This window comes from Nilaparvata lugens, chromosome 1 (genome assembly GCF_014356525.2).
Source record: "Nilaparvata lugens isolate BPH chromosome 1, ASM1435652v1, whole genome shotgun sequence".
Lineage (NCBI taxonomy): Eukaryota > Metazoa > Arthropoda > Insecta > Hemiptera > Delphacidae > Nilaparvata > Nilaparvata lugens.
The window spans coordinates 21229092-21373270 of NC_052504.1; the positions used below are offsets into that span (position 1 = coordinate 21229092).

At 34.1% G+C, this 144179-nt stretch overlaps 5 protein-coding genes across 8 annotated transcripts; 4 read left to right on the forward strand and 1 right to left on the reverse strand.

The window, feature by feature from the left end:
• Nucleotides 1-23910: 23910 nt before the first annotated feature.
• LOC120350001 lies at nucleotides 23911-28890 on the forward strand. 2 transcript variants are annotated; one of them, XR_005570570.1, is made up of 3 exons: nucleotides 23911-24054; nucleotides 27613-27767; nucleotides 28440-28890. XR_005570570.1 is itself a non-coding variant. In XM_039421889.1 (2 exons), exons 1-2 carry the CDS (start codon nucleotides 24042-24044, stop codon nucleotides 28778-28780), a joined length of 354 nt encoding a protein of 117 aa, XP_039277823.1. In that variant the 5' UTR covers nucleotides 23911-24041; the 3' UTR covers nucleotides 28781-28890. The 2 variants fall into 2 exon arrangements, 1 of the variants encoding a protein (XP_039277823.1); XM_039421889.1 differs by lacking the exon at nucleotides 27613-27767.
• A 10469-nt stretch (nucleotides 28891-39359) lies between these two features.
• On the forward strand, nucleotides 39360-49770 carry LOC120350004 (mediator of RNA polymerase II transcription subunit 14-like). Of its 3 annotated transcripts, none has more exons than XM_039421925.1 (9): nucleotides 39360-39601; nucleotides 42249-42434; nucleotides 43586-43718; nucleotides 44467-44640; nucleotides 45451-45576; nucleotides 46092-46224; nucleotides 47166-47302; nucleotides 48008-48111; nucleotides 49543-49770. In XM_039421925.1, the coding sequence occupies exons 2-9, from the start codon at nucleotides 42286-42288 to the stop codon at nucleotides 49670-49672; spliced, it is 1086 nt and encodes a 361-aa protein (XP_039277859.1). In that variant the 5' UTR covers nucleotides 39360-39601; nucleotides 42249-42285; the 3' UTR covers nucleotides 49673-49770. The 3 variants fall into 3 exon arrangements, with proteins under 3 accessions (XP_039277859.1, XP_039277852.1, XP_039277869.1); XM_039421918.1 differs by having other exon boundaries at nucleotides 39360-39522; XM_039421935.1 differs by having other exon boundaries at nucleotides 39403-39423.
• A 3049-nt stretch (nucleotides 49771-52819) lies between these two features.
• Nucleotides 52820-96107, forward strand: LOC111043578 (mediator of RNA polymerase II transcription subunit 14). The gene is made up of 19 exons (XM_039421904.1): nucleotides 52820-53024; nucleotides 54029-54188; nucleotides 55346-55550; nucleotides 59652-59803; nucleotides 62959-63202; nucleotides 65015-65158; nucleotides 65399-65536; nucleotides 67063-67232; nucleotides 68822-69016; nucleotides 70172-70432; nucleotides 72654-72894; nucleotides 74793-74951; nucleotides 75326-75534; nucleotides 76381-76539; nucleotides 77169-77303; nucleotides 77950-78084; nucleotides 79417-79674; nucleotides 86019-86225; nucleotides 95104-96107. The coding sequence occupies exons 1-18, from the start codon at nucleotides 52918-52920 to the stop codon at nucleotides 86181-86183; spliced, it is 3237 nt and encodes a 1078-aa protein (XP_039277838.1). The 5' UTR covers nucleotides 52820-52917; the 3' UTR covers nucleotides 86184-86225; nucleotides 95104-96107.
• A 3040-nt stretch (nucleotides 96108-99147) lies between these two features.
• On the forward strand, nucleotides 99148-116297 carry LOC120350010. The gene is made up of 8 exons (XM_039421943.1): nucleotides 99148-100693; nucleotides 102825-103169; nucleotides 104995-105153; nucleotides 105696-105833; nucleotides 107395-107529; nucleotides 112845-113087; nucleotides 115233-115368; nucleotides 116209-116297. The coding sequence occupies exons 1-8, from the start codon at nucleotides 99541-99543 to the stop codon at nucleotides 116267-116269; spliced, it is 2370 nt and encodes a 789-aa protein (XP_039277877.1). The 5' UTR covers nucleotides 99148-99540; the 3' UTR covers nucleotides 116270-116297.
• Nucleotides 116298-126127: 9830 nt separating this feature from the next.
• On the reverse strand, nucleotides 126128-136713 carry LOC111043594. The gene is made up of 2 exons (XM_039421950.1): nucleotides 136119-136713; nucleotides 126128-127558 (listed from the first exon to the last, which is right to left on the reverse strand). Exons 1-2 carry the CDS (start codon nucleotides 136696-136698, stop codon nucleotides 127236-127238), a joined length of 903 nt encoding a protein of 300 aa, XP_039277884.1. The 5' UTR covers nucleotides 136699-136713; the 3' UTR covers nucleotides 126128-127235.
• Nucleotides 136714-144179: the final 7466 nt, after the last annotated feature.

Below are 144179 nucleotides of genomic sequence, written 5' to 3' on the forward strand. Positions count from 1 at the left end.
GTAGATCACACCACCATAACCTAAAGTCGATGCATCACAGAAACCAATGACAGTAATTTTCGAATCATTCATCACTCCTAAATGACGTGGTATGAAGAGATTGGACAATAAAGGGAACTCCCTCTGACATGTCTCCCATTGAAGCGCAATAGAGGGAGGTACTGAATCGTCCCAATCAAGACCAGCATTCCATAATTGTTTAATTAAACATTTAAGAAACAAAGTTAGGGGTGACAAGAGTCCCAAAGGATCGAAAATGTGTGCTACTACCGATAAAATGTGACGTTTGGTAGTAACAGACTGATTAGGATTCACTGAAAAACAAAACGAATCACTACCAGGTTGCCATTTCAAACCTAGGACAGCCAACAAATTTCCCATCTCGAAATCTTTAGACAAGGCCGATTTTTCATCTTCCAAGAAATCATTCATCAATTCAGGTGAATTGGAACTCCATTTAGTAAGTTCGAATCCGCCTCTCTCGAACAATTCTTTAGCCTGACTACAAAGACGATTTGCTTCACCTAAAGAAGACACACTTGTCACCAAATCATCCATAAACATGTCACTCGGAATACGAGCTTTAGCATCAGGGAAATTTTCACCTTCTTCTTGAACAAGTTGATGGACAGTTCTGAGAGCTAGAAACGGTGACTCACTCAGACCAAATACGACAGTTTTTAATTCAAAAATTTGTATGGGATCATTGGACGAAAATCTCCATAACAAACACTGAAATTTGCGACACGATTCATCGACAAGAATCTGTCTATACATCTGCTTTATATCAGCAGTTACAGCGATAGAAAATAACCGAAAATTGACTAACAGAACGAAAATATCCGTTTGCAACTTGAGGCCGATATGAAGTATATCATTCAATGATACTCCAGTAGAAGTTTTCGCGTGAAATATAAGCCGCTTCTCCAGATAGTTTGGACACCAGATATTGGACCTTTTGTTGATTTGGAATCGATTTGTTGTCATGAATCATGCATTTAAACATTTCGTAGAATACCGCCCATTTTGATTGATCTCTGTCGAACACAGGAATTTCAATTTTCGGTAAAATATTAGACAAATCCTTATTGGAAGATACAGGTTGAGCCGGGGTAGAAACACTATAGGTACAACCTTTTTTTTTTTTTTTTTTTTTTTTTTTTTTTTAATCACATTACTATTGCTATCTAGTCTTGAGACTAATGAGCAAATTTTATCAAACCTAATTTACTAATTGAAGACCATAAGTAAAAACTGGGCTAAGTACCAATTACTAACTTTCGAGTAAATCAAGAAAAACTGTTTAAAATTCATCTCACTCAATATTTTGGAATTTCAAAATATTATATTGATACAGACCACTCTCTCCAATAAATCTATCACAATAACATCATCAAATATTAATAATTGGATGAAGAGGAAAGAAAAGAAATTTGAAATTCAAGAGCGGGGTAAGTCCAGACTAAATTTTGTTATATAGCGAGCTAAGTGCCAACTCTTGTTATGTTATATAGCGAGCTAAGTCCCAACTCTCATTTTTGTTGAAAGTTGATTATTTTCTGCAGAATGAGCAAACACTTGGCTTGAAAAATCTTGTTAACAAATGAAATAAATTCAAGTCAATATTCACAAGTAGAAAATCACAATATTACAAATACACAATAATAAAAATTATAAATCATAGAAATGTAATCATGGTGGATACTCGATCATTTTGTATTCTCTAAGCTAACAATTCGTTGTGAAATTCTGCACTTTCTACTTTTAGATAAGGGATCATTTTTTTCAAATCTTCTTTTTTTTCTTGTTTGATCCGGTTCACAGTTTCAAGTTTCGGCAGGTCTTTTTGAATAACGTGTTCTTTTTTAACACCTTTCTTAAACACATTGACAGCAAGCCAGGGTTCGAATTCATTCAATTTATTTTTTACTTCAATGACACCAGGATCAGCTCCCAATACTCTGATCCATTGGAGCTGAGAAATTTTTATTTTTTTGGTGTCAAGAAAATTTTTGGAAGCTCTTTTGAAATCAATAAAATCTTCATTGTTCATTAAAGTTGTCAGAAAAGGTCTTTTATTGGAGGCAGTCACAAGCAGTCGTACTATATCCAGTGGAACCTCACATAAAATTTCCATCACCCTTTTTACGTCTTTTATCAACATTCTCCATTGAGGAAAGAAAAAATTGATAGAATCGGAATAATGAAAAGAAATTATGGATGGCTGAAATTGTGATTAATTATTATTAGCTTAGTAGCTTGAAGCACTTAAACTTGACACACGTGGTCTGAATGAACATAACCACAAATTCGACAACTTGGCCGTGTGGCAAACTGCTGTGGAACATAGCCCGGTTTTTACTGAAACCAATGTGTGAGATAGCTCACACGCATTCTTGTGGCAGCTTTTTGAACTAATAAACTATTTTCTCTGGCATAGCCCAGTTTACACCATATTGGGAATGGCACATAGCACACTTTTTGATGTCAAACTCGATTTAGCAAATTTTGGCACTTAGCCCGGTTTTTATTTATGGTCTTCAATTGTATATAATATGGACTACAGTGAAACTCTCTTTAGAATTTCTTACTGCTACCTACTAATAATTATTATGTACATCTATTAACTGTACTACTTAAGCTAGATTTCACTCAATCACTGCTCTGCTTTTTCACTAGACACCACTTTCACTGCACACCAATTCAAATGGTTTCCTTCTTTTCAGTCTCCGCACCAACCCTCCGTTGTCTAGCAGCTGGATTGCTTCGACGTTCGTGTGTTGGTGGAGCCGTTCTTCATGACTTTCTGCATACCTTTGAATCTCACAGGATACCATGTTGACTCCCAGGTCCCTATGGATGTCGCTGTTCCGCACATACCAGGGAGCATCAACGATGTTTCGGAGCACCTTGTTCTGGAATCTTTGTATGATGGTGACGTTGCTCTGTTTGGTGCAGCCCCATAGTTGTATTCCATAGGTCCAAACAGGTTTGAAGATCTGCTTGTAGAGGAGCAATTTGTTTGGTATTGAAAGTGATGAGTTTCTTCCAATAAGCCAGTAGAATTTCTTGTATTTTATGTTCAGTTCTTCTTTTTTCTTTTTGACATGCTCTTTCCAGCGAAGCTTAGCATCAAGAGTCATACCTAGGTATTTAGCTTGATTTTCATGTGGTATATTAATTCCATTGATGTTGATTGGAAGGTACACAGCTCTCTTGTTGGTGAAGTTAACATGAATCGACTTTTCCTCATTGAGCTTCATTCTCCACTTTTTGGTCCAGTCTTGTATCTTGTTGACAGATCTCTGAAGCTTCGCTGTTGCAATACCAACATCACTGTCTACTGCTAGTAGGGCGGTGTCATCTGCGAACGTGGCTGTGGTATTCTCCTCCAAATTAGGGATATCACTAGTGAAGAGAAGATAAAGGACTGGTCCTAAAACACTTCCTTGCGGAACTCCTGCTTTTATCTCTCTTAGATCAGAATATGAATCTTCATATTTGACTCTAAAGTACCTTCCTGTCAAATATGATTGCAATATTTCTGTAAATTGCTTAGGAAGCATTTTCTTCAGTTTATAAAGAAGTCCCTCATGCCATACTTTGTCAAAAGCTTGCCCTATGTCGAGAAAAACTGCTGAACAAACCTTTTTTTCTTCCAAGCTCTTCTCTATTATATTAACTATCCTATGTACTTGATCAATTGTGGAGTGTTTTTTTCTGAAACCAAATTGATGATTAGGAATTAATTTCTTTCTCTCAATTATTGGCTTGAGTCTACTCAATAATATCCTCTCAAACAACTTTGATAACACAGGTAACAATGAAATTGGTCTGTATGAAGCTACTTCATGTGGTTCTTTTCCTGGCTTGAGTAACATTATAACTTCAGCTACTTTCCAGACTCCTGGTACAAATCTGAGTCTGAATGAAGCATTCAGGATGTTTGTTAGCTTGATGAGTGCTTTCCTTGGTAGATGCTTCAGGACTAAGCCAGTTATCAGGTCAAATCCTGGAGTTTTCTTAGCATTCATAAGTTTTATTTCCTTTCTCACTTCTTCTACTGAGACATTCATTAGTTCTTGATTTTCCTGCATGATGTTACCTTCAATTTCTAGATCTTCTTGAGCTGCAACGTTTGGCTGGAAGACATTCACAAGATGATCAGCAAATGCCTGTGCCTTTTCTTCATTATTCTTGGCCCATTGTCTATTCAGTTTCCTAATAGGGGGAACTTGTTGGATGGGTGTTTTTATTTTCTTAGAAGCCTTCCATAGTGAGTAATCAGTGTTGCCTTGTCCTGTCAAATTACTCAAGTAACTGTTGATTGATTCATTTTTAATAAACTGTATCTCTCTTTTCAGTTCCTGTGTGAGAGTATTCAGTAATCTTTTATCTTGAGGAGAACGTGAATGCTGCCACCTCCTTCTAGCTCTTCTTTTCTCTGCAATCATTTCTCTTATTTCCAATGGATAATTATTCCGTACTGTTCTTCGTTTCCTAGTCTGCGGAGTATTACACCAGGCTGCCTGTTGTATATCAGTAACAAATTTTTCCAGCTCCTCATCTATTTGATCTGCAGTTGTTAATGGTGAATTCAGGTTAATTCTTTCCTCCAACACTTGCTGAAAGCCATCCCAATCTGTATACTTATTAACTAGTGTGGGAAAATTATTTTGTTTTTGCAAAATAGTGTCACTCAACTTCAGAATAATTGGAGAGTGGTCTGAATTGAGATCAAAACTTTCCTCTACTTGCAAATAGTTTACTGAAATGTTTTTGATTATGAAAAAGTCTATGAGATCAGGTATCTTACTTGTATCTGTAGGCCAATAAGTTGGTTTTCCAGTTGAAAGAGATTCACATCTTGACTCTCTTACAGCTTCGTAAAGTACCTTGCCCTTATGAGTTGTTAATCGTGATCCCCAATGAATGTGTTTTGAATTGAAGTCACCGCCAAGGATAAATCTCGTTCCCAACATATCAAACATTGATAGATGATCTTCTTTTCTGAATGAATATCGAGGAGGACAGTAGACAGCTGCAACTACAAATCGATAATTAACTGCTTCCACACATACTCCTATCAATTGAATTCGTTCAGTTTCTAATTTAACGTGTTCATTATGCTGAATGCTCTCTTTGATTATGATTGAACTCCCCCCTCTCGCAACATTGTTGGGATGTAAGGCGTGGTAGGTCCTGTAACCTTTAATTTTATGTAGGACTGTTTTGTAAAGTGAGACTCAGAAATGAGACAAATATCTACATTATCTATGTTTAGAACTGCTTCCAATTCCAGTTGTCGTTGTAAGAGTCCATTTGCGTTCCATTCCATTATGTTTAGTGAACGAATCATTTTGGTTTTTGTTGTCTATTATTGTCTAATTTCTCGATGCGAGATTGAAGGGATGAAATTATTTTCTCTTGTTTATCAAGTTTAGATAAGATGAGCTGTAGGATTTGTGAGGTGTCTTTTACTTCTTCATTTTTCTTCATCTGCGATTTATTTTCTTTGGATACGATTTCGGCGAAAGTCATTCTCTTTTCTGTGGGCCTACTTTGATGTTGAGTGGGCCTACTTTGAGAATTAGCCACATTCCGAGCCTGAGAATCGACAACATTTTTTGATGTTATATTCTTACTGGCTACCCTACTCGAGTTACGTATTTTTTGTAACTCAATTGCTACAGAGCAACCACGGTAGCTTGCAGGATGAGCTTCACCACAATGAATGCATTTCGGTAGTGCTTCACTAGGTTTCGTACACTCCTTTGATGCATGTTTTCCAGCGCACTTCACACATCTGGCCTCCTTGTTGCAATAAGCCTGAGTGTGGTTGAAAGCCTGGCAACGCTTACATTGAGGTATTAGATTAACTTTCTTCAATGCTTCAACTTCTACTCTGCAACCCAGAATATGTTTAAGTTCAAAAACCTTCTTAACATTCTCTTCTGCGCTGAACGAAACCATGAACATGTCTAATGGTTCTTTAGTTTTCCACTTCAACTTATTCACTACATCTACCACTAGCAATCCCTTAGCCTTTAAGTCCTCCATTATGGATTCTATACTACAGGAGTGATGAAGTTTTTTTATCATCACTCTTATGGGTCTCATCTGTTTGTTTTCATACGAGTGCCAGTTGAAACCATCGTTGATTAATTCTTTTGTAATATTTCTGTACGTTTCTGAATCTACTGAATTTACTTTGAAAGTCTCTCTACTCAAGAGCTTTATTCTAAATTTTTCATCTGAAGTCACTTTTTTCAAACTTTTATGAAGAGACTCCAGGCTCTTTATACCATCCACTATGATTGGTGGCGGTGGCGTTTCTTTCTTCTTGTTCTTTACTTCCTCACCTTTATTCTTCTGCAATGAGGTGATTTTGTTCAACTGACGATGGTTACCAGTAGGCTCATTCTTTGGTTCAGGAGACAAAGTACTATTTAGTTTCCTCTTCTTTGTAGTACGTTTGTTACGGGCCCTGATCCACTCAGTCTCTTTTGCCAACTCCTCCTCATTAGTTGAGTAGTTTTCAGCAACTGCTGGACTGCATGGTTGTTGAATGTTCTGTTCTATTTTTTGAAATCGCAATTCTAAGTCTTCAATTCTCCGCTGAAGTTCTACGTTGCTCTTCTCTAGCTGCTTTCTCTTCTCATCCGACTCCTTCCAGGCGATGAAGAGTGCATGCTCGGCGGCTGAATGGAGCTTATTTGATTTAATATAACGATCCGGTGAACACTGGATCTCTGATGGTTTGGTGGTGTCCATGTTCTCGATGTTGCTTTCCTCGTCTTCTTGCTCTTCAAACTCCGGGGCAAGAAAACTGGGTAGTTTCAACAATTTTCCACTTGACGTAGCCATAGTCAATAATTTGCGAACATACTTTTCGAAAAGCCCTCGTACTCACTCACGATCGCGGAAACGCGAGCGCGAACGAAAATTGAAGGCCGCGCGAAAGTAGGTCACTTCGATTGCATAAAGACGGCGGATTTTAACCGAAATTTGATGCAATGTTTTGTTCCACTTAAATACCGTGAACAATCAACTGCTGACTCACTACTTCTACTGCACTACACTACGAGTACGTCTGCACTGTATGAGAGCTAACGCGATACTGACTAGGTACAACCTGACTGCGTTTTTTCAATTCACTAGCAATTGCTTCCATATGTTCGAACATTTCCATATGTGAACTACTAAATTTGGGTACAAATTCCGGGTCTTTTTCCATTTCAAGCTCCTGTATTTTCATTTCAACAGCTTCATAATCCTGAACAGTTTTAAGAGTGGAACTATAGAGAATTAGAAATTGTTTAGCACTAGCTTCTTCTTTTAAAGCCTTTTTCGACAAATCGAAAGTACGTTGAATATGATAGAAATATTGCTCAAGTTTATCTTGTTTGAGCTTTAACTTCTTTTCACTCATGATTGGATATTGGAAAGGTCTTAATGATTTTCATTTACTAATTTTCGAATAAAATTATTAATGCAACAATGAACGATTTTCATTGATGATTCAAGCAAGCAAAATGATAATGTTAGTACAAATTGAACAGAGAAAGCTCAATAGACGGAGCAAGCTAAGCGATAACGTTATCAGCATTGCAAAGTAACAGTTCCGATCGGACAATAGAGATAAGAGTGAACCAACTTGATCGGCTCAATTCATAATGTACAAACAGGTTTGAACCCTAGCATGCACAAACGATTTACAATAAAATTGGATAAGTGCTTGCCAAATATTTGAATAAAAAATAGCCAATAAAATTCGGCCTGGATGACCAATGTAAACTCTAAGGTTCAACTTTACGAAATTTATATTGATTTTAAATTGGTAATCAATAATTTTGATGTAAAGTGGACTGTATTGAATAGAAAAGAAACAAGTGATATCTCTACAGAAACAAGTACATGCAATGAATATATAAAAGAACAACTCACCGAAAATCTGCAGAGTACCTAATGTAATATTTATATTATTGAGCTTACAACTCCCAGGTAAGGTATTCAGGTGTCCCCGAGTAGGAGATGAATCAAGGATGGTGAAAAGGCAAGCTTAATTGTCATCTACTGATGGTAAATTCGGCTTCCATCATATAACGCTGCACATATATTTCTGACGAGATATTTACAATGTCTTTAAAGACTATAGATCGGTGAACTTTCCAATCGAAAAATAATAGTTTAAAACTTTCAACTAAAGGGAGTTTGGCAAACACTCTTCCAAACGTAGGTTTATGGTGTACGATTTAACATTAACGAAAAAATAATAATTTGAAGAACGATTTTCTTCTGGGAATGATCGACGAATAATATTCTACTAGACATAAGGTAGCGCTGTCTCCATCATTCACTTTCATTTTTTATTCAAATATTAATAACTTTTGTAAAAATTCCGACTGTAAGCTCTTTTGTTAGAATATTTACATTTCATGGTTTAAGTTAATTTATTTTTAATTGATTGCATCAAATAAATTATACAAATGGACTTTGATGGCAACTCCCAAAATAGAATTTTTCTCGGGAGTGTCTTCTCAATAGAATAATTATTTCTTGTAGTAATGTTGTGTTTGTAATGAATGCTTATTGAGAAATAAAATTATTATTATTATTATTATTATTATATCAATTCCCGACTCGAGGCAAGCTATTACAAAGCGAGACTGAACTGAAAGAAACAGCCTACCGGCTAGTGAGCGCGACGCACTCAAGTGAAAGAAATACGAACTGAACGAGGAGCGCGCATCCAATTCAAAAACGAAAAATGAAAACTAGAGCTGGCTCCAACACTGTGAATGCTAATAAAACTTGCGATAATTATTCAAATATTAGAAAATTTATTTATACAAAGGAAATTATATTTATCAAGAAATATTTTATATATATATTATTTTATGGGAATATATTTTCTGTTTCATGTCAGCATACAAGATCTTAGAAGTTTTTATAATTTCCTAATTCATCTCGTGATATACAGTTTGAGCTGTCTTGGTACCAAGCATTTTCATTCCGCAGCATATGTAATTAAGTAATTGATTAATATTGATATTGTTCAGAGCATTTACTACTTATCATCCTTTGATGATAGTAATACTATTCAGCCAGAAAAATCTTACTGATAATTACATTAAAAAGTCTACAGTATATCATATAAGTATCCAGAGAACTTCAAGAACTGGCGTTGTAAGTTTTAAGGAATTTCAAAAGGGTAAATTGGTGCATACCTGTATTCATGACAAGCGTTTTAAGAATCAACTAGAAAAACCATAGTTGATTTTCATTATTCTAGATTGGATATATAGTTACTGATAATCAGTCACCAACTATATTTTTGACTTCCTTATTGGTATTCTTCCATAACTTCACGGTAGCAGCGGTAAGAAATATTGATCACCAGTCATTGAATCCTATGGTGATTCATTATATTTGGAGTATTCATGCATCTACTACTGAGCTAGAGCTGTGGTCTGAACCCAGCATATTTGCGAGCCGGACGGCCTGAACTTTTTGCAAATTTATTTGCAAAATAGGGATTTTAGCAACCGCTCCAGTGTATATTAAAAATACCACACCACAATATATATATATTTGATAGCTGTGAAATTTATTATGATATGATGAAGTTTATTTCAATTCAATTAAACAGTTGGTAGCTATGGTACTATTGCTGTCTGTTGAGACCAGGACTGGGAGCAGCTCCAAGCACCCAAATAAAAGCCAATTCTCTTGTCTTGACATCTGTGGAGGGGGCTGTGGGTGGGATGGTTTAAGGACTTCGACTTTGAAGCATTGGTTAAAGTTCTTGTTGTGCTCATAGCCATGGGTAGGGATGGGTAGGGAAGTATTATTTTTGAAGGAAGCCCTGTGATTGTTGATCCGGAGGTTTAGGGCAGTGGTGGTTTCACCTATGTAGAAGGCAGGACAGAAGTTGCAGGAAAGGAGGTAGATGCAATTTTTGGAGATGCAATTACTGGATTGATGGATTTGGTGGGTGTAGTTGGTGAAAGGACTGGTAAAGGAGATGGAAGAATCAGTGATAGGACAGGTTTTACAGCGGGGGCGTTTGCAAGGTAGGGTACCAGGTGGAGTTGGGATTCCATCAGAGGTGAGTGATTTGTTTTTACTGAGAATTTTCTTGAGGTTGGGAGGTTGCTTATAAATGAGGGTGGGTGGTTGCTGGAAAAGGTGTTTGGTAGAGGTTTGGAGGAGACGACATGGAACAGATCTTTAAGGACAGGTTTGAGGTTTTCAATTCCAGGGAAGTAGGTGGTGCAGAGCTTTGGAGTTTGTGGGATTTGGGAATTTTTTGTGGTTGGATTAGTGCCAGTTTTGAAGGAGATTTGTTTCTGTAACAACCTTTCAGGATAGTTACATTTCGGGAGGGATTGGTGGAGTTTTTTGAGGTACTGGTCAAGATGGTGGGGATCACTGCAAATTTTTTGGCCTCGGATTGAGAGGGAACGTGGGAGGGATCTTTTGATGTGGTAGGGATGGCAACTCTCAAAGTGTAGGAACTGTTGAGTTTGGGTGGATTTGGTGAAAGTATTGGTGGATAAGGTATTGGAGTTGGAAAGGATAACATTGACATCTAGGAAGTTGATGGAGGATTCAGAAATATTCCAGGGAAGGAGACAGAGTAGTTGGAGTTGAATTGATTGAGGAAGTGGGAGAGGGTATCATGTCCATGAGGCCATATGAGGAATATGTCGTCAATGAAACGGAGCCATATCAGGGGGGATAGGGTTTGTTTGGAAAGGAAATCTTGTTCAAGGAGATTTCAATGCTGATTAGTTTCACGTGAACCAAATCAGAGAAGACAATTTCGAAAAGATGGATCTACTGAATTGATCAGGATTGAAAATATCCTTTTTTTGCATCCGGCACTAAGTAACTAACTCGACTGAATGATTACAAAAGTTCATCACAACGAACTATATAATACTAACTAGTATAGTATAGTTATTAGCTAGTATATATAGATCGTTGGTTCAACAGCTGAGTCATAATTTTGACACAGTCCCACACACATGAACTCGCTCCCTCACTTCCATCATCAACAGATGGCCGAAATATTATTTTATTATAAGCTGTTTTTCCAAGGATGAATAATAATTATCCTTTCAATGTCCTTCAGCGTGTTTTCCCAGGGATGAGACTTAGTGCAATGGGATTTCTATATTATAAACCTACTATGCTCTGAATTTCGTGATAATCATTAGAGCCGTTTTCGAGATCCGGTGAAATACAAACATATAAACATCTAAACATCCGAACATCTAAACATCTGAACATCCAAACATCTAAATAATTATATAAACATATAAACAGAAATTAGAATAGCGACTTTTCCCAGGGATGAGACCTAGTGCAATCGAATTTTTATATCATAATCCTAATATGTTCCAAATTTCGTGAAAATCGTTAGCCGTTTTCGAGATCCGTTGAACATAAATAACCATATAAATATCCAGATATAAAAATATAATATCGGGGCACCGAGCTTCACTCCTTAGTTTTATTTATTGATAAACAGAACACAATTCTTTAAAATGATCGTGTCTATATTTTACAGCTGGCTATACGTCAGCTTATGAATTTCGGGGATGAGATATTTTTATTTTCCACAGACGCACTTTTTTATTATCCACAGACGGCGAAAGTCTCAGCTGTTTTCTAAAGGATGAATTATCCTTTCAATGTCGTTCAGCGAGTTTCCCCAGGGATGAGACCTAGTGCAATCGAATTTTTATATCATAAACCTACTATGTAACGTTATCATAAACCTACTAGCTAACGTTGTAATTTCAAGGCAAATATTCTTGAAGTTTAGCATTTTCATACTGTGAAAACTCTAGAAAATTCTATAATATTGAAAGAAAAATTGGGAATTGGCTGAAATTAGTTTAAAAATGATATTATTATTAATATTGATTTTGAATCGATGATTGAACTCGAAACCTAACTTCAACTACTTGAATTTTATATAAAGAAATTTGAGAGATTATTAATTCAACTATCCAGAACTAACTTACACAACTTTTAGAAAAGTACCACAGGCTTACGCCCACATTGAGAACAAATTAATAAACTTAAATCAATTACAGCTTGAATCGCGATTGGATAACATCCAATTATTGAAACCTACAGTGACATATATTGTTTACAGTAATTGAAATACGACTCACTAACAGAAGATTGTTGGAAGCTTCTGAGCAATCAAGATGATAAGATATTCGAGATGTCGACAGTGTTGGATGAAAGCTCAAAGCTTGTGAGCTGCACTGTGATTTGATCGCCAAAATTGCTCGAATCTATATATGAAAAGCTGGTAATGCTTGGTAATCTTAGTAAGCATGGTAATGCTGGTAAGCTGTATCATTCATATCGCTGGTAATGGAAGTTACATGTTACGGTCCATGGAGGTAAATCAATTCCAATGTTATATGAAAAACTCTCACTGTATCACTGATATCGTACACAATTTTAATATGATTACAGGAACTGGAAATTGATACTAGAGTGAGCTATTGTTCGTTTAGCACCGTTTCACCTGTGTACTCTGGTGCCGTGTACGCCTGTTTGCGTTACAAATTCATATCGATTCTATATTCGTCTATACGGTTGATCAAGTTAATTGTAGTACTATTTTCTTCTCAATTTCTCAATATTGTTCGAGTTTTTGAATTCAGATTAAGAAGTCATTACTGTTCAATTATCAATAAACACAAAATTTTAGAATGGTTTATACATTACGTAGCCCCTATAAGCTTACTAAGGATGAATTTGAGTAACAGTCATTATAGCTGAGCTTAATCGTTTAAATCAAATTCATAATCTATTGAGTTGACAGGCTAAGACTTTGAAAGCTTTCCACATCAATTTGTTTCCTGTAAACAGTGAGCTCATGGACTTTTAGAGACAACATTATTATAATACTAGTAGTACTGTGAAGAGTAGACCTCGCGCAATTATAAACCACAGCCTACTCTTATACTGTCCATCAGAGTAAATCTCGTCTGTATGTCGTGTCGGCAAGATATCGGAGTGAAAACGACTAATGGCTGTTGGGGTTGGTGTATCAAAAATGCAAACATGAAAAACTAATCTCCTTCAAGACATACTGGCAACAGATCAGCCCGAGTTCAAAGCAGAGAAAGGTCAAGAGACAATACTACGTTATTTTGGTTATTAATTGTATGCGTTTTCGCATGCAATCAATAGTTCATTTTAATACTGCATAAGAATTGCATTCAATGAGGCATGCAATTAATGGTCCACACAGCAGCTGATTTTTTACCAAGATACATTGAGATATTGGCATGCGTCATGGCATGCAATTTACAATCCACTCGACAGCTGATTTATGATGGATAATTCTATAGTCTGATTTTTACTTTAATATTGGCGTATGGAGGAGGCTCCTTTTCCTCTAGTATTATCCGTCAAATGCAAAATTTAAAAAATATTATGTATACGTCAACGCGAAATTCAAAAAGGAACATACCTGTCAAATTCCATGAAAACCTGTTGCTGCGTTTCCCTGTAAATGCCCAACATATAAACATGAAGAGAAATGCAAAACCGTCGACTTGAATTTTAGACCTCACTTCGCTCGATCAATTATCATAAAAATAGAGAATCTATTGGTAGACCATACTAAAACACTCAATTTATAAATAAAACCTAATCTGGAAGATCATCATTCTTCAAATTTGAATAATTATAATGATCGAATAACAATAGTTTACTAAGCATGGGAATGGATCTGGAAAAATTAAATTTTTAAACCCTACAATACTATGAGTTAGTATACTAAGAGTGACTGTGATCGAGAATTAGGACTATTCCCTATTGACCTAACATTCAGACCAGTTGTTCTGAATTTTTTTCGATTACATATTATAATGATCATAATAACTCAAGTGGCAGTCTTTTGAGTTCTTGTGAGATGATTACTGAATGTGGATGGGCTTGATAAGATGGGTTGATCAGAACCGAGTTAAATTCATTGTACACTATACCACAAAAAATTATTATTGCTTCTCATGTGTAACATGTGGAACAGTGAACTAGAATAGAAAAATGATTATAAATTTGAAGAATTTTTCAATGATGTCTATTACTTTAAAACTGTTAGAGAAATTATTAAATGGAAGAGCAATCACGCATCAGATTGGTAGTGTTCAATTTTTTATTTATAGGACAGGCCCTTGGAGTGAAACATTGAGTCTCCAATCTCAAGTATGATAATTCCCAAAATTAATTACCTTTTGTAGTGAAAATAGAGAATGTAATATAAAACGAAAGTTACAACTTCAGCCCTTCTTTTTGATCGGGGGAAAATGGAAGCCATCAATTTTTTGTCATTGCTGGTGATTGGAAGTTGGTCTTCGTGAGGACGTCATTGAGTGTATACCCGTCAAGTATTATAATAGAAAAGTTCGATTTATCCCTCCGCTCCAAAAACTTTTGAACAGCAGAGCCTTCCGCGATTGAAAAATGAAGCCTTGATTGAACTTCGAGGATAAACGATGAAAACTCAAATTCAAAAGTGAGTCTTTCAAGGAATAAGTAGTTATGTAATAGAACATTCATGGAACATTAAGGAACATTAATTCATAATCAATATTCATCATTGAATAATAATTATCGCTTATTACTTCATTCATGGATTATCGTCTCTGAAACTGGTAAGAGGCATGAACAATATTGAATTCCTATTAGCAGCCTACTTTATCACTGCAAGTGAGAGTATACATAAAACATGATATGTTTGTTTTTAAACTATTACAACAAGATTACAAATTATTATATTGAACTATCATTTTGAAGCTCACAATCAGTAAAGGATTCGTATCTAATAAATATAGTTTAGATACAATTATTCCATTGAGAGTTGTGAAAAGAAGCTATTGTTCCACACATGATATATTCTCCCGATTTTTGTTATATAAATGTTATGCTTTGTACAATGAGAAATTAAAAACATTCTTCCTACGAACTAGGAACTATCTATTATATTGATAGCATTATTATTTAGTATAGCATCCAATTTGTTCAACTCGTTAGTTTTCAACACCTTAGAAAACTAGTCAAATACAATCATCATCTTGATATATTTTAATAATACAATCGAAGCCCTACATGAATAATTTATTTCTATCATAATTTGTCGTGTTAGCTCCGAATGGCAATGTGAAGAATCCGAAGTTCATGAATTCAGAAAGAGAATACCAGGTTACATGAGCTACATGATGAAATACTCATTAATATTCTGTTGCCTTATGAATTCGAATACGTAAATAAATAATACAAAAAGCTATCTTTTGATGACAGTGATGTATAACAGTATGCAGGAACGGAATATATTTCAGAAAGAATGGAATGGAAAATGCAACTCTACTAACATGACAGTCATGATAATTTTTCTACATTGCAACAACAAAGCTCATATATTACTCTCTGCTACAGAGTTTTTGTGATTCATTTTTTTCAATTTCATAGCAATCAAAAGTAATATATTTTCAATTTTCCATGATATTTGTAATAAATGATTGCCGCATTAGTTTCAACTCAAGCATCACTTTCCAAAAATAAACTCTTCGCTAATTATTGGTATCTGATTACTTGAATGAAATTTTGAATAGAAATCGGGGACTAGAGGATGATTTTTCCAGTAAAAGCATTCTTCAATATAATTATTCATCATATTAATTTCTTCCGTCAATAACTCAGTTTCAATCATTATGATTCTGTAAAGATTTTCTCAACATTTATTCAGGTGATTTAACCTCCAAAAAACCGTGTACTTTATTTTGTAAACACAATTCGGTTTCAGGGATTTTTCGATCACCCTTGAAGCGTATAATGAAAAACTTCTTCACAACAAAGGTTCAGATATTCTCCTTTGTTAGCAAGCTATACAGGTCAGTTGATTTCTTAGAAACGTCTGTAACCCTACTCAGGGTCCCAGAGTGAAATGAATCCACCCTGGATCTTGAAAAGTTGTCCTAGTTGTTTCTTATGGTTTCCAATTTGAAAATTCATTCATTTATTGTATAGAATACTATAATCATAATACAATTATGACATTGGAGAAAAAACTAGGCTGAGCCAGTACTATTTCTCTCCTAAAATTTTGATAAAATGTTAATGTTGTCCAAAAGTTAAGGTTATGTAATCACACACTGCTTCGTTACTTGATTTTCGGTCCATGAATGATGATTTAATAAAATTGGCTACAGAATCTTGAATGGGGTCAGAGGACTCCTTCCCAATTATTGTTAAATTTGTCTTAAAACATGGACTCATGCACGTTCTTGTAATATTGACGTACAGCTAAAAAAGTGGGAACATAAATTTTCGTCACTAGCCTACTGATAATAAGTGCATTTCAACTTTATGAGTGTTTTTAAGATTCAAGTTTTATTTCATTGGTGGAAAAGTATGGATATGCAACACAGACATAAACTTTCAGATCATAACTTGAAGAAAATTCACATATCTCGAAAGAACTCTTCTCAATTCACGGATGCAGACTAAGTTTACTAATTATGTGATCAAACTCTCCATTTGAGAGTTGATCTCCATATCATTAATATCTTCATTAGAGAATCAGGAACATTTGCAGCAAATTGGTTTGCAAATCCCAACCGTGCACGTTCTTTTTGAAGTTACATGTCAGGGAACGAGAATCTCAACAGAGATTAGTTATTCAATGAAAAAACGCAATAAGTGAATTATTTTCTTCATGTTGGAGTCGTTCTCAGAAAACTCTCGCAGTTTCTTTGAAACGAGAAAAAACTTGTGTATTCGTCACCAAAAGAGACTCAATTTTGAACAAGTCCAGAAGTATATTTCCGAGGCATGCAGTAGAGTGTGAATAATGAACGTGAATATTTTATTGAGCATACTCATATATGAGCCGAGCTCATGAGAAAAGGTGCTGGAGTGTTGAACGTCTTTGCGCTTTTGGTAGAGTGCCATCCCATACTTTCCATCCTTTGAAGACGAAAATAGTAATTACATTACCCGCCTTTCGACTCCAACAACCATCCTTTCAGTAGACTTCACAGAAGCTAGCATAGTGCCTTTCCTTCAAATTCGATGCAAAAGAGCATATAGGAAACTCTTCTTTCTGAAAGATTATTCATAGATTCATATGGATACATTAAGTTATTATAATTATATCATGGTGAATTGGCGAACACCAATATTTTTCGAAATTCAAGAATCAATAATAAAATAGCAGTCGGAAAACTCAGCAAAGTGATGATTCATAATCATATCAAAATCCACTTCATTTTTTTATTCCAAACCCTTTTTCTGCAAATGTTTTGTGAAATATTATCCACAGGATGAGTTTCAAATCAAGTTTCTCTAAGATGTTCTTCACAGAATTAGTTCTATATTAATTGACTTACCCTCTCATTGAATATTGATTTTATTTCCCTTTCTATACAGAACTAACAATCAGTTACTTGAAATCATAGTCTGCATCAGTACGGTTTCAATTCACGTTTCATCAAGAATTTCCATGAACATGTTTGATGGCAAATTTGATCGATGAAAGTACAAAACTGCATATTGATTGCGTTTCTAATAGAATTTCTACTAGAGAAATGTAAGATCTGTATATTCATGTTCTGTAAATCCGATCCGTATATTTAGATAAGAATACTCATTTATATTCGCTTTAGGTGTAGTATTATCTGGTCACTGGTCGTGTATTTTTCCTATGGAAGATACTCGTAAGTATCAATATCGAAAGCTGTTGAGTGTAAGTATCCTAAGTATGATATCAAAATATGCTTCTTTTGGGGTGAACATGGAAAATGAGGAAAAATTCAACACAATGAAGTCGACAGAAATGTCATTGTTGTTGATGTTATTCCAAAACAGCAGTATTTCACCAGTTAAGGACGAAACTGCGTTATTTGAGAAGAGGCCCAGGCATGGTAGAGCCGCAATCAATAATTCACACATTAATTACCGTTCTGAGACTTGCTCCACACCAACCCTTGTGGTCACACCATTTTCCCCTTTCAAACATTGCTACTAACTCACTCTTTGCATTTCAATTGCGATTTCCTAGCAATGAATAACACACCAGCGGCAGACCTCGGTCACCAACCACTACAAACTTTTCTATGATTCCGAAGCAATCAGTTGTAACATTCAATGTATTAGCTCATAACATTTTTCCATAGATTTTTTTCATGGATTAAAACATCTTCAACCAAGGTATCTAGAATACATTGTATTCTATGTACATTGTCTTTAACCTTCCAATCCGTGAAAGTTATAATAAACCAAACGAATAAGTCAATTCAGCTCACTTCAGGGAACTCACTTAACAGTTCATCAATGGTTCACATTCTTGGAAAAAAGAAGACTATGGAATTGTTGAAAATTAACGAGAACTTATTCGCTCTGGACTTCACAAAGTTGACATCTACAGTACATACATATAAATGAACAAATGAATAAATTCAAGCTGAATTCCAGAAAAAACGAATCATTGAGTGGAATGCACTCTTCTAAATTCCAACATAATGTTTGTTCTGATATAATGTTGTTCTGTGAATAGTTACTAGTGCATAAGACTTTTAGAATAATTATTAAGTTACTGTTCTAGATTTTTCAATTTGAGACTCTAATAGTACAGTATCTATTTGATTCGATATTTGCTCGTTTATCTGAGTATTGAAGAGTGTAAATTTATTTTGAAAAGTGAAAGTGACATAACCAACATTTTGATTTGGACAGTATAGTACCTATAAATTGGAAATGGGACAGTTTTGGGCATGAGCCTGTTGTGCCTTTCCCCATGTTAAGTATTTGTACACAATGTGAATAAATAAATAAGGGCCTCATTGAAATTGAAGAGTCCAATTGGTTAGGTTTTGTTTCATGATATATCATTAGAGTTTATGTTGAATAGAGTTTATTCTAGAACACTCTCTTTTTATGTGATAGTCCTACATGATATAGTGAGGACCACGTTATAATGACAGTATTTGATCAACTTTGGTTCTGCTATCCTTGTCTATCATTCGACAAAGCCAGTGGTACTATCCTTTTCTAGGTCCACAACGGTGCCAATTATGTTTTTGACGGTGTAGAAATATGATTAATTAATGCAGAGAATCGGCATCGCTATTCTTCTATCTTTATCCACTGTCATTATAACGTGGACCCTCACTATAGAAATATAACTTCAATTGTAAATCAACTATAACGTGATTTTGAGCTCTCAACTTCAAGTGATAGTAGTGGGTTTGTATTAGCCAATTAGTCTTTGTGTTCTTTAACAAAGAGGGAGATAATTATACTGAACTATACAGTCAAGAGTGCAGTAGAGAAAAATATTATTCTTAAATTCAGCGGGCGAAGAACCGTTTCCAGTCATGGCAGGAATAAAATTTGAAAAATCAAACAGAAGAAATGTTGATAGGAAGTTTAATCAAAAAGAAATAGGCTCTGCATAGGAAAATGCAAAGAATAGAAGTGGAAATATCTTTGGTGAAATTTATGCAGAATGAAGTGATGAGAAATCAAGCATCGCTTCTCTCTCACCATTCTTTTCCATTCTACTTCTTTCTTTTCCTTTAATATTATCTATTGTCTGCAGTATCTTGATTAAATGCTAGCCTTTTTTTCCAGTGGGATCTCGTCCTTTCTTCATGGAGAACCCTCCTGAATTCGATTATTTTCTCGATCAGACATTATTCGGCATTGCTGATGCTAACTATCAATGCAATCTCATGTGTTCCAGTCACTCAATAAAACCTTCCTCTATTCAATATTCAATTTTGAATCCTACCTGCTCTTTACCGTACTGCTGGAGAATGGCAGTGAATGAACAAATCAGATGAACCAAGTTTATATGGGTACAACAATGTTGTAATGGAGAATTATCCAGCTAAGTATTTGATAATAACTTCTTGTTTTCATACTCTAATTAGGCTACGTGTTGCATCCTTATCAGGTTCTTCTCAGCCTTGAGATGTTATTATGTTTGCTTATTCTAGGAGTTTCTTGTTTGATGATCAAACGTTGTAGGACTTTGATTCTCTACCAATGATCGAGATCGATGCTCAGCTATCAAACTTTCTTAATCATTCTTTAAACTTCCTATTGAATACCCCCTCCTATTTAAGTTCGCTATTAACTTTCCCGGCCAGCAGAATTCTCGTACCACTCAGGATTTATCATCATCCTCTCATTATTGCTCAACATTTACTAAATAAAGAATGTACAAACTTCTATATCACATAAAAAATAGATGGCTCGCTACAATCAGTTCGAATGCGATAGAACATGAGATATTTATTATTCAATTATGTTATAATACTCACTTCTTCATTCTTTGAATTGTTGTTTTCAATAGTATCTAACAACACAAATTGCGTTCCGCTATAATCTAGTTCTAGGGACTAGAGCCTGTTATCATTTCCATCAGACAGAGCATTACCATGAAGAAATAGCATAAATTATGCTGTATTTTATCTATGGCATTAGATAATAGAGTATTGATTGTTGTAGATTCGTATGTCACAGGTCTAATTTCAATGATGTACAAATAATGACGTTAAAACAATGTGAACAATTTTGAATAGCAATCGAAGAGCTTCTGCGAGAGGCGTGGGAGCAGCCATGCAAAGTGGCAAGTTTGTCACGTGTCGCAACGGCAATGGCAAAGCCGCGGTTCGAGCCGGGTGTCGTGCAGTGCAGGTGAGAGAGAGCTGCCCTTCTGCCCTTGTGTCCTTGTGCCCTTGTGCCCTGCGAGGCTGCGAGCTGCACACACCCATACAGGCACACACACCGCCCACCGTCGCGTCACATCCAAAACGACCCGAACGAACAGCATCCCAGCCTGGGCCATAAGAAACTTCGACTCTATCAAGTTTTAATGCTTCTCTCCTTCACCATTGCTAGCTCCGTCTCTATCCGACGCACATTACATCTGTTTTATGACCATCCGGTGACTGTCTCCATGAAAGCCCTTTGAAACACAGATTTTGCAGACATCTGTGTCGGATTACTGTCGTTCTGATTAAGCGAACCCCATTTATGTGGATCTACAATTTTACGCCTTGCTCGCATGTAAAACACGTCCTCAAGCTTCCCGACCTAATCCCCTATTTCCTTCCCAACCCAACATCGATCAGACTTACCCTCCCGACTTTTTCCTTACATGTCTCCGCCGCAAGTTGATCTCAACTTTCCATGATTCCAAGCATACACTTTGCTGGAGGTGATATTTCAATCCACCAGTCAACTGTATGAAGCTCCACAAATTAGTATTTCAAACTGAACGCACGAGTGGAAAACATTTCGGAACGGAATTGAAGGGAGATTCCATCAAATACGCAGGGAGAGACAATTGAGTTGGAAGGACAATGTTTAAGCTATATGGCGTTGTTTGGCAACGAGTCTGTATCTCATAACTTTGTTGGGGAAACGTTGACCAACAAACCTTACAAAATACTTTTTTCAGGATTTTTTCACTATCCATTCGAATTTGGATGAATAGAGCGCACTACGATATGATTCATACAAGTATAAAAATGAAAACATATCACAAGAATATTTTTTTGTAATCTTATTAACAATGAATAATATTACGCTATTGACCATTCGCGGATATACGTTCAGTGTTGGTACTTTTAGGTCTATCAACAATAAATTTGTGATAAAATTCATTTTCTATAGGACACTGGATCAATATCGACTCGAATTTCTCATGAATCATCTGTTATAATTTTCTGTGTATCAATAAACTGTTCAAACAGTACAGTGGCCCTTCTGAGGTAAACGTATGGCGTAAACTAACATAATAGCTTGCTTATTTTAATTTTTTTGTATTCCTTATTAATTCATTAAATATTCTTAAATAGGAGAGGGGGTGCGTTATTGGGCTTAAAGGGGGGTGGGCACCCCAGCATTCATTCCATTCTTGATATTTCTTTCCATTAAACAAGAGCCAGAGTATTCAGAAAATTATTTTGATCTTTCGTTTCTCAAAGAGGTCTTCATTATCGTTGATCGTATCTGAAGTTTATTCATGACAGGCGAACCTTTCTTCCGCCATTGACTAGGCCACAAGGCGACTTGATATCGTTGTGGAACGAAGCCTTCTGTTAATTCTGTTGGAATATCGATTTCTGTAGTAATTAGAAGATGCTTGAGATTCCTTTCATAGTCTCTTGATTGAAGCTAGAGCTCAAAAAACTTACCAATGCTCCACTTTCTAAAACCCTATTTGATCAGTTATCTACTAATGCCATTGATTCCCATATTTTATTGAACCGATCCTTGTAAAAAAGTACATCTCCACCTCTATTCAATCTGTAGCGATCTCTCTTTGCAGATTTTGATTTCGGAGCACATTGTTAATTTGAGAATAGATAAAGAGATGAAACTTGGAGATGTTGAATTGAAAAATTGATTGCTCTGGATACGAGTGAAAAATATCCAACTTATAGAAGCTGATGAACCAGATCTTGCTATTCCCAATAACAGGAAATATATAAATAATGTTATATATGTAATTTTAGTTACTACCTATATAAATTTTCAACTCACATCCTGAAAATCAAACACATATTTCAAATCAAACACAATTGATAAAATTGATTGCTCTGGATGAATTTGAGTTGAGAAGTTGAAAGTTGAAAATTTGAGTGAAGAAATATCCAACTTATAGAAGCTGATGAACCAGATCTTGTTATTTCCAATAACTATATAAATTTTCAACTCGCATCCTGAAAATCAAACACATATTTCAAGTTAACTGCAATAGAAGATACTTTCGAGCATTGTTGAACAAGTTTTGTTGAGATAGTGCTGATACTTGTGTTGAGAAAAGTGCTGTAAGGCATGATCGGCTCTATGTTCACTGACAAACTTTGCTGAACAAGCATGTTGGAAAGTTTGCAAAACGAATGTTTGCAAACAATTAAAGAAGTGCGGAATGGGAAGAAAGAATAGCAGAAAGGAGAGTGCAAGACGTGAAATATTGGAAAGACCTGGAGTATGCAAAAGGAGGGGTAATTGAATGCGGAAAGAGGAGGGACAGCCCATTAAACAAGGAAGCTCTCGCATAAGAAGCACCTCACAGCTCAAGGCTTCCCCCAACACCCCCATCCACCTGGGCGAGCTGCCGCGATATGCTAATCAGGCATTATTCCCATGCCATTACTAGGTTGAAGCTCGCCCTACCAGTCATTCTTGGCGCTTGCAGTCTTTCTTGTGAATAGCCCTCCAGGAATCTCAACTCGATCTCAAATCATTCTACGATCGCAGAAAACTTTATTAATTCTTCCTCAATGCGATTCATTGCGTCTCCTGATTTATTTGCTCAAATAATTGTCTGAAACACTAACAATGAATTCCAACAGGTGAAAAGCTTTAGATTCCACTGTAAGATTCAACGCTGAAGGTCTGTTGTTTACATTGAATCAATTTTGTTCAAGTTCCTTTAGAGCGTGTGATCTACAATAGTGGGATCCTAATGCAGTTTCATTGTTTGAATTGAAAGTATTTAGAATTGTCTTCTACAGTTTAAACCACAAGTACATGGAAGAGAAAGGAGATTTACTTTGGATGTCAAGTATATTAAAATTCATGTACTATGTTTGATATTACGATGTAGGGTACTAGTATTTTCTGAGTTCAATCTCGATCAGTAAGCTCATTTTTTCAAATCATCAATCTTCATGGAAAATGTTTATATGTGCGTAATCATGAGTGTTTCAGTAAGTGGGTATAGAAATCATAACATTTTACCAAAAAAATGTATAACTGTACCAATATTGTGCAATGTATTTGGACTTAAAGTCGTATTGAAGTTCAGCTAATGAGTGAGCGTTTTTTGTTTTTCACCAAGAGGTCAATGAATCGACCTCCCTATTTACTTTGCCTTCACCGTTTCTAGACTGCTGTGTGACCCGATAGCTGATGATGAGAAGCATGTATTGGCATGTCAATAGCAGGATGCACAAGTGATTAAACCGGTGGACTATTCCATTATGCAGATTAATGGTGAGAGTACATCCTGGCAATAGCAATGAAACTAAATAATTAACGAGGCAATAGTTAATGCACAGATCGTTATTATGAACTGGATTTCAGTCTCAAGAGTAATAAGTATATTAACGCATGGGGAATAGGCGATGCATAAATGCCGGTGGTGCATGCAGAGTAGGAAGGGGGTTGTTCGGCTTTGAGCTTATGTGATAGAGCCTTCTGCATATTACTGCATGTGTGTATGTGTATGTGGACCCTCTCAGCTTGCTATGCTTCTGACTGCAACCTGCAATATCGCTTAATAATCAAATACAATCTCATCTAGTGCGCTGCATTACACACTATCTGCTCGCTCATGGCTACATCTACTTTCATGCGAATATTGGTTACTTCTAGGCTATGTTGATCAGTGTTCATACTGGATTGAGGTTCATAGGCTAATAGGTGGATATACTGCTAGTGGTAATATAATAGTAGGATATAATCATTATTCACAATAGGATAGTTTATAATCTGATATAATAAGGAAATATATAAGAAAAATTCTGTAATAAACTGTCCTCATCCATTGTGCACCACAGCTGTTCAAACGTAATTTGAAGACGTTCCTGTTGAATCTGAGAGAAGAAGATGTAGAGAGTAATTATAATTGTTTAATAGTTAGTATCTATATATATAAAAGCCAAATGGCACTCACTCACTCGCAGAAATAAAAATCTACCGGACCAAAAACTTTCAAATTTGGTAGGTATGTTCAGTTGGCCCTTTAGAGGCGCACTAAGAACGGATTTGGAAAAATTTTAACTCTAAAGGTGGTTTTTAAGGGTTTAAAGTTGGTCTTTTAGCATGTATATTCTTCTCATTCCAAACTCTCAATTATAATAAATTGAAATGCCCATACCATAATTATGATAATATAGAACTATAATCTAGAGAGAGTACCTCTTCGAAACAGTTGTTAACTGGTAACTAAATTAATAATTTTAAGGATTGGCATTAAGTTGAGTTGACTTTGTTAGGTTGGCACCAAGTTGAAGATTGAAATGCATTTATCGCGGAAAAATTGACTGCTACTTCAATCAGAGCTATTCCTGGGAATATTATATTACTAGCCTTCAGGCTCGCTTCGCTTGCCATATCCGTTTAGCCAGACGTTTAGTCTGGACCCCCGACTGGATCGTCCTACAAATGAAAAATGCAGGCGAGCGAAGCGAGCCTGCTGATCTTAATCTCGGACGATCCAGTCGGGGGTCCAGGGGGCGGAGCTTCCTGGCTAGACGGATATGGCGAGCGAAGCGAGCCTGCTGATCTTAATCTCGGACGATCCAGTCGGGGGTCCAGGGGGCGGAGCTTCCTGGCTAGACGGATATGGCGAGCGAAGCGAGCTTGACGGCTAGTAATCTATATAAATAGAAATTGAGCCTCAAATTTTGACATTCAATAATTTTTTTATGTGTGCACCGAATTTGATGATTTTTGTTTAGTTGTGTTTGTGCTCAGGAGCAGGTTTATTGCCTATCAAATTCATGATCAGACTTCAGGACTCTTTCCTACGGTCCTTCAAAATTTGCATGTAATCCTTATGGAAGAAGATTAATTTTGTGAGCTGGCCACAGACAGAAATAAAAATCAGCTGTTATAATCATTGTGTCATCCAACAGCTGTCGGTAGATCTGTTTCTCTTTTTTTTCTTTCTACTGATTCAAAATTTAATATTCTAATAATAATGCCGCGATGAGAACGACGTCCAAACTTGGGTCGTAGAGCCACTACCTCCGTAAACAGGTAGTGGTAGGAGGTAGTGTAGTAGAGTAGTGGTAGTGTCGGAGGTAGTGGTAGACCTCGAAATGCTGTAAATTTAGAAATGCACGGGAAAATCAGCAGCAAGGAGATATGCCATTCGATTTCCCAGCAAGCTGCATTCAACCATAATTATCTAAAAATACAAACTGCTGTACAACTAACTAAGCACATAGGAAATCCATATCAAGATATAGAATACTGATTATTGGATAATTTTCATAAAAATATAGTGCATCAGATTAAGCAAATACTAAGCACAGCTGAGGAGGCGCGGCTTGGTGATACAAAGTGTTGATCTCATCGACATTGCCTTATCACACCGTTCCACGCCATGTCCTATTCAGTGTGTGTGAGTTCTTTCATTCAATCCAATTATAAGCAAGAAGCATCTGGATGCAAAATGCCGCATCGCGCCTCCTAAGGTGTGCATCCAACTAAAGTTTGTCATAAAATGCACTAACTATTAGGCGGTACGAAGTTTGCCGGGCCAGCTAGTAATTGTATAATTAATAGTTTTTAGCTTTTGCTTTCTAATGAGAACAGATTGATGGTTTCCAATATGATAAATTTTGAATATATGGTGAAATAATCGTTTATAATTCATGAATATTATTGCTATGTTGTAATTGGATGCAATAATTCTTATACATATTTATTTTATAGCTGCTAGTGCAAAAATCGAGTGAATGTGTCATCTTTTATTTTTATTTTTTTATTGGTAATGTACTGTTATCAAAATGAATATTTTTTTTTTATTTTGTAGATACTTCCATATGCGGTCAAGCTTTGAAGCTTTGCATATGTGTAATTTAATCAGAAGGATCAATTAATATTAATTTTCAATTGTTTTATTTTGTGTATTGTATTATTACAAAATTATTGTATTAACAATTTTTCTGATAAATAAAATCATTATTTCTTTTCATAATGATTAAATCTTGTGTTTCCAATAAGTTTTACTAAAATGAAGAGTTGATCTGGATGGAGATGGTCTAAAAATAGAACAATGATATAGTAATTGATATTTTTCATGTCTCTAAACCGGTGTGTGTATCAGTGCCGCGAGCTGAACTATAGCAATGCACCTAGAATACACTCAACCGTACATCTGGTTCCACGAAACGTCTGTCTCACAAATATTTGTTATTAATTTGGCTAAAATGGCAAAATCAATAAGCGTATTTCCAATTGACTTTTCTAATTTAACTCATGGATGAAAACGCACTCCCCCCCCCCCACCAACCACCACCACAGCCAATTTCGGAAAATTCAGCTTCTTCCCCACCTCATAAATTTTTGATCCTGCAAAAAATAGATTGTTATTTTAGCATTTTAAACACTGCTGACATTTACACTTCTCCCCCCTCCGCATGTGGGCAAACAAACACTTCCCCCTATGTGCGCCCTGTGTAACACATTTTTTTTAATCATTACACAAATTGTGACAAAGGCAATGCGAACTCTATGTCTCTCGTTGCTTGTATGAAAGTTCAATGTGCGGTCAAAGTTCAATTGTTGCACACACGCATTACTCGATCAAGGGAAAAATTTCTATCTCTTTTATCAGGTTATAAGTTTAGATATTGTGTCGTCGTGTACTGTGTGTAACGTTCACGCAGTGAAATATAATAGCGTACCCCAAACCAAAATATTGCGAACTAACTACTGCTCTATAGATATGTATTACTGTCATAATAATATAGTAAATAATCCAATATGAACTCCAAACTTTCTTTATTCCTTTAATCATCTTTGGCAATCATTTCACAGGACTGCCCACAAGGTTAGGAGGGGGCTTGAGATTCCTGGTGGAAGGAGGGGAGGATTAATTTATTATTATGCTGCCCATAAGAAGAGGAACATCGTCCGCCATCTTTCATGTTGAAATTGTATTTTGATAATTTTGACATTATCTGAATATTAAGGTAGATATGAATATGATGGCATTCTCCTGAACACTCAATAGATAGATATTTTATTCAACTCTCTAGATTTCTTCAAAGATATCGGAAAATGAATGAATGAATATGAAGAGAGAGAGAGAGTGTGTGTGAGAGAGAGAGAGTGTGTGTGTGAGAGAGAGAGGGAGAATAAATTTATTTATTCAAGCTCCAGTTAGCTGAACAGTTCGAATAATAACTGAGGATTTGTTTTTATCACATACCATAAAATATTGAATATCGACAAACATGTGAAGTATCCTATCCGAGAAACAATTCGCATAAACAAATCAGAATACGGTTTTCGATTTGTGATTGCTTCCTGAAATGTTAATCAGCATCGTTACGCTAAATGATCGAATCAGCCAGGAAAAGGTCAAAACGAGGACTTCATTAATTTGTTAGTGCGTTATGCACGCACTTTGTTATCGAAATTTTGATCATCGCTCTCATGAAGCTAGCCATTGTTTAATTTTGTTGATTTGGAACAGCATTGGAGTTCGTCATTAGAGCTCTTTTCTGATTGTTTTAAAAACAGAGAGGAAAAAACAGATCGAATAATGCGAACGATGAGTGCTAAAACAATAAGCAACGAGTACTGTACGGTAGCTTACTGTATTTGGTCCGGTCCACTAATGACGGGTCCATTATTCACAGAACACGGTCTGCTCTTCTGCTGTTTATGTGAGCGTCGCATCTGCAGCCGCGCACGATACAAGCGCACTGCTCCTGACAAGCGGCGAGAATTTCTGCAGACCAGCCTTTTGTGTGTTTTTGTGTCGTCGCTCTCCAAATCCGTGGAAAAAGAAGAATTATTCAACCAGCAGCTATCAGCCGAAAGTACTCATTCGCCTAGGAACGACAATAAACCACTCCATTGCTTCCGTAGTCGCAGAATGTACGTTGTCACTGTCAGCTTTAGACTATTGAAAAATTCGCCACATATCCATATAAACTGTAAAATTATTCAATGTCATGTTTTATTCATTTTTTATTAACGGAATGCTCTGGATATTAGCGTTATTGAGTTTCCTGTAGAATTTGAATATTTATAATATTGTAGTTATAAGTACCGTACAGGATTCTTGAAATAAAATAAAAATCCTCAAGTAGGTACTTTTTCATGTTTTATCAACCAGCTTATAATACATTTCATTTCAATAATTGACTCAAATGTCGTAGTTTTATAAGAAAAATTGAATAGTCTACTTTCCGCAGTGTATAATAGCATAGAAAAAAAGCTACTTGTAATAATTAATCACTCAACAATGATAATAACTGTCTGATTAATCTTTATTTTGGATAAAAACTCACCGATTTCCCCTCTCATATAATAAGAGAATAGATAAAAGCATTGTAAATAGAAATGAAAATCTCAGTAGTCCAGAGGCGAGGCATCCGGTCATCTCTGGATTCGCCGATGACTGGACAGACATTTATATGAAAGTTATATGTATATGTTATATGAAATTTATATGTTTATTAGTATTATTAAATTGAAAATATTTAAAATAAATACAAAAAAGGTGAAGAAACTAAAAAAAATTGTTTTTTGCGAGCGCGCCAAGTTTGGATAAAGTAGACTACGGCATTTTCAGTTCCATCCGCTCAATGTGGTTCTCAAAAACATGCGATTCCAGTAATGCTATTTAGCCTTCGTTACCACCACTCTTCTGCATCATCACTCACTCTCCCTCTCCCCATAAAACGATGATGGATCAAACAGTCAAAGACATCGCTATTTTCTGCGAATCCAGCACTGTTCCGTGCCAGTGTTACAAACCGTACGATAATTATTTTGTTTGCAATTTGTTAATATTTTGATGATTATTATTATTTCATTTCAATTTTTTAAATTTATTATAATTATTGAGGGCTAGTTTCTGAGCTTGAAATTTAGCCAAGTTCTAGACTGTTCAACTAGATTTTGAATGGTATATTTATCTTATAATAGTTAATAGTAAGTGATAGATGGATAAGTAATAGTTTGAAATGAAACATTATTCCTTTCAAGTAGGGGTGGAGGCTGCAGCTTTCATTCAAACTTTCAACTGAATTGTTCCTAGAAATGACATCCAAAAAGGCACGCCTCGCCCCTGCTCAGTACACTTTTTTGAATTAATCAAAAACTGAGATTTTTATTTCTATTAATATCACAAGTAGACCTATACAAAAAAGAGACAATAAAAGCATTGATATTGCTATTGCTATTACATTAGTTTTTCTCTAACAACATTACCTTTTCGAACTCACTTCGACAACAGAATAAGCTCACTATATTGAATTTGTTTTGGATACGTTACAAAATGCATAATCTAATCTAAATGAATTACATCTGAACTGTATTCAAATCTTTCTTATTAGAATAGGGATGACGTGTATTCAAATCAATTATTATATCCTGGCGATGGATGAGAACTCAAATTTGAAACTTAATTGACATACCGTAACTTATCTCATTAGGGAAAACTTGCTCTTCAAATCAAAAACTGATACTTAGCATTCTTCATGAACTATTTCCCTTCTAGAGTGATTAAAATGGTGGATAAAGTCAAGTTTTCCACTACTTGCACATTGCTCAATTCAGAAAAGTTATATTCAGATCATGACTTCCTGACTTTTTAAAATGTTTCTACCAGAAATTTTCTATCTAAATTCAAATTTTTTCCAGGAATGCAATAAAGTATGGAATATAAGACGTTGAGCTATGTCGAAGTTTTTGATGAAGCAGCAAGAGCTTATTATGAGTAGCTGCTAGAACTTGCAAGTTGAACACAGTTGAGCCGACTGGAATTCTTCGAGTGACGTAAACAGTGGCTGAAAGGAAATTTTGGGGATTCTGTAGTTTTCTTGGTCCTTGAAGGAGAAATAATTGTATTCAGTCTAAGTTCTCCAACTGCTGGAAGTAACTTCACCATTAATAGAAATGCGCTTTGAGGAATAGCTTAATTAGCCTCGGGATGTTATAGCCCTTCAAAGTAACTTGAGTAGAAGTAATACTCCATCAGAGCACTATCCTGTCATTTGCAAACTCCGCCCGAGTTCAGAAGCTCAATTCATGGAAGCATTTCAACTCATGGGCAACTGAGAAGCTAAAAGCATTGTGTGTATGGTTGAATAGTCCACAATAGTTTCATTCATCTTATAGATCCCACAATCTTTGATTTATCTTCCATTCTTGTCAGAGAATGACGAATTCAACTTATTGGTACTAGTCCCAATCACAGAATTAATATTGAATGTATCTAGGAACTTTATCTTTCTGTTTCTAAGAACTTGTATCTTTCATGATAATAATCAAATTGTTCACTCTTCAGTAGTAATGCTTATTCGTTAATATCCAGTTGTGTTCATAAGTTGTGATAGTTCAATAAATTCGTTAAGAGTTCCAATCTTGTCTTTCTCATTTTTTCTCAAATGTGTATTCTATGTTCCACTAGCAGGTAACCCGTGCTCCGCAAGGGTCCATTTAAAAACTTACGTGGCAAATGCAGAATCCATATGAAAAATTTCAAGTTTATAAGTTCAGTAGTTCAGACATGATGATGCGTCATTCGCCAATTTCCTATCCAGTTCATGTAAAAGCCAGCTCTTTCCTTTATTATATTATAGAAGATTACATTTGAGAAAGGTACTGGCTATTAGAATCTGTGTCAATTGGGTAAACCAAGTTAAGAAACAGCTAGGTGATTGGCATTGCTAGGTGAATATCATTTTAGCTTACTGAATGGGAAATGAATACCCACCACCAGTTCATATGATAATGCAAGAGTCAAGTTCTGAAATACAGTACAGTTTTAGAGAGAGGAATTCAGTTATGATTTATCAATTATGACTAAATCACTGTGACATAACACAGGACATTATCAAGGCAGACTACCAAGAAAGTCATTATTATTTGACTGGCGGAGTGGAGTTGGAAGAAGGGTGAGTTTCGAAGATGATAAGAACGTACTCCGCAGTAAAATTAGAGATGCAAGTGATGTTTGAAGAGAGAGATCTTTGTGACTTTTCCTTTGTTTTCCGTGAGAAGCCTCGATTTAAATTCAACAGAAGTGAGTTCAATAATTCTTTGTCTTGGTAATAATGTGAAATGTCCTGAAAAAGTAATAGAGTCAGTCGTTCTTTAACGATATCTTGGAGAATGGAATTGTCTCCGAGATTGAAGGTTCTCAGTTCTAAAGAGCTAATGATGCTAATTTTGAAGTAAGTTGGAGATGAGTTTGACTGCGGTGAATCATTCGCGCCTGTTTCTTGTCATAACTTTCATATTCATGATCTAATCAAATTGTTCACTCTTCAGTGTCATAGAGCCTATAAATAGACAAACTATTGAACCATTTTGAAAATGGTTCGTTGAATTCGTTATGCACATAGTCCTTCGCTTAGATTTGTCGTAATGATTTTAAGCGTTAAACTATACCTCATGAAGTTTGAAGAACTTTATCTCTCCCTCACAATTGATCGAACCAATCACGTCTTTCCTCGTCGACCTTTTCTCCACCTGAACATTCTTAACACATTTTTACATATTATTTGGAGAAATTGGAAATTCATGGATAGAAGGTCAATCAAAATGAGGAGAAGACCAGACCATTCTATAATAAACTTTTGAGGTATCAGGATTGGGATAGAACACTACCTTCGTAAACAAAGCCGTACCTTAGTGCATTCGTGTGACGTCAGCACAAGCAGGGCTCCTACGCCAATAAAAACTCGTTGATTTCAGCTGATCTATATCAGCTAGTGTTTTTATTGGTGTAGGAGCCCTACCTGTGCTGACGTCACACGAATGCACTACGGCTTTGTTTACGGAGGTAGTGGATAGAATGGGCGTAGTGCTGCAGATCGTCCGAATTGTGACTGTGGAGCAGACATAGAGGGTAGAGAATATTTGGTGACTGTTGAAGATCTTATAGTATTGACTGAGGGTATATTACTTGAGCGTGTATGTTACGAACTGGGATATCATCTACTCTGAATAATTATGAGGTCTATATAATATTTGTTATTAGGGGTGAAAAGACAAGAGTCTATCTGTCTCGCTAGAAGATAGTGAGATCTACGTTATAATGGCAGTATTTAATCAAAATATTGGTGTTGCTGTCCTTGCCTAACATTCAACAGAGCAGATAGCGCTATCCTTTTTTAGCTCCCCAACGTTGCCAGATCGTATTCAACAATAATGAAGTATAATTAATCTATAACAATAGAAAGAAAAATAAAAAGAGATTAATCTTTAACATACGCTTGAATAATAATATTGTGACAGCAGTTGCTATGATGTGAAAAATTTGCTATTTCAATTTTTCTGTTCAAAGTGTTAAATTTGTGAGTAGAATCTACAATTAGTTTTCACTAACACTTGATTATTCAATGTTTTTCTATTCATTATTCATTTATTTCATTTTTGTATTACTCATTAGAATGTTGAGATCATTGAAACAGTTTGAGATATTGATGTTTTTCCATCAATTTTCTTTTTAATTTCTGTGGGCTATCGTAATCATGTATCACAATAAGGACGTCCACATTTGGAAAAATGAAGTTGGATTCAAAATGAAGCTGGATCAATGTGACGAGTCCAAGATGTTGGACAAAAATTTTGAAGGAACATAAATAATAATTATTATTGAACGAAAATATCAATTAAATGCTGTGAATCACCCCGAAGACTTCTGCTACTGCAAATATTGACAACATAGTAAACAAAATAGTATATTTCGCACCTAGGGCCGAAAATGGGACTTTTCCGGCTCGAAATCGGTTTTCAAGTCCGAGGCCGTAGGCCGAGGACTAGAAAAGATTGAGAGCCGGAAACACATTTTTGCCAATGGTGCGAACGCTATTTTTCGCCACACAGAAAAATAAAACAATATACATATATGAGAATAATTGTTTATTAGGCACTTCCGAAAGCAAAAGTGGAAGGTCATAGCTCTAGCAAATCTGAGGTTATCTGAATATCAGGAAATTGTCCAAGTATTTATACTTTTTATTATGATTTGTCTAAATAACCTACAAAATTATGTTTTAATGTGTGAGGTTGAGTCTATACTTTTTTATTCTTTCAAATGACAATAAGATGATATTATTAATGTTTTGATTCTTGATTAATGAACACAAACAATGAAAAGTTTTTCGATCAGCTGTTTTAGCACACTTGAAATTTGGCCAATCTGAATGTCAATGTGAACAATGCTTGTTGTCATCGACTTTGGAAGTTTAGGTTAGAAGTTATATCATACTCTGAAAATCGAATTTGAATAGTTTATAATATTTATATATTATCTGTATTTCATTCACCCAAATAAAATGATAGTATATTATTGCAGAATACTTTATTCAATTCTAGAAGCATAAACTGATTCCATTACATAAACTATTAGTAAAAACGTTCAGCACCATGGATATTGCCCAAGTAATTCCAAAATCATCCACCAGGTTTTGTGATAAACGATTAAACGCAGGTTTGAGGTTAGATTCTATTATAATCTGGAAATTTAATTTGAATAGTTTATAATATCTTATTTGTATTTCATTTATCCAAATAGAATGATAGTATCTTATTGCAAAATATTTTATTCAATTCTAGAAGCATAAACTGATTCCGTTTCATAGACTATTTTGTAAACACGTTCACATCAAATCAGAATCAGCTGACTTCAAGGTTATTTTACAGCCCTAGGGCTTTAATAGTATATTTCGCACCTAGGGCCGAAAATTAGACTTTTCTGGCTCGAGATCGGTTATCAAGTCCGAGGCCGTAGGCCAAGGACTAGAAAAGATTGAGAGCCGGAAAAACATTTTTGCCAATGGTGAGAACGTTATTTTTCGCCACACAAAAAATAAACAATATATTTATATATATATATATATTAGAATAATTGTCTATTATGAGCACTTCCGAAAGCAAAAGTGGAAGGTCATAGCTCTAGAAAATCTGAGGTAATTTGAATATCAGGAAATTGTCCAAGTATTTTTATTTTTTATTCTGATTTGTCTAAATAACCTAAAAGATTATGTTCTATTATGTAAGAGGTTGAATTTATACTTTTTATTTTTCCAAATGACAATAAGATGATATTATTATAATTTTTTTGATTCTTCAATATTAACCATATAGAGAAAACATTAGGCCCACTCAAGATTGAATCTTCGAATGTTTTCTCTATGATTTAACTATTTTCAGAGCAATATTTTGTTGTGAAAATGCCAGCAAACCGGCTTCAAATTTGCGCTATACTCTATTATTATAGTAGCCTGTACATAGCCTACGTTATCTGACTTAATTCAGAGTGAAAATTTTATTGTGAGACAGATAATAATATTAATTTTAATAATATAAGTCATGAGCCAAAGTCTGTTGTACGGTACGCTTTTTAGGAGTGAAGTAAACTTTTTTAGAAGTCTAGTATTACAGTATTACGTGTATGCTAAGTGCTGTCAGTCAGGCCTCAACGTTCAACAGTATGGAATGGCCGAGAGCGTAAAGGCATAATCAGTCAGAACTCAAATCTCAGTGAATAACAAACATGATCTAGGTTCGAATCTCGGTCAATGACTTTTTTTTTTTGTCAATGAATTTCGATTTTTATTACCTATTTTTTACTTTCCTTGCCCTACTACCATAGGTAAGGAAGTATTGCTTTCCAAAAAAAATTGAGGTACCCAAATTTCAAGTTTTCTATACGTTTCAAGGTCCCCTGAGTCCAAAAACATGATTTTTGGGTGTTGGTCTGTGTGTGTGTGTGTGTGTGTGTGTGTGTGTATGTGTGTGTGTGTGTGTGTGTGTGTATGTGTGTATGTCTGTGAACACGATAACTCCATTCCTAATCAACCGATTGACTTGAAATTTTAAACTTAACGTCCTTATACCATGAGGACCCGACAATAAGAAATTCAATAAAATTCATTCAAGATGGCGGAAAAAATGGCAGATAATTACTGAAAAACCATGTTTTTCACGGTTTTCTCGAAAACGGCTCTAACGATTTTCTTCAAATTTATACCATGGATAGCTATTTATAAGCCCTATCAACGACATGAGTCTCATTTCTGGAAAATTGCAGGAGCTCCGTAATATTTTGTGAAAAATGGCGGATAATCACTAAAAAAACCATGTTATTCACGGTTTTCTCGAAAACGGCTCTAACGATTTTCTTCAAATTTATACCCTAGATAGCTATTTATAAGCCCTATCAACTGACTTGAGTCTCATTTCTGGTAAAATTGCAGGAGCACCGTAATATCTTGAGAAAATGGCGAATAATCACTAAAAACCATGTTTTTCACAGTTTTCTCGAAAACGGCTCTAACGATTTTCTTCAAATTTTTACCATGGATAGCTATTTATAAGCCCTATCAACTGACATGAGTCTCATTTCTTGGAAAATTGCATGAGCTCCGTAATATTCTCGAGAAAAATGGCGGATAATCGCAAAATAACATGTTTTTCACGATTTTCTCAAAAATGATGTGACCGATTTTTTTCAAATTCATACCCTGTATAGGGGTACATTTTGGATTTATTAGCTGTATAAACTAGCATGAGTTCCCTTCCTGAGAAACTAACAGGGGGTCCACCCCATTCTTGAGAAATTTACTTTGTAACCTCCTTCTTGTGCTTGAGGTAGGTGGGTAGAGCAGTTTATTCAAAAGAACACACGTCGATATTTATTTGTAGAACAGCTGTTTTGACAACTTTTAAAAATCCTTAAATTTCATAATTCAAACAAAGGAAAATGTACTCTGAAAACAATAACAATAGTATAATCGTAGTTTTAATAAAATTATTAAGCAGCCAATCGGCATAATATTATTCCCCTAGATTATCCTCGTTTAAGAATGAGGCTTATAGATCAATGAGCAAGGAAAGTAGTGTGAGTGCACCACACCAGATTTTTATATTAGTTACCATAATATAAATTTCAATCAATTTTTTAGATATATTTGAGACAAAACTGTGAAATATGCAATTATATTATTTTTTCATCACATTATTTCAAAATAGTAATGAAAATTCTATTCATCCATCTATCCATGATATTGCACCGGGCGCAAAGCTCGCGCCTAATATTAATAGTATAAAAATATGGTCATTATTGTAAATTATTAATTAGTAATATGAAATTAATTGACAGTAAAAGTTGTCATAACCAAGATTCAAACTATCAAAATAGGCTGTTTGAATTTATTTTATTTTTTATTTTCTTATATATTGGGAAGTTTTTTTTTGGTGTGGCGAAAAATAGCGTTCGCACCATGGGCAAAAATGTATTTCCGGCTCTCAATCTTTTCTAGTCCTCGGCCTACGGCCTCGGACTTGAAAACCGATTTCGAGCCGGAAATATCTCATTTTTGGCCCTAGGTGCGAAATATACTATTTCGCCCCACTTGGATGTAATGAGCTGGTTTATGTGCGTCATATGGAGGCCGAAAATGATTTTTTTCTGACCAGCCCGGTAAAATTTTTATGGCCCTAGGGCTGTAAAATAACCTTGAAGTCAGCTGATTCTGATTTGATGTGAACATGTTTACAAAATAGTTTATGAAACTGAATCAGTTTATGCTTCTAAAATTGAATAAAGTATTTTGCAATAATAAGATACTATCATTTTATTTGGATGAATGAAATACAAATAAGATATTATAAACTATTCAAATTCAATTTTCAGAGTATAATAGAATCTAACCTCAAACCTCATAGTACTTCGTTTATCACGAAACATGGTGAATAATTTTGGATTTACTTGGGCAATATCCATGGTGCTGAACGTTTTTACAAATAATTTATGAAACGGAATCATTTTATGCTTCTAGAATTGAATAAAGTATTCTGCAATAATATACTATCATTTTCTTTGGATGAATGAAATACAGATAAGATATATATTATATTATAAACTATCCAAATTTAATTTTCAGAGCAAGATAGAACTTCTAACCTAAACTTCCCAAGTCGACGACAACAAGCATTGTTGACGTTGACATTCAGATTGGCCAAATTTCAAGTGTACTAAAACAGCTGATCAAAAAACTTCTCATTATATTTGTGTTTATTATTCAATAATTAAAACATTCATAATAATATCATCTTATTGTCATATGAAAGAATAAAAAAGTATAAACTCAACCTCCCACATAATTGAACATCATCTTTTAGGTTATTTAGACAAATCAGAATAAAAAATAAAAATACTTAGACAATTTCCTGATATTCAGATTACTTCAGAATTGCTAGAGCTATGACCTTCCACTTTTACTTTTGGAAGTGCTTAATGAACAATTATTCTCATAAATATATTGTATATTTTTCTGTGTGGCGAAAAATAGCGTTTGCACCACGGGCAAAAATGTTTTCTGGCTCTCAATCTTTTCTAGTCCTCAGCCTACTGCCTCGGACTTGAAAATCGATTTCGAGCCGGAAAAGTCTCATTTTCGGCCCTAGGTGCGAAATATACTATACCGGCCTGGTCAGAAAACAATCACTTTCGGCCTCCATATGACGCACGAAAACCAGCTCATTACATCCAAGTGGGGCAAAAAAAGCATTCCTGACCAGCAATTAGGAGGTCCTGGGTTCTATTCCCAGGCTGACAAATAATTTTTGTGTAGTAGCGCTCATCAAATTTCCATATAACTGTTCACCCTGTTGTCAATATTTGCAGTAGTAGAAGTCTTCGGGGTGATCCACAGCATATAATTGGGATTTTCATTTAATAATAATTATTCATCAATTAGCATTTGAACAATGGAACTTCCTATTTATTTCCATCTGTAAACATGAAGTAGTTTTTTTTTCAATTATTGGAATAGGATCCCCAAAGAAACCTACTGTCATAATATGACAGTATCATACTTGTGAAAGAAATATTCAGCTGTTTTCATAAACAGCTATGTATGATTACAAGTTGCGGATTTCAAAAAACAATTCAACAGTTCATGAGCGAGCTCTTCAACCTAGTCACTAGTATTATAAATGCCACTATTCGTAAATTGATAAAAAGCATCATTCAAACAAATAAGGATATCAAATCAATTCATGAGTTTAAAAACAGAATCTTCAAAACAGAAAGGAGAATAAGATTATGGTGTATTCTGTGCTTACATTCTGTGTCGAGGCAAATGTCTCAACGTTTGAGGCATTACCCACATGCCTCGGCGCACGGCATATTGACGGGCGAACACACGCCCCATGCCTTGTCAATACAGAGTAGATACTCAGACGCTTAGACCAGTTATAGAATAGACACGATGAGAAGTCTAACCTCTGAAGCCAATATCTACCGCCATATCTCCAAATCGTGACGTCATCATCGGATAGAAAACTTTCAGATTGTTTCCATTTCAAAAGGATGTGAATTATTATCCATTGAAATAGTAAACTCCAGCTGCGCATCCGCTGAAATAGACACAATCTGCTATGGAAAACAATGTAAACAAACTCTACAGAAAAGTTTTATATCTGATGCTGACGTAATGATTTGGTGATTTGGCAGTAGATATTGGCTTCATCGACTTTCAGTATGAATATACAATAGGCCGTGTCTATTCTATAACTGGTCTAAGCTCAGACGCAGCGATTGACCCAAATTTGCATATTTAGCTGATTATTATTCTTTTTCGTAAGCTTCAAATGGTAAATAAATAGATCATAATAGAAAACGTAAATATTACTAATGCTATAATTATTAAAAAGCTGCGAGCTGCTTGCCGTTCTATAATAATTCATTGACAGGTATTTATGTAATTCATACAAATTTGTTTTTGTTTTCGATAGTCACATTATTGTGACGACTGGCCGTCATTTTATTGATGTAAGTACAGTGGATCCGGCCTACTATATTTCTTCAGAATATCGATTAATAACATCTAGCTTTAAATAAATACTATCTCTAAATCCAATAACTTTTGTAATATAGATAACATAGATGAACAAAAATCTGGCTTGGAAGTTGTTGTAAGTTTACTTGTTTGTATCACTTAGGTTAACCTAACCTCCAACTGTTAGACGTACAGTATTCTGAACTTTGTTTTGTAAAAGTGCAATAATATGGGCTTCTATCAACAGTTTGTAAAAATGGTTTTCTTTCTAGATTTTATAGTAATGTTATGTAGCCTACATAGGCGAGGTGAAATAAAAGCGTTGTAATGCTAATAGAAATAGCCTAATGTCTTACCTAGCCTAGGTCTACTATGATTTAGTTCATTTACTAATAGTTTAAAACAAGTAAATATCTTGTCAAATGACAATAAAATTCACAAATTTAAAAGAGAAGCTTATATATTGTACTCAATTGAAGAATAGTATTTGGGCTTTTGTGTTACAGTTCAGATTCCAAACTCAACCCAAGGTCTATAGAAACCATATTATAGACCAATTTATAGTCCTGGTCTTAACCTAATAGACAGTTGGTCATAAATAGTGCGGATGACATTAATTTATTCTATCCTGTACTTCAGTTTATCCTGATCAACTGTTTGGTCAATATTGTTTTTATTTATGTTCATTATAATACATTTCCAATAATACACGTCAATTAAAATCTTATTAGTTATATTGCACTTTAAGTAAACCACTGATCACTTAAATTGAAATATTGATAGAATTAAATTCTAGTATATTTATTATTAAGTTTTATTAATTAGTCAACTAGACCGGTTAGTTATTATTTATTTATGAGTTATTCCAATGTTTTTGATGGTATGAATACTCAAATCCGTTATTTGATATTATCGGTATTTTATTATGGATACTACTTGTGCACTCAAGTAAAGTGTTCTCAGCCGGGTCTGCACACAGCCATAATAGTAGCTTTCCACCAATAGTAGCTGATTACTACTAGCTCCCACTAACTTACTGTAGCTATTGCAAGAAAGCAGAATTAAAAAATTACCTACCTGAAGTCAACATCCGATCAAAAAGGAACATTTCAAAGGGATACTATTGTTCCCGTGTGCAGCCTGCTTAACTTGTACACATTTTTCCCCCGAAAATACTTATTTAAGACTCGTGTCACATTCAGTTAACAAGTGTTTGAGGCCAACCAATGGCGATCTAATGTAAAGCACACTGAGACACCAGGATTGGCTTCTGGGCTGGCTATTTTGGTTTCTGCCTCCTTTTGGTGGGCCTGAGGTAAAGCTCCATGGATTCATGGTTGACTCATCACTGACGTAGGACCAGCACATTGAAATGATGTGTAACCGACTCTCCAAAGTAACATATCTGATACGGAAACTGAGAAACCATGTTCCAAAGAATTTCCTGGTTACTGCATACCATGGTCTGTTTCATAGCCACATCAACTAAGGGATTGCACTTTGGGGCCATGCAAGTGGATGTCACAGATTTCTCCTCCTACAGAAGAAAGTGGTTCGTATAATAACATCATCACCATACTTGTTGCATTGTCGCCCGCTGTTCAGGAGGCTGGGAATACTCACTGACTTCAGTCAATATGTGCTGCACAAGGGAGCTTCTGAAAGGCCAACTTCACACACTCTAAGATGCCAAATCCACAACTAGAGGGCGAGACAACATTGACCTTCCCTACCCTACATTGGCTAAGCTGCATATTTGCTGTCCAATGCGCTCATTAAAAATCTACAATAGACTTCCACTGCGGGAGCTGGAAGAAAGAGTGTTCAAGAAAGTACCCCGAGAGAAGCTAATTAACCTCCCTCTCTATTCTTTGAGGAGAAGATAAATATGAGTGAGGAGAAATATTGAATTGAATATCCGAATGACATCAAGTCGGGTCGCCAGATTCTGGCGGTCGACCGCCAGAGTTTTGTGTGTCTGGTGGTCGGTCACCGATTTTTGGCCAAAATCGATCAAACCAAAAAATTAAAGTCCCCAACGGTATAATAATAAGTTGGCCTCCACATCGCCCCTTACAGCCAAACCATACCACCACATATGCCTGCTCGCAAGTGTCTGCTGGAGTATGCTTAGGCTATTTTTATGTGCAATGGGGCGGCTCAAACCTTTGTTTATTGCAAATGTCAATGATAATTAATTATTACGTATTTATAATTTTAATTAGTAACAAACGATTGCCTATCTGACTTCCTGCAGAGATTCAATTCTTTTTTTGAATAAATTAGAAGCTTTAAAAAAAAACAATTGGTTGCCGATTGTGATACATCTTTCAAATTATATAACTTCTCACATGGGCATGAAACTGGTGAAAACTCCTCAAATTGCCTTTGGACACCACATTTCCCACTCTATGATTCCCTACAATGCATACAATATTAAAAGTATTACAATTGAAAGTAATCTATCCTTTGTATCTATTGACATAGTGACATGAAATGAACAAAGTTATTTAATTGACAATAAATTATGCTCGATCTAATCCTGAGACTATTCACGGTGTACGGTGCATAGCCCTTTATTACTAAACGAGTTCTTCGGGTTGAGTGATCAGTTTCTCTAATCCATGTCATTTTTTTCAGTGAAGCTACCTTGTAATTGTGACCCGCGTGCCTTCCGATGGCACCGGTACCACTAGAGGGTCATCAGACCCCTGTGGGAAACAATGTACCCCAGGAGGGAAACAGAGGTGGTTCAATATCTTTGGCAGTGCTCATAGACTTCATCGTCCAAAGAACTTACCATGAATTGACTGTTCTAGCAGAGCTGTGAGTTTCTAGTTCTTTTTATAGTAAAATATTATTTTTTCATAAAAATTATTGTTTTTCAATACCAGTTAATTAGACACATTGAATAATATTAGGGAGAGAGAATGGATTGAGGAAAATACATCATGAAGTCACATATTTCTGGAACTTTAATAACGTTCTATTGAATTAATTCTACGATCTTCTAACATGATTCATTACTAATCTGTGGTAAGATTTATAATGCTTCGTTCAAGATCTTGCTTTTAGGAAATTGATAGTCCTTATTCTATATTCTTCGATTCATCTTCAATATCATTGATCAAAACGTGCTTAACTATCTTAGATTTAGACGATTAATCAAAGTAAAAATTCAATTAAAGTTTCTGTAATATTTCTAGTAGCCTGTTTTTACCTTCAGTTAATGATTGATTGTTATTCATTCAGAAATTCATATACTATTCAAATCAATGATTAGATTGGATTAGTTTGATATCTTCATCCATGTAAGTTACAATTTGCTGGCTTATACACAATTCACAATAAATCAATTTTCAGAGTATTTTTTAGAATATGACGAATTATTGATCAGATGATGATGGATTGTAATATGAACTTCGATAATATAATTTTATAATGTAACTACACAAATCTGCAGCGTTTCAACAAAATATTTGTCAATTCTTGGAAAAAGATATAACATAATATCCTTTCCATTAACACACAGTCGGATTGGAAGAGAACCAACAGGATTACCAAAAAAATGTTCCTCTCCCGGATTTTGATTGTTGATGTAGTTATGATTGTGGAAATCATATTTGTAATAAATTCAAATTATATAATTAAATTTATATACGGTACCAGAATTGAATTTATAAACCTAATGGCATTAGGCTTGTCGCTCATGATTTGATTTGTTTGAGGAATTAAACTCATGGCGTAAGTTACTATTTAAACCAGCATTATTGTATGAAGCAGCCATTTAATATCCTCACAATTTATTATTTTTTATTGTTTATTGACGTTATAAAATTATTCATACTTAATTTGTTTGTATTCGAAATTGTATTGTTTTTGTGACAAAGTTTCTATTCTAAATTAGAAGCAAACCTCCATTTCAATATTTTCAAAGTTCTTAATTCAGTGATACAATATACCTCTGCTTTTCTCAGGTTACCTCGAAAAACCGATATGGAGAGGAAAATTGAAATTTACAATTTCTCAGCAAGGACACGCCAATTATTCGTCAGGCTTCTCGCCTTGGTGAAATGGGCAAATAGTGCTTCCAAAGTTGATAAATCGGCCGTAAGTATGCAAAAAAGAACATTAATTTACCTCCAGTGTATTAATGTGTATAAAATTCCTTCTTTAATCCTCCATGGCTGGGACTTGCCCTATTACTATCACCTGAGTTACCAAATAAATTTTTTTCAACTACTTTGTATCAATTGTATGAGGATGTGAATTTCATGTTTCATTAAGAACGCAAGTAAGAGGACTTGCAATTCCCACTTCTTATAATAATTTTCAAGAATACAATAATAAGAATCATATAATATAATAATCTCCAAGCTCTCATTGCAAAAATGTTTCAAAGATATCCTAGATACTACCACATCAGCATTTGGCTGTTGGTTGTTGATACCCAAAAGAAAATATTATCTTTCAATTTATTAAAATAAAATATTATCATTTACTCAATTTCTAATTTCTTCCACTGAATAAGCTCAGTGTTTGTTCCGATTCTGAAACTGAGTATCTAGTGTAGGCACTTTAAACGGAGAAATGTCAGCTGTTGAACCCCGTATGAAACATGTTATGATAAATGCAACCCTATGTAGCCTACAAGTAAACGTGGTTTAGCGTTAAAAGTAGATGGTGCATTTGACCCTAAGCAGTGCATCCAGTAGATAATTCAAAATTTACCTTGATGGTATAAATTTCTATATTATTTCAAATCCGTTTTCTCCTTGAACAATAACAGTTAATTGCCATAGATGTGATTCTACTCGTAATTACAATGCAATTGATTTGGTTGTTTTCAATTTTGCAGCAAATTATGGCTTTCTTGGATAAGCAGTCGCTGTTGTTTGTCGACACAGCAGATTTGCTGGCCAGAATCGCAAGAGAGACGTTGGTCCACGCCCGTCTACCTAATTTCCATATTCCAGCCGCTGTTGAAGTACTTACAACTGGCACCTATGGAAGACTTCCCTCATGCATTCGGGTGAGTTTTCTTCAATCAATCTTTTTTTTCAGCTAATTCGCTTTATTAATAATAAAACTGTCCAATATTTCATTTCCGACACAGTGTTTGGTGAGATGCATCAAAGCATCATCATATTCATAATGAAAACAAATAGTAGCCAAATATCGCGGATTTGTTTAATTTAAGGTGGGGGACACCATAGGTGTTGGAACATGTTAGTGTTTTCTGAAAATAAATTCGTCATATATTTGTATGTTCATTACCATTCTATTACAACTTGTTATAAAGTTTATCTATAAGTTGTGTTCTCCAAATTGAGGTAGTTGAAAATGTTTAGTTTTTCTATACATTCACATTGGTTACTTGACCAAACAACGAACAACTCAATACAGGGTTGTGATTAAAAAATAATTGCTCATTAGTGTTTAAACGATCCACCTAAAATTTATACACTTGAAGGTTATGGCTCTCATCGCCTTTAATTTTCACTTTTTATACACATTTTTTAGAAAAAAATATTTTCAACTTTTTTCTTTCAAGTTATGACGTTCTAAAGTAACTGCAACTTGATCAACTCATAGCAAATAGTCTATACCTGAAAAATATAAAATTTTGAATTTGGTGTTGGAATTCCTACAATCTTACTTCGTCTGAAAATTTATTTACTAAGATATTCAATACAATGGCAGCTCTTTGGAATCCCGTGTCAAATAATGTATAGTATTATGTTATAAAATATGCAATATTGTGTTTCATATTTAATCGACGAATACATTTTTAATGCAGTGGTCTTTCTTCTCTAAACTAACACTATGAATATGTTTCCAGGATCGAATTGTACCAGCAGATCCGATTACATCAAGTGAAAGAAAATCAACATTGAATAGATTGAATCAAGTGATTCAACATCGTCTTGTCACTGGTAATCTTCTCCCTCAAATGAGAAATCTCAAGGTACAGTGAAGATTTCTATTTTCAATTAATTAATAATAACACATTTTAAATCATAGAATGTAAATAATCTGTATTAATAATTCGTTAGATTCTAATTCAATTCTAATCTATTGAGTTGTTTTAACTCACTTATGGCAATACACTAGAATCATTTAGAAATGAATTTACATTAAAATTAGAATTGCATTTTTCTTGTTTAATCATTAATATAATTCGATTTCTTAGTTTCAGGATCCAGCGTAATATTGCTTATCAATGCATCCTATGAAGATTATAATCTATAATCTAAATAGTACAAGTTATCGACAAGCATTTTGATATAACAGTATTATGAAATTAGCGTCGTAATTCAATTTATGGTTTCTTTCAAAGATTTGCTTGGAAATATTTATTTTTCGGGAAGCATGAATATGCTATCGTATGCAATAGGAAGCAAATTTTTTATGTGAGTAATTTTTGACTGTGAATCTCCTCGTCAAGTTTTAGAATTGTAACCTATCATTCTTACCTTCCAGATCGAGGCAGGCAGAGTAACGTTCCATGTGGAGCATGAATTCGAAGTGTCTCTTACTGTTATGGGAGATGGGCCGAACATACCTTGGAGACTCCTTGATATAGATATCCTGGTTGAAGATAAGGAAACAGGAGGTGAGTGGGCAAGTAGATATAAGATTTTGTACTGTTTATATTGGATTCCTCCTATTTTAAAAATAATCCGCTATACAACCTATGTCAACTCCTTCCTGAAGATCAAAAGAAATATGACTTCCAGAGACTTCGTTTCAATTTTCAAATTTACAACGCACATTTGCTGCAGATATATGTGCGTATTGAAACGGACCAAGCCTTTCGAATTGTGTAGTGAAGAGTAATAGAATGTGTTGAATGTGTGAATGTGAAAGTGTCAGAAGCAGAGTAGTGTCAAAAGCAGAATAGTTTGAATATATATCTAAAATACATTATAGTTTACAATATATTTATATTTTTTTCAAATATCTGTTGTCAATTTCAAGTTAGTTGTTGCTAGAAGTAGTAGTCCTGGTTAGAACTACCTATATTATTAATTTAACTCTTTATGATTTTAGAAAAAAAGTTCATTAGTCTTTTTAGAAGAGATGTATAAAAAAACAATGTATAAAAAAATCAATAATTAAATCCTAGAACATGTGATAACAGACAAAGGATGATTTATATGAGGATCTTTTGGTAAATGCTCTATACACATTCAATACTTGTTTAAAAGTAAATGTAATGAGTCAGCAAGGTAGGCTATACAATAATATATGGCTTCACAACAAAACATTCAATGGAAGTACATTAGTGCTGGAAGTCGGGTCTTTAGTGAAAAAATTGCTACAAATACCAATGAGTTCATTATACATATTAAACGAAAATCGAAATTGATACGTTCTAACCTACAACAAGCTATAGTTTATCCATTTGTATTTTCGTTTCATTATTATAATAAAGTCACTCACTAGACAGTTATTTCTCATGAATTGCTCAATATACAGTCACGTGCTATGGTGAAGAGTTTGAATTAGTTATGACATCATTGTTGATGAGTATTTTTTGCATGTTTGTTTCAGATGGAAAGGCTCTTGTTCATTCTCTTCAAGTGCAGTACATTCATCAAGTTGTTCAAGCACGACTGGTTGATAATCCAAATCCTCTTACTGAAGTTTATACATGTCTCCATTTCTTTTGTCAATCTTTACAATTGGAGGTAAGTCGCCAATTATTCTCATATTCTCAATGTGCTTGATCAATTCAGTAAATGCTTATGCTCTAGAAACAGTCGTTGTACGACTCTCAAGTACTTACTTGAATACGACCTTGTATATAAAATATTTTGAACATGAAAATAAAGACTTGGAATATTATCTTGTATTTATAGGCAGTCAATCAATTGCAATAATAATTATATTGAAATTTGGATATGTTTGATTCGGTATTCAAGAGAGTAAAATAACGATAATTGGAACACAATAAAACATAACGAGTACCCTTTTTTCAACACTTATATTACAATGATTTTTTACACTGATATTTCAATTCTTCAAGAGCCATTTTCAAGTGTACATCAATTCAATAAACAACATTGAATTAATGCTTGTTTGCTAGTTCCCAGAATACTGGCAAACTAGAATTAATTCAATGTTTTTCATTAATTTTATTTACACTTGAAAATGGCACTTGTAGAGTTGATTTTAGTTGTGTTGTGATGAAATGAAAAGGGTACTTGATATCTTTAATTTTGTTTCAATAATTTCAGTAGTCTTAATAAGAAAAGTGCGTAGTTGAAAGTAATTCAATATGATATTACTCTATGCTCACATAATCCGCTTCATAGTTGGTGTCCATAATCTTTTCGAAGGCCAAAGGTTCAATAATACTTGGTTGTATTCAGTATTTTCATTTCTACTTTCAGGTATTATACTCTCAAACACTGCGACTATGTAGAGACAGATTGGATGGTCACATTCATGTGGAGGAGTATGTTCCTGGCAAATGCCTTTCCATTGCTTATTGGAGGTGAGTTATATACATTCATTATTCATTTTTTTACTTTCCTTGCCCTACTACCATAGGTAAGGAAAGTATTGCTTTCCAAAAAAATTAAGGTACCCCAATTTCAAGTTTTCTATATGTTTCAAGGTCCCCTGAGTCCAAAAAAATGATTTTTGGGAGTTGGTGTGTGTATGTGTGTGTGTAAGTGTGTATGTCTGTGAACACGATAACTCCATTCCTAATTAACCGATTGACTAGAAATTTTAAACTTAAGGTCCTTATACCATGAGGACCCGACAATAAGAAATTAAATAAAATTCAATTCAAGATGGCGGAAAAATGGCGGATAATTAGGCTACTAAAAACCCATGTTTTTCACGATTTTCTCAAAAACGGCTCTAACGATTTTCTTCAAATTTATACCATGGATAGATATTTATAAGCCCTATCAACTGACATGAGTCTCATTTCTGGGAGAATTGCAGGAGCTCGGTAATATTCTTGAGAAAAATGGCGGATGGTTACTAAAAACCATGTTTTTCACGATTTTCTCAAAAATGACTTGACCGATTTATTTCAAATTCATACCTTCTATACTTATTTATCAGCTCTATCAACTGGCATGAGTCTTTTCCCTGTGATACTTATGGGATCCACATCATCCTTGAGAAATGGACTTTATAAACTCCTTCTCGTGCATGAGGTAGGTAGGTAGAGCAGTTTATAAAAAGAACACATAGTCGAGATATTTAATCTGTAGAACAGCTGTTTTGACGACTTTTAAAAAATCATCGAATTCCACAATTATTTACACAAGGGAAAAAGTACTCTGAAAACTATTAGATATACACATATAGTCTGATCGTATTTTCAAATATGTTGCCGCTAATCGTCATTATGTTATTCCCTTAAATTATTCTCGTTCAAGAATGAGGCTTACAGCAATGAGATTTTTATAGCAATAGAAGTCTCTTGTAACCTTAAAACTCTACCCGAATACATGCTATACATTATTTAATGGATCTATCAAACCTCATCTCCCATAATCTAATGACTCCAACTCTGTCACAAGAAAATCTCAACACAATGATCCAAAAATTTTCACCGCATACTTCTCTGGCATTGAAAACCTCAAACCTCAGATCTTCTCTATATTGTCTCTTCTAACCCTTCCACTCTTTCTAGCAACCTCTTGCTCTTATCTACAATCTCCCATCCTGAAAAATAGTTGATCACTCAACTCCAGTGCACCTGCATTTATGATTTAACATTACTTATTATTTCGTTAGAAATACAAAGAGAGTTTTATTCCAAATCACATGCATTAGTTTTGTTGCTTGTATCGGCTACAAGGTTGACAGATTACAGATTGAGGATCATTTCAATGTGAAATTCGTAGCATCAGCTAAAGATTAAGCTATTATTCTTTTTCTGATCATTAAATTCTTTTCCCAGGGAACTGACTTCGAAAGACCCACGATCGGAGCTAGGATACCGACTAACAGTATTGGTCGATACTCACGACTCGGCTCGGCCATTGTCCGTGCAGCATGTACCTGCGCTTGGAAATAAGGTTACGTTCTAAACTTTTTATTTCATTTTTGAAAACAATTTTCCAATTGACTATGATGTATACGATAGTTCTTTTTCTGCATCATATTTCTCAATCAACTCTATTGAAACTCTTGGTCAAAATAACCATCTCTCACTTCCTCAATCTTCACTTTACTCAATTTTTCCAATTTTCTCACCTGTTATGAACCATCATCATTATGTTTCATTGTTTAGATTTCAAATAGTTGTATTTTCACACAATTATCATTCTATTTTGTTTTATTACAAGGTTCTCAACAGTTTCAAGCTTTAAATTCATAGGTCTATTGAGTCTCAATTAGGCAATGATTCCATAGAGGCTTTAGAAGCGTGTAGATTTCAAGTTTTTTGTAGGCCTACGTATCAAGTACAGAAAAATATGTTCAGAAAAAATCGAAAACTTCTGTTTTAAAATCTCATTATTAAAAATAATAAGAAAATAATATGCATGTTATGGAAAAATAGTACTATAAAACCAATGGGAAAATCTTTTGTGAAAAGAACGGTTGAATATCTTAAACGTTACTCAAATTCCTAGTGATATCAAACTATGCACATTTTGGTGGCTTGTGCAGCGGACTTCTCATCATGGAGAAAAGGTTGTTTTTTCATAACTTGTTCAGTGTCTATCCTAATATGATCAATTATAGTATTGAGTATAGAGCTAAGTTAAATGTAAAGGTTTGTAATCATTCTTGTTTCCATTCTCTGAGGTAGATTTTCTATATCCGGGAACGTTCTGATATATTTTATTAGATGAATAAAGGGCTATTTCATGATATTTCTCGAGTACTTTATATTAATAAAATAATGAATCTTCCAGTATTTTTTATAAATAATGCCCAGCTTGTTCCTCAAGCTGATCACTCTTCTATAGTGAGGTTCATGTTATAATGGCAGTGTACAATAGTGTTGCTGTCCTTTTCTATCATTCAAGAAATCAGATAGCGCTTATCTCTCTCTAGCTTTGAAATGTTGTCAGTTTGCCTGAAATATTTCATTTTCACTTTTGACAGTGACTGTACAAATGTAAACAAATAATTCTCAGCCTCCATTTTTCCTTTATTCTACCAAAATCATTCCCTACACATTTCTTCATTCCCCCCTATGCACAGACCTGTAGCATAGCCACCTCTAATACAGGTATTAGAGGTGTCTATGCCTGTAGTCTTGTAGGGGGTTTCCTATATATCATTGTACTGTAACCAATTTCTGTATGTAACATTCTGGGTAATAAATTTATTTGTTTTGATTTTGAAAATACTTCAGTACACAAGTCGAATAATTGCTTTAAAAAGTATTTTTGAATAAATGAAATAATTTTTAGATATTATCGTATAAGAAACACAAATTATACTGAAATGACAATTTAAAAGTTCAAAACTTTGACCATCCTAGACTTCGTCCATGCTTCAGTTAGCCCACCGTATAGGTTATCACTTTGATACCGGTATAAATAATATCGAAAGTTTATAACAGAATCATTTCCATTTAAATTACCGTATGTTATTATAAATAGGATTTCTATTTTGCTATTATTCCATAGAGAAATTGGAATAGAATACTCACCGAGCACCTTTATTTCTGTTGTTTTGAAGTTTAGATTGGTGTATCACAGCTTCTCAAATTAGCCGCCATTTCAGGTTGTATGAAAATAAAAATCTGATCTAAAAGCAAAGTTTCGAATCAAATCATGGAAAAATATATTCTATTGATGAATTATTTCATTTATTTGTTTATTGCAGTGATCCGTGGTCTAGTGGATAGAGTGCTTGCGTAGCAGCATAGAGATTCCGGGTTCAAACCCTCTCACAACTAAAAGTTTTTTAACCAGATCACTCCCGTGTTATCGGATGGGCACGTTAAACTGTCGGTCCTGGCTGCAATATGACAGTCGTAAGGCCCATTGACGGTTTAAATGATATATTCAGGTGAGGTGGGACCTTCCCGCAAGGGACTACCCACCAACAAAAGCCATACGAATTACTTTTTTATTGATGAATTTAATTGATTTGACACGAAATTGATTATTTTATCAAGGAAAAATAATGGGATCAAATTTAATGGGAGAAATTGAGTAGGCTAACAGCTCTGTACACTCAGTAGCAAAATTGAGACAACTAGGCAATGTTGTTCTCATATCTTTCTTCACTGCCATTATAACGTGGACCTCACTATAGGTAGGCCTATATCAACACTTGAAAGTGCTCCCCACAAATCTTGCTATAGTGAGATTCGCCTTCCTACTTTCAGCATTTCTTGTAAATAACTTCAATGCTCTAAATTCAACCAATGATGACAATTTGGAGTGAATCTCTAATACTCCATACTCCATCAACAATATTTTGATAATCATTAAACAAAAATCCCAACTAAATACTGTCTTTTATTTCACCCCGAAGACTCATGCTACTGCAAAATATTGATAACAGGGTGGACAGCTAGAAGGTGCTTCTCAGGTCTCACTGCTATTCTGTGAGTTATTGCCCAAATATTATAAATCATTTACCAGCCTATTTTAACAATTGCAATATCTCATTTCTTTCCATCTTAACACTATAAACTGGATTATAATTTAATAAAATTATTAATTTCTGTTCTCTTCACAATTTTTGCTTTTGAGATTAACCTTTACTTTCAGCATTCCAAAATTAGATTGGAAATTCTCAATAGGATTCTTGCTCCGTATCCAACAATCAATCTTTAAGGAGCGGTTGCACAACAGCTGGTTAAATTTTAATCGTGATCAATTTTAAAAGAACCAATCAGAGAAGGATTTTTTGAAAAGACTGCTTCTCTGATTGGTTCTTATGAAATTAATCACGATTTAAATTCAACCCGCTTTTGTGCAACCGGCACTAACAGTTGAAAGTTACTCACTATACTCAACATAATTTACTCACTATAGTCAATCATTATATTTGAGATTTTTGATTCACCTTTTCAAACAAATACCTTTGAACAAACAATGTATACCTCGGTTTCTGTTTAATAAAGCCAAAGTTTTAATGTTAATGTTGTTATTTTATTTTGTAATAGTATTTTCCCATGATGTAAAATTTGTCTTGCTTTTATTATGTGTTTCTAAATTGTTGTATTTTTTTATTTTTGCTGATAAAACATTTCATTTAATTTGTAGGCCAACTGCAGGGCTCGCCGGCCATCCTGTCGATTGGCATTCTGCAGCCGTGCCTGCGCGCCGAGCAGCTGCTGGTAACCGTCGACACGCACACGGGCATGCTGCAGTGCCATGTGCCCCAGTACGAATCACCTCTTGTCCCCGATTTGCAAGCAGCGCTCAACGGCGACCACACCCGTCTGCCGGCGCTCATCTCTGAGCTAAGGTCACTCACTATTAATGCGCTAATGCATAGAAACTCAGTTGGTACTGGGGTCATTCAAATCGACCAAATACATTGTGTAGCTCTACTCTATTAATTTTTACAGACAATACTTAATCCAGAGCTAAGGTCACTGAAATACAGGTGTCATTCGTAAGTGCAATATCTCAAAAGTGCGAGTTTTTCAACTTTTCGTTATTTGTATCTATTATGAAAATTATCAACCCCTTTCAAATAATATAAAAATATTGCCATTTCCAAAACCTAACCTCCCTAACCTTTCCTTCTACCTTTAGAACCTAATTGAACTGAACATTTTAGGTTATGTTCATACACTAGACAAATTGAAACTCACAGTTCTGATCTGATGTACTTTGGCATGCAGCTCTCTTCTTTATGACATTTCTACTGCCCAAACTCATTTTGGAGATGAAGTCATTCATGGGAAACGGATACTTTGAACATTTGTAGGCCTCCTCTTCATCAACGTTTCACTGCCTCAACTTAACTCATTGTTCATGTGCAGTCGATATTCAGTATATAAACTATTCATTCTACGAACAATTAATTTTTGCTAACGATCGGTCATAGGTTGCAAGTAACTGTATTAATTTATTCATTCACTCACACAAGATACAATACAATAATATACAAATGAATAGGTACATGCAAAACAATAACAACAACAATCATAATATACCAAATTGAGAACTGTGATGGAAAAAAGGGGGGTAGGATTGAAGAGTTTTCTAACTATGGTACTTGGAAAACCTTCAATCATTGAGAGTGTAAAAAAGAAGCCTTGAGGTGTCTTGAGAAAAAAAGTGAATAGAAGGAAGGTAGGCTATGTAAGGATGGGATGATTAAAATCTGAATTGTTTAAAATCTGTGTGATGGCATTGTATAATGATGAGAATGATATTCTGATGGACTTTATCGACTATAATACAGATTGAAGTATCTTGGTATTGTCATTTTTACAAAATCGAATTTGATTTGTATTTCAGATACTGGATGACATGCCGTCGCTGTGAGAAGACGCTACAGCACCTGCCAGCGACGCCCCACGAGCGACTGCCTCTCCTGCACCGGCCGGACCACCCCATGTCCAAGATCGGCCGCCATCGCATGTTTGTCCGTCTTCATCGCCATCCCAACGTCATACTGGTACGTTGACAATACTAAATATATATTTGTGTTTTAGCTTGCAATTCCAGTCTTTTAGAATAACGAAAATGGAATACCAAATCAAATCAATTCATTATTTATTTTGACAATAAACTCAATACAATAATAATTGAACTAATTTACTATCACTAACTCAGTGAAATAAGATAAAATAGAATTTTGGTGAATAACCAAAAAATAACGGCAAAAGTAATTAATTATTGTAGAATAAAATTCATTGAATAATTTATTGATTTTCTGTAACATTTCCATAATTGAGAAACATTGATAGTACTGTTAAAATTCCATTTTATTTTTCTACACACTGGAATATCAGTTGGTTTCAACACGAAACTATAGTAAACGAAAATACATCACGGTATATATGTAGAATAGTAAAGTGTAATTGGTCAATAGAATCACTATTTCACAATTTTGGGATAAGTGGATTTATTCAAGACAAACTGAACTACTCATTCTCATATTTGATAATAGTATATTGCCATGAGTTGATTTTACATAAAAATGCCCTACAGGGCATTTTACGTAATTATCGTCTTACCGATGTAAGACTTATCTTATGTAATTATCGTCTTACCGATGTAAGACTTATTTTATGTAATTATCGTCTTACCGATGTAAGACTTATTTTATGTAATTATCGTCTTACCGATGTAAGACTTATTTTATGTAATTATCGTCTTACCGATGTAAGACTTATTTTATGTAATTATCGTCTTACCGATGTAAGACTTATTTTATGTAATTATCGTCTTACCGATGTAAGACTTATTTCATGTAATTATCGTCTTACCGATGTAAGACTTATTTTATGTAATTATCGTCTTACCGATGTAAGACTTGTTTTATGTAATTATCGTCTTACTGATAATTTCCAGGACTAACATAGCTCTCAAAAATTCAAATTCCATTTGAAGGAATTCAACAGTGTGTAATGTGATGATTCTTTTGGATAATATAAATTTCGAAAATATAGAACCAACTTGGGTTTGTCAATTAAAAGTTTTAAAGCTCTAACTTGCGATTGTGAATAACGAACACATTCAATTGAAAGCTTTATTTTTTCTTTGGTTAAATTGAGTGAAAGGTAAGGACTATTTCTATTAGGACAGCTCTAATGATTGTTTTCTCTGCAGATAGTGGAGCTGAAAGAAAAAGAATCGTCACCTTGCGAGATTGACTGTCTCTTCTACTTGGCGGTTGTGAAGCACTCTTCAATTGAGGATGATCCTCACGATGACTCAATAGAAACTGAAATACCAAAGATGTATTTGAAAGTCCAAACTCTTATAGAGTTCGATACGTTCGTTACCACTCATGGTCCGTTCACTTCGGTTGATGGTAAGTTGCCAACTCACATGTTTCCTTTTTCTTTCATCTTACTCCACTCTATGTTTTAATGAATTTGTAAACCCAATTCCAATTCCCAGTATTCAGAAAGATTTTAGATTTTATAAATTGTGACGCTTTCATTTCGAGGGTTTAGAGTCATAGTAGCGTATCTACAAAATTCCGTTTTTTAGCTTATCTGACCTATCTAAATAACTTTTCGTGGTCTATTCAGTGACACACACGCTTATATCATTGCATTAGCCATTGGAAAGATAAGTGGATAACGTATCTACAATCGAGTGATGAAATAAATGACACAAAAGCATATGTTCTGTTACGCTTCTTTGACTTGAACAAAACTGAATGACACAAAAGCTTATCTTCAGTTACGCTGTAGTTAGTGACCTACATAATAGCTTATGTGTCAACTTACGCTAGTGTGACAGTAACTTTGAGCGCGAAAAAGCTCACAAAATCAATGCTAACATAACTTTCATAGCCCATAAGTCTTGATTTTAACATAACTTTTATAGCCCATAAGTCTTGATTTAACAAGATAATCAGACTAGCTTCTGTATTTCTTCCTGTTTGTGTTTTATTCTGATCAATGATCACGAAAAACAGAGGAGTTTTTTTTGTGTGAGTTGGCAAAGAAATGCTTGAAGGAAGCTGATGATTGTAAGTTGGAAGAAAGTTTATTTATTTATTTATTCATTCAACTTCCAACGGTACAACACGAATTTCACATGAAAATAACATAGAAGAAGAAATACAAGCAAAGAATATATAGATAAATAATAATATACAACAATAAAAAAACATCTATGTGGATAGTTTGAAAGACAAAAATTAGAATACAGAATGAATCATAGTTAACATACAATATTACATATAAGTGAAAAGGCCCATGGAAGTTTACCACAAGGGGCATAAACAAGGAAGGGAACACCAAAATCACACCATGCAGGTATCTCTTCATAGTTCTCCTGAGAAAGCCCAAGGACACCCCAAAGAAATCAACATCAGCTGCAGCAGCCTCACAACCAGAGCGAAGTATTCTAGAAAGCCCACTATTATAGGCATAGGCTGTTAGGTGAGAGCATCTGCGGAAAATGGAACCTTGAGCACATTCCTCTTGGAACACAGATGTTTATACTAGCCAGAAGTTCAGGGCAGTCCGGATATCCATTGACAGTCTTGAAAAGAAGGACCAGGTCATAGTGTTCCCACCTCAGAACCAAAGGGAGGAGATGGACTGTCCCTTAATCTCCTCCACAGGAGCTTCAAAGTACTTGAAACCCATCCTGCAGCACAGCATCCTCACGAAACGTCTCTCCACACTTTGCAGCAGGTTAATCTGGTACAGATGGAATGGTGCCCAGATAATAGAGCCATATTCCAACACTGGAAGAACAAGAGCCCTAAACAAAACCAAGACACTCTCGGGAGAACTGAAATCCCTGATGAACCAAAATATAGAGCCAAGGAGAGATCTAGCCTCTCCAGTGATCACACTGGAGTGGGCTAAGAGACTGAGTCATAGTCACTCCAAGGTCCTTGAAACTGCATACTCTTTTCAAAGGAATGCCTCTCAAGGAGTATTGAGAATCAAGTATACTTGTTCCATGCTTGAAATACATTACAACACACTTGGTTACATTCAGAGCCATACCATTATAAAGGCATCACAAATCAAGGTTGTTGAGAGAATTCTGCAGAGATTCATGACCTAAGTCTTGCAATACCCTGTCGAATAACTTGACATCATCAGCATACATTAGAAACATGGATGATATGAAGCTTTTAATGTCGTTCATAAATGAATTGAAGAGGAGGGGGCCCAAATGGGATCCCTAAGGGACTCCAGAGGGAGCCAGGAAAGGAGATGACATATGACCCTCAGAGCTCTGAACATCAGAGTTCTGTCCCTCAGATGGCTGTTCAACCACTTGAGCATGACACATGCACCTCATAACTCTCCAGTTTGGCAACCAGGAGAGAGTGGTTAGCTCTGTCGAAGGCCTTTGAGAGGTCTAAATAAAGACAATCGACCTGGCAGGCATCCTCAAAGGCACTCATCACATACTCCTGGAACAGGAGGTGGACACAACCCTGCTATGTAAAACAAATACCTGATTTTCACAAGTGTGATTTAGCTTCCATATTTTTGGAGTTTCAGAATATGAATTACCCAGTTGCAAATTTTGAGACTGGACACAAGAAGTGCTGCAACTCCTGTTGATAAGTAGTGTGAACTCTTTGCTGATTATTTTTCATCTATTTTTGTGCAGGACACGGTTAATGTCCCGACATTTGATTTTCGTTGAAACCAGTTAGTTCCATCCTGCTGCATTACTCCAATCAATATTCAACGCAGATTGGAAGCTCTGAATGTTGGCAGAGGAACTGGGCCTGATGAAATATCCCTTCCTGTAATTAGGTTTTTCTGTTCTGGCCATTCACCTAGCCATACTGGCTCTGCCTTGCTGGAGCTTGGTGTCTTCCCCAGAGATTTCAAAAACAGTTTCTTGGTACCTATATACAAATCTGGAGATCGAGGTGATGTAAGAAACTATAGACCTATTACAATACAGTCTGTAATTGCCATGGTCTATACCACCTGTATTTCCACCTGCATAAAATGATGAGCTTTGGTGATAAATAGCCTATCATATTCATTGAAGAGAGTGAATAATTTGAAGAGAATCATTGAGAGAGATTCCAATGTAATTTTAGTGTAATTGTTTCATAATATTATGTGATTTTCAGTCATTCTCAGAGTATTTCTATTGTATTTCAGTATTCACTTTTTCAGTCCTTTAAAGAAAATGACATTAAGAAATGATGAGTTTTGGTGATAAATATCTATAGGCTGTAGTCATTGAAGATAGTAACATTTTCGAGTTTGATTCAAGTGTTATATGAAGAGGCTTGAATTTTCGAATTTAGTTTTAATGTTATTGTTTCATATTTTTTTATCCTCAATCATTCTCAGAGCATTATAATTTCATTTCAGTACTTAAATTTCCAGTCTTTCAATAATGCCGTACCTACTTATTAGGCACCTGTGATTTTCTATACTTTTTATAAATTATCATATATCTCTCATATTTTGTTATTGAATGTCAATAAACATCTATAAAATACATGGAACAATTGAATAAATTGTTACTATTCATAGCTGATCAATCTCAGAATAGCTTATCTCCAAAAAATGATACATTTTTGGAAATTGATTACGGTCACAATAGCGTAACTAGAACAAGGTATTTCCTTTTTATTTTTATTTAATTGAATTTTCAATAATTCATCGAAATGAATGCACTGGTAGAAGCACAAGATTCATACAATATTGAATATGTGAATTCTAGGTTGTTGAAATTAATACAGACCTCAGAAATAGTGAGGGAGTGTGTACTCATAGTTGTTTTTTGCTCTCCTGAAAAGTTGGGTTTTTGTAGATACGCTACTATGACTTTTAGCCCTCGATTTTTATGTTTAGTTTTTACTTTCAGTGCCAATAACTATAAGGAATTTATGAATGTTCTTTATAAATTAAGTTTTCATATTTGTTCAATCAATAAAATGGATGGTGAATCCTTTAAATATTTTTTCATTAGTCCCTGATATAAGATTTCAACTTATATTTTATACGATCTTTGAATTGAAATTAATTTCTACTATGATTACATTTCAGAGAATAAAAATCTTGAATGAGCATAACCTTACACGGACTAGTAAATTACATTCTATTACCTCCTATTAGGTACGAATTTTACTAATACTATTCAATTAGGTACCACTCTGATTAAATAATCTTTAATAATATTTGCTTGATTAGCGAATTAATATTAGTAAAAACCTCCATTTTGAAAAATAACCTTTGGTTAATAACAATTTGCCAGTTATTGTTAGTGCATTGATCAATAAATTATTCGTTCAGTTCCACGACTTTATTTTGTCATGTAATGACAAAATAATGAAATGAAATTGTGCCATACTAAGCTGCTCAGCTGCTTATGAAAAAATTAGCAACAACAGTTTGCTTGAATAATGAACTGACTTCTCATATGATATTTGTGAAAATGGATTTATTTGTTGAATTTGTAGAATGTGGCACCAGTGGAAAGCGGAAATGCATGAGTGGCCGTTCGGAGTCAGCGGCGAAACGCAGCCGACATCCGGCCTACTTCATTCCCGAACTGGCTCACGTCGTCGCACTCTGCGATGAGAGGATTCCTTTCGTTACCCTCACCCAAGAGGTATTCACTACAATAGTTGCTGTCTATTATAAACTACTGTTCAAATTTATAGCAGTAGTCTTTATACAGGGTGATTCATAATTATGGTAAAATAATTTGATAAGTGATAGAAGAGGTAAAAATAAGAAAAAAAGTTCTTATAAACATATAGGCCTATCCATAAACGCTTCATTAGCGAGCTATACAGAGTGAAAGATTTCGCCCGGAATTCAGTTCCTCTGGTGAAATACACCGATGCTGAATTGTTTGGGCACTAGTTTTTTAAAAACTTATGCTGGATTCATATGGAAAAATATCTGAAAAATTGATTAAAACTAGTCTGGAAGCTGTAGTGTGAGTAGTTTTTGAGAAAAAAGTTGAAATATGCAAAAAATCTTAGTAGAAAAACACAGACTTCTACGTTTGATGCCCAATAACTTTCTTTAATGACCAGTAAACAAATAATTTTTGGCAATAAAAATTGTAGAAAATTTAATTCTGAAAAGAATGATGTAAGCTGTGTAAACTAAATTTAAATAGAAGTCGAATAAAATGTATTCTTATGTAGTACATTACACCACAAAAATTTGCTGTTTCATGAGGAGAGAACTAATAACTCACAAGTTGTAGCTGATTGCAAATAAAATATTCGGTTTTTATGAAAAGTTTTTTTTATATGAAAGTAGCATATCTAAATGACATTAAACTTATACCAAAAGACTAGTAGATTATGCCATAAGGCCTGGGAGGAAGCTCAAACAGAAGTAGATGATCTATGATTCCTGCCCAAATGTTTACTGAAAACTAATGTTGTGGAAGATTAGGATTGATGGCATGAGGATTCTCAGCTGCCCAAATATGTTGGTTGTGGACGTTAACGATAGCTGTTCTTGTAAAGTGTGCCTCGTCGGTAAATAAAATGGTTGTTAAAAAGTTTGGGTAAACAAGTTTTACTCAAAACCATCGGCAAATACCAGCACGGGGAATACAGTCTCGTGGCAATAGAGTATGAACTTTCTGGAGGTGGTATGGATGTAATTGTTGCTCTTTTAGTATCCTCCAAATAATAGATTGATTGACATTAAACTGCACTGACAATTCTCTCGTGCTCTTCTCTGGATGTTCATAAATTTCATTAAGAACTTGTTCTTCTAACTCAACAGTCATAGTAGATCGGGGTCTGCCTGCATAAATGTGCTCTTTGGATATCAAAGAATCTGTTTCAGACTGACGTTGATGAATAGTGGCAAAAAACCTTGAACTTGGACATACTCGGTTAGGAAAGTTCTCTTGATACAAACGTCTTGCTTCAGTACTATTACAGTAGTGTCCCATTCCATACATTAAATGCATGTCAGCTAATTCGGAGTATGAATAATGTCTAAAATTACCTGTCATTTTTTAAAAAGTTAACACTTAACACAAAAGCAAAGTGAAATGGTTACAAATAACTGGTTAATAGATTAAACAAAAAAAAAACACAGTGCGGTTACAGTAGGCCTAACTTACAGTTTGTTTTTTGTTCAACAGTGAGCTAAAATGTTTATGAAAATAATTTTCAGCTGATAATTTCTTTCAAATATTTTCTTATTCAAAACAAAATAAATTAGCTGTTTTGAAACAGCTGTTATTGAAATCCATGTTTTATTTGCAGTCAGCTACAACCTATTAGTTCTCTCCTCATAAAACAGCAAATTTTTGTGGTGTAATGTACTACATAAGAATACATTTTATTCAACTTTTATTTAAATTTAGTTTACACAGCTTACATCATTCTTTTCAGAATCAAATTCTCTACAATTTTTATTGCGAAAAATTATTTGTTTACTGGTCATTGAAGAAAGTTATTGGGCATCAAACGTAGAAGTCTGTGTTTTTCTACTAAGATTTTTTGCATATTTCATCTTTTTTCTCAAAAAACTACTCACACTACAGCTTCCAGACTAGTTTTAATCAATTTTTCAGATATTTTCCTATATGAATCCAGCATAAGTTTTTAAAAAACTAGTGCCCAAACAATTCAGTATCGGTGTATTTCAACAGAGGAACTGAATTCCGGGCGAAATCTTTCACTCTGTATAGCTCGCTAATGAAGCGTTTATGGATATATGTTTATAAGTACTTTTTTTCTTATTTTTACCTCTACTATCACGTATCAAATTATTTTACCATAATTATGAATCACCCTGTCTGTATATTTGTTGTTTTATTCCTAACTAACAGGTAACCCGTGCTCTGCAAGTCTGCAAGGGTCTAATTAAAAACTTGGCAAACTGGAAACTTGACTTGATGAAATCTTGAAAATAGGCCTATAACCATCCTCGGTTAATAAAGAATCTATATGCAAAATTTCAAATTAATCAGTCTAGTAGTTCAGATGTGATGATGCGTCATTCGTGAATTTCCTATTCCGTATGTGTATAAGCCGGTTCTTCCCTTTATTATAATATAGATTTTTAATATAATAATAAACGTATAATAATACATATAATAATAAAACTTGTATATAATAATAAAAGTGTATGTAATTTTATAATAACATAATTTAATCTGTGTTTTTCAGTTAAAAACAGTTTAGGGAGAATGTCTGTTGTTTTTACCTGAATTTTATATGCATATGAATGAATATATTTTTAGGCAAACAATGAGGCTTATGATTGGCATATCCTATGTCTCTGGTCCGATATTGTTGTCAATCCCATGTGGGTCCTAAATATCCTAAAAACCTAACCTTTTATGTATTCCAAGCGGCTAATTGGTCCGCCGCAATCAAGGTGCAGTACAATATTTTAATAAATAAAACATTTGAGTTACTGTACTCTATTGAATTACATAACATGGTATCTATTTCAACTAGAATGTGAATGAAAGATAAATATACAATTCATAAAACATATAAAATTTACTACGGTACTAAATAGCCTACTGTAGGCCAGAATGCAAAGTTTTAATTACGTCTACACTTGAGGGCTAGGGTAAAATCGAGTAAAAATCGGATTATCAGTTATCCGGACACTGTCATGTATCAATATTACTAGTCCGTATAATCGGTGCTCTACTGTAATAATGTAGCCTACATATAGTATAGTTTCAGTTTTATTTTTCAATACACATAATATATTCAGTACATTTTCAAAATTATAGAATACATAGTGGTGGTTTTGTTATTGTGTCAGCTGAGCCGGCGGGAGATCGCACACCAAGGCCTGCAGGTGGAGGCGAATGCGACGGCACTGGTGCTGCGATTGGTGCAGCTGCCCCCTCCACCCTCACCCGCCCCGATCCCCGGTTGGCAGGCCCTGCTCAAGCGCCTCCTCTCCGTCTCCATCCGCGTCTATGGCAAGGGCAACTGGCGCAGCTGGATGGCAGAGTTCGTCATGTATGGCAGTCCGCTGGCCAGCACCAATCCCAAGGAGCAAGGTAACTATTATTATTGAGGAAAGATAGCGTAAGATAGCTATCCTACCTCATTCCAGGGCCTTTATTGATTCTTTATCACAAATGACAATGTATTGCCAAGTCTTGCAAGACCTATTGCATACTAACACTACATTGTAATGGAAACGAATAAAAAAATTAACGTATTCATAACAGAGAATGAATATTTAGATTAGTTGATAACTTCTAGAAACAAAGAGTATAAACTTTTTGTTATATACAGAATAGAAATAAGAATACACCTAAAATTCTATCAATACTAAGTAAATAACGTGACTCAACTTTTCTCAACAAGATACACATACACACACTCGCTCAACGAAAACCCAACTCAAAAGAACAAAAAATAGATTGAAATAAAATACTGTAGAGAAAAACAAAAACTATCCGTTGCCCTCCAAAAGTAATTTGAAAAGTCTCCTCTTGAAAACGCTAAGTGAAACAGAAAAAACTTCATGTTCAGGAATAGCATTCCTAAGTCTTGCAGCAGTCACTACAAACGAAGAATTGAATCATGCAGTGCGATGAATAGGTATCTGTAAGGTATACAAATGAGATCTCATGTTGCGATTTGGATTGACATCAACAAGACGGATGAAATCATCTGCCAGATAAGAAGGGCCCTCTCTCATGACCAGAATTTTATACACTTGACAGAGAAGAAAATACTGTCTACGCTAATCCAATTTGAGCCAACCCAACTCCATGAAGAATGGAGTGATTCGCGAGAAACGCCTAGCATCAAATATGAACCGGACAGCGTTGGAGCCGTCCATTCGTTGAAACTTTATAAGAAAACCTAAGAAATCTTTGAATTCTTATAGAAAGTTTTCAAGCTTAAGAAGCTCATGCTATTATTTGAACATGTTCGATGCTCAACACTATCAAGAACACACCAATGTCAATATCTGAAAATCACAAGATAAGATAGTGATACGGGAATTGTCCTGTTTCAATAATTCATACATAATTACCATAGAGAAAAGATAGCATGAGAAGATATCACATGGTGTAGGTCGTTTATGTTCCAAGCCGATTACTGTCCACTAGGCCTACTGTCTATTATTACTGTTTTGGCCAGGTGAGAGTGTAAGAACGACCCAGTATGAGAGACTACCAAAGTGATATAGGTTCACGAAAATTTACTACTAGGAATATCGGCTTGAGTTAACAGTTGAATTTGGAACATGAACGCACTATACCAATATTTTATCATGTTGTCTTCTCTGAATGATATTACATACAAACCAAATATAACATCAAATACGAATTTAATCAAACGAAATTAACTGTTGTTGTGATACAGCTATGATTTATGTATGCAGCAAGTTTATAAACATGTTACTTTTCAATCTGAAAACCTTTTCAAACTAAAATTAGCAAAACTAAATTTCATGATTGGATAATGGACAGCTATACATTTTCTATAGATAACCTTATTTATAAAGAAGATATTTAATGCAAAACTCTCTCTTTCTACAGTTTCTTATAATGCAATGTTGAGGATTCATGAATTAATAATATCCCGTTCGCAACGATCACTACCGGGTAAAGTATTTTATTTCTGTTGTGAAATTTATTTGTACTGCTGATCTAATCAATACTTGTGGGTTTTTTATGAGTTTGTATGTTTTATTCTCTCGTTTATTTATATTTTCATTTGAATACTGAGAATATTAATCTGATTCATATATTATAAATTGTATTTACTTTGCTAATTATTTGTGATTTGTGTTTCTATGGCAAACAAAATGAATTTGAATTATTAATAAGTCACTCATCTTACTTTTGCAGGTATGCGAAGGCCGGTCTGCTTCCAGTATGAGATGGGGACAGCTGAAAATGTTTCGAAAACGGTTGATGCTCTTTTGAATGATTGGGCCCAAATTGTTCATCTGTACTCCCTGGTTGAAGATTTGGCTGAATATTTTAGAATAGGTGAGTCTCTATTATAATCTATATAATGTATCTGGCCAGTTTCTACAAACTTGATTATAACAGTTTAAATTTGAGAATATTACGTGATATTTCAGTTTGGTTATAATAAATAGTATACACTAGACGGAACATTAATAATAGCCTGATTATAATTATTGTAAGTGTATCCAGCATTGGAGTCAACTCTCCGCATTTGTAGATTTATTAATGTAAATGATATATTCTCCTCCCTGTTTTCAGAAAAATACAATCTTTCATCGATGGTCACCATCAAGTCGTACAGCTACAGTAAATTGGTGCTGGCATATGGCAGAGATAGAGGGGCAACTGTAACTGTCCAATGGAACAGTACTTCCAATGCGTTCACACTCATCTTTGGTAAGCAACTTTATACTGTATCTTTCTCATACTGCTCATCCAGTTTTCGAATTGTTTAAGGGGTCTCATTGAACATGTTTCTTGTTACAATAATTATTGTAATAAGATTCATCATGATAATTATCCTTTATAAAATAAAGTAAAAGTTATACAAATAAAGCCAATTTAGAATTTCAATTGCTAAAAATGTATCCTTGCTCCATTTTCATCCAAGTTTTGAAACTCAGTATCTTCATAATTAGCCTACCCAATATACCTTATTTTCAGTATTATAAAAGAATTCACATGATTATTTTATTGGAAGAAGACTAATGTTCCAACAACTGTTAGATTATTATCGTAATTAAAACTGAATTTGTTCATCAACAAGCAAAATAGAACATTAGCGATTCAGAATAATACAATTATTGAAGTATTACTCTTTTTAGGGCTACTAATTATTAAAACACAATAACAAATTATCAAGTACTCTTTATTGAACAATTACTTGCAACACTACTAGTAATAAAAAAATTTGAAGTACCTTTCATTTTATTGCAACACCAATAGTTTCAACTCTTCAAGAGCCATTTTCAAGTCTAAATTTTACACTTTTAGTGTTGCAATAAATAATTTCCTGATTGTATTTTACAATTGAAGTATTTTACTACCATTATATCGCCTATCGATTGATTAGATGTGTTATGGAGGAAGAATCCAATTTTCTTCACTTTGCGGCATATATAGCATGAAGCATGCATTTTCCAAGACTATCGAGTATGTATTTGTCATATGATAGTGAAAAGTGTAAATTTAAGGCTGTTCGATACACTTTTTATTATTCAAATTGGATAATCTTTTTCAATATAATTGGTAAGATAGAGTTAGATGTTATAAGAGTGAGAAAAAGTGACAACTGAGATTTTTAAGTGGTCTAATAAACGAGTTATGGGTTGTTGCTAACTTTCCAGATTCATAAACGGTTTTGACTATATTATTAGAACTTCTCTTAAAAATTCAAAAAATGTATCTTTCCAAACTAAAACATTTTATTCTCCTTATCGTTCATAAATAAAAAAGTAACATTATTTGTAAATTCGATAACTTGTTTATTCTGGCATTAATCGCGAAAAATCGCATATTAGAACAAAGCCAATGATATACTGAATGTATTAAAAAAACTCCACTGGAAAATTCAAAACCGTTTATCATCTGGAAAGAAAACGGAGTTAGTAGTACTTTAGTAACGACCCATAACTCGCTTATTAGATCACTTAAAATTTCAGTTGCCACTTTTTCTCACTCTTATAATGATCTTAACAATTATATTGAAAAAGATTATTCGATTTAAATGAAAATAATTTTTCGGTGTACCGAACAGCCCTAAAGGATTGTGCCTACTATAACCTTAGTGCCCGGTTTTCCAATGTTTCCTATTAGGTAACTTTGGACTATATACGGCGAGGTGGAACACCCAAGGGTCTCCCCACCATTGAAAGTCATACGCTAATAATAATATCATAAGCTTATTATTTATAATTGTACAGGTGGAACAAATAGTGTGAACGCCCACTCTCTTGTGAGAGAGCAGTTGGAAGCTCATCTGAACAGACATCGTAACTTGGCTCAAGTTGTCCATCTGCTGCATGAAACTTACGAGCCACTAGTTTCTATCAGCAAACTCCCAACAATCCCTCAACTGGGCGTACATAATTCAGTAAGTATCGACGAACTGAGATTTTGAAAATCTGACATATGTGAGATTTTGAAAAAACTGACAAATGTGAGATTTTGAAAAACTGACAAATCTGATATTTTATGATCTTAGAATCCCGCTGCTTCAACTAATAATTATTGTTGTATACTTCTAAAATCTATCAAAGTTTTTTACAACATCGTACATAGAAAGTTGTAGCTAAAGCTAGGTTTACACCATTTTGTTAATAACTTAATCCTTATAGATTCTATTAGATTGAATGGAACTTGACAAACACATAATTATGTTCATCATGTTTATGATAAGTTATGTTCAATCTAATAGAATCTATAAGGATTGAGCTATTAACATTTTGTTAATAACTCTGGTGTAAACGCAGCTTGAGTCATTTTTATAAATTATTCATTCAATAAGATTTTAATTTTGCTGGTGATGACTAGATTTTTATTTTATTCACGTATATGTATGAGTAATTATGTTTATTTAATTATATTTCATATTATAAGAGTTTGTAATATGTCTTGAATATTCTAATTGGCAATAAATGAAATTGAATAGAAGTTATTCTCAGGAATCCTCTTTCACAGTAACAAATACATTTCTTTTCATTTTCAGACAATAGTGTTTCTATCTACTGTTCGAATTGAACTCAGCTCATGTCACCTTTATTAGTTTCCAAAATTGTTAATGGAACATTTATTTACTGTAGGGTAAACGAATTAGGAGGGTATGTCGTTTTTGCGGATAAAGTCCACATGAGCTTTTTGCTTGTGCGTGGAAAGTGCGTTAGTAAATTGATGAGATGATCCATGCCATCGGCGGGATTCGAACTCACGAACCAGGCGTTGCTTGCAGACCAACCCGGCCGGCAATTTACTGTGATATTGCATTTAATACTTAATCGGGACTACAACTGGAAATTATATATGGAATATTATATTGAAAATTTATTTCATTTCAGGTTAACAATTCTTTTCGAAAAAATGATCAAGTTTTGGAAATTTGGAAACTGATAACGGTTCCAACGATATAATTTATTCATTCTAAATCAGTTGATTTATATATGCATTCATGTCAGACCAACATTATCATTGTTTGCAGCCTTGAACCTTATTCAGCTTCAATAATATCTAATTCCAATTTACGATATGATCCATCTTTGTTGAACTATGTAGTTCAGAGTTTCCGCAACCTATTATTTTGCTTTTGATTTTGGAGTAGAGAATGCTCAATTCCAATTCTCACAACTGTATTTCTCTTCAATTTCACTCTCCATTACGAACTTCTTGTTAATGATCACTTTTCAATACTTGAATTACGACATAGCAGTCTCATTACGACATAGTCAACAAATCATTAACCTTCCGGAGTCGCGCCCTACTAAATCACACGAGCAGTCAGCTTTGGGAGAAAGTTTTGGAATGCATATGTGACTCATTCATTGACACCACCCCATTCAATAGTTTTGTGCAGCAAAAAAACTGACACTGTTGTACTTTTTACAAAAGCGCGACTGCCGGAAGGTTAAACAACAAATATTGTTTGAACTGTATTTTGATGGTACTATTATTGTATTAATTGGTTTGCAGAGACCGCAAGTTCCAGTTCAGACGTTCACAGTGATACCTCAGTCACCCACTCTGATCCGACTGGCCTACCAAGGCATGTACTGCCTGGAGCTGCGCCTCAAGGGAGGAGGCCTGGTCAGTCTGCGGGATGGAGCCTACAGTCGCTTCGACAGGACCAGTGTTGTCAATGAATTCACTCCCACACCTGCACTTAAGGTACATTTCAAGTCAGAAATTCTCTTGACTATTCAATTTCCTAAAACGAACGTTATTGGAGAATGTCTCAATACTTATTTCTCAACTTCTTAAAATTCAATTTCCATCTTTCAAACTGATCAAATTCTTTTCATATGCAATATTATCTCCAATTTTAATAATTTGATTGTATGGGAAGAGATTTTGTAGTATTTCTCCATCATAAAAAGAATAAGGCATTTATGTTTTCAATACCACTATATTTGTTCAGAATCACTTCATCTGTTATCTACTTGAAAACTTATCTCTAATATCTTAATCTTTTTATATCCAATTTTATATATATGAGATAAAATGCCTCAAGAATTCTTCTGAAAGCAAGAGTTTCTGGAAAAGTGATATGTAGTTTCTTCCACGGTATATAGAAGAAGACGGTAGGTGTCACGCGCATGTTTGTGCTAAATTTGTGGTGTAGCTGAAGTCATTTTATATCCAATCAAGTGTTTCCAACAAATACATTTCATAAATTGCCAATGTGTGCTAAAAACCTCGGTTGGTGGCGATGACGCAATCTAGCTGGCTGGCAACTGCGCACACATTTCGTGACCCCTACCGTTTTTATCTAAATATCGTCGTTTCTTCATCTTGATTACTTTATTGTTATTATTGAGTTATGTTTTTTTTAACCATCATGTACTATTTCTGGTTATTTTCGCATAATGATCTATAAACAATAGGAACTAATATGGTGATATTGTAGACTCGAATAACAGATAATATAGGTAATAATATTGTCTGTGGCTTAGGAAGAAAGGGACTTGAGCTAAAACGTATACTCTGTACTGTATTAATTTTAATTTATGTTCATTACATATGTTGTACAAAAGTTGAATAAAACTACATTAAAGCCGTAAGATGACAATACTAGTAGTTTATATTTTCTCCACTTTATGAAATTGTTTTCAAATTTGAACTCGAAGGCCCGGTTGCAAAAAAAGTTGGTTAAATTTTAACCTTGATTAATTTCACGAGAATCAATCAGAGGAGGCATTTTAGAAAAGTCGGCTTCTCTGATCGGTTCTCGTGAAATTAATCACGATTAAAATTCAACCGGATTTTCTGCAACCGGCACGAAGACTTTGAAACAGATTAACGAAACTGTGATGTATGTTGCAGACATTCCTTTCGAAATATGTGGATGAAAGTGCAGTGTTCAGGCGGCGTTCTCAGTCGGAGGACGATAACCCGCCTTCGCCGGTGACAATGGACTCGAGCGAGGGTGGGGGCGGGGGCGGTGGCTTCCTGAGTGGCCACCACCGGGGGCCGCAGTCGCCCGCCCAGCAACGCGAAGGCCTCCGCTTCCATCCGCCCCTCACGCCGCCATCTGGAAGCAATCCTCACACACCTGCCAGTCCTCACACTGCCAACATATCACAGGTGAAACTTCTTTTTCGATTGAAAAATTATTTGATTTGTATGATTTTGAATTAATGAATTTTATAAAATAATTTTGATTAATGAATTGATTCTGAATTTATTCCATCATTACATGCACAATAATGACATCGAGAAAATTGAAACATATGACACCGAGCTGTTAAAAACTTTTCATTTATTAATAGAATGAGAGTACATTTTATTTTTAAAATATTACAACTCCATTTCGTGTAACATATTTTGTAGGGAGTCTTCTCTATCAGTGGTACGCGTGAATGAAGACCAAGGTGTCTTTCTCACTCTCTTCCTAATTTGAGAGCCCTTAGAAACTTCTCAAATTCGCAAACAAACTATTTTTAAAATAAGTTTTCAGCAATTTTTCAATTCCTCTACAGATTGTGAGAATACTGTAGTATATCTAATCAATAAGATTCTAAACTCCATGAAAGGATAACATTACAGTTATTCTGAATTATATTTTCTAATTATATAATTGATTTGATAGGTTTTTATTCATTTACAATGCAAATGTAATAACATTGGTAGATAATATAATAAGGTAGTCCTGCTATTTTTTACGTCTTATTTACAGTGATTCTTTGAAATTGACCTCAATATCTGAATTTCAATTATTTTTCAAGTCCTTTCATATGAATTTAACATGTTTATGTTCAAAATTCTTTAATGTCAACTATTTCCAACTTATTCAACTTCCAACCAAACTATTATCAATATAATATCATTCATATTATATTACAAGGTCTATAGATAGAGGTCTGTTACCAATGACACTAATGTTAATTCTGGAGCGATACTCAATGTGCCTTTTCCATTATATCAAATTATACTTCAGTATATAAAATTAATAAATAGTGTCCCACGAAAGGTGTAACAACCGAATCCCATAAAATTTGCTACAAAAAATGTCCAGTTAGATTTTTTAAATTAACCTTATTTTTCGGTTATATCGATTTTTCGATATTTCTTAAAAACGCCAAGAACTAGAAAAGAAGGCTGGTAAGAAGAAGACATTTTTAATAAGACTTGTATTAGTTCCCGTGGAATTGCTTTATGTGATATGATTTTATCATTCATCCTCCTTACTCCTTATAGAATTAGAGGTTAATTTCATAAGATAAATTTGGTAGTCAGTGTATTTTAAGAATTGTATATCCTATTTTAATAGCTTATTTATATGAAGTCTACTTTGTTTCTTCTAATTTATGTCATTCTAGCAGTATATTTGTAATATTTAGAGACCAGTCGGTCGCAACAAATTGCCCATCTACGTAGTTCATAGCTCTAGCATACCACCCCACACAGGCTAGGCCTCGGGGCGTTTTTTGTTTTATTCATTCTTATAAAAGAACCTTATCATTTTGTTACATCATTATTATTGTGCATTTCTATGTTTCTATGATAAGAAACAGATTTTCCTGTTATTGTACTGGTTTTTGGATGAATAAAATCTTTTTCATTTCATATTATGTGTTCCTTTGTTTGGCGTTTTTGAACTTTTTATGAGCGTTCAAAGTTGAAAAAAGTCTTAGTTTTCAAAAATATCGAAAAATTGATATATCTTGTAAGCTAAGGTCGATAGGCCTATAAGAAAATTTTACTTGACAATTTCGTAGTATAGGTAATTCCATGTAAATTCTATGATCAGGCTGTTATACTTTTCGTGGGACACTCTGTATTGTATAATATACTATATTATCCATGTTGATAACATGTTATTTGTTCTTCAGCTCAGGCTAACATCATAAAATTAAAGTCATGTAAACAGACATAATGTAAACAGAGTTTAAAACAAAACTCAATATTGCCTCGTATCCAGACCTCTTTCTAAAGACCTTGATATAATGTTACAAAAGTTCTCAAGTCAATGGTAGCAGTGCGTGTTGAGGTTAATGTATTCTCTGCCTTGAATTTTTCAAAATAATTAATGTTTTAAATTATTTATGAAGTGTAATATTAGTTTATAATATTCTATCCTTTTAAATAAAACATTTCTAATCTCTTCATTTCGCACATATAATTGAACTCAAATTTTTAGCAGTAAAAATATAACCTACATTTTGAGAATTTATAAAATTTGGGATTAGAACAGTTTTGGGATAGGCCAGTTCTGTCACTCAGACATATCTATAGATAATTATATGTGATTGTATTGATGAAATGAATGAATAATCACGATAACAAATGAAATGTGTGTTGACAGTCGACTCAACACCAGAGCTTCGGTTCGAGTCCGGCGACCTCGTTCAACCTGGCCTCGCCGCCCTCTCTGCCTCCCAACATCAACCCCTCCCCCTCCATGCTGCCCCACCCCTCGCCCAGCTCCGGCCTCCTCGCCAACTCCCCTTCCAACCCCCTGCACGTGCCCAGTCCCATGCCCACTAACTCACCCGGGCCCAGTGTGCCGCTTGGCACCTCGCCTGCCAGCTCTTTCATCCAGCAAGGTAACTTATACCATTGATAAAAGTTAGTATAAGATATATTTTCTCTATGGCCAAACTAACCAATCTAGTCGAAGCATCTCCAATCGATTGATTTATAGATTGTTTGCCTTCAGATTGATTTCTACGGGCTTCGCAGATTTAACGCCTAGTGAGATCGGACTCCAATCAATATCAATAATATTACATTACTTGAGACGCATTACTCATGAATGTCCGCTCTGCTGAGCTTGTGGGTAAAGTGGAAGAGGGGGCTCTTATTTCCTCAACTTCGCTCACATCACTTATGTTTTAAATTGTTGAATAAAGGCATTTATCTATCTATCGATCTATCTATCTAAGGGCCGTTTGCACTGTCAAAGCTTAAACTAAATTTAATCAGCTAGTGGCTTAAACTCGAAATAAACCACATTATAACGAACACGATTTGATATCTAGTTTAAAATGAAATTCAGTTTAATCTGTCAATGTGTAAACGGCACTGAGTAGGAAAAAGATGCCGTTGCTTATTATTATTGCTTACTATTTGGGAGTGCCAACACATTGGCAAATTGTAAACTGGTTGACTTCAGTGTGTGATCATTCCCATAATTGCCAATTGTTTTCCTTTTCTGCCCAGAAGAGCGAAAAACATTAGAAAATAGGGTTTCAGGGTACAGTGTCAGCTTGAACTGATTTGGTCAGTTGGTAGTTTAAACTCGAAATGTAAAATATTACCAAAAGTTAGACTTATTATAAATCATGTTTTATTAACCTTCAGTTGTTCATATTATCGTTGAACTTGGACTCTGTAATAATCCTCGTTGGAATTGCTTATCATTCGTTCAAAGAATAAATATAAAGTTGCAATTATATTTCTAATTATTTATGCTGTTACCCCAACAATTTGTTTGTGTTATGTTTCTTTTACCCCTTAATCGGGGTAAAGTTTAGAATAGTTTTTCTACACTTATTTTGAAAATTTCAATGAATCATTCCAAATACTTAATAATTAGACAATTATAGTGTTTGTAGGAGTTATACCTTTCATAACTAAATATTTGGAGCTGAAATTTAAAGCCCAGTCATGTAGAAATTTTTATTTGGAAACGAAAAATCAATTTAACTTTACCATAACATCAAAAACCAAAATTCTGTGAATGAACACTATTCACTTTTGAAATGGCGTGAGACGAAAGTCTGGTCTGATGCTTCAGCCAAGGTTTAGCCAAGATGGATCCCCATGGTGTTGATTTGAGTTTGCTGTGTTAGTGTCAGTGATGCATGTATAAGGCTGGCCACTAACGGTAGAACAAGCCTGTAATGCATGTTTATCATGCAGACACACATGTTCATTATCAGCGAGAGGCTTCTAACATAGAATTATCAACCAATAACAATAAATGAACCACTGCAAATTACAAATTATAATTATAGGAGAATAATTTAACCTCAAATAGAGCAGGGAACAGAACCTAAACACAAAGAATATGAGGTACAAAAACTCAACCTCAAAATTTTTTTCTCGAAGCGTTTCGCTGAGATGAAAGCTGTGATAGCGCAACGTATGATGACTGTGTATGATGTTTATCATGCATGCTCTACCGTTAGTGGCCATTCCAAATGATCAATGTGTTGTGATATATGATTAAGCCTCTTATTGATGTCATTATCTGAATGAATGACATTGACCCAACTGAATTGTTTTCTCTTGAGAAATTTGCACATTCATAGTAACTAAACCTTGCTTTGACATGAACCGCATGGTATTGAGGATACACTGCCTGAAATTAGTTTGGCGCGTCTTTTAATGTAGAGTTTATTGTAAGCTGTTACGTATTGAATTACTTCAATAATGTTGAGTTCAGTAGTTGTCACTAGAGTAAGAGATTATTGCTGTTTTAATTATTGTTTCTTGTTAGGTCACACAGACGGCAGTCCGTTTCCGTCGTCACAGAGCATGACGTCACCGGCCGCCTCCAATTGGCCCGGCTCTCCAGGCATGCCCCGCCCCTCCCCCCGGCCTGGTCAGTCCCCCGGCCACCCTCATCCTGCTCTTCACAGTCCTGACCACAAATCTGGTTAGTACTTACACTTCACTCTGTAAAATTGAATCATTCATCAACTTTATTAGTAGAATAAAACATGTATTTGATTGTCTTAGAAAAATTTGTAATGTGGAATTTTAAGCTTTAAAATTATATTTTTATTTTAATTGAGAAACTATTAAATTATGAATCTTTGCAACTCTGTCGTCCTATGATTTCCACTGACTTTATAACGTGAATCTTGATATAGAAATGCATAAATAGCAACAACAATATTTAATTTATAAAACCTTACCGTTATTAATTCCCTTAAGTAGCGATAAAATTTGACTGCTTTAGTACTAAGATACATTCAAATCCCAATTACCGCTGAACGTTCTCTTATCAAATGATTGTTCTGTTCGCAGGTATTAGTCAATTTTCACGAGTCCTGCCTCAACGGTCTTGGGCTGGAGCTGTGCCCACACTCATCACCCACGAAGCTTTGGACCAGCTGTGCACACCCTCTCCCCACCCACAAGGCCTGCCCGGCCCAGAACTGTGTCCGCTTGAGAGATTCCTCGGCTGTGTCTACATGAAGAGGCAGCTGCAAAGGTTCATCCAAAATGAGGATTGTGTAAGTAAATACTCGTAAAGAAAAGTGAAATTAACAAATAATAAATCAATTAATTTTCAAAAATGCATCGATCTCACTTTGAAATTTTATCAGTAAAAAAGCATGGCACCCAATAGAAAGTGTTTTCTTTTATTACCATCATTGACTGTAATCAAATCAAATTTAATTTTATTCTCAATGTTCACAAGACATTCATATTTGTGAAATCCTAATAGAAGACAAATCGAAATATAAAACATAATAATTAGTGTCTGATGCAATAAAATTAAAATTAATAAATGTGAATAAATAGGAAAAAGAAAAAAATATTTTGAGGCCTAGCCTGTTTTAGATAGAGTATGTTTTATTTTTCATTCATTAATAGGTTTATCACTTGTTGGAAAATTTCGCTAACTGACTGATATCTCAACTTGATTGATTAACTTTATATCTCAATAAAGTTAATTTCGCATAATAGTACTCAATTACATTACAGTGCTTTGTGCTCTCCATTGTTACTTTGAGGGGAAAATACTTATCATTCTAATCTTATTAGAATTTTCAAATCTGAACTGAGAGAAAAAAAGTCGTTTCTCGTTTGAGCACACGAATAATAATAATTATTATTATTATAAAAAATAAAACATACTCTACCACAGGCTAAGCCCCGAAATGTTAAACTTTTTTCTATTTGCACAGTATTCCTGGGAAACGACTAGAGCTCACTTTATTCAACTAATGATGAAATCCATAATATAACTTCATTAAAGTCATCAACTAAATAAATAATTTAAAATATTTGAATCCTTTTTTTCTACTTGATGAATTCAATCCAATGCCAATGCTTCGTAACTTTTATTTTTGCAGCTTATTCAAGTTCCTACAAATGAGCCGGGTGTGGTCAACTTCAAAGTGGACTCTCTCGTATGCCGCGTTTGTCTCAATCCTCAACATCTACAGTCATTACACATCAAAGTGCAGAGTCTAGGAGACCATAAAGATCAATGGACAATGGAAGAACTCCAGGTAACTTCTTTCATATTATTTCAATAAAATATGATGATTTTACGATAAAATAGGTATTAAATTCAATTTAAGTTTCCATCTATTCAAGTTTTATCAAAATTCTTGAAATAATAAAAATTGAGGTCATTGTATGTGTTGGACGAATTTTCAATCTTTCAAATTTAGGCACTTGTTGCCTAATGGCAATGTTTTTTCTATCTAATATATTCAATTTTTTATGTACGGTAATGTAAAATTATCAAGTAACGTTTTGGAATTTTGGAATTTCTCCGATTGTACTAGTTGCTCCAGTAGAATACTGTATAACTTCAATAGATATTAGTGAAGTTTCCGTTTGATGTTCTTATTTATGTGGAAATCAGTACAATATATATCCAACAAAATTCTACTGATTTTCTTCTACGATCTCATTTATTATTTATTTCTACTTATCCAGTAAGAAACTGACAGTAACAATATAATACTAACCGTATAACTTGTTTAACAGTATAAATGAATATTATACACTTTAAATAAAATTAAATTCAAATCTATTCTCAATCCAATTATTTCATAGAAAATAAGAATATAGCCTAAGATGATTAATATGAATGTATGAACTTTACATACTCTTTTCTCAACTCTTGCAGGTTATTGAGAAGTTCTTCGATACAAGAGCAGCAGCACCACCATTTAAGCCAAACGCACTCAATGGATTTGGGAAAATGCTCAATTTCCCCTACAACGTTCTCAAAGACTTTGTGCAGATATTGAAACTTGAACTGGTGAGTCTCACAATCATTGTAATAATCAATACATGTTGAATAACCGTTTCCAAATCAATAACTCATAGTGATACTTGAAGAATTTATCAAAAAAGTTCATACGTATTATATAATCCTATATCTGTAACTTTTTGGCTCAGATGTAACTGTAAGTTACCTATTCAATAAGTCACAAGTGGTGTTCAGAAATATGGATCCTAAAAGCTACGTATTTTCATGTGATACACTTGATTATGTAAGTCGAATAATTCAGTGTGAATACTCACAAGTATTAACACAGTCAAAAACTGAAACAACATTCAAAACATTGAAAAGTTACAATAAATAAGCCATAATGTCATTAATTGTAACCTCAACGGATTTTGAGTTGTCACCTCTAAATGTCGTCTTGTTTATTCATACATTTTCATTGAAAACGTTGCAATTATATCAATGAAAACTTAATATTGAGATGCTACTCCACTCTCATTTCCATTTTCACTTTCACTTTCTATTAGCTCTGAAGAATCCAGACAGAGAAAAATACAGTGCAATGAACAATTCCTTGTTTAATAGTATTATTATAGCTACTATTATTTACAATGTATTATTATTTAGTATTACATTGTAATAATACTGTGATTATTAAACTTTTATCCCTTTTCAGTTTCCATCTTTGGTTCAGCAACAGCAATTGAAGTGGACAGTGCAGTGGTGCTTGAGGATGCCACCTTCGGCCATGCCCATTGTTCCAACTGGAATGGCTGCAGTACTTGTGTGTCGCAACAAAATACTTTTCTTCGTAAGTGTCATCTCCACTAAATATTGTTTTGAAATTCATAAGTGATAATGACACTAATATTGACTAATCGAGTATCAAGTAAAATGCCATGTTGGTGATATTATTCCTTATTTTTTTCAATCAATTGAAAACGCATTACAGTAATAATTATGTAAAGATGCAACCTGCACATGCCCAAAAAATTTTCAAAATACCAGAATTCTCATGGAATGCAAACGGCGCATGGCATAAGAGAATAATTTTGACTTGACATGACTTATAAAACTATAAAGAATCGTTGGATTTCAAATCAAACTTATGATTCCACAGTCTTACTTTCATTTTTTTCAACTTCTATATCCAATGTGCAAGTGAACTTACATGATTGAAGTGTAATTCATTTGAATTTATATTATTTTTCTTCAAATACATCAGACCAATCGAAATCACCCACATTGAGTGATTTTTCAAACTTCTTTGCTCAAAATAATTGTCTTAAATTTTGAATAAATTAATAAAGGTACATTGTATGTACAAATTACATTTATATTTTCATTTAGAGCAATAATGTCTCAAGGTGTGTCACATGTGTGGGAAACTAAAAATTATAATATTTCAAATAAAAGCGTCTTTTTTGTAATAGTTCTAAAAATAAACAACAAACTAAGGTTGAATACTAACTCTTGAAGCATTCATCATTTATACTGCACTTTTACAAAAGGTTCCCTGTAAATTATATGATAATCTCTTTTTAATAAGAGTTACAACAATACAAACTACAATAATACAAAACCCAATAATAGCAATACAACAAAATAATACGTCAACACAATACAAGCAATATAGGCTACACAATTTTATTTTTTATTGCGTATGATGCCCACATGAGCTTTTTGCACGTGCATGATAATGGAAAGGGCGTTTGGTTAATTGACAAGATTATCAAACGTCCATTTCATCTGCGTACATTCGAAACCAAGAACCAGGCAGTGCTAGCAGACCGAAGTATACCACCTAACTTGTGGTTAGATGGTAAGGCCTTCGATTGCCATAAATACCTTACTTATCACTAGACCAACCCGGTCGGCAATACATATACAAATACATACACATTCTATACTGTACTTCAATACTTGATTCAACTTCAATTACTCTATCAATGGGTCGATTGAATAAAAATCAGGATCCAGTGACTAGCAACTAGCCATTAGTTCTAGCTCTACAAATAACATTGTACAGCTGACTCGAATCTAAGCATTTGCTAGAAAACTATTTAGAACCAGGAAATGTCTAGCTTTTATTCAGTTTAGTTATTATTGTTGTTCTGATTGATGTTTGTGTATTTGTTTGTAGCTGCAAATCACACGAGTGATGGGCATGCAGTACGGCGGTGGGGAGGGGGCGTCGCTGGTGCTGCCTCTGGTGTACGATGTGAGCACTAACATCACACAGCTGGCCGAGAAGCGTGACCCGGGTCCGGCCAACGCCATGACAGCCGCCAGCTCTCATCTGAAGCGCTTCTTCGAGCGGCCGCACAATCACAGCGAGTGCTCCATCTTCCCCGCCGTCAGGGATCTGCTCGCCAATCTAGTGCTACAACCAGATCCGCAGGTAAACCACACCACATTGAAACTCATCCAATTAAAAGCTGCATACAATCAATGTTTTGCTTTATTGAGTCAGCAGTATTATAATTAATAATTTGTAATTTGACAACTTCAAAGTCTTATTCTTTCAAGTATTGTAATTAGCAGGTGAAATCACAGAATACAGAAAGGAAACTTTCCAACTAATATATGGCACAGTGCACCAAGACGCCATCATGAAGGCAATTAGATTTGCCGCTGATTTCAAACCAAACTTGAACTGAATCACACTCTAAATACTATGAAATCACATGAATTGATTCGATTCAAATTGGTACATTATGTCCAAAAATACTCGTAATTGACCGAGCGAAGTGAGGTCTAAGATTCAAGTCGACGGTTTGGCATTTCTCTTAATGTTTAAATGTTTGTATGTTTATTATGTTGCGCATTTACGGCGAAACGCGGTAATAGATTTTCATGAAATTTGACAGGTATGTTCCTTTTTAAATTGCGCGTCGACGTATATACAAGGTTTTTTGAAATTTTCCATTTCAAGAATAATATAACTGGAAAAAGGAGCCTCCTTCATACGCCAATATTACCGTAAAAATCAGACTATAGAATTATTCATCATAAATCAGCTGTCTAGTGGACTATAATACTACCCGTTCAAAAACATCGAACATCTTGAAAATTTATCTTTCCATCAACGTTGTAGACAGTTGCAGCCAGACTTGATAACAGCGCTCACACTCACATTCCGGGACAACACGTCACGGTACGATAGGACAGAAAGCTCTATATTTATTTAGGATTTTTTCTACACATTTTAAATTGATAAATTATTTATTAATTTTTGAGAAAACATAACAACAGGTCAATGTAACTTACAGAGCGCGAGGTCTACTGTTCACAGAACTACTAGTATTTATTTATGTCATTGTGTACAAAAATACTTGACATGAGGAAAGGCACATATATACTGTTTATCCATTATTATAATTGAAGTTGATGGTTTCTTGATCCATTCCGAGCTGCATTGATCCATTATAATTCAGTAGTCACTGATTGATAGAACTTTCATCAATTCTGATACAAGCTGCAATTCTTTGACAAGTCGACAAAGCTGAACAGCTGATAACTCGAGACCGAAGAAACTGCTAAACACGGCCAATCCACAGAGTAACTATAGGTTGGCCATGTGCTAAATAATTTCCACTCTTCGTGGCACAGGCTAAATCTAATTCCGTTCAGAATGGCGGATTTGTAACATGATTCTGGTCGACTTTCCCTTCTGTATGAATTCTGTGGTAGAATAATGCAATCAGTTCTGGATTAACCATCAAACCAGTCAGATCTCCTCTGAAGTTATATCACAGTAAAAGTTATTATCCTTAGTAAAATTAAGTTCAATAAATTGGAGTCTTTTAAAAAAGTGATTTGTTTATTGGAAAAAATATTAATTCTGTCTGTCTGTGTAATCATTTATTAATTTTATTAAAACTCATGAGTAGCTGTGAATTAATTTACTGGTAGATCTGTGTCGAAAAACTAATTCCAAAATTATGGTGCTCCAAGATTAAATGGTATTGTAGGATATGTTTCAAAAATGAAACGTCCCTTGAACATTCCTCAAGTGGCTTATATACAGGGAATGTGGAGCTAGCATGTTACATGCAGCACATCAAATAATAAGAGGAAATAACAGTTCTGAAGCTTGCTATAGGCGACCAGGTTCCGAAAGTTTGAATTGAAGCGGCCAAAAAAACTCAGTGCAGTGCCAACCTATGCAAGGCAGTACCTACACGGAGTATTGTTTGCTATGTTGCTTAAATTGAAATTTATCAGTTGAAATGAAATAAAAATATCATGCTCCAAGATCAAATGGTTATCTAGGATATGTTTCATAAATGAAACGTCCCTTGAACATTCCTCAAGTGGCTTATATACAGGGAATGTGGAGCTAGCATGTTACATACAGCACATCAAATAATAAGAGGAGAGATAACAGTTCTGAAGCTTGCTATAGGCGACCAGGTTCCGAAAGTTTGAATTGAAGCGGGCAAAAAAACTCAGTGCAGTGCCAACCTATGCAAGGCAGTACCTACATGGAGTATTGTTTGCTATGTTGCTTAAATTGAAATTTATCAGTTGAAATGAAATAAAAATATCATCTAGTACAGTATTTGTATACTGCTAGTCCAGTCAAATGGTCATTTTTCAGAAAACAGCCCCGAAAGAATTTTTCTCGACGGTTCTATATGTATTTTGGGGCGCTGAATTCGAATCTGAAATTTGCTGACACACCAGAGGGCGGCTTCACCCCCAAAACCACCAAAATTTCGGACTTTTTTCAATTATCCCATTTCATCTCGTGAACCTTGCGTTTCTCAAGAAAAATCATTCTCGACAAAATTAAAGAGAATAAGATTTCCAATAAATTGAGTGGTCGCGCAGGATTCTACCAATTTTCAAAAGAGGGGTACTTTTCAAGAGGTTTTAAAAATAATTATGCAAACCTATCACTTCTACCCTATACAACATGGATATTTTTCTAGTATAGATGAAAAACCATACATCACGTGAAAGAACAATTCATTATGTACAGGATTCCTTAGGAATTTTCGAATTTAGTAGTGGGGGGAGGGGGATATACCCAAAAATAGAAAATCATGTCCTACAGCCAAAATACAAATTTTTCATTATAATACCTTTTCAAGGCCTTCCTAACAAAAAATACTTATTTCGGCTGAAATCATCTTACGCGGGCTATTTCCTATGGGAATCACCCGTACATTATAACTGAAGAATATCAATATGAATTATTACTTATTTTATTGTGATCTATTCATGTTGTTCATATGAAATTCAATGATAGGCCTACAGCATGAAGAGACTATGTCCATTTCATTTGTACTGGTGGCAAACTTTTACATAAAAAATAATTTTTTGATAAAATCCCAGTTCAATTGTAATTAAAACAAATTCCTTCAATAAATAATTGTTAATAATACGTTTCGAGGGAAAAAATTAAGAACAAAAAAAATTGGGAAGAATCGGGATTCGAACCGAGGAACCGTCGCACCGAAAGCGAGCGTTTTACCGTTACGCTACACGCCTCCGTTCAAAAATAATTGTCTTGTAACAGCATTATAAAACCTCCTCATAAAAAAATACACTTCTGGGCTACAACAATGACAATGTAGCCTATGACGTAAATGGAACTTAATATACGGTAGCATGAATGAAGTTTGAGCATTAATTCTGAAAAATCTAGAAGGAAAATCGATATTTGGGCTTCCAGGTGCACGAGATTGATATTTTTAGAATCTATGTGCAAAATTTGGAGATCTAAATCATTCCCGTTTTTCCGGTATGCAATCCACAAGTTGACATGTTTTGATGCAAACAAACGAACAAACGCAACCCTACTCTCTCTTATTATATAGATAATACAGAAAATTTCCATACAGTTGAATAACGTCAGGAAGATTTAGTCAAAAAACTCTATAAAAGATAATTCACACGGCAAGTTATTATGTAAATCATACATTAAAATTACATTGGCATACATAAATAACATTGGAACACACTACATTCCATTTAAAAATTCTTCAATACTATAGTATCTCTTATCAACTAAGAACCTATGTAAGTCTGTTTTAAAGGAATGCGTCCTAGGATTTAAATGAGTTGGCAGCCTATTCAATAATTTCACACCAATATAACTGGGCTTTTTCTTATAAAGAGAAAGTCTATTATACTGAACACTGATATTATTTCTATGCCTAGTATTATGATGGTGTACATCTGAATTTGTTGTCAAGTTGTTTATATTTTTTACCACTAACATATAATTACTTTATAAATGAAAATACAAGGAACTGTGAGAACTGAAAGATTTCTGAATGCATCTCGGCAAGTGTGGTTAAAGCCTAAACCTGCTAAGTATCTTATTGCCCTTTTCTGCAAAATAAATATTTTATTCATGTTCTGCAAAGTTGTAGCTCCCCAAAGTTCAATGCCATAAGAAATGTGTGAATAAATCAATGCAAAATATAGGGCTCTTCCCGTGTCTAGGGGTACATAGCGTATGATGTTTCGCAGGACAAATAAATTAGTACTTATATGGCTGGAAAGTTTTTCAATATGAGCATCCCACGAAAGGCCTCTATCAATTACCAGACCTAGAAGATTTGCGTCTGTGACATTTTCTACCTTTGAGTCTCCAATATTAATGACCGGTTCAAAGAAATAATTTTTAAAACCAAATTGCATACATTTACTCATTTGGAATGACTGACAAAAACGACTCTTTATAATTTTTTCATTTATTAGGCTAGCACAAACAATACAATGATCGGAATAGAAAAAACAAGCTATTGCCCAAAACTTTTTCAATTTCCTAATTTAGTTTTAAATTGTCCAAATATTATACATAGGTTATGTTCATTTCAATTTTCTACACCAAACCACAATCCGAGAATATAGATTATAATATAAATTAGATAAAACAATCAATTTTAAATTTGGATAGATTGATATTAAAACTTTCGTAGAAACATGAAAAAGCTTTAAATAACAATAATATTGAACAATGAGGTTTGTAAGAGTGTTGGCATTTATTTCATGTTCATTGAGGCTCTTATCATTAAACATCAGGGTTGTATCGTCGGCATACAGAGTAACATCAACACCTACTGGGACAGATGATTGCAGATCATTGGTGTACATCATAAAAAGCAGATGTCCCAGAATAGATCCTTGTGGTACACCTCTTGTGACCCTGAGAGGCATTGAATCAGCTACCTGGGTATCAGAATTTATTGTAACATATTGATAGCGGTTGGTCAAGTAAGACTTGATCAAATTACCCCAACACCTCCTATTCAGACGTTTGAGATCCTACTGATAAGGGATTTGATATCAACACTATCAAATGCTTTATTTAATATAAGTCTAATAGTACCCCGATAACGTAATCTCTTTTATCAGCCTTATCTATGATACCTTCAATGAACGATACAGCGGCAGATAAAGTAGATTTCCCCCTCACAAAGCCATTCTGGCAGGAAGATATTAAATCAAATTTCTCCAGATAGTTCATAATCCTGTTATATAATAATTTCTCAAAAATCTTAGGAAAAGCTGACAAAATGGAAATAGGCCTCTAATTATTAATATCATTTCTGACACCATTTTTGAATACTGGTTTAACTTTGGCTATTTTGAGTAAATCCGGAAAATGCCTGTTTGAAGAGTGATTTGAAAAATCATCATTCATCAATTTTCAATAGTTATATTAATACTCTTCAATGTTTGTTTCCATTGCGAATTGCTTGTTAATAATCACTTTTGAACAATTAAATTACGACATAGCAGTCAGGTATTTATAAATAAAAGCTATTAGCTTCTACTCACATTAGTGGAGCGCTTTCGGACACTAGGCCCTTGATCAACACTGGTTGACACTTCCGTTGTGGAGTACATATGGTTAGTAAGCAGCGTGGGTTGTGGGAGTGGCGGGATTTTTTGAATGGTTGGCGGCGGGGGTGGCGGGAATGTTTGAATTTGTAGGTTATTGAATAGGAGGTTGAAGAGGCTGTTTGATTTGAAGTTTGTTTGCTCATTAAGGATGTTGTTGGGGTCTCTTTTGGTATGTTTATATATTTCAAATTGTTCCAAGGTGTTTAGTTCAGGCCCTTTGTTTCTGATGTGTAAAATTTTGAAATTTGTGGCTATGTCTGTGTAGGTGTGATTGTTTCCTATTAAGTGGGAGCAAATGCTGATTCGGGGTTGTTGATGTGTTCTTTGAATCTTTTTTTCAAATGAACGACCGCTCTGCCCCAGGTAGTATTTTTGGCAATTTGAACAGTTTAGTTTGTATACCCCTGGGTTTTCCTATAAGTTTTGTTTCTGTTCTCTTGTGGTTAGTAGGTTTTTGATCTTGATTTTTGTTTGGAATGCTATATTGAATCCTGCCTTTTTGAAATTCTTTGCTAATCTGTTGGACTTTGAGGTTATGTATGTTAGTGTTATGTTCAGTGCTGGGCTTTTGAGTTTTTCCTTTCATTTGCTGTTGGATTCTGTCTATGAGTAGTGGATCACAGCCATTAGTTTGGTCCAAGAATTTTATTGAGTTGAGCTCTGTACTGCAATCTTCTGTTGATAAGGGGATGGTGTTTAGTTTATGGATCATTGTTATATTTAAACAGAAATCAACAATTCTGTATTATAATAATTAATTGCATTCCATTATTTCAATACTTAATAAAATTTTGGGATTATCCAAAAATTTGTCAAAACAAAAACAAAAAGATTTGTTCAAAAATAATGGTTTGGTAATATATGATTTATTGTCGACAGGTTGTATCGTCACCTGGGATGATGGGCGGTCCGGGAAGCGGTCAGATGCAGTCTCCTGGCATGATGCATTCGCCAATGAGTGTTGTGGGCCAACCAGGGGGGCCTGGCGGATATCCGATGGGCATGCCCCCCATGGGCCAGCATCCAATGATGGGGCCCCAATGAGAGCACGCCCTTCCGTTCTCATTATTCTCACAATTCAATATGGTAAGACTCAACTATCCATTATAGCTACCTATTTATCTAAGAATCAGACATTCACTTCACATGTACAATAGAATAGAAAAAACGTTAATTGAATTGAAAACGTTTAAGCTACCTTAATCGAACCTTAAAGAGGCTGCTCATATTTCACCATTAATAATAATATTAGTATGGCTTTTATTGGTGGGGAGTCCCTGACGGATGTTCCACCTCGCCTGAATATATTATTTAAGCCGTCAATGGACCTTACGACTGTCATACTTCAGCCGGGACCGACAGTGAACGTACCCATCCGATAACACGGGAGTGATCTGGTCAAAAACGTTTGCTAATGAGCGGGTTTGACCGGGGATCTCTTGGCTGCTACGCAAGCACTCTATCCACTAGACCACGGATCACTCCGTTTCACCATTCCTGAACAACTTCTAAAACCAAATATTTATTGTAATATAGACTGTTCTGCAGTACTAATTCAATATTGAATACAAATATATATACCAAGTAGACAGGTAAAATCTATATAAATAAAAATCGAGCCTCAAATTTTGACATTCAAAAACTTTTTCATGTGTGCACCGAATTTGATTTTTTTTAGTTGTGTTCGTTATGTTCAGGTTTATGGCCTATCAAATTTATAATCCGACTTCAGGACTCTTTCCTACGGTCCTTCAAAGTTTACATGTAATCCTTATGGGAGAAGTTGTGAGCTGGCCACACACAGAAATAAAAATAAGATGTTATAATCATTGCGTCATCCAACAGCCGTAGGCAGATAGTAGACAAGAGTGTCTGCTGCACGATAACTGCCCATGTATTTTATTCTAAAGGCCCCGACTAAAAACAAAATGACTGTTCTGTGTGTAACCATCCAGCAGTGCGGCCTCAGGTTGGGTACGCGCCACCTTAGTCCTCCGACACACCCAGAACCTGACAGGAGTGGACAGCGACTATCTCATCCATCGACACCGTACGCCAGCGACAGGGAAAGACTGTTTTGAAAGAGTCTCGAATTGGCGTGTGCGTTAGGCGCCAAAACCGGACACTTTTACATCCGTACAGAAACGACAAAGTCAGACACATCAAATCTCTGACACTTCAAAAACAAGACAGTCAGGTTATACTTCTTGGACGGACTGTACTACGCAGAGCTGACTGGTTTTCAAACAATGGTATTGTTCTGATGAATCCCCACATGTAGGCTATTCTTAACAAGACCATTGACAATTTTATTTCTGAAACCTATCACTCTTTTCTATCCCTCTTCGTAGTAATATCAGTCGATGACTTATCTTGTAACTGTATAATTCCTATTTATCAGTCCTATATATATTTTATAAGTCCTATATATAATTCCTATTTTGTGCAGCTGATTATTGGTGACTCGACACATCTGTCTCGTTTTCAACTGACAATGGCAAACTCTTTCGATCAGCTGTTTTCAACTGACGATGAAAAACTCTCTTGGATCAACTGTTTTTAACTGACGACGGAAAACTCTCTCAGTCAGCTGCTACTCGGTTGATGAATATTATTAGAGTACCTTATCATTTTTAAGTTCCCTCAGTGAGTTATCCTAAACATGAGTCCTAATCCAAATGATGATTGTCGTATCACAAACTCTATATTTCAAACTTAATCAAAATCGTTAGAGCCGTTTTCGATTTCCATCAGACATACAAACAAACTAACAAACAGAAATTGAATACGATGATAAATACGTCTATAGTAACATCCATATGGGAACGTCTGTTATAGTAGACTGCACAAAACTAATCCGATGTTAGTTGGAAGAGCTGAGTACCTCCTCACCCCTTACCATAAACTTTGCCAATTCTTCAGGTGTACTGTATTATGAAAATATCAATATCAATTTTTACTTATAATCAGCTGCCTAGGGGGCCTAGGCCCCCCTCAAGGATCAGATAAATAATGAAAATGCGGGTCTATCTACACGAATCCTCAGAGTCTCATAATGATTTAATACTTTTCTTATCAGCAGTAGTATAATTCCTTCTACAGTATCAAAAATGTAGCAAAATTGCCTTGAAAGTATGGGTAGAGAGTAATAAATAATATATTTTTCTCTGTGGTATAATTTGAATACAGAATGGGTACACTTATTGATCAGAGCACAATAAGTGAGTTATTGAATAAATTTCAATGTGAGAATTAACAAGTTGCAAGATGTCACAGTGAAAGCAAAAGAAAGGGCACAATCAGACAATCAAAAATGTATGTAAAGGGTTGTTGAGAATTAAGGAAACAGCTTGATGTATCTTCAGCTTTCTAACTGGAAGTTATTTTCCAATTAGAATATGATCCACAATGAAATTGTTGAAATTGTCATTGTAAAAGAAAAATTTATCTTTTTCCATGATTTTTAAGAAATCTGTTTCAGTGTATTCCTACTCTAGGGCCTCTCTGTAGACCCATATTTCTAATAAATATTCCATGATTGAATTAAATAACTAATAATGTATATGTTTGTATTGATACTTCAACCACATTTGTATAAAATTGGAAAAAATGAAGCATATAATAACATCTTCTAATGTAACATTTATGGGGAAAAACCCAGGTCCCTCTATCCTTTGGGGGTATATTCCTCCCCCCCAATACCCCTTGGTTTTTACCCCCCCCCTTAGCAGTTTGGTGAAATGGCACCACTGAAGTTGAATGAAATCAACTTGGTAATTGTATGGCAAGATTACGATACATATGAGCTCTACTTAGAAATGGATTGTGAAACAAGATAATTGTACTGGAATGTAATAAACTGTGATATTTTCATGATTATATAAAAGCAATTTAGCCATTCATTTCAATCATTGAGAGAAAAACCAATAAGATGCTCATATCATCTTCTCAAATCTTAATACATTAACAATACACTACCGGTAATTCACGTGTAAATAATACTGATGTGGTCGATTTCAATGAACATTAAATGAAATCTTTGTTTTCTTCTAAATGTCTATACTTGAGCATTCTGTTAATTTCGAACAGAGATCACTTTTACGGAGTTTTCTCAGATGATGCAGCAATCACTGAGGAATATCCAACACATAACTCAATAATCCAGGAGAGAGTCATCTAAAATTAAAACTATTATTGCAATATTGCTAAATTATTAGTGTTTTTCAATAAATTATTAATCCTATAAATGTCTCTTAATTAAATGATAAGTTATGGAGTTCCAAATATTATAATATTTTTCGCATTCCCATTTTTCTTTTTTTTATATTTGAATCGCTTCATTTGGGTCACTCGTTGTTTAGTCGAATATAGTATTTAATAGTATTATTCAGGTATATTTATCACATAAATCTCTCTCAGCAGCTACTATATAAACGCTTAAAATAGGTTGCTAGGGAACGATAATGATAAGAATATGTGATGAATAATCTATCCTGTTCTAGGCGAGCAATATTTCTGTATCACAGATATCCAAAAACTTCAACACTAAAATGTGAATATCTTTGAAACGGTTTGATATATTTATGAGCGATTTCCACCATTCATTGTCTCTTGAAATTCTTTATTATTCGAATCTTGTATTAAAACCTTCCCATAGAAAATTTTTGATTCAATGTGGCGGAACGAAGATGGCAGACCAAAATTATTTTGAAGCTACCTATAGAATTTTTTTTCAATTTGAATAGAATCCCAGTGGAGCCCACTGTTATATTATCTTTGGAAAAGGAACATTAAGCTGTTTTCCTATTAATATTACGCTGTAGGCCTACGTGAATCCATAGGACTTCATAGGTTTCTCCGTATGGTTAAATGATTCAGAATCAGAATTCAAATTTTATTAAATCAATAATACCAACGACATAGCAACTGCCATCACAATTTGTATCATTAATATTACGCGTATGCTACTGAAGGATAATAGTCAGGCAGACACACAGGAGCAAGTTATTTTGTCTCATGCAGTACTTTCAATGTTACTTTTATATCCTGAAAAAGGACGAAGAAGTGAGTAAAATATTTTGTTGTTCAACGAACTTGACCTGTAAAAAGGTTCGAAGAGTGCGTGTTCAAAATTTGAAGCTGATCGATCAACCCTTTCTAAAGTTATTGTAGTGCATTCAAACAAACAAGCAAACCCACAGACTGGCAACAACTTTGAACTTGAGTAAAAAGTAAGAACTTGCTAACGTTCGTTCAACAAATATTATTGAGAGAACAACGGGCGGTATTATCAAGTTGGGAGCACATAACTTGAAGGAGTAAAATTATTTCAGTGTAGGGGATTGTGTATTTCACAAGAGAGTGTGGTTCTGAGGGATATAGGCCTATAGTGAGAAAGTGAAGAAATGAGGATTTAATTGAATTGCAGTTTTAGTTTTTTTTTTTGCACGGCCGGCCCTCTCTCACATTCAACCATTAACCCTCCAGTACGATGCTACATCAACTATATTATACAATCCTACTCGGTGGAATGGGGGAATTCACAATATTACAAGCAAGAGTTGATAGTAATGAATATTTTTGACACAAAGAAATTTACAAATCTAGGCATGGGAAAGTCAAATTCAAGATAGGTTGTAGATAATTATGTCTGAAGCATTATATGAAATAATAACAAAACCCTGAGGGGTTTTGAAGAAAGGAGAGCATTAGCACACAACCGGGTAAGAGAGAGAGTTAGAGAGATAGAGAGAGAGCGAGAGAGAGAGAGAGAATGAGAGAGGAAGCAATAGAACTAAATAAGGTTGAGATAAGAGACAATGTCACGCAGGAGTATTGTCCACACTTCTACAGTCACACTAAGTTCTAAAAAGAATATTTCAAAGAAAGTACAGTCTTCGCCAAAATTGAAACCAGTTTACTTCCAAGCTATTCTGTCAGCTTAACTCACATAAGCGTCAAAAGCTGATAGCGACAACCAGAGACTGTTTTCCAGGTAGAGAAATTAGTCACGGACTCGCCCCGCCAAAACAAGACACTTCTTTTTCAGCACAAGAACGACAAAAGTTGCCACCGCCAAAACAAGACTGATTTTCAGTGCTAGGATGGATGTGTCTGACTTTGACGGTGGTGTATCCTGACATCGTCCCCCTCAGGTTAAGACTTACATGTTCTAAAGCTCTGAAGACATAGCTTTGTCTCGAATAATTGTGCTGTCTTCGGTGTTTAGAATTAATTGATGTTTAGTCAATTTTTCGTTACAGTTATTACATATTTTAGTTATTAGTCACATATATACAGCTACTTATTCAGACTCATTATTAATCGATCTGTTCTTCAATTTTCTTCCTACTGATTCACAAAATTTTAATTCTTAATAATGCCGCGGTACGAACGACGTCCAGACTTGGGTCATAGATCTCGAAATGCTGTAAATTTATTATATGCATGGGAAAATCAGCAGCAAGGAGATATACCATTCAATTCCCAGCGAGCTGCATTCAACTATAACTCTAGTCAATTGTTGTTGCTATTGCCACAATGAACATTGTGTGTCAGTACTGTGGGGCATATAAGTATAGAAATGAAGCAACCGGATTGGGTTGCGCCAGTAATCAAGACCAATTGTTTCAATTTACTCCACCACCAGAACCACTTTATTCATTGGTTTCCGGAAATGGAGCAGACTCCAAACATTTTTTGAAAAATATCCAGCAATACAACAATTGCTTTCAAATGACATCATTAGGGGCAACAAAAATTGTTCAGGATAGATTTATGCCTACTTTCAAATTTTAGGAACAAATTTATCACCGAATTCATTCTAAAAGTTTCTAAAAGTTATGTACTCTCATCTACATATTTATTTTCTGTTCTGAATATGTTAATTGTTAATTTTTTCCATTATAATGTAGTGCTAGTATGCAATGGGTCTTGCAAGACCTGGCAATACATTGTCATTTGTGATAAACAATCAATAAAGAATCAATTCATTGCCAATGACAGATAGTTACTACAAATTTTTGCAAATTTATTTTATGAGCGATTCAGAAAAACAAGTCAATCAGCGTTGTGCACACAACACTTCAGTAAAAAGGCCAATTATATTGAACAACTCCAAATATTTTTCCATCAACACAATGTATTGATTGCATCATTCAAGACTGCACTAGACCGCATGCCATCTGATTACCACAAAATTATTGTCATCAGAGCTGATAAGACACCTGGCAGACAACACCCAAGACGTTTCAATGCCCCTACAATTGACAAACTGTGTGTGATTGCTTCCATTCAAACCAATAAGCAAGAAGCACCTGGATGCAAAATGCCGCATCGCGCCTCCTCAGGTGTGCATCCAGCTAAAGTTTGTCATGAGATGCATTAACTATTTGGCGGTACGAAGTTCGCCGGGCCAGCTAGTTAAACATCAAAACATCAATTAAACATTCTCAAAACTGTTCCATAATAACGTTATCAGAATGTTGAGGATCCTGGTATTCATTTCCATTTTAAGAAAATGTTAGTACCACTATTTTCAAATCGTTTTTTCAAGCTTTCTAAAAACCATTGAAAATCGAATGAAATTTGTCGTGATTCTTTAACTTCATTATTAATTGAAATACACTACTAAATAGACCTATACTGAACATAATTTATTTCGGCTAAAATGACTAAAATTCACTGGCATTCTCAAATTGTCACACTGGCAAAAGAGTAAATTCTGATACTGTATTTCTGATGTCTTATCATTCAAATATGTGTTATTTGGTCAATATCTACATGAATCTGAACATATTGATTCTACATTTACTACGATTCTCCAAAGTACTGCGGTACTTTTTTTTATTTTTTTTAACTAAATCAAACAGATCTTTTATAATTAATCAATACCATATTAATAAATTAATCATCAAACAATTATCCCATTCCAAATATATCTGAGCAATCACAAAAATAAATGGAAATAATATGGATAAACTTTAAATTTGAAATTTTCAAAATTAATTGACAGATTTCAAAAATTATAAATGAAAAATGTTCAGAATGTTTAACAAATTCTTCAATATTTAATCAACTCAATTTTTTCGTTCGATTTCAATTTTTTTGATTGCATGGTATTCATTTCTTGTAGACTAGCGCACAACACGACTCATAACAACTAATAGTCACTAACTAATTAACGAATTCTTGACACTGTCGTCCCAATACTGTACTCTGTACTGAATTGAACCGAATACTCTGTCAATAAACAATAAATTCGTCTGGCATCGAAGCAATTTCCGGTTGATGACCTCATGTCTGGAGAATTAGTTAGCGATAGCAGAGTACACTTTTATTGTCTTCCTTTTCTATAGTGTATGAAAAAATCCAGAATTATAGGGAATAATAAAGAGTTCTGGCATACAAATCTACGAATTAAAGAGATTGAAGATAAGCCAGCGTTCAATTATGGGGTGATTCATCTCAACAAAATTTGCACACAGTTGTTTAAAATTCTAAATAAGGCACTCAGGTGTATAGAGAAAGTGAATAAGTTAGATTCTGGTAGGCCTTTATTCAAAAACTGCTTTTTAACTGTACCATCTTTGTATGAAGTTATAGAATAGAATTTGACTGTCTTTATTTTTGAAGTTGAAATGTGAAAACGAGTGTTGTAGACCAAAATTCGAATATGCATTAGTACAATACACGAAACAGAGCAGATTATCATATGGTGACTCACTATTTGGATATTGCCTATTGTAGGCTATTTTATCAAAAACCAGATTATATTGGAAATAAATTTTATAAGAAGTTACCGTACCACAACTCCCTAAAAGTAATGATGATTTGAAGATCATCAACAAATTAGTGGTTATGAGTATTTTATAGTATACAAGAGTTCCTTTCAAATGAAGACTAGGTTTGATTTACTTAATGTAGAGTAAACTTAGTGTTGATGTAAAATTATTTTTCTGACTTGTCTTATACTCCAAAACTTGGAGTCCCTAGGACGCAATCTTAGAAAAAATTATACTACAAATTATCAAGGGGACAGAAATGCATTGCTTCACTACGAATATATAGGTTTTTCAAGGGACCGTGCTTCCACTGCAAATTGTAGAGGATTACGAATTATAGAGGTCCGGATTATCGACGTTCTATTGTATTTATTGGCTAAATAATATTATTTGAGCCTGAAACATTTAGAGAAAAACAGAAGATTCCAAACCAATCTTATTCGAAAATTCCAGTAGACTAGACTAGAGTTCCAGTATAGTAGACTATATAGTTCCTCATTGAGAAGCAATTGTATGTTGTGCTTCAAACGATTCTGCTGCATCCGCCTACTCCCATAATATACTGCATATAAGCTTTCAAGTGGAACAACTTTTACTATTACCATGAAAATGTTAATATGATGTGAATAATAAATAATATTCACAATCGACGATCTTTTTACATAAATTACAAAAATAATACACATATTGTAGAGGAAAGGTGAAAGGTGTCTTCTGCAGTCCCAAGACATCCTGGGTGTATTGAAAACATTGTAATAAACTTTTTGGGTCCTAGTAGGTCACTTGGGATAGAATGTGTCAATAGAAAATTATAACTCTTCATATCCATTATTAAATCATTCACTCTACTTGAAATTTCATTTATTATTATTACTATTTTATGATAATTTATTATCAATAACCATCAGACCATCATACAAATATCATCTGAATGATATTCAGACAACTCAACACATATTCTTCTAATAGTAATTGTTTGTAACATTGTTTAGTAACCTTGTCACTTATTCAATTCAATCATTATACATCATTTTCCTTATATTCTGTGCCTGAATTGACAGTTTATTGATGGAATACATTACGTTTATAAGAAGTATAATCTACATTATACAGCTATGAAAATGTAGATAATGAATATTTATCTGGACAACTCAGTTGAATTGTATATTTTGTTTTTCTAGGGAAGGTAATTATGCGATTGAGGAATTCGTGTGAGGTGATACATCTTTTGATCTCAACTCTTGGGACTTGAAGGGACAACAGGGACTGGAAGGTGAAATTCAGAGAATAAGTGCTGTAAATATTTTTCCAATAGAGCTGAAGATTTATATTTAATATAATATTAAAATTATGTATTATTTTGAACATCACTAGTTTAAGCATTATAGGTTCAATTTACTGGTCAATATTTAATCATTTATTTTTCCTAGAAGTCAACATCACTAAAAGTTTAGTGCAGCTCCAAAAGGAAATTGTTGTTGGGAAGGTTATCATGAGAACCTCATTATTCTACAGATGGAAATAAATGAGAAATTGCATTTCTTCATGAATTTGATTTTGTATTAATTATAGATTCAAAGCATTCCTTTCATGTTCAGGCATTGTCTCTTTTCATCTTAATTTTTTGTTATTTTTATGAATTAAATTCTCAATGTAGACTATTAAATTAAAAAATCTCAACCAGCTATTGCAATCGATTAATCTGTAAAGAATTAATTGATATTTGTATATACTTAATGAATGAAATAAATATAAATTTCAAATAATAATATGATATTCCTTTTTTGTTATATAATTCAATATTTTTACATGAATCATGATATTTCAAAATTCATGAATCTCCTGTTGAAATTCGAATAATTGATACTTGATATTAAGGAACTAATTTGGATATAAAGTTGAAAAAATGTAACTAACCTTATAAAAAATGAATTTTAGTTTAAATTTTTTTTATTTGAACTATTTTTTTTTTAAATAAATTATATTATCTTCGTAATTTTTGTAAATATATTTTTTTCTGCGTAAATTTAAGTGATCATAAATTAATGTACTATTCAATTTCACATTTTAATTGATTATCGTTTTAAATGTTAACAGATGTAGCTTTATAAGTTGTTACTGTAATAATTATTTATTTTAAGTAACTTATCCAATGATTAAAGGTGTTATACGTATACTGATTGAATTATTCATGTTTGTTTCCATATTAGCATTCTTGCTTAACGTATGCAGATAGTCTGAGGAAAAGTCCCTCCCAAATTGTTGAAATGTTGCAAAGCACACAGACGTCCGTCTGTCTGCTGCTGAATTTGTTCAATTTTTTCTATAGTCTTCATTAAATGATCTTGAATTCATCAATTTGCTAGCCAATTATTTCTATAATGTTTTGAGACTTGCCTGATTTTAAAACTCTTGAAGACATGTACCAGAGTGAATGCACCATTGTGTGCATTGTGTACCAGAGTGATTCATTATGCAATGTAATGCAATAGAATTTTTTGCATGAACTATAGGGTTGCAATATTCAAGGGTTTTTAACATCGATAATAGCTAGTCTATTATATGAATTGTATAACATAAATTCTTGAAGAAATGACAATGGCTTATTGTTTGACTCCAAAATGCAGTAAGTTCAAATAGTAAGTTCAATCATCTTCGAGTATTCGACTTTTGGAACAATTTATGAAAAAACATTAGTTTGAATAACATTGCGTTAATTTTAGCTTTAATCATCAAAAAAATATTCCTTCTTTTTATTGTCTCTAGAGGAGTCTAGCATTTTTATTGTAAAGGAAGTAATTTATTATCTCAATGCAAATCGATTCCAGTTTTGAAAAAGAAATCGCAAGGAATTATCAGCCAAATATCTTATCACAGAAACATTCCTAGTTAGATTATTCATTCATTTTATGTAAAACGGAAATGAACATAAGTCGTAATCAGAATAAGCATTAAATTTGATGTTTCATTTCCTAAATTATAAATCAATACTGTACTGTAGCGGTTTACAACCGCGGTGCTTCGCAGCCCACTATTGGGTGACCAAGAAATTTTTGGTATGTTTTATTTCGATAAAAAATTTCGATCCATATTCATGTGACAAAATGATGGATTACTGGAAACTAGAAAGAAATTCTATTTTCTCTAGGCCTATAGACTTTTTCTAGTTTTGAATTTTATTTGAGTACTTTGGTTGTAAATTTAATGCATTTTTTCCGGGACACTGGGTATAATACAATTCCCAGCAAAATGTTCAACATTCTAGTTTTATGTCAGTAAAAATTGACAAAACACAAATTCACACAAATTCAGAAAGTCCAAGGCCCGTCTGTTCTTGGAAGTTTCCTATCAATGTACCATTTATAAGGCTTTGTATTATAAGGCTTTGCAACAAGTTAAAAATATCTTTCTACTGGAGATATTTTCCAAAATTTTTGATTTTTATACTATCAAAGCTATCAATACCCCATATTTCTTTGTACCAGACTACCAGTCCCCCCCATGGATAAGTCACCTTTGTAAAAAAAGGTCTGTCGTTATCTTGAACATTGCTAACCTTTTTTAGGGGCCACTTTGACAAAGAATTTTAATGACGCGATCTGCGTCAACAACCCCCCCCCCCCATCTGTGGGGGTACCCTAGTAGAAGGTATGGGAAAAATGCATATTTTCATCAAAATAACAATAATTATAAGAAAAATCATTTTCTGGTTATTATTCACTATGTTGTTATAATATGTCCTTTCAGATTTATTTTTAGATGAATTTGTAATTTCAGCAACAGGATAAAACAAACTTTCTACAGGTGATATTCTCCAAAGCTTTTCGATTTGTATACAATCAATCTATAAAAATGAAAAAGTTTTCTCAGAAAAATATCAACTAACATTTTTCAGCTAACATTTCTGGCCATTTTTTGTAAATGGAATAACTTTAAAAATTGATATTTTCGTTTTATTCAATCTACAATATTATGAAGAATTTATCCTCAAAAATGAATTCATCTTTTGATTTGTAGCCTAATGATCTATCCAAAAAATTCAAACTTTTGGCGCTCATATCTAAAAAAGTAATGATAAAACTTTTTTATTTTGATAGCTTCAAAGTATACAAATCGAAAAACTTGAAACAAATCAAGAAAATATCACCAGTAATAAATGTTTTAGCCTGTTTTGCACAGCCTTTATGTTAAAACTCCCTAATTCATCTGAAAATAATCTAAATAGACATAGAAGAACCTCAGAATTAAAAATACACTTTTTTCAGAAGACCTTCAAAAAAATGTGAAAGACCTTTGAGGTACATGAGACAAGGGTGCCCACAGAGGGGAGCTTGAATGCAGACTGGGTCCTTGAAATCCTTGGAGTGGAGAGGGGTCAAAATCAAATCTTGAAAGAGGGAGTCCCAAATAAAAGGTCAGCAGTGTTGAGAATGACTACTCCAAGGGAAGGTGTAGCAGTTGATTTTTTTCAATTTGAGGGGGGTTGCATTCATGGGCTGTGGAGGGGGGGGGGTGGTTTGGTCACCCCTGGATGATAGACGTGTTTTCTTGTTCGGGAGTCGATGTTATCAAGGAGAATTCAGTCCGGTCTAGAAATAGAATGCAGCGTTTAACAGGCCTCATGATCAAGATTTGTAAATATTTTCCATTCATTAATTTGGATAAAAAGTAGTGTATAATAACCAGTTTTTTTGTAATCAATATATTTTTGATATGCATTTCTCATAGTTAGCGATTACCTTCTACTAGGGGTACCCCCAGGGGTAGAAGGTAGAAGACGCAGACTGTGTCATTGAAATTCTTAGGGGGGTCAATTTTGAACAATTCTTTTGGGGTAGGGGTCCCCTAAAAAAGGTCAACAATTTTCAAGATAGATGCTGACTGCCTTTTTTGCGATAATTAATTCCTTATTCAGAGGTGGGGGCAAAATAAAAAATTTGGGTTATTTAGGGGGTGGTGCTTGAGGGGGTAGGCACCCTTTGGTACTCTATATTTTGTTGCTTTTTTTAATATTAGTTCCTATTTGTCGCTGAATTAAAAATGTTAGCTTAATTAAAACATAAATACTTACTCGGTGTCTTGAGAATGCTGGTTGACACATGCTGATTCTCAGTACTGATATCGTTCGATGCCAGTACTGATATCAGTACTACGAATATTTCGACACTACTACTTTTCTACTGCTACCTATTTAGTCGCTCGCCGGAAACCCAAGTGTAAAGACGTGTTTCAGGTAGCTAGTTCGGTTTGTCTATTTCTCTATGTTTTATTGTTTTTTGTTTCAGTTTTAATGTTTTCTACATAATATATAGAAAACTTATTGTCAACGACTCTGTCGTTAATCAATTTTTTTGTGAAGACGTGGAAAATTTATACAGTTTTTAAAAGTGCGATAATCACAGTTTTATTGGGCGTACGTTTTTAATTAGTTGCGTGGTGAGTGATTATAGCTGAGAAATAAGGAACAATACGGTACGGTAAGAGTAACGTTCTATTAATTTTAGTAGGCCTAGAACTGTTGATTCATCTCAACTTCATATCATATTTAGCTGTTGAACCGAATCAGACCAGTTAGGTGAAGGAGTCTGTTACAACGAGAACAGTAAATATCAGGCAATATGAATCAACGAAAAGCTTCATATAATGTCCGAGGATATTCTGGACAAACGTTGTCGCAAACTGAATTTCATGGAGATGAAACTGAATCATCGACTGACGACGATGTTGACTTTTGTCCGCCTGGGAAGCGCCCAAAGGCCGCGCCACGTAAGTCCAAGTCTAAGCACCAAAAGCCGCAGGTGCGTAAAACTACTACCAGGGGAAGACGGCTGCATAGCAATATTCAAAAAAGGCAGCGTAATGAATCGAATGTACCATCTCAATCTACGTCTAGTAGGCCAAATGAACCCAGTATGGTCGTGCAGACCATAGAAAGTATCTCAGAAAATAGTTGTGGAGATGATAGCAGTCAGCAGGCCAAATTTACTAGCAATCCTCCCATCCAACAACACAAACCGATTGAAACTGAGCAAGGAATCAATGCCGATTATGCCGGCAAATGTTTGAAATTCCTACAACAAAGTCCCCTGGAAGAAAGCTTTCCGCCACCAGCATTTCCCGGCGCGCATTTATTGTCTGACATCGACGAGGTTATCGCTGAAGATTTAGAAAACTTGCGAAACAATGGTTCACAGAGTAAGTTTTGGTCAGAAAGTTGTGTCATAGAAGACAAACCTAAAAGAAGCGATGGCGTTTTGAGTGTGTGGCAAAATGAGATCGGTCAGAATGTGGATGCTCAAAAAAATGTTCCCCTAGATTCTCCTGGAATGGGAAAAAAGTTTTTACCGAAATACCATGATAACATATACTCGTCAAAAACTTCGAGTGATTCGGTCGGGCAGGATCACGCACAGAGACTCTACCCTCTCTCTACAACTACCTCTTGGGAAAATGAGTCCTCAAATCAAGATAAACCAGCTATCACTGATGTTTCAAATGTTCATCCCCAAAATCAAGATATGTCCATTGATATAGAAAATTTTAATGACTTGGTTGCGGTTTCTGTTGTTCAAAGCTCTGAAATTACTGCTTTGAAAGCGAGACTCAGTCATCTGGAAAATAGCATCCAGACCGTTCAAAAAAGAATGGATGAATTTGAATCTGCCATGAAAAGTTATCAAAATCTGACGACGACGATGTCCTCGTTGAAGACCGAGGTTTTGGAGCAGCCAGTGGTAGACAGCGAACAATCACTTGTAGGAAGGCAACCAGGTAACTACTATAACTCCATTTATTCAGCTATTATTACATTATATAATTATTATGCACCTATCATCTTATTTAATTTGGCACTATTTTAATTTATGCACGTCACTCATTATTACACTAATTTACCGTATTTAATTAATTACATTTGGGTTCACGTAACTTAACATACCGGTAGCCCACATCTTCTTTACTAATAATTACAATACAGTACTGCACTTTCATTTTCTATTCATATTCTTGATCAGTATAAATTTTGAGAATATTTAAAAGTGAGAAATGAAAATCTTGATAGTTTTATAATAATAATTGTGTTTTGTGTACGGTACTAGTTACACTTTTTATATTTTCTCAATTCATTTTTGAAATGAAACACTTGGGCTGGAAATGCTGTATGTTCATCACCAATACTGAGTGAGTTCAGTGAATTAATAAGAAATAAAAATAAAAAATCTAAGTATCCTACCCTTCTTCCAAACATTTCTACTTGCAAGGGTACTTCAATTTTTTATGTTTGTTTCTTGATAATTAAAAGTAGCCCTAACAAAAAAATGAATAAAGTATAAAATGAACTTTTCATTGAGTTCTGATGAGTCATAATGGTCTCTAGGGCTACTATGACTGTACTTATATCGAAACCTGAATGAATGTACTTCGTAAAAAAATTCTGTATTACAAGCTAACAAGGTTGAATCATCGTTCTTTACTCATTAAAATAATATTATCAAATGAAGAGTTAGCAGGGAGGTACGCATGTTTTCCAAGGATTCGTCGTTAATTCATTTTTAAATTCAACACTAATTAATTATTTTCAATTCTATATAATGCGTAGCTTATATGTTGTAATTTCTAATCATCCAATTACCTCCCTGCTTAACCCTGTACTTAAGGCTGTGCAATGGCTAAAAATAAACTCTTTACTCGTGATATTCTGCAAAAATTTTTGATTCGTATATCATCAAGCTATCAAAATGATAAAGGTTTCTCTGGAAAAAATTTTTTCTGATCATCACTTTTTGAGATATGAGCGCCTAAAGTTTAAATTTTTGGGACAGAACATTTCAAATTCGGTAAGAGATAAATCCATGAGATTCAGAGGATAGATTCTTCATGGTATTGTTGATCTAGTAAAACTAAAATGTTCTGGAAATATCAATTTTTAAGATAGTTATTCATTTTACCAAAAATAACTTTTAGTTGAGTTATTTTTGGTAAATTGAATAACTTTTAAAAAAATTGATATTTTCAGAAAATGTTCAGTTTAATAGATTAACAATACCATGAAGAAGGGTAGGCTACTTAGATTTTTTATTTTTATTTCTTGTTAATTCACTGAACTCACTCAGTATTGGTGATGAACTTACAGCATTTCCAGCCCAAGTGTTTCATTTCAAAAATGAATTGAGAAAATATAAAAAGTGTAACTAGTACCGTACACAAAACACAACTATTATTACTAGATTAACATATCCTCTAAATCTCATGGATTTATATCGTACCTAATTTGAAATGTTCTGTCCCAAAAATTCAAACTTCAGTCGCTCATATCTCAAAAAGTAATGATCGGAAAAAATGTTTTCCTAAGAAAACTTTTTCATTTTGATAGCTTGATGATATACAAATCGGAAAACTTGGAAAAATATCACGAGTAAAAAGTTTATTTTTAGCCTTTGCACAGCCTTAAGATGGAATCACCTATGCCTCGTCATATTACAACAGTTTGATTATTGGATAAAATGTAACATCTTCATCCTATCCATCATAAACCTAATGATAATGATACATCAAACTCCAAGCAAATTATTTAATGAGTAGGATGAAACATATAATAATTATTAAACAATAATAAATATAATAAGAACAAACAATTTCGGATTCCACGTACAAATGAATTATACGTATATTGTACTGATATTGTTTGGAAATCATTCCATGACTTGGCCAATGACCATTTTCAAACATACATGTTCCAAATAGGCCAAAAGAAAGACATTGATTTTCTGCACTATATGCTAATCTAATGTTAACCATTTTATGACTTGCATGCTTTTTTCCTAACGCTCTCGATACTAGATCTCCAATCAGACTTCTTTGATATTTCGAATTGTTAAGCATATTCTTGAAATGCCATAAACAGGAATACCGGAGCAAGCCATCATTCTGGCAACCAATCCGCCACAAAACACAGCCTGGTCATTCGTGCAAGAGGAAACTTCTTCTTACTATGATCTGGAAGGCTCTGCATTGGTCGCCACCGCTGGATCCAATTATGTGCTTCAAAATAACAATCATGGTGCACCTGCAATGTTTGAACAGCAATCGCTTGGTTATCCGATTGTTCCGAATATGAATGATTCTGCCAGTATTTCGTTCCCTGGTCAACAACAGGCCGGCTCTACTATCACTTCGTCGTTTCAGCAGCCACAGCTCACGTACAAGGATTCCACATCGGCCCTCCCCTCTGGCAACATGAAAATCGAAGGTAAATTATAACCCTATTAGATAGTTCTTGAAAATTATCCCTCAATTTTACTCCCTTCAAAATAAGTTTGGAGTTACTATTTTTCTTCATTAGTCAGGGACCTACTGTTCCAGTTGAATAATATTATACCAGCTATTATACCAGATTTATATTGACCATATTTGTCTAATTTTTTCTTGTACGTATAATTGTTTCAAGCTACAGAATTAATTTCGAAGCTAAAAAGTTTATATCCCAATGAAATAGGTACTCAAATTAGAATTTTTCTATCAATAATCTTAATTATAACTGCCTGTATGTATTACCATAATCTTCTCTATATATATAAAAATTAATGTCTGTTTGTGTGTTAGTTTGTTTGTTCCCTACAGACTCGAAAACTACTTGACAGAACGGCATGAAACTTTGGGAATATGTTGTGTGAATATTGGGGATGGTTTCTGACCAGAAATTTTAATAGGGGGGCTAATAATAATTAAATATTAATCCATTTTACAGACCTATGTTTTCGAAATTGTCGGCCGAGCGGCTACCGTAGAACAGGAAGATCAACATGATTCAAGATCATGTTGGGATAATATGATTTAGCATTTAAACTTACCAGCTGTAATAAACACGTCACTCTGTGATAAATAGAACTGTAGTTTTTAAGCACATATGAAGTCCGTATTGAGATGTAAATAAAAATATTTATAGTCAGATAAATTTCATGATTCACCAAATAAAGTCAAGTGTGACATGAGATTTTTGGCGGTACCTAAGAAGTTCGCCGGGTAAGCTAGTTATGAATATTAATAGTCTATTACCATGATGATTTATCTGCCATAACTGCAGTGACAAAAACGCACCTTTTTCCCTTGTTGGTTAAACTTTTTCCTATTGTTTGAAATATATGAAATAAAAAAAATGTTTGATGGGCCTCTAGATGCACTAAAACTCTCCAGTGTCTTAGTGTAGATGCAGGTCCTGTATAGTAAGTTATATTATCCAAATTTATTTTGCAAAAATATTCAAATTAGTTGAAAGCCCTGTGAAACTGCAGTTCATATATCGTAGGTATGAAGTCTATAAATGTAATTGCATCATAATTTATTTATTTATTTATCCATTTATTGTACAAAATACTACAATCATGATATAATTATGACTTTGAAGGATAAACTAGGCTTAGCCTGTACTAGTTCTAATTTGACCTTATACATGCTATGAAATTTGAAAATATACAAGTAGGTTCCAACTATAGCAGAATGTCTGTCTTTTACAATATCAAGAGCTTGAAAATAAATTTCTATAATTTACAATTCAATAATAATAGGCTCAGGTCTAGTGTCAGAGTTTCCAGGTCGCAGCTGATCAATTTCAGGGCCTCTGACATGAGCTAAAGACTGCTTTTTAGGCAATCGGGACCGACGGCTTGATTTAGAATTCAATTATTAGCGGTTGGTTATATAAATGTCATACCATGAACCCGTTAGAACTCCTCATACCTATTTACAAAATTAATTCAGTTTGGAAACAAACATGCATAGGCCTATGTAAGTCCAAACTGTTTCCTATACCAATTGAATAAATTTGAAGAAGAAAGTAGATTTTTAATTCTTAAATATTTCTATTCAGAACAGAAATAGAATGATTGAAAGTGGTAATTATGAGACAAGGCATGAATAATTAATCTAATAATGTAATTTTACTATTGATACGTGAAAACTGACAACTGACACTTTTCCCTGAAACATCTCTGAATTGATTCTGTGTAAGCTGTATTTAAATTTGTATAGTTAAATTAAGACCAACCCAGGTATATTTTATGATTTTGATGTTCCAGTTGTGGAAGCCGAGCCAGAAGGAATGGAATTGAGCGCTGCGTCATCCCAGTCTGACTCAATAACTGAATTAAAAAATCGATTCGATACTGTCATGTCAGATTTCCAGAAACTACAAGACAAAATGAATTACATTTCGAATTCAAACGACAATCCTCAAGGTAGGTTGAAGGAATAAATTGAAGAACTCATACTTTGCTGTGTTACTCAATCTCAATAATTTTCAAAATGAATTAGGCCTAATTCATTAATTTGTTGTTCTTGACATCATTTCAAATTTGCTTCATTTCTCCAACACTCCCTACCTCTGGTCCTTAACTGCTTACAATTTATGATTTTTATGTCATAAGATGAATCCAACTCTTATAACCTTGAATTCAACTCTGTGAATACCTTGACTTTGATCAATTCTAAAATAATATTTCTACCATTTATCACTCCATTGAACACTTGCATTAGTATATCTCAGAAACTCATTTTTTCTCTATTGCACTCTATGAATTAGTAAAGTAAAGTATGAGGTGAATCATCCATAGCAATAACTGTTTGAACCAACCAGGAATACGGTAATGTTTCTGGAGATTCAAGTAGTGATTCATTGTCTATCATGCTACGCAATAACGAATTGAACAGTCGGTATTTCTGGAACGATGATGTGAAAATGCAAAGTTAAAATGCTACTTTCAAATAAAATTATTTTCAGGTCAAAGCAGGAAAACAAGTCCAGACCCATCAACCAAGATACGAATGTATGAAACACGAGGTCCGTTGGTAATCGATGAAGATTATCAGGAACCTGGGCCATCAGGAATCAATTCGTTTGGTCACATACCAAATACAAGTGAGATACAATTTACTATAGTTAATGCTAGCAAATATTTTATAAATATTGTAAATATCGATAATAACAGGAAATTAACTCACAACAGTAACATATTCATGAAAGAAGGTATGACCTAAAAAATATTGTCCAATCCAATAAATAAGTACAATAGTAGGATATTAATGAACAATAATATTAATATTTATTGAAATATGTAATTTTTCACAAGGTCACTAAGAACAAATCTAATATTATGGTAAGGAGTTTCATATAATCTCCTATAAAAAAGATCCATTCAAAAAGAAAGAAATAAATATAAAACTATCTCAAATGAAATTACATTTCAAGGCTCAAGTTATTATCACAACATGATCTTGAATCATGATAATTTTTCCATTCTACGGTAGCCGCTTGGCCGGCTAGTACGAAAGCATAGGTCTGTAAAATGGATTAATAAATAATTATTATCAGCCCCCCTATTAAAATTTCTGGTAAGAAACCATCCCCAATATTCACACAACATATTTCCAAAGTTTCATGCCGTTGTGTCAAGTAGTTTTTAAGTCCTTAGGGAACAAACACACATACATACATTCATTTTTATATTATATAGATTAGCCAATCATAGGAAATAATGCGTATGGAGCGTTGTGATTCATGTATTGAGTTGAATTTATCTTAATTTTAGATATAGCCCATTAATTTTTATCGAGTTTTTATTGTGCTAGTATAGTAAAATAATCTAAAAGCTTGTAGTACTCTTTATTAATAAAAACTTTAAAATATTTTTAAGTTGTTATTAATAAAGGTTACTACAAGTTTTTACATTGTTTTTATTAATTTGTACAAATGTAGCCCTTTTAAGTGAAGTGTTTTTATGAAATAATCTGTCTATAGAGAGGCCTGAAAAATGGAAATAATCAATATTGTAGTGAGGAGAAAATCTATACGTCAGTATTATATTATAGAAAATAACTGAGGACTTCTTTTGAAAACTCAATTATTGAAGAACTCATTATTTTATTCAAAGAAATAAAGATCAACATGGTTAGTCCAAGTGATAAGTTTTGATGAGTATTAAATAATAATTGTTTTTATGGAATGAATTTACTAATTTGATCTATAGTTAGTAATAGGTAGCTCAAACCCCTCCCCCACAGTAGTCTTGAAATGTTCTACCTTAATTTTACGTGACTATTGCCTTTTTATATAAGGATGAAGAAAAATATTTTTCATTAATTCATTTGCTATGAATAACGCTTTCTCTGTTAGTCTTGATTGTATCAAGCATAATGAAAATTTCCTTCAAATTGGCTTCAAATTCATATCTTTAAGATTCTGCACCTAAATCTAATTCAGTCAGAACTTGGATAAGATACTTCAATTTTGAGAGAATATCAGCAATTATTGGAAAATAAGCTCGGTTGGAATACATGCAAGATATGATATAACATTTCTACGAATGCTTCAAACCTAATATTCAAAACCTCAATGGAGTATTCATAGAGATTATTTCATATTTAGATTTCTTGTCTAATGGATTCAAACAATCAACATTTTTATGTAATTTTACTTCCAGTGTCTGGGCCTGAACCAGTGGTAACTTATGTTGGAGAAAAAATCTGGGGTGACTTGACATATTTTGAGGATAGCAAGATCGTTGGGCGTAGCTTCCCCTGCAGAGGCGTACATGTTCGTATCGACTGTTTCAAAAGTGAGTACTTCATTTATACTTCAAGATTACAAGTTGAATACAAATAAGATTGAGTGATCATCTTAAATTGTTGAAGGTATCGTTAAAATTGTAATAGACTTATAATAATTATTGTCTTACGATAAAAAATCTCCAAATAGTTCATGTTTCATTGTCTTGGAGCATAGCTCGAACAAAATTTTTCTAGTTTTAGAATCCTGGAAAATGTAAACTTCTAATCAAATATTACAGAAGATTTGGTCATGGTATGCTATATTCGATTATCTTGTTGGAGATATATACAGGTTGTTTACGAACAACCAATACTCTAGGCCATTGTTCCTGGTTAAAAAACATATCTAAATATCATATTTGAATTGTCCGGACAAAGCTACAAAAAAATTATGATAATTTTTCAAATTCATAAAAAAATTGCGGTCTTTTAAAATGTTGTTCCTTAAATAACTCAGAAACCATTGGTTTCACAAAAAATGACAAGAATATTTTTTTTTTATTAAATTAAATTGCCCATCGATTGGTATCATATTTTTCAAGATTGGACCAATATTAACTGAGATATGGCCGCCTTAGTGATAGGTTACCACTGAAAGTTTGTTGCAGTGCAAACCAAGGCATGCTAATAGTGTCGCCCCAATGATGCAACAATATCAATTTGCATTGCATGTTAATAGTTAGCGATTTAAGGTCATTTCAAACAATAAAATAACATTACATAGCCCATCTAAAGGTGGGTCACCAACCACTAAAGCTGCCATATCTCAGTCAATATTGGTCCAATCTGAAACAAAATGATAGGCAATAAAATTTACTAAAAAAAGTTATTTCTGTAAAGTTTTTGTAAAACCAGCGGCTACGGAGTTATTCAAGAAACAAAGTTTTAAATGGCCGCCATTTTGTTTTATGAATTTGAAAAATTATAATAATTTTTTTCCACAACAGCGCGTAAAAAAGAATTTACAGACTCAATTCTCCTCGTAAAACAGCTTATTTCTGAGGAGAATCTACTTTTTCGCTCGCTAACCATCCGCGCATGCGCAGTAGATTTTATTTACGCTTGCTTATCATTCGCGCATGCGCAGAATAGTTTCTTTACGCTGGCTAATCATCTGATGGTAAGCAGCTCGCCAAAAAGTCAGATCTTAACCAAAAAGTCGGTAATTATACCTCCGCCGATATAAGTAATTTAACAGGTTTGGGCAGTTGTAGAAAAAATTTTGTATGTAATTCGCGCGTAATGCTTCTTTATCGTTCTTGCAAAATTATCACGCTCCGCTTCGCGTCGCGTGATAACTGTTTTGGGCGAGCGATTAAGTCGCGCATTACGCTCTTAATACATAAATAGCTATTTTGTAGCTTTGTCTAGCTGTTATAAATGATTGTGCAAAGTGTCAATTTCGTATGTTTTTAGAGAAAAAATAATTAGTGAAAAAAGCAAAATGGCCGCTGAGTGAGTAACTGAAGACTTCCGGACAATTTAAATATGATATTTAGATATGTTTTTCACCCAGGACCAATGCCCTAGAGTATTGGAGGGAGTTCGTAAACACTCTGTATTTGGTTTTCAGAAATGAGCATCTCATAGAATCATGATAAATTGTCTTTTTCTTTAGGGCTACTTTTATTATAAATTAAAATATAAGTATCCTTCTGAATTATTTTGACACATGTTTCGGCTACTAATGCCATTTTCAAAATCTTGAAAATCTTGCAATTTGAAAATGGAATTAGTAGCCGAAACATTACGTATTTGTGCATACCTCCATGCTCAATCCTCTATTTTATCATTCAATCACTGTTTTAAATAGAGGTACATTTTAGTATTTTTTTATATCTCGCTATTATAATGCAGTAACATTTACAAGATAATAAGTCAATTCTGTAAGTATAATTAGTCAATTCGGTGCATTTTGCTAGCACAATGTTGCGATGCTAAGTTACTTGTCATCTAAAGCTATATCTATTATATCACCAAGATATTCTTCTATAATTTATTTTTTCATTGCAACTTACATAATATCAACTCCTGACATAGTTCCTGGTACTGCGAATTCTTTTTACTAACATTTTGTGTGTAATACTTGCTCATCTTATTGTATGTTTTTGTCCAGATCAACAAATCTTCATTTCATGTTGAGAGCACTGCTGATTGAATGTCTGTCCTTCGTGTTTGTCCTGTACTGTGTCAGTATCAAAGGTATTCAAATTTATTCACTTCTGTTATGTGTTACTTTTCTACCTATTCTTTACTTTTTGTCATAAATATATAGAATTGTACACTTCTAATAGAATTATTTCTACTATACTCCTTTACTTATATTTTTCATATAGTATTGTAAGTTTCTGAAACAATTGTGATGTACCGGTAGTTGAGTCTATTGTTGTGTTGTGAATTTTCAATTCTTCAATTGAGTGTGTTTAAAATGGCTTTGTGTAACAATAATAATTATCATTTTCATTGATGTTGCTTTCCATGACGAAACACTATATATAGTGAGGTCCACGTTATAATGACAGTATTAGATCAACTTTGGTTTTGCTATCTTTGTCACCGACAAAGTCGGTGGTACTATCCTTCTCTAGGTCCACAATGATGCCAATTATGTTTTTGACAGTGTGGAAATATAATTAATTAATGCAGAGAATTAGCATCGCTATTCTCCTATCTTTATCCACTGCCAGTATAACGTGGACCCCACTTTATACTACACCTTTTCCAACTGTATATGAGAAAGTATCAATTGTAATATTGAGAATAGTCATTTGTATTTGAGAAAACGTCAGATGTAAATGAGAATAGTCAATAGTATTTGAGAAGTCATCACTTGTACTTGAGAATAGTTAATTGTATTCCAGAAAGTATCATTTCCATTTGAGAAGATACGATTCGAAATATAAAAGTTGTCAGTTGTAATTGGGAAATGATTTAAAAAAAACAGTACTTCCAGTTCTTATATTTTTCATAACTGTACTCATTCAAAATAATATGGAAATGTATTTAATATTCCAATAAAACGTTTAGTTTTTGGATAACACATTATTTTCAAGCCTCAAAATCCATTGAAGGATTGCATTTGTTCCTTCATCTGAATCAATTTATCAAGAGATTAAATTGATTGATGATAAAGTTTAATTGCGCCGTAAACATAGAGAGTTTGATCTTCATCAAGTGGAATGTTTGGAGACAAAAGATACATTGCCAGTACATACATAGAAATAATTCACATTAATCATTCGTAAATAGTACAGGGGAAATAATTTCACCATTGAAAATATTAAATTTCCCCCATGCAAAGCCTATGATAGTAATTGGAATACTGTGTACGAAGTACAGTATCCTTTCCAGCTCAAATCAAACCTGTACTGTAGGCTACAGAAGAGTCATGACATGTCAATTGGAAAATTTCCTCATTTTCAATTTGATATCTTCTCATTTGCATTTGACGATTTCTCAAATGCAATTCACTATCCTCAATTTTATTACATGTGATGACTTCCCAAATATAATTGACTATTCTCGTCTACATCTGACATTCCCTCAATATTACAAGTCACTATTCTCAAATACAATTGATACTTTCTCAAATAAACATGATACTTGGAAATTTAGAAATTTGGGTATCTTACTTTTTTCGGATAGCAATACTTTCCTCACCTATGGTAATATGATATAGGGCAAGGAAAGTAAAATAGGTCATTTTAGTTATGGGCTCGAAGTCGTGCTGTTAAATCCAATATCTACACTCATCAAATGCATTTTAGAGGTTGTGATAGCTTTTTTTGAAAGATGTTTATCGCTAAGTAGAAATCGCAGTGTAGAAATATGATTAATTGATGCAGAGAATCGGCATCGCTATTCTTGAATCTTTATCCACTGTCATTATAACATGGACCTCACTATAGTAACTTTGTTGTAGTTCATACTCTGTGTTACTTGTAAATATTTGAAAAACACTTACTTTTCTTGGAGTATTGAAGAATGCATGGGTGATGAAGCTCCTCTTCAGGAGTGAAATGCATTCCTCAATACTCCAAGAAAAGTTAGTGTTTTTTTCAAATATTCAGAAGTAATACAGTGTCTGAACTACAACAAAGTTATTATTTTCAACACGGCTTCAGAAACATTATAAGACTAATACCCGGTTTCTAGGACACTTATCAAATATAACAAACCATTGAACCTACAGATTTATTGGTCCATTAGATCTTAAGGTGCGTACAGACTGTCGCTCTGCTCCGCAACCGAACGTCACTCCAGCAGAGCGATTGATGATCGACCGGCGAGCAACTGTGGTTCGACCGGGGAACGCGAGAAGATCTAACATCTTCCGTAACGTTCATGATGGGTGCGTGGGCGGTGCGACTGTGGTTCGATGGTGGTACGAGGGCGGTACGAGGGAGGAGCGTGCTCGGTGCGGGTTGGAAGCACGAATATGTGTACGCAGCTTTATAAGTATCATAGAAACCGGGCTCTACTTTTTTAGCATTTTCACATTATACATCCACCTTTTTTCAATAAGAAGTCGTATTATTTGTTCAGAAAAACGTGTTTTTACATTTTCATATCATTTAGTATTGTTCTAGAAGCCGGCCCTACTAGTTTTTTCAGCATTTTCACATTAGCCATCTTTCTCCAATAAGAAGTCGTATTATTTGTTCAGAAAAAAACTTATTTTCATATCAGGAATCTTCTCCCAATGAGATGTTTTTATATGTATACAGAACGAAAGTTCATGCCATAGATTGCTTTAATACGCATTTCTAATTACTGTTCCAATAGTTGAATTCAAAATATAATCTGAAACAAGCCATCAAGCTTAGACAATATTGGCCAATCGCGCTCCAATAGATAAGCTTATAGCTAGGTATTTTTATAGTTTGGGCAATATGTATTTGGTATGAAATATCTGCCATTATCTTCAATACTCTCTCTCTGAGCTATGAGAGAATATGAATTATTGACACTATTTTTTGTATTCAATTAGCTATTAATGCATTTTCAAGTGTTATTCACGTACATTTGCTATTTCTATAAAGCTTAGTAAAGTTTGTATGGAAACTTTTATGAGAGTTTTTTCACAGATAGTTTTATTAAATACTGGCAGGTAACCCGTGCTCCGCAAGGGTCTATCTCAGAACCTGACAAACTAAAAACTTGACGTAATGAAATCTTGAAGAATTGAAAATAGACCTATAACCATCCCCGGTTAATTATGAATCTGTATGTAAAACATAATTTCCCTATCCCGTACGTGTATAAGACAGTTTCTTCCTTTATTACAGTATAGATTAAAATTTGATATCACTATTCCTCACAGATCGAGAATTCAATAAGAGAAATAACGGGTATCATTTAGGCCCGTTCCGAAACCCTGAACGGTCCCGAGAGACGACAGGAATTCGCAACATGATCGACTGTGGAATCATGCTCTATTTCATTAAGGGAGAACTCTCCATTGTGAACCATGCCAAGTGCACCGTATATGTGCTCTCTAACTACAACTTCATGGCTGGTAGATATGGGATCACCAGAGATAAGCAGAAATACTCCATTCAACCTGGTGAGTAAACAATATTATGCTATCATGCTCTTTCTATATTCAAAAATCAAATTCATAAATAAATAAATTTTGGTGTTAGTTGTAAAAACCTTTCCACTTATTCGTAGAAAAACACAATGTTGACTACATTGCTTGTAAGGAAATACAATATAAGATCTTGTCTTTTTTCTTTAGGCTACTCTTGAATAATAAATACAATTAGAAATCTAAGTACCCTTCTAAAATTGTTTAATCACAACATGTTTAGGCTATATAATGTCATTAATAGCATCATAGTTTATTGAAAAAGTAATGCATTAATAGCAGTAATATAAAGGCATTATATATAGCCGAAACATGTCGTGATTGAACCATTTTAAAAGGGTTTAGATTTATAATTTTATTTATAATATAAGATCTTATATGGTGAGTTTTTCTACTAGACTACTACTATTTAATTTGTATAGTACTGTAGCTACATGTAATCATTCCCACTAAATTAATCTGTAACACAATGATTACTGTAGTTAAGTTAAATTTATTTCTTCCGCTCAATTTTTCAAGTGTTGTACAATGAATGTTCAGTTCAAATTAGTAGAAAATAACAATGAATGGCTGCTTCTGTCATGACTTGATGAAGAGATTTTGTGGCTTCATATAGCTCTATGAAGCCATTGCAGATTTTATGTTAACATGACATTTTCACATTTTCACAAGTTATTTGCATCGCTCAGTTTTAATTAGAGTATTTTTTTAACGTATGAAATTGATGGAAATATATTATATCTTGTGTGGCTAACAGAGATATAACAACCTTCACAGAACTTGAAAATTAATGTATGAACATTAGTTACAAAATGTACTGTATGATGATTGAATATCATAGACAGTATTCAATGAAAATTATATTATTCATTAAATGGCGTCATAAATTCCATTTTCAAAAAAATGGACTACTCATTTATGATCAGTAGAAACCTTTGAGCTTTGAAACAATATTCTCTTGGATTCTCAGGAAAACGTTTTTTGCAGAATTAGAAGACACTTGTTCATTTTTTGATGACGCACTACGACAAATGCTAATGTGCTCTGACAGTAATGGGTGAAATTAATTATCATTCAAAACATTTTTCACACCGAGCTCACTTTCTTCAATAATAAGACTATAATCTGGCTTGAGTATGATTTTCTAGATGGATAGAATTTTAGTTTTGCAATATTGTAATACATTTTCTAAAATTTGCTTCAGAAATAAATCCATGTGCTATCTATAGTGTAATAAACAGTAAATGATAATGTGGGGTCAAGTAAAAAGTAAGTTACATTTTATTCAGGTTTGAAGCATTTTTCATTGCGATGAATGAATGAATTATTCTAAAAAAGCAACATGTAACAAACATTTGAAATGTAAATTTTACAATCATTTTATAGAATAGAAACAGAATAGAATAGAAACTCCTCAACTAGAAACAGGTCAATAGATAGATAGGACTAACAAATAGCTTGTGATTTGTAACTTGGCTATAACGGTATTCAAAAATTTTTTGGTTCAAGTGCCTTTTTCTCAAGCGTTGAAGAGTAAGGGTGTGATCACATTGAATGCGTATAGGTGCAAGTGCACCACAGATCATGCATGAGCCGAAAAACAGAATTTGAAAAGTGTCATTGAAACACGTTGTGACTTGCATGTAGCTGCTCACACTGAACGCAACCAACAAGTGCAAGCGTTCAGTGTGAGTGTTACTATTGCTCTTTCCAGATTCTCTCTCACGCTTGGTCATGCACAACCAAGCTTGCAGTTGCACATAAATGCATTCATTGTGATCACACCCTAGTGTTGGCTGACAGCTGACTGACCTGGCTCTTGAGGTTTGTGAAAAACCATCGAAAACATTTTTACCGAATAGTTGGCTATAGAAAGGACCCTTGTGAAAAGGACCCTAGTTAATTGCAGCAGGTTTTCAGTGGTCAACTTGTCAGGAAAAATTCGCAGAAAATCTGACGACCATGTGGGAAAATAGTTGAAGATAGAAACTTCCAGATGATATACTTATTTATTACAATAAAATATTCCTTACTCACGAAAAAATGTGAGAACCTCACTTTTTATCTGCACTTCATAATATTATGATGGACATTGATTAACTAATTTTCTATTCACAACAGATCAAACCCTGAAGGTGCTTCGAGTCCCATTCAACAAGCAGACTAATTCAGTGCTTGATCTGAAGGATCGCCTGACAGTTGATGATGAGAGCTTCTATAAAGTATACATTTCGTTTGGAAAAAATTGGACTGAGAGGTAACAGCTTTTAAATTGTTCACTACTGAACTACAGCAGATAGTAATAGTTTAGAAATTTGAATTTTCATATAAATGGAAACTTGTGTTTTTGGGCTTTACAGTAAATAGTTATCAATTATAGCCTACAATTATATCTGATGGGATGATTTGTTGATGTGGTGTATTTTGTTCTAAACTGATTTAAACAATAAAACTCAAAAATAAACAAATTCATTTGGAAGCAGGATAATCATAGGATTTGATTTTATTAGTGATTTTTATTATTTAATTGCGTTATTATTATTTCTAAGAATTGTCTAGAGAATTATGAGTTTTTTTATTTTTATACAATCTTGAGTTTATTCCACTCACCATATAATCTTGTAGGTTACGATATCAATTAGGGACATGTAGTGTCATACATGGTGAAATAAAAAAAAGATTTCCACCTTGAATATTGAACCTTAGATAGGTCACTGCTCCGCACAAATATTATTAAAGGAAAAAACAATAAATCCTCTCAACTACCTAATATATAGGAACTTTTCAGATCGATTTGAGAATGTTGCAGTAAATGTATCACTAACTGAAAGGAAGAATGCAGTATAGAAGACCACTTGGAATATAATACAATAGTTGCAGAAAAAAATTTGAATAAGCAAGTTCCATGGTTGTTTTCTGTGCCATAATGGTTTTTATAATAAATGTTTAGACGATTGAACATACGCTGTTGTCAAACTATTTGAAGGAAAGCAGTAGGCTATTCAAATTGTTCGTGAAAATTATGTAGGACTCTGTTAAGAATAAATCCATTAAAAATTCATGTTCCTCAAAATTCTTGCTATTTTTCATTTTTTAGGACACAAAATCAGCTACCGTGTTGGTTGTGCCTCCAAATCAGAACTTCTAGTGAGAATTGAAAAATCGGATCTAAAGCTCCAATCTTCACATGACATTCCTCTGAATCTGCAATTATCATTTATTAGTTTATTGTAAGGTGAAGTTCTTACACAACTACATCGGTTTTATTGTTAATCCATGTTAATCCATATTAATCATTAATACAGTTCATTGTATGGTGGGGGTGGAATTTTCAGATTAATTGTTCTTGATGGTAATTGTATCAATGTAGGCTAAAAAGATTTGAATTTTGATTGATAATCAATTAATTCGTAATTCTGATTCATACTCAATATTATTAATTTCTTATTGTATATCGTGTTGATCATTAATTTTTACTACAGTTCTACATTTTAAATTTTTAACTACATTTAAAAACTGTAATCCTTACATAACATTCCTTGGAATCTGCGAGTTATCAGTTACTATTATATTTTACGACGGAGGTTGTATTCAATTCTCACACGATTGAATGGGTTTCATTGTTAATTCATTTTAATCATCAATTTTTGCTACAGTTCATTGTATGGTGGGGGTGAAATTTTCACTTGTTTTCATTGTATGATGATTAATAATTCATAATTCTGATTTATATTCATTATTATCAATTTCTTATTGTTAATTCATGTTGATCATTAATTCTTACTAGAGTATTGTATGGTGGGGATGAAATTTTCAAATGAATTGTTCTTGATAGTGATTATATTCATGTAGGCTAATAAGTTTTAAGTTCTGTCTAATATCCAATTGTTTGGTGGGGGCTGAATTTCATTGATTGTTTGTAGCTTAGATTTATTGCTTTTATCCTGCATAATAATTATTCATATAGGCTAATGAGCTTCCAATTTTTATAAATATCCTATTTTAAAATAGGTTTGTAGTAGATTATAGCTTTTATATCAAGCAATGTTTTCATGGGTTTTGACGTCTGGTTGGCTGTACTTACTACTGCTGCTGCTGAGTGATCTGGTATGAAAAGTATAGGACCGTGCAATAATGAAAGTATTTTGTCTTCCTATATAGATCTTATAGAATATTACCAATAGTAACTGAAGAAATAGAAATAGACCATGAGGAGGATGAAGAGTCATATCTCGCAGGATTTTCCTATTTCATATTGACATAATCATAAATTATTGAGATCAGAACATTAATTTTCTATTAATATTCTTCTTGTGGTATTGCAGCTCCATGCGAGCTTCAGCCTCTCGCACAAAAGCTTTTTAAACATGACGGTCACATAGGCCTACCTTTCGTCTCCATGCTATAACTCTCTACCTCCGGTGATTATCATCCACTTCATTTCTCCATCGGTTGCGTGGACTTCCCTGCCATCTTTCATTGCCAAACTAGATACTACAAGGGCTCATCCTGGTCTTATAAATTACTTTTGCATTCGATGATTTGCCTCATGATTTTCTCAACATGACCAGCCCAGTGTAATCTTTTTAACTTGATGAAACGATTTTCTGTTAGTACTCATAAATTTTTGGTTGCCAAATGAATCTATTGGTTACCTATTGATTATCTCGATAATTCACTACTACATGAATCATATTTACACTATAAATCAAGGCTAAATTAATCAAACATTATTTATTTATTAATTTTGCTATAATTATTTAGATATTATATATAAACATTATATTTACACTATATAACTCAAGACTCAATTTATCAAATACTATTTATTCATTAATTTTGCTATGATCAAAAGTGGAACTCATCCTGAACCTGGGAACTGATCAATATATTGGAAAATCTGGTAAGATTTAAAAGTGATCAGTGTGAGAGAATTCTCTCAAAAATACTGTCAAATAATCTATTGGAATATGCTAACATTTATGAAATTGATGGAATAATATATTGTAACTGAAAACTGATTGTAACAAAGTCGTCACTAGCCAAAGATCCCAATCTTTCTCATATCAAATTTATCAGAATATTCTAAAACTTTTCATAATTTTATAATAATGAGACTGAGTTGATAATGTATTCGGAGTACTGAACATTATGCATTGCTATATAATCTGAAATCCTAAAATTATTATCCAAACTTATATGTTACAGTATTACATTTATATTCTTGAATAAAATCAAATTATAAGAAATGTTAATATCAAATTATTTTAGATCACCTATTAGCCCACATAGCTTATAGTATGATATCAACCCATCCACACTTATTGATTCATGCTCATCCTCTACATTGACTAATTGTAACAATAAAAACGGCAGAATTTCAATTTTTATGCTTTAAATTATCAGTTATTTTTTCATGGAATTCCTTAATAATTCCCTTTATTTTTAACAAAGTCACAGACGGTTTCGGCCAATTATGCATTGATCAATAATTATGCATTATAATACTGTAATTGCCGGCCAGTAGCCTATAGCCGAGAAATCTGAAGCGTTGCACCCTTCAGTCTGCTAGCGTCATTCATCTGGTCGTTGGTTCGAATCCCAGTAGGCATGGACGTTTGATATCATTAGATTTATCCTTTCACATTCATTTACCGATGCACAAGCAAAAACAGTTCATGTGGGCATCATCATTAATTATAAAATTTTGGACAATTTATAGCCTAATGGCATAATAATTATTGATCGAAACCGGTCGTGTCTTAAAATAAAGAATAGTATGCACTAGTAATTCTATAGCTGATTACAGACCTATGCGCCACGAACAAGCACTTCATCAGCTGATGCTCTGCTTATTATATCTGTGTTTTACTGTTACTTTACAAATAACCGGGGAGCGGTTTGAATCAGTGGTCGCGCTGATAGGCTTAGATAAATTAAGAATCATGCGCCTGCTACTCCCGTTGGAAGGGTGACTGATGAGAGCCAACTCCTCTGAATATGATTCATAAAATTGCTTCCTGAACCTGAAATGGTTCGGAACCCACCTAAAACTGTAGGTCCATTCTTATGTGAAATGGGCATATTAAATTATTATTATATGCATATTAATTTATCGTCAATAAACAATTAAATAGCTCAGTATGTCATTTACATTTTTTAAAATTAATATCGAATTACCAAGTGCACAAGCGAGTCTAAACGCACCTTATGGAAAACTTTTCAAGTGGCCCTATAGAAATATAATCAGTTCTATTGTTTAATATTATAATTTTAAAATTAGAAAAAAATCTCATGAAGAAAATAAATAAAATAAATAAAGATCATTGAATGAGGCAATAAGTGGAACCCGGATGAACTACAGACACGGCGACCATCTTGCATGCCTCCTTTGTCCAGATAAGATTTGGATTAATTTATAACGATCGTAGATCGGTTTGAGAGTCTGACTCGCTGAGGCGCGGCTGGTCTGGGTTATTAGGACGGCCACAGAGCCACAGACCACCTATTAGACTATCCCGTCGTATTTTGAAGGTGCGCTTATCGCCATGAGTTGGGCATAGGACCAGAATGTATCATCTTCATCGATCTTAGAATCGGTCGACCTACATCCAGCCATTCCATTGTGATTATACGTTGTGAGAAGCGTCGTTCAAATCGACGGAGACATTCCGTAAAGAAAAGATGCCCATCAATTTTATATTTAAAAAAGCATAAATCTTTTACTGCCTTGTGACAACATCTTGATTCCTTTTCTGAACATATCTACCGTTAGGGATATTAGAGGGTCACTAAATCTACAATATTTCAACAAGAAATCAACATAGGCATTCACTAAAAATAAAGCTTTGACAATAGTATCAAGTACTTTATTGTCAATATTAATGTAATTAAGTTTTATTTTACTTGTTTTTGTGTAACCTCGTTCCTGACGTATTGGAAGTCGATAAGTGAAGCGGTTCATTTTGCTTGCATCAGAACTTAGACAACCCCAGCATCTTAGAAAAGTATAGCATGAATTAAGTACTTCATGGCGAAATATACATTGAGAAGATTAAGGTTCTCATTAAAATGATTGTTTTTCTATTGTTCAACTTGCTTGCAGATGAACTCTATTTTATACAATTCGTCATTTACTGAGAATTTTAAATCTAGAGTTTTTAATGACTAGATGAACTAAGAAGATTACTGTATTCATTGTAAATTATAAATACCTGAGATTAGGAACATGATAGATTCAATAAATTGGAACCTGATAGGTAGAATTAACAGAGCTGTAGTTAACTTAGTGCTATGAGCGTTGCTTCAATAAAAAGTAGGGGCTACCACTCTACTTTTTATTGAAGCAACGCTCGAATAAAAATAATAATTCATTTATTTGGGTACTATTTATTATTATATGGCCTCAACTATACGTTAAGATCACTTCAAATTCTTTATTCAAAAAAAAAATAATTAAACAATCAAATGCATTCAAAAAATCAAATACAATATTGTTTCCTAATTTCTAATATGTGTTCCCTATAGGCTACCCTGTGTGGGGACACTTGAATATATATAATAAAATATTTATATAAAATTTAAATATTATATCATGAAGAACATAATAATTGAATATTGTATTATATTGAAATAAATCAATATGTCAATATTTATAATCATTCTTGCACACATTCATACGCACACACATTCACATATGCGCACACATTCATACGCACACACATTCACACATGTGCACAAACACACACACACACACACACACACACACACACACACACACACACACACACACACACACACACACACACACACACACACTTACACAAAACTTAAAACTATGTACGGAGTGGTTGCTGTTTTTTTTAATATTTAATTCAATTTTATTCATAGTTAACGTTTCGTTTTTTTTTTCAAAGTGCTGATGTAATTAGACCATAAATGAATGCGTTTTGAAGAAAGAGACAGTGATTGAAATTTGATACTGTCTTACTGTTTACGCATACCGGACGGGATTTGTGAGTTCAATGATCTTTGATTGTTGCAGTGTTCATGTCATGTAATGTGTAAATTATACTAAATTTAGACCTATATTAATTTAGTAAAAAAATCATTCGGGTTGTCTAGTTGTAAAATGAATTTCTTGATTTCTTTTCTAAATAACTGACGTGACGTTATTTTCCTTGTTGTTACTGGAAGTGAATTGAATATTTTTATAGCTATGTATTTGAAGTCACGTTTCTATATGGTTTTTATTTATTTTTACATAAATACAGTATTATATGAATACGGGTCTCAAGTAGTGTGACCTTCTGACTGAGTTAAGTTTCGCATTATCCCTTTATTATCTATTTATTTTATTATTTCGCTCTACTAATATTTCAAAATTGATAATGATATTTCCTAATAATATTTCCATCATAATAGGGGATGAAATCTATTTGAGTAAGTTAACACCTTGTTGTTTTTCCTTTATAATGTTCTATTTGGAATGACTGTTAATAGATTCGAATGAATGAGAATGGAATATAATAATAATAACATCGAGTGACCTGGTCAGAGTTTTCAGGTCGCAACTGATCAATGTCAGGGCCTCTGACATGACTTAACGACTGCTTTTTAGGCAGCCGAGACCGACAAATTAACGTCTCCATCCGAAACACGGGAGTAGCCCGAGAAAAATATATTTCCCGGAGAATATGGAAATGAAACAGTTGGTATACAATAGACCTACTGTGATTACTAAATTCATTTTCTGAATCACAGAAAACGATTTTCAAACTTTGAATACTAATTGTGGTAGCTTTCATTGTATCAGTTTTAACAGGTCATGTAAAGCTCGTAAATGATCTCTGAGTAAGTATATCATTGTATTGTAAATATATTGTAAGATTGCTAGGTGATTTTCGATCTGCACTACTGTTGCAGTAATCACATATTTTTCACTGAAAGAATAAGTGCTTCTACTCCATCTATCTTGTATAATTTATTTTGAAACTTGAATTTTTCATCCAGAATTTTTCCATTAAGCAAAATGCTCCATGAAATTTGAACAATACTTGAGAAAAGAGGAGAGGCTCAGGCTTAGTTTACCATTTATGAAACTAATGGTGAATCGGATTGAAGCTGTTTCTGGTGAAGTGCTGAAATGTCTTAGTTGATCAGTTCAAGCGCAAGCAGTCTTTAAACTCAGGTTTCTCAAGAATGAAAAAATCTGTGATACGGTACGGTATTTAATTAAAGGCAACTCTATTGAATTGAATTGAGTCCATCTACAATCGCGAGCTTCAAATGTGCCCAAGATATATTAGTTAATGCAGTTTTTCTCAGCAGTAAAAAAAATATGTTATAGAAAACAAAATTCAATGCTAGTGATCTTGAAGAAAGGCATTGTAGTTGATATGTAACTTATAACCAGTAGAGTGTACGTTTATCAATTTCTGATCATATCATTTCAAGTATTAATTCTTGAACTCATCATGTCTTTTTTTTATTTCCAAGTGCCTATTTTTGGTTTTATTACTAATTCTTTGCCTGCCTATTTCGCGCAACTACCGGTACACGGTACCTATTATCCCCTATTATCTATTAAAGACGGTACCTATTAAACTCCCTATTATCCTGTCTCTATATCAATGAGGTTGGCGTCGTTATTGAATTAAGCAACTGGACCAATAATTAATAGGTGCCTCTTTCATTCATTTATATGTACCACTTGATTTCGTTTAATATTATATTTCCCTATGCTTAGATTCAAAAATATACATTGCAGAGTTCAAAAAGTGAATTGAAAAAACGGGTATAATGTGGCTTAGTGTCTGTGTTTTCATCATCACTAAACATCCGTTAGTAACCAGTAATTTCCTCCTTCAAAGTCAGTCTATTTACAGTGATTGAAACTTTATATGGTTCAAAAACTTTAATAAAATTCTGAAATTACTCAGATTGAAGTCATATGCGCATGAATCAATGTTACTATGTTAACATGAATCAATGAATTAATGTTATGCGCTTGAATCAGCAGTTGATATGTATTAGACTTGCCAATTTTTTTACAGTTGATTGATTTATTACTGGAAGGCCATACTGCAGAATTATTACAAAAAAATAGTGACTGATGGAATTATTTTGGCTTGATTAGAGAAGTATTCGGAGGACGTTTGTTAAGAGTAGCTCATATCCTGACAAAAAATTACGGTAATAATGAACTTAAAAAAGAGCAATCAGAACAGACATCTATTATTATAAGATTCTTGGAATTATTAAAATTCATTTCAATAGAGTTTACATAGAACTTTATAACATTACCCACTTTCGTCTGAAGTTTAAATCAATTATCTAAGATTTTAATCAAGGATAGATAAATACAAATACTGTAAATACAAATAGATTTTGGTTCGCGGTGTTCAAGATAGACTTTCAAAATGAAGTTGAAATATCAATCCGAATATAGAAAATATTGATAGATCTTACATGTGTTACATGCGAAAAATATCTTACAAACTAAAGAAGTGGGGACAATAATTATAATGAAGGAACAGGTTCAAAATCGAATAAAAAATCGATTCCAGTGTATGGTCTTTAATAAATACTATTCATTCAATAAATATCAACAATCACAATAACATTAAAGGAAATCTAGTTTTGATTTCCATTGAAACAAAATACTTTATTATAGCTATGTATTTGAAGTCACGTTTCTATATGGTTTTATTTATTTTTACATAAATACAGTATTATATGAATACGGGTCTCAAGTAGTGTGACCTTCTGACTGAGTTAAGTTTCGCATTATCCCTTTATTATCTATTTATTTTATTATTTCGCTCTACTAATATTTCAAAATTGATAATGATATTTCCTAATAATATTTCCATCATAATAGGGGATGAAATCTATTTGAGTAAGTTAACACCTTGTTGTTTTTCCTTATAATGTTCTATTTGGAATGACTGTTAATAGATTCGAATGAATGAGAATGGAATATAATAATAATAACATCGAGTGACCTGGTCAGAGTTTTCAGGTCGCAACTGATCAATGTCAGGGCCTCTGACATGACTTAACGACTGCTTTTTAGGCAGCCGAGACCGACAAATTAACGTCTCCATCCGAAACACGGGAGTAGCCCGAGAAAAATATATTTCCCGGAGAATATGGAAATGAAACAGTTGGTATACAATAGACCTACTGTGATTACTAAATTCATTTTCTGAATCACAGAAAACGATTTTCAAACTTTGAATACTAATGTGGTAGCTTTCATTGTATCAGTTTTAACAGGTCATGTAAAGCTCGTAAATGATCTCTGAGTAAGTATATCATTGTATTGTAAATATATTGTAAGATTGCTAGGTGATTTTCGATCTGCACTACTGTTGCAGTAATCACATATTTTTCACTGAAAGAATAAGTGCTTCTACTCCATCTATCTTGTATAATTTATTTTGAAACTTGAATTTTTCATCCAGAATTTTTCCATTAAGCAAAATGCTCCATGAAATTTGAACAATACTTGAGAAAAGAGGAGAGGCTCAGGCTTAGTTTACCATTTATGAAACTAATGGTGAATCGGATTGAAGCTGTTTCTGGTGAAGTGCTGAAATGTCTTAGTTGATCAGTTCAAGCGCAAGCAGTCTTTAAACTCTGGTTTCTCAAGAATGAAAAAATCTGTGATACGGTACGGTATTTAATTAAAGGCAACTCTATTGAATTGAATTTGAGTCCATCTACAATCGCGAGCTTCAAATGTGCCCAAGATATATTAGTTAATGCAGTTTTTCTCAGTAGTAAAAAAATATGTTTTAGAAAACAAAATTCAATGCTAGTGATCTTGAAGAAAGGCATATTGTAGTTGGTATGTAACTTATAACCAGTAGAGTGTACGTTTATCAATTTCTGATCATATCATTTAAACTATTAATTCCTAAACTCATCATGTCTTTTTTCTATTTCCAAGTGCCTATTTTTGGTCTACTAATTCTTTGCCTGCCTATTTCGCGCAACTACCGGTACACGGTACCTATTATCCCCTATTATCTATTAAAGACGGTACCTATTAAACTCCCTATTATCCTGTCTCTATATCAATGAGGTTGGCGTCGTTATTGAATTAAGCAACTGGACCAATAATTAATAGGTGCCTCTTTCATTCATTTATATGTACCACTTGATTTCGTTTAATATTATATTTCCCTATGCTTAGATTCAAAAATATACATTGCAGAGTTCAAAAAGTGAATTGAAAAAACGGGTATAATGTGGCTTAGTGTCTGTGTTTTCATCATCACTAAACATCCGTTAGTAACCAGTAATTTCCTCCTTCAAAGTCAGTCTATTTACAGTGATTGAAACTTTATATGGTTCAAAAACTTTAATAAAATTCTGAAATTACTCAGATTGAAGTCATATGCGCATGAATCAATGTTACTATGTTAACATGAATCAATGAATTAATGTTATGCGCTTGAATCAGCAGTTGATATGTATTAGACTTGCCAATTTTTTTACAGTTGATTGATTTATTACTGGAAGGCCATACTGCAGAATTATTACAAAAAAATAGTGACTGATGGAATTATTTTGGCTTGATTAGAGAAGTATTCGGAGGACGTTTGTTAAGAGTAGCTCATATCCTGACAAAAAATTACGGTAATAATGAACTTAAAAAAGAGCAATCAGAACAGACATCTATTATTATAAGATTCTTGGAATTATTAAAATTCATTTCAATAGAGTTTACATAGAACTTTATAACATTACCCACTTTCGTCTGAAGTTTAAATCAATTATCTAAGATTTTAATCAAGGATAGATAAATACAAATACTGTAAATACAAATAGATTTTGGTTCGCGGTGTTCAAGATAGACTTTCAAAATGAAGTTGAAATATCAATCCGAATATAGAAAATATTGATAGATCTTACATGTGTTACATGCGAAAAATATCTTACAAACTAAAGAAGTGGGGACAATAATTATAATGAAGGAACAGGTTCAAAATCGAATAAAAAATCGATTCCAGTGTATGGTCTTTAATAAATACTATTCATTCAATAAATATCAACAATCACAATAACATTAAAGGAAATCTAGTTTTGATTTCCATTGAAACAAAATACTTTATTAGAGGTTTGTTCTCAGTCTCTTAACAATAAGGCTGAAGATGGAATGTCTATTTACAAAATGAGAGTTATCAGTAGAAAGTCGAATTGTGATTTTTCAAGTGAGCAATGCATCTTTTTGATTAATACAATGCAGTAATTCCTTCAAATCTATAGTTTATCTAATTCAATTCAATTCTACTAATAACAATAGATTCAAACTTTGTCAGAGTTTACTATTTGAGTTGAGCCAACTAAGTCTACTGACATAAATAGCAGAAGATAAAAACAGCTATAATTATATAAATTGTTCTTTGGTTTTACAATTTTTTTGTTGAAACTGTAACGGTTAATACCTGAAGCAAATGGAGGAGTAAATGGCTTTACAAGATATGAGGTTCAAGCTTAAACTAATCATTTGATATATACAAATTGCATCGCCGGGCTCAACGGTTTTTATGATAATTTCCATAGTTTGAATTATGAATGAATTATGTGTGCTTCAATGAAGTTATGAGTGCTCTCTACTCTGGATGTAATTAGTCGCTGTGAGTAGATGACATGAATGAAGTGAGATGAAGAAATGAGATGAGAAATGAAGGAGTGAAATGTGTAGTGCAAATGTTTGATGAATATATGCAGGATGAATATATGCAGGATAAAGTGATAAGCTTGATAGAGTTTCTCGAGTTGCAGTTGAAAAGATTGAGCTGTTGAATTACAGTGTAAAAAAGTTTGTCGGTGTCAAGAGTAACAAGTAGTCGAGTAAGGTGTTGCAATTAGAGAATGATGCTATTTGAGAGTCGAAGAGGAAGAGTAAGTAGTCAGTCTAAGTGAGATTTAAGCAATGAATGTGATAGAAAGGAATGGCACAGATGAAACATGGCACATAAGTGAGAGTGAGGTGTTAGATTCGATGTCGGAAGATGTTGGTGGTAATGAAGGTTCATGTGAGTTGGTGCTATGTTTGATGAAGGTGGATGTATTAGCCCGGCTTTGCTGGTGACTTGTGATGTAGGAGTCCTAGTCCTGCTTGACTTGCTCGGGCTGGTAGGCCCTGTAGGCAAGCTGGTGAGGGTCCTGCATGGCGCGTGCGTAGTGGCCGTGATGCTCCTCGTAGTGAGGATGGGCGACCACCTCGTAGCTGGAAGAGCTCGACTTGCTGGACAGCAACTTCTGCAGACCGATGAGGGCGGATAGCACCAGGGCGAGCTTGCCGACGATGAGTGCCTTGAGCGCCAGCAGGGCGAGGGCTCCCAGAGCCAGTGGAATGAGGGCGGCTGCCTTCATCTTCAACAGCAGAAGCAGAGGCAGCAGAAGCTTCTTGTTCTTCTTCTTACCACGGGCTGAAAACAGAAAAACATTGTTTTTTAAACATTTTTATAATATTGATTCTATTTTGAATCTACATGGGGGCATAACAAGCACAAGATTGATTTGATTTAGCACGAACATGAGAGTGCATACTAATCATGAATTGATCAAGTTCACATTCCCCACAATACATGAGAAAGCTTTTACATGAGTAATCTTCATTAGGTTATTGATATGATTCTGCACGAACACGAGAGTGCATCCTCATCATGAAGCTGATTCAAGTTCGCATTACTCACTTGTGGGTCCATTAACAGAGTATATTTCATTGCTTATTTTTTGAAAATTATATTTTCCAATATCTAACCTTGAAAATATCATGTAGAGAATTATTGTACTAGCTCTGATTGCTTTCTTCAATTTAGTGGAGTTAATTTCTACCCTTTATGGATGAGTACTCGAACCATCACTTTGAAGAGTGTTGACTTTTGATTTTTTAATGTAGCCCACCATAATTCATGGAAATCTTTGAGAATTTATTTGTCTTATCATGTCTATTATGTTGTGAGATTATCCTGAATTATTCAATTATTAAATAAAAGCGAGTGTCTTCTGTGTAGAATTACATAAGTCGAGAGTGACGTTATAATTGTAGCTGAGACGTTTGTTCTTCTCTCATTTATCAATATTGAAATCTCACTTTGGGTATCATGATGAAAGGTTGTACATCATTACAAATTAATGAAAATTTTACAAAATTTGAATTGATGGATGAGTTTTAAGTCCACATAGTGGTCTTTAGTACACATCAGATGTATACAGAAAACTGGATCCATTTCAAATCAAACAACTACAACTTGAAAGAGAAAAGTCTCCTGTCATCAAATGAATTTGAGACGAGAGACATCTGCGGTTTCATATACATATAAAACTGGACCAATAAGATCAGCAACCACTCTCTCCATTTGTGAATAACCTGGTCCAGTCACTTTCCAATTCTGAGGAGTGGGTTTAGTGGTTGGGGAGATGAAGTAGTATTGTAATTGATTGAAAGTGTGTGTAAAGTGATCTGCAGCGTTTCATTCCACATGTAAATTAAGAGTTCAGTGCCACATCTGGGTCAAGATTAAAACCTTGGCAGTGGAACTATTCAATCGTGGCGTGGTATTTCTCATCTTGATGTGTGCAAGTGCTAATCGAAGGCTGTTCTTGTCCATGCTTTCTCCCGTGCGTTGCTATTAAACAATGCCGCCGACATCGATATAATCATAATAATTAATAGCGGCCGACCGCGTGAAAGTACAAGCAATGTCGAGGTCAGGTGGCTGGAGCATGCTAATTGATCTGCTAGCGCTTGTGGCCAAACACCAGAAGCACGTAAATGGATCGACCGGCATCCCTGCCAAGTGCCAATTGACATACTAGCGACTTGCCGTATGCCATGTGTGCCACTCCCTCAGGTCCTCCTCGCAAACTCATTCCACCTGAGTAACTCACACTCATTCCATCTCACTCACAACCCATTCTCTCAATTTATTGCGCTCCCGTATTTGGATGCTAAGGAACGGGAACGGGGCAAGTCCAACGGCCCAACCTTAATTTTCACTTGAAGTCAAGCATGTGCTCGACTTGCATCCACTCGGATTTTTGTTTATGTCCCCGTGTTCTTAACTGAATTTGAAATGCCTTCATCTACTAGACCCGAACTCCACCTGATTGGAAATTTGCCAATGTCACTCTCATTCTAAATTTCAATTTATTTCAATTTTATTCATTAACACAACAAACGAACGAGCTCAAACCTTTTCTGTGTGTCACTGTAAACAAGTAATGTTATCACTATTCTTTAAAAATGATCATGGCTGTCTGTAGACGTAGAAGTGTAGAAAACTGAATTATTTGAATCATGGAATTGGAGTGTTGAAAGAATGAAGCACTCTTATGATCTTCTCCTTTTTTCAAATAGATGTGAGAGAATAATAATTCATTGAAACATGAATGAAATGGAAAGATGAAGAATGTAATAATTACTCTCAGAGCTAGGTATATCAATTATTACGATGGCCTCCGAACATTAAAATTCAATAAAGCTTTTTGAATAACTTCTACTATAAAAACTTATTCGTTCCTATAATACAAGTTAGTTTCATTTGTTGTATATTATTTCCGGATTTATTCTCATCAATTCCTATTATTCTGTCCTATTCCCAATGCTGTAATTTAGAGAACAGTCGTCATTCATTCAATTTTTGATCTGACTTATCAATTTAACAAGATCAAAAGAAAGTTCAATGATTCAAGCTTTTATTGTATAATATATTCAAATTGATTTTCATCAATTTCCAATGCACGAATTCAGAGCAGTTATCATTCATATTATTCTCGAATATTGATTGTCATCAATTTCCAATGCACTCCTTTTGAGAGAAGTGGTTATCTGTGAGAGTGAAGCTGGTTATTTAAGTGATTGCATTCGAAGTCTGACTGGTTGTGATATGAGCAGAGAAATTTCCAATAGCAAATCTGCTCACTCCATCAACACGACTGGACAGTATGTCAGTCTTTGTCCAATTACAGTACATAATCTGAGTCTCTCCGTGATCACTGAGAACTTTCTTCTTTCACGGTCATGTCAAAGGACAAACTCATTTCGTGAGACAGAGATGAGCTGTCATGGACAAATCTATCCGGCTTGATGTATTTTGATGGAACTGATGATAATAATTCTTCAACCGAGTAACCTTTAGTCGAGAACGCAAAGTAGGAATCTTGCCGAACTACGAGTAATGTCAAACGTTCACGCTTTTCAAGAAAGTGGGCTGCAAACGGTATCTAGAAAGCTGTAGAATTATTCATCAACTTTTGTCAAAAATTTATTGGCCGATGTTATTTTAACTTTAAGGATTTATTAGCTCTCAGACAAGGCATAAGCACAGCTGAATAGATTAAATCAAGGCTGTTGGATGTCAAAATTTGAAAATAATTTATTAACCAAGAAAAGATACCATACTGGAAAGTTCAGGAAAAAGCTCTTCAAAATTCCGCAAGATTAATCCATAGTTCGAGACGTGAATGTATTATTCGAAAATGTGCACTTTTATTAAGTATGGGTTAAGCCCCACTTCTAAGGAGCTTTAACCATTCAGCTAAATGATAATCACTCATGAGGAGCTTTAAGCTTTTCTTATAATATAAAGTATCAGCAGAATCATTGACCCTATTTATCAACTCCAAAGAACTCCCTAAAGGTTGAACTGTAAAGAGATTCAAAATTATTTTTCCCATATAAATAGGTCTCACTTTACAAAGGATAGGGAATGAGTTTCAGTCACTTTTTGGTTTTACCGATTATTTTATGGAACTGATTCTTGGATTCATTGAAGCTTTGATGATAAAAATTGTCGAATCTGTGACGATCTTGACGTCAGAATAGGGGTTGAATCGATGGAGTTTATACTGTTTAATTTGAATATGCTGTGAATGGGAAAATCATGATTCCTATTTAATTTTTGTTTACTAGATCATAGAACTGATAGCATATTGGGATGAGGTGTATTATTGTTATTATTATTGCTATTAATATTTATAACCTCACGACGTATCAAAACTATTGTCCTTCAGTTGGGTCAATTGGAAAAGTACGTTATACAGTTACAGGTTGATTGTCTTGAACTGGATTACTTACAATAATTATAATTTTTCCAACAGAACTAGTCATGTCAAGATGTTGGGATTGCATGCTTCTGCTGACTATTTCCATTATAACGGTTTTTTGATAGCTTAAGACTTCTGAGAAACAGTGAGGTGACAGGTTAGCCACATACACATATGTGCCGACAGACGACAGGTTGAATCTATCCTCGAACGAGGAGGAGGATGTGACATAGCTGGAGGTTCCGTGACCACTATCCGTAATTGGTTTGCAGCTCTGTAACGTTACTTGCATATGAGTGACCCGGAAATTGTTCCAAGTTCTCCCTTCAAGAAATTCATTCTGAACTCTTTAAAGCTAAGCTAATTGTTCTCCGTGAGTTTCAACATTGTTGGGCCTATGTAAACTTCACAGTAATATTCAATGCTCGGTCTGGGAATGTCAAAGGTAACCTCATTATTGTGAAATAATTTAAACTTCATACGATATCTGATGATAAATTTGATGGACTACTCAATAAATTTGGTCAAATTGATATGTTTCACTAAGAAGATAGTTAAACATTACTTACCTTCTCATTTACTCATTTGTTTATCCTTGAATTCTTTTCTAAGGATTAGTAGATTCCAAAATCAGTTTTATCTCTATAATCAACATTCACTACTGGTATTCATATATAGTTTGAAAATTATTGGATCATTCCAGGCTACTAAGTCTCTGTACGGAATTGAGTAATGAGCTAGATTACATTATTTATTTATTTATTTATACATTAATAGATACAATCATTCTCAACTATGAATGATTGGGAAAGGAACAACAGGCTTAAAGTCCAAAACTGTTCCTTTCCCAATTTAGATAGAAATATAATGTAATATATTCTGATGGATATCTATTTGCTTGATAAATATTCTCTGATTTGTATAAAGTATTCGAAAATAATTCATCTAGTATTTGGGTGAGAAGTTTTTGAATAGAAACCAGGTTATCAAGAAGTAATAACTTGATTGGTTCCTATATTATAATAATTATCTTTTGGGCAGGCCTTGTACCATGGATTGGAAAGTAAGGAAGTGGAATTCCTGTTCCTTTGAGGCAATTCCGAAAATTTTTCGGAATGAGAATGAATATTAATCGTTGGCTGGAAATCAATTCAGAAGCGATTAGCGAACTGGTTTATCAGCTCTCATCTTTTTCGTTCGACATTGAATCAAATTATTGTGAACAGGACAGGAGAATGCTGATGTTCCACTTTCAAACAAGATTGATAATCTTCTAAAGAGAACCATCAACAAAGTGAGTTATTAAAACGGAAGAAAGGATGAATGTTCAAAGTAGGATGAGCTCGGGGCAGAAATGAAGAATTGGAATCTCACATAGTCTGGGTCTGGATCCCTTTCACTCAGCTTGCCAATCATAATTCTAGATTATTTTCCTTTTTCTCCCACACACACACACCATTGTTCAATAGCATTGCTTCGTGGAGAAATCATCTTCGGATTGACATGTAATGATATTGAAAAATAGAAACTTTCCCACCAGTAACAGCAGCTCACTAATTTTGATTCGTTGTTGAGTAGAAGATGGGAACATTGGATATGGAGAGCTATATTGTTGGAGAGTTATATGATCAATTTGAAGTGAGGAATCTTCAAAAATTCCAATTCCATAGTCTATCATTTCATTTTATCAAGGGTTCCTATGTTTAATTATTGTCCTTCAGAGGTTCATTTAAATACTCACAAACATCATTATGGAATTCTACAGGAGCCTTTCAAATATCATCAATCAATTCCACACATTTCACGATTTTTTGACAATTTCTCAATGACAGCTTGCAAACGTTGAGCACTTGAAGGATAGGCAATATAGAATTGAATTTATGTTCATTTGGAACGAATTCGTAACGAAAGGAGAAGGATTGGATTTATTCACAAATCAATTCAATTTCATTCATCTGATATGATAATCAATCAATGAATGAAATAAATGATGATGAAGTGATTTTGTAGCTCAAAAAATTAAAATGATATTCAAGTTCTCATCTGAGAAGATCTATTATGAGAAAGATTTGGTATTCTGAAAATAATGTCTATGGCTGATAATTGAGGCTCATTATTATCATAATCGTATTGTTTTATGGTATCCTGAACTACATGATAAACTTATTGATATCCTGAAATTCAACCGATTCAAACTATAGTACTTTTCAACATCAATTACTTCAACTGGAATTTACCAGTGGATCTATAGCCATTGATAATTAAATCCATAATTTTGTTCAAAAATTATAGCTCAATCGTTCACTGAGTGCTCTTGTTCCTACAAGTAAGGAGAAATTTTCTTCCGTCGTGATCTTGTTAATGATTGAGGCAATTCGAAGTCATTAATAGTCTGAGCGGATGAATCATGCCAGTTGAAAAGAAAGACAGTGAAAGGTGATGCGGACAGTCGGGAGATCAACAATTCATACATTGAGAAAGATTGTTCCGAATTTCATTCTTGTCCAGTAGAAGGATTACTTTCTTGCTAATTCGTGACTTGATGATGGGTTTTCGATTGAGCATGAAGAAAAGTGCAAGTCGCGTCTCTGAACGCGACAAAATCACGTCACGTTTTCGGATTAAACGATGCAGGAGTTAACAGAGCATCACCAATGCCCACGGGTCAAGGACTTGATCTCTAATGTGCTGTGTGCTCTAGGGTCAAGTTTGGCCGACGTCTCCACATCTCAGCTTTCTCCGCTTCTATGTAAGGACACGCGAATGTGTTATGCAAACGGTCAGTTTCACTTTCTTCTCCAAAATTACGTTATTCCAGAATAAAAGACTCCTTCACTAAAAAAACAGTGTACCTACTTGAAATACTCTAATGAATTTAAACAACAAAGTTCGTTCTAGTTTACTGAATTCAATGCATACTTATTGCGATGGAAATACGTTATTAACAAGAATTGAAAGAAAACAAGCAAGTGAAGAAGATTTTATCGATTGATTAAGGCATTGGAACGCCCTAGCTCATTCTTGCTTATCATGAATAATTTCAATGATTAAGAATGCATGTAACACAATCTTAAAAAGACATAGCTGGTTACTCCAAATTTATCCTGTATTTCAGGATTGAATTAGATGAGTGAAATGATCTTTATAGTGTATTGAAGTTACTATTAGTATTGTCCAGTTTATGATTTATAAGGAATTCTATTGCTTTAGAAAATCGGCTGTTCAAGAGTTTGTCGATTTCGATTATGATGAATTGGATTACATGGTCAATCAGGAGTAGTTTATTCAATTAGGCTAATATAAATTAATCGAATAAATACTTTGTGAAAAAGACTAATGAGGAACTCTGAAATATGTATTGAAGTAGAATAATTCAAACCTTGATACTTTATTATTTCGAAATTCTCATTATTGTATTTGAAAATAGTTTTTAATCTTTTTCAGTATACGTATGATTTCAAATTCATACAACTTCAAAGATAAGCATGATCATGACTAATTCAATGAATAATTATTTTCAAATTATATACTCCTATTCAGAACTGTTGAGTATTCAATGAATGAACAGTGAATCGTGATGATAATAATAAAAATCAAAGTCAAAGTTGTATAAGGAAAATAATAATGAGTAAATGCATTGTTACTGTTCCACTATGTAGTACAACATTTCGAATGAATCACAATTTTTATAGTAAAGAAAGCTATTAATTCATTCAAATACTTACAATCAAGTTGGAATGTGAATGATTCATGAAAATATTCATAAAGGCCTACTCGAGCTCTAATGAATTATGCTTAACTACTTGATGACTCACCAAGACATGTTACACTTTTTTCAAATTGTAACAATTCAATGATACATAATTTAAAATATAATAGGTTAGAGAAGTTGAAAAAAGCTCAAGTTTTCTCTCAATCTCCTTCAGCTTTTCACATTTGATTCCCAGATCAATAATATTGATCTATAATTATATTATATGAATAGCATTTTTCCTGATAAAAGTGGAGTTGCATATTTTTATCTCTTATCTGTAGAGGGCTACTTGTAATAAAAATAGAAAGAAAAATAAGAATCTCAGTACCCTTTTCGAATTATTTAATCACAACATGTGTCGGACATTGATGCCATTTTCAAGGCATAATTGAAAATAATTCAAAAAGGGTACTGAGGTTTTTATTTTTCTTTCTATTTTGCATATTTTTACTATAGAATGAAATATGAATTGAAAATTATTTTCTTAGAAGAGGGAACTTCGTATTATATATACAGGAATTATTGATCAATCATGTTTTAAATGTTGAATTGTTGCCGCACCATGAACAAAATTACATAGTTGAGGTGAACCAATAATATGACTTTAGAATACTTTTTACATATGATTATGATTATAATATGTTAATGATTGAAGCAATTTGATTCAGTTGAATTGTGAGCACTGGGGTTGAAAAATTTCTAAATCTAATCACTCTCATGATTATATGAAAGGCAGGATATGGATTATAAGTTAAAAGAATATTCATGTTTTATTATAAATTGAGGTGCCAATAAAGAGAAAACTTGAAAGATATTCAAGGGTTTAATGAACTCTCCATGTTATGAAAATCAAAATTAATAATAGTTCAAAGTCAAGTTATTTAGTGTAATATTTGCAAGTATTCACTGCTGAGATTAATAATGCTCTTATTTCACTTGGGTGTTGTAGAAGAGTTTTGTACTTACAATTCACTCATAGTATACTTGGAGTATACTCAGAAAATACTAGTTCAGAGTGCTTAGAGTATTTGGAGTATGATTTCGTTATCTAAGAGTGATAACGATTTGAGGTGTTGTGTTGTGCAACTCTTCTTAACGTATTGTGAGTTGAAAGAGTGATTCACTTCCGACAAATCAATGATTTGATGAACAATGAATGCAAAAATAAAGAGAACAATGTTTACCTTCTTCGAGAGACTTCTTCATGTCGCTGATGGAGGACTCGGGGACTTTGAGCTGGAGAGTGCGGCTCTCGAGGAAGCGGGCCACACGGTCGACGAGCATGCTCTCGACCTGAGCGTCGCGGGACTCGGAGTCCTTGGGCAGGCTGGCGTCGAGCTCATCCTCGGACAGGGCGCGGCCACTGAGCACACGGGAGTTGTCAGCAGACGGTGATCGCACCAGAGCCACGCCGTCCACCAGCGAGATGTCCTCCGAACGCCTCACAGCCTTGTCCACGTACGTCAACATGCGCATCTTCAGGCATAACATCAAGTCCTTGCCACCACATCCCTGCACCATCCGGTAGGCCGTGCCCAGGCCATCCTCAAGCACCGAGGATGACTTCTCGGGGGTGATGGCGTTTTCCTGAGTGGGAAAAGCCGATGATGCCCCGAGGCAAGCCAAGAGGGCGACACAGGTAACCGTACACGTTGCCCTCAACATCTTCCGACCCGATTCAACTACCGACAGCAAATGCGCACTGGTCTGACCCGAACCCTCTTTTATCCACTCCTCGAATTGATAAACCAGTAGAGAAATCATAATACACGGTGTGTGCTGGAGGGGGGCCGTTGCCCCTTCTCGGGCAGGCGCGGCCCTCTAAAAGTGAAACATCCTTCTCTTCTCATCCTTCCTTCCTTCCTCTACAACTTTACTTTTACACCTATTTGTCGTCGCCCAACGCACGACCACTTGTCGCCTGCGCTGCCAACTTAGAAAGTACAAACAGCAGTATGTCACCGTGCTTTGTGTTCTCTAATCAATCCTCACCAATTCATGATCAATTTGAAAACATTTATTATTAAAAGATTAAGACTTTAGTCCAGCTGAAGATGTGGCGTGTATTGTCAAGAAACCTGTTTCTGTGATTTAAATTGATATTAAATAAATATAGTGGTTTTGACAACATCGATATCTTATTCTTTCAATTATGGAGAAATACTATAACATTTTTTCCCATACAATTAAAATTGAATCATCTATAGTTTAGATTATAATTAAAATCGTGTCATTATAAAATTCTCCCGGTGATAAATACTCCCCTCTCAATATGGAGAAATACTATAACATAATTTATCTTCCTGTACAATTTAAATAATATCATAAATTGTTTAAATAATAACATTAAAACCGTGTCCTTATAAAATTCTCCCTCTAATAACAACTCCCCTTTGAATAACTTTGAAATAGATTGGACAATATTATTACATTTTAACATGTTGAAAATGTATTTTTAATTCAATTGATATTAAAACAATTGTTATTGAAATGTTCCACATTTTATTTGACATGTGAACGTATTTCAAAAAATTTCAACTTGTGAATTTAAAAAACTGGTAACACGATGATGAAGATCGTAAATTGAACATTAAGCCTCCAGGAATCTTAGACTACACTAATTATTCGAAATTTTTCACGAAAAATGGGATTGTAGAGGCATTTGATGCTTTTACATTCACGATTTAGGCTAACAATACTATGATCATTTTTTTACTTTCCTTGCCCTATTACCATAGGTAAAGAAAGTATTGCTTTCCGAAAAAATTAAGGTACCCTAATTTCTAAATTTCTATACGTTTCAAGGTCCCCTGAGTCCGAAAAAGTGGTTTTTGGGTATCGGTGTGTGTGTGTGTGTGTGTGTGTGTGTGTGTGTGTGTGTGTGTGTGTGTTGTGTGTGTGTGTGTTGTGTGTGTGTGTGGTGTGTGTGTGTGTGTGTGTGTGTGGTGTGTGTGTGTGTGTGTGTGTGTGTTGTGTGTGTGTGTGTGTGTGTGTGTGTGTGTGTGTGTGTGTGTGTGTATGTGTATGAGTGTATGTGCGTCTGTGTACACGATATCTCATCTCCCAGTTAACGGAATGACTTGAAATTTGGAACGTAAGGTCCTCACACTATAAGGATCCGACACGAACAATTTCGATCAAATGCAATCCAAGATGGCGGCTAAAATGGCGAAAATGTTGTCAAAAACAGGGTTTTTCGTGATTTTCTCGAAAACGGCTCCAACGATTTTCATCAAATTTATACCTGGAATAGTCATTGATAAGCTCTATCAACTGCAACAAGTCCTATATCTGTAAAAATTTCAGGAGCTTTGCCCCATCTATGCAAAGTTTGATTTTAGATTCTCAATTATCAGCTTTCATATACAATTTAAACAAAAAATTTCAAGTGGAAAAGATTGAGCATGAAAATCTCTGCAATTGATGTTCAGTAACATTTCCACCTAGAATTGAAAATAAACTTAAAATCCGAGAAAATGTGATTATTAAATTGCAAACTGTTGGCAACTGTTGGTTCTATTAAACCATTCACTACGAAGAGATAGCAGATATAGTAAGTTTCCAGCGTTATTGACCTATCACCAGCTGTCTCATATCTTTGAATAGTAGACTTGAGATGCGCGAGTACACTAGCGTCAGGTGATCAATTTTCTTAACGGCAAGGAAAGTTGTGTGAGTGTGCCACACCAGATTTTTATGTTATGATAAAGAGTCTTTAATATGTTGTAGTAGTAGTAGCTCTCAAAGTAGGATTTGGAGGCATTACAATTTTATAGTGTTTGATTTTATCATTCTGCATCTGAAGAAATACATAGATTTAATGATGTGGATTCCCAAGATTCTTCATTGTTGATAAGATTTATTAAGATTTACTCAATAGATAAACAAATTTCGTGACACTTGTGACAATCGTGACTGAATATATTATGGGAATAGTATATCTCCAATTAATTAACTAATCAATATTTTTCATGTATTCTATCAATTTCATGTTTTACAATCAAAGCAAACCCCCCTATTGAAATTTCTGGTCAGAAACCATCCCCAATATTCACACAACATATTCCCAAAGTTCATGCTGTTCTGTAGTTTTCGAGTCTATAGGGAACAAAAAACTAACAAACAAACAAACTGATATGATAAATACAGCTGACTTAGTTACCATAGTTTGTTATTTCTTGTTAAATCTCATTTTATCATGTTCCATCAGTAGAGTTCAATTCTGTCAATTAAAGCCTATATTTTGATCCGAATATCGGTCTTTTCTATTTCAATTTAATTGACAGAATTGAACTCTACTGATAAAATAATAAAAACAGATACATGATAAAATGAGATTTAGCAAGAAATAACAAACTATGGTAACTAAGTCAGCTGTATTTATCATATCACAAACTAACACACAAACAGACATTCATTTTTATACATAGAGATGAAAGCTCTGTATTGGGTTCAATCATCATCATGAGGAGTTGACGAGGAATCAGAGTATTGGAATCATTCTTTTCTCAATGATAGAATAATGTAGAAACATTCTTCGCCATATGACATAGGGCCAGATGAGGCATGGCACGACAGAACAGGCAACTCTCCGTTCGGCTGATTCTCGATACGTAAACTTAATCAGCCAATCGCAGGGCTTCCTGTCCTGTCAAGCCATGCCGACTAGTCTGATAAAACGCCTCGTGTGTTTCGGTCCTTAAGTCAGTTAGCAAAGAATGTTTACACATTCTATCATTGAGAGAAAAATGATTTCAACCCTTTGATTCCTCGTCAACTGTTCATGATGCTGATTTAATCCAATACAAAGCTTATGAGAATATTGGAGTCACGCGTTGCTCACCTGTAAACTTGATTTCAAATTTTCTACCCACCTAGTTTTTTTAGAACAAAGCTTCATTGTCCTTCTCGAACGAATGCCAATTTCATGTGTATTTTTTCACTATGATAGAAATATTTTACCCTTACCCGTACCCCTAAATGAATTCATGTATAGTGACTGATTTCAAATTTCGAAGAAGGTAAGAATGTGAAACGTGAACAGAACTCAGTCTTCTTCAGACTGATTTTTTTCTGTTTTTGTTTCTGGTATGATCTGGGAAACATTCAGGATGATACTTGCTCAAGTCTTCAGATAGCAATGTAGGCTATCCCAATATTGAACATCAAAGATGATTTTTGTAATAAGAGAACGCAAAGGATACTGGAACATTACTAGAGTAGAATGCGGAAAATACACAAAATCTTTTATTATGTTTTTCATCTAGTCCTCAAATTCGAAATTTGAAACACGATTTATTTATTTTGTGATTATTGTAACATAATACCAAGCTTTTTTCTCCAATCAAATTACTGGATGCATTATGCATGAACTGAACCATGTCAAATATTCGTAGTTTTGACATATTCAGTAACATTCTTAAGATTCGGAAAATGTCTTAATGGTGGAGTTATTTTTTGGAAAAAGCTTAATTTGAAAATGCTTGAGAATAACAATGCATCATCTAGGTTGTATTTTCTCTAACTGGAACCAAATAAGGATGATTAATTCTATACAGATTATTGAAATGCTTATAACATCATTAGGCTATAACGAATTTGTTTGTTCATTGAAAAAATAAGTCACAAGGCATCTATGAGAGAATCAAAGAACTCATGGTTGTATAGTTCGTAAATAAAGGACTCTGGTTATAAAGCACCCGAGCCTCAATCACCTCAACAATTAAATCTCAATCAACCATCCAAACACCTCATATTGCTCCATCTGTGGCAATAATGTTCATTTATTTAGTTCCTTTTCAATGTGCACAATTTCCAAATTCCTTTGATTGTATTGATATTGTAAGTCGAAAATGAGGTTGGGGAGTTCCTCCTTGTTTTTCCTGCTTCAGTTTCGGTGGCAATAGGTCTGGGTCAAGGAAGAATAGCATCTTATCTTGTTGCAGACATTTACTATAGAACAATAATGTGTTTCCACTGTAAACGCTGTTGTGCATGATATCTTAACTGTCCAGAAAGTTCACATGTGTGGTCAACATGATGTACTGTTTTCAGGAGCATTCTCACCGATGGGAGACAACGCTAAAATGTGAAAGTCCAAAGAGATGTTGGCCTTGTTCAAGCTGATCGCGGGAACAACATTATCATACATACTCTAACTTTGACTTTCCTCGTGGCTTCAATTAAACATCAAAACTGTTTTTTTGGGTGTACGAAAATGCCTTTCACTTTCGGAGATTTTGACTCTGGTCTCTCCTTCTAAGTGGCTGCATCCTCTTCACTTTTGTGAGACTGTGCCTCTAATTTCGTGTTTGCCGATTTCGATTTATAAAGTCCTTAGAAGTAGTGCTTAACTCATAATCAAGCAATTTAGATGTCATGCTACTTGATAATCAGGATAGTCCGACAGTAAGCTGTAGACTGCTTGTTGCCTGAAGATGTTAACAAGATACTATGCATACTATATTGACCATATGATATAGTATATGCATACTATATTATGTAAATACCTCCTTGCTCCATTAACCAACAAGAGTATATTCTGCTTGAAACTTGCAATCAATCGGGTCTATGTGAATAGACCCGAGTTCACTAAATATTATAATTTGTAGATAAAACTGTGAAAATTAAGGGGCAAAAAAGCCCTTTAATCCGCTGCCTTGTTTAATTTTCATATTTAATAAAAAGTGTGATTATCAATATATGTATAACTCAATAATCTTATCTAAAAGTTTTACTTAATATTGCTATTAATGTTTAATGTTGCTTTTTGCTATGTTTGAATTCCATACTTCACTTCCCTATGGATAAAACTTCATTTTTTCCTGACATTTAAGATGGAGAGAGAACTTTTGGAGGGAGAAGGATTTTCCATGTTGTTTTTCTATTTTAGGATGCATTTTCTATTCATCACTTATGGGTCTGTTTTTCGAATGGGTTCCAATAGAAATAGAAGAATGGGACCCAATATTTTGGGTCCGTTTTCCTATTCCCAATAGAAATATGTTTCATACAGTTTAGTCGTTCAGGTTGCAAAGTCGATGAATTGAAAGAGGTTATGTCTCGATGGTGATTGAAATTGATTGACTAGAAAAGTACAATAATCCCTTTCTGATGCCGTTGCAAGCTGCTGTCTCTAACAGTACAACAATACTATCAAGTACACATTGAAAAAAAAATGTTTGCCACTGTTTGTAAAATTCAATATCAATAAAATATAAAATATATCCTCCTAATTTTTCATGATGATAATAGCAACGATTTTTCATTCTTGGAAAACATTGCAATTATGGTTCTGAATGGTTCGACTCATGACATTGTTTGAAATTGGGGCAAGCATATACGCCAAAAAATTACGGTTATCGTTTCGATCATGATCTTCCACCTCCAATAAATGTATTACATTTAACGGTATCCAATGATTAACACAGAAAACAATATATATGGCTCGATTCGACGTTGATTATTCTGAAAACAGTGATCTGTCTGGAGACAATGCGGTGCTATTGTTTTGTTGGTGGATATCCAATCGGGTCAATGGAATTCATTGGTGCGTGGGTCCCACACCAAAGGCAAAGGCCATCAAATATATCGCACTCAGTTCAGTATTGATGCCGTCGCCGCACCTGTAACATAAGAAAGCTGGAGGATGATACTGAATTCTCAATGAAGGTGATATTTCCAGTTGAAATGCTTGCCCCGAAAATTTGGTTTATCCTCCTTTTCATGAGAGAGACCAGAGCGTTTAAAGAGATCATTCACTACCTGATAAAGAAAATATATGGTGGATAAAGATCAATTGTTATATTTTTCATTATATCAATTAGTCCTGATGACCATCCAACAGGAAGAACTTTTTTGTGAAATAAATCATGAAAACCATCACAATAGACTATGCCACTTGTCTATCCAAGTAAGGAAGGTGGCTCAAGTTTACTCACTGACTTCTCAGGTTTTCAAAAGCACCTTGCTGGGTAGCACTGTTACCAGCACTAGCAGGAGTATAACACTAATCAGTTTTTTTTTTGTTAATGATTGTTGTGGTTGCCAACTGATTGAGCTATAATCTTCATGTTGGAAGCCAGACATTGTTAACAATTTTTTAATCTCCAAGAAAAATATTAATCTGTGAAAACATACAATTGAAAATACTATCACATAAGCATGATTATACTTCCACACATGAACTCACCTTAACATAAAAAAATTAAATATGAAAGATAAGAGAACAATCTTGTAGTAGAAATATAATATTCGATTGTATTTATGTATGATGGGAAGATGTGTTCAGAACTGAGGTTTTATGATTCCTGAAAGTTTCTTGAGGAAATAACACCAGAGAATAAATTTAAGAATAACGGAAGGTCAAGGAAGTAGAGGTAGTGGAGTGGTTTTATGGTGGGAGTTTGTTCATTGATCAGTTCACAGATGAATAGAACGTCCGTAACTTACGTCGACAGAGATAGAATATTCAAAAAGAGAAAGTGAAAATAGCCCATAAAAAGCTCGTAGCTCTACCTGTCTTATCCTCATTGAGAAACTTGTTGGATTTCGTTCCAGGATCTTCGTAATGTAAGCTGGAAACTGGAAAAGTCATATTACTTCAAGCCTGTATTATAAGTTCTGTTTAAATTATGACACCTCCGTATCCATAACTCAAGTCAATTTCAAACCGCTTTTCAGTCAAATGTTTTTATCTGGGCATTATCTCAATAACTCACCATCTATTTTCGGTGATTAGAAGAAGATGGTTCTATCGACTTTCTGATTGAGCTGCCGACCACTGAGAAAGTTCGAATAAGAAATTTGATATGATGAGAATCTGACTTTCTTCTGTTTTATGTATCCTAATTCAGAAGCGCTTACTTTCTTCATTTGTCATTCACTCAATTCCACATTCAAAAATAATTTCCACGTCAATGAATAGGTACTAAATTATTTTTGTATTCATAGTTTTTCAAGTTTTCGAATCATCAGAAAGAATGAATCACTGAACAGTGACTGTGAGTGGAGACAAATTGACATGGGAGAGAGATTTATTTTCTCATCATTCATATTCGATTTGTCGAATCCTATTCATGCTTAGTTGACAGTCACCGATCAAATCAGTGAATTGAATTCAGAGTTTCACTGATATTCTAATATTAATCCTAGGTCTTCGATATCGATAATAAAAATTGATCTACTATTTCTCGAGATCTTATGTAACATTTATTTCATAATGATTAAATTCATATACATTTTGA

What these genes read in the sequence shown, in the direction of transcription:
- LOC120350004 (XM_039421925.1), top strand. Translation starts at nt 42,286, where the DNA reads ATGGCACCGGTACCACTAGAGGGTCATCAGACCCCTGTGGGAAACAAT. An exon ending in GACTTCCCTCATGCATTCGG is followed by an intron (nt 44,641 to 45,450) that starts GTGAGTTTTCTT and finishes ATATGTTTCCAG; the next exon opens with GATCGAATTGTACCAGCAGA. An exon ending in GTCAATCTTTACAATTGGAG is followed by an intron (nt 47,303 to 48,007) that starts GTAAGTCGCCAA and finishes TTCTACTTTCAG; the next exon opens with GTATTATACTCTCAAACACT.
- LOC111043578 (XM_039421904.1), top strand. Translation starts at nt 52,918, where the DNA reads ATGCTGCAGTGCCATGTGCCCCAGTACGAATCACCTCTTGTCCCCGAT. An exon ending in GCGCTCATCTCTGAGCTAAG is followed by an intron (nt 53,025 to 54,028) that starts GTCACTCACTAT and finishes TTTGTATTTCAG; the next exon opens with ATACTGGATGACATGCCGTC. An exon ending in AACTGGGCGTACATAATTCA is followed by an intron (nt 67,233 to 68,821) that starts GTAAGTATCGAC and finishes ATTGGTTTGCAG; the next exon opens with AGACCGCAAGTTCCAGTTCA.
- LOC120350010 (XM_039421943.1), top strand. Translation starts at nt 99,541, where the DNA reads ATGAATCAACGAAAAGCTTCATATAATGTCCGAGGATATTCTGGACAA. An exon ending in TTCAAACGACAATCCTCAAG is followed by an intron (nt 105,154 to 105,695) that starts GTAGGTTGAAGG and finishes AATTATTTTCAG; the next exon opens with GTCAAAGCAGGAAAACAAGT. An exon ending in GAAATACTCCATTCAACCTG is followed by an intron (nt 113,088 to 115,232) that starts GTGAGTAAACAA and finishes TATTCACAACAG; the next exon opens with ATCAAACCCTGAAGGTGCTT.
- LOC111043594 (XM_039421950.1), bottom strand. Translation starts at nt 136,698, where the DNA reads ATGATTTCTCTACTGGTTTATCAATTCGAGGAGTGGATAAAAGAGGGT. An exon ending in GAAGAAGTCTCTCGAAGAAG is followed by an intron (nt 127,559 to 136,118) that starts GTAAACATTGTT and finishes TTCTGTTTTCAG; the next exon opens with CCCGTGGTAAGAAGAAGAAC.